This window comes from Calonectris borealis, chromosome 1, assembly GCF_964195595.1.
Source record: "Calonectris borealis chromosome 1, bCalBor7.hap1.2, whole genome shotgun sequence".
Classification (NCBI taxonomy): domain Eukaryota; kingdom Metazoa; phylum Chordata; class Aves; order Procellariiformes; family Procellariidae; genus Calonectris; species Calonectris borealis.
The window spans coordinates 197,801,789-197,945,581 of record NC_134312.1 but is presented as its reverse complement, the minus strand read 5'-3'; the positions used below and the strand labels follow the sequence as shown (position 1 = coordinate 197,945,581).

Genomic DNA, 143,793 nt, shown 5'->3' with positions numbered 1-143,793 from the left:
ATGTGGGAGGGGTTGGTAACTGCTTGAACGGCAATGGAGACCAGATTTTGCAGATGCAGATCTCCCTTTGCTAAGCGACAGCACTGGTGTGGACCCAAGGCCGAGTCACGTTTCTCTCCAGGTTGATGGGCAGAGCTGACGAACTGCTGTGGTTTAAGATCAATCCGTATGACACAAGGGTGTGTGTCATGCTGCCCGCTGTTACAACACGGGGTGTTAGTGATGACATTTAAAGTGTTCTTGGGGCTGTACATTACTGGGGGTCTCAAGTCCCCCATTTATCTGCATGAGGATGTACTGGGTTTGGCTGGGATAGAGTTAAATTTCATCATAGTAGCTAGTATGGGGCTGTTTTGGATTTGTGCTGAAAACAGTGTTGATAACACAGGGATGTTTTGGTTATTGCTGAGAAGTTCTCACACAATGTCAAGGCCTTTTCTGCTCCTCATGCTGCCCCACCAGCGAGCAGGCTGGGGGTGCACAGCCAGGACAGCTGACCCCAACTGACCAAAGGGATATTCCATACCATATGACATTGTGCTCAGCAATAAAACTGGGGGGTGTGGAGGTTGGGGGGTGGGGGGCTACTGTTGGGGGGGGACTGGCTGAGCATCAATCAGTTGGTGCTGAGCAATCTTTTTCTTTTGCGTCACTTGTTTTTCTTGGGTTTTATTTTCCTCTCTCTTTCGTGTTTTTTTTTTCTTTTTTTTAAAAAAAATTATTAATTATTAAGCTGTCTTTATCTCAACCCATGAGTTTTCTCACTTTTTACCCTTCCATCCCCCTCCACCCCCATCCCACTTCGGGGGGGGGGGGGGAAGAATTGAACAAGCAGCTGTACGGGGCTTAGTTGCCCACCGGCATTAAACCACGACAACCCACAAAGCGTGCCCGGAGGGGATTCACCCCCTGTTTGGGGACCGGGGGTGTGTGTGTGGTGGGGGGGGGACCGGTGCCGGGGTGATGCCCGCTCCCTGCAGCGAGGCAGCACAAGGATCAGCCCTGCTCCACCAGGTGGCGCTGTGGCACCGCGGCGCGCGCTCCTCGCGCGGGGGTGGGAGGTGTCCACCTCTCCCCCCGCGGAGCATCGCTCCGCGGGGGGAGAGGTGGACACCTCCCCCCCCCCCCCAAAGATGGCTGCATCTCCTGCTTGCCTTTAATCTCCAGTTAAAGCAGAGCTTCAGCTGTTAAGGAGTGGGGTACAGGACTTCTTGGGGACCCTGGGTTGTTTTTCCAGCTGGGTGGTGGGGTGGGAGGTGGCTGTGGTCATCCCCTGCTTGAGGACACCAAGAAGGGCTGGGGTGTCCAGGGCATGATGCATATAAGCAATTTGGTGGGGCTGTTGGAGGCTGGTCTGTGCCATAACCTGATGCATCAGGAACACGCAGAGCAGACCAGGAACGGGCCTGCTGCAAGCAGAACCATGCTGTAGAGACCAATGCCATCATGGACTTGAAGGCCACATGAGCTGGATGGTCCCGCTGGCACAAGGAGGTCAATGACGGGCAGAGGTCTTTGCATCCTCTTGGGCTCCCAGCCAGCATGTCGCAAGGCACCAGCATGGGGGTGTCCTGAAGCAGGGTGAAGGAATAGAGAGTGAAGAGTTGATGGAGATGATGAAGTGATGGAGACCATAGAATCATAGAATCATTAAGGTTGGAAAAGACCGCTAAGATCATCAAGTCCAACCGCCAACCCAACACTACCATGCCCACTAAACCACGTCCCTAAGCACCTCATCTACACGTCTTTCAAATATTTCCAGGGTTGGTGACTCAACCACTTCCCTAGGCAGCCTGTTCCAAGGTCTGACCACTCTGTCAGTAAAGAAATTTTTCCTTATGTCCGATCTAAACTTCCCTTGGTGCAACTTGAGGCCATTTCTTCTGTCCTATCGCTAGTTACTTGGGAGAAGAGACCAACACCCACCTTGTTACAACCTCCTTTCAGGTAGTTGTGGAGCACGATGAGGTCTCCCCTCAGCCTCCTCTTCTCCAAGCTAAACAACCCCAGATGATGCTGGAGGGAATAGGACAGGTGGGAATAGACAAGCCTGTAAGGCTGAGCAGTACAGTTGGGGAGAATAAGGGTGCTTGAGCGGGAGGGTGTGCAAATAACTGTGTACCGGACCAGAGGAACACGGACACAGACACATAGGTGCAGGCTAGCTGATTTGACGGTGAAGGTGAGGGAAAGCAAATGCCAGCTTTTGCAGAAAGGGAGAAGGATGAGGAAGAAAGAAAAGAGGAAGAAGGAAAATGTGACCAAAAGAGGAGGGCAGAAAATGTTTCCCGAAAGCAAGGGTTGGTGCCAAGGGTAGGTGGGCACGGGAAAGCTGCAGGAAGGACAAGAGCTGGAATTTTTGAAGTGGGGCTTCCTAGGGCATGGGGAGGAGGCCATTGGCTGCTGTTGGTAGATCTGCCCCCCAAAAACTACTTTATTCTCCATGATGCTTCTCTTTGGCAAAAGAAAGGGTAATTTCGTCTGAGAGAAGGTGCCAAGAGGCTGGTGGGTATGTAAGGGCTGAGATATTCTTCTGTTACCCCAGACATAGGTCCCCATGCGCCCATCTAGGCTGCACTGGCACAAAATTAGACCAACATAACTGCAACTGCAAGTAGTTGAGAGACCCATTTTTCATTTTCAGGAACTGGGAGGCCTTTCTTGAGAATCGTAAAAGCTTGTTGGAGAGAGGGCCAGGAGATGTTACAATCGGTCTGTCTGCCAGCGCTGAATTATTCTTAGAGCACATTCTTATAGCTTTATTTAGTTACATTTTAAATGGCAAATAAAACAAATTCACTGTCTAATCCGTCTTCCAGAAAGCTCTGCTGATATACAGCTTAAGTTTTAATTTTGCAGCTTTCACAAGCATTTCTTGTCCTTTTTGAGATGATTTGGGCTTAAGTTTAAGCAAAAGAAGAACAAAATTAGTAGACTTATAGCTCTCAGTCAGTTTGAACTTTCAATATTGGCAACATATCGCTGTTGTTTAAGTTCAGTCTGGTGCAATAACTCTAGCTAACATACAGTAATATCTCTAAAAACATCCAGTGTTACAAATATAAGCCATAGGAGAATGAGCAATAAAAAAAATCAATCATACTCTGACTGTCTTTGCTTCTTTGGGGAATCGCCTATTAGCATGGAGATTGCCCTTCGCCTAGTACGTGCTCTATCCCGGACTTTGAAAAGCCTGAGAATAAATGGGCTTAAACTTGAAGAAGTTGAGGCTGGCAATCAGAATTTGAAGAGTGCTGTGAAAAGTGAGAGCCTGGGACAGAGTCTTCCTGGACGAGCAGGAAGACCAGACCAAAGATGTCTCCTTTGATGACTTGAATGACTTACAGAAAGGATGAGGAGTTTGTCAGCCATGACAGCAGGGACGTGCTGTAGGCCTCTGCTCCTGGAGCCACTCAGGTTTGCTGATTAAAGCATGGGGTTACTCAAACGAGGAATAAAGTGAGAAAAGATCATTCCTACTCTCTAAGGAATGGAGAGAAGGTCGCATGGGTGGTGGCATTTCCCAGGTGCTGTCAGTGTTCTTAGTGATGTCTTCTCTGTCATTGCTCAGGGTTTGTAGGACAGCAGTGTGTACAGCCCCCTCCCTCCCCTCTTCCTTCCTTCCTTCCCTCTCTGGAGCACGTACAAGCAGTAATTCCCCTCTGCTGAACCTCAGGGGCCTCACACAAGCTTTCATCGGGGATGTGGCAGCTGACTGCATGGCTTTGTGGCCAACAAGCTGCTGCAGAACCCACAGGGAATGTCCATGCACCAGTGCTCGTGCCTCCTGACTTGACTGCTAACGCCACGCCACCTCCACCAGCTGATGGCGGAGATGTTGCTGGTTGCAGAGGAATGTGAAGACTTGCCAGTGCTGGGTCCTGTTCCAGGTTGCAAGAAAGGAGTGTGCTGTACTGGTTACAGGCTGTTCTTCATCTGCTTATGCCCTCCAAGCTAGCTTGACCCCTTCTGCCCCTGCTGTCTCCAGTCTGTCTGTCTCCTAGTGCCCTCCTCCTCCTCCCCCCGTACCTTTTATCCTTGGATGAACTTATTTCTCTCTGGCATTCGAACAAAGACACTTCCTTTCCCTCCTTGCTTCTCTGTGCCAATGGGAGAAGTATCAAAAGCAGAGGTTGAGAGGCTTTCTGGCCTCTGGTCCATGGTACCCAGGAGCTGAAATAAACTATTGCTGAGGAAGTCCTGCTCCGATGTTGACCTGTGGATGAAGCATGGGTCATTGTCCCCTAGAGATGGCCCGTGTGCAGGATGGGCAACGCACCAGGGACGTGCCGGGGCAGAGCAGGCTCAGGGCCGGCAGAAAGCAGCCACAGAGACGCTGAATTCGGAGAAGTCTCTGGGGAACACGTGAGATCTGAGAAAGCAGAGGCTGATAAATTTCAAAAGCATTGATGATTTGTGTGTTTTGAGCCCAGAACTTCTACTGTTAGGTCCTGCGATGTACAAAACAGTCATCTGCAAAACATTTCCGCCTAATTCAGTTCTCAGAAACAGCTGAAAAACCACAATCCTGTTACTAATAACAAGCTCAAGGCAGACAACCAGCATGGGAAAACTCAGTTCAAATGGTGCCTAATTGGCAAAATTCTAAAGCCACCAAAATCACAGGGGTGGCATAAATGAGAGTCTAAGCTATAGGTGGCACCGCGTGGAGCATACTTTGAAGTAATAGCTACAAGTCTGCTAGATACGCTTGTACTATCATGCTCCCTTCATCCTTGACATCCACTAGTAATGAGTCAGTAATAGCAATTATTTAAATTAAAAAAAAAAAACAACAACTAAACAACCTTTTATTAAGTCATCAAAAAAAGCACATTTTCCCAAGCTGAGTCACCCCAGCATGACTGTCCCTCTGACTAATGAGGTTCTCATGCCACAATCCCTGCCACAGCATCCCTGCTCCACTGATGTCCCTGCTGCCTTGCTCATTACTGCTTTATCCTTTGCTGGTTTTCATGTGTAACGACAACTGAAGCGAGGCGGAGGGAACGATCCGCCTGCATTTAACACCAAACGTGTTGTGGTTTGTGGTTTTCTTATCAGTCGGGTGAGGTACATTTTCTGGATGGGACTGAGAAAGAAACAATAGAAAGAAAATAAACCTAGTGCAAGCCTATGACTGGATACTTCTCCAAGATGAAATGTGGCACAGCAAGTAACTTCCACAAGGAGACAGGGCAAAATGGCATTGCTCGAGCTGCATCAGTGCTGTTCACTTCATCCTCCTCCTACTCATTTGAGGAGAGATGCTCCCCAGCTCAGGACAGTCATTTTAGGCAAGGCTGAGCCTTTCCCCCTTGTACAGACAATTCCTGCAATGAGGTTTTATTTGTGTCTAAGTTTATCAGCTTTAACTCTGTGCTGGCTTTTTCCAGGGTAGGTATTAGATGCAGGTAGACCTGGAATGGACTGAGCCAAAATTGCTTTGCTCCATTTCCAAGCATGAAATAAGGGGAACTACCACTGTTTTCAGCATTAGCGGCTTCAGAGGACCCACTTCTGGAGAAACGTTTGCACCCACGAGGCTGCTGGCCGATGTGACTGGCATGCCAGGAGTACTCATGCTGCTTTTGCACCCTGCGCAGCTTTGGCCAGATTCTAAACCTCAGTGAGCACTTGTTTGGCAGAGGGGTCTCAGTAGCCCTCATCTCCTTCCTCCCTGAGCTGCTACATTCAGACACATCCCTCTGCACAGCTTCATTCCCCCCACACCCTCTCACAGCTCCAGTCTCCCTCCCGCAGGGCTGGGCTCGAGCTCTGAGCCAGCAGCTTCTCCCTGGTCACCCATGACTCCCCCAACTGCTGCTGCCGCAGGAGTGAACTGTCCCAGCACCCAGCAGGGCTGCAGGCAGGGGTAAGGGGGCAGCCCTGGGAACTGGGCAGGAGGATGGGCGAAGTGGCTGTGAGAGGCAGGTGGTAGCCGGAGAGATGGGGAAAGTAGGGCCGATGGGGTGAGATGGGCAGAGACACTGGGTACAGAGGTGTGTGGTGACCGTGGGATGCTGAGAAGGAATGAGGGGCACTGGGAGGAAGAGGGGCTGCCTGGAGCTGTTGGCATAGACAGCCCTCAGGGTGATGTTTGCTGGCTTCTCAGGAACCCGCATGTCCCTTTACCTGAGTGGGTTTGGTACATGTTGGTTTTGCATAACAAATTTTCCTAAATGATCTCTTAGGGTATTTCCTGTAAGGCCCGAGTGTGGTGGGCTGAGTGCTTTTTAATAGGACCAGCTTTTGAAGGGATAAGATGTACTTTCAACTAATTGCCTGTGTGCTCAGACTCGCTCCTCGTTTCTCAACTCCTCGAGCAGTGGCCTTGTCAGGAAGGCAGAAGTACTTGCTAGAGCTTTCAAGGAAATGATACAGAGAACGGACTGACATTGTTACCATCCACAGAGAACAATCTATTTAAAATAACATCATTAAAGGCCCCAGTTACTAATTACACTTTATTAGTTGGTGGAGATGAGTTTTATGAAGAAGCAGCATATGGAGAGCTATTGCTTATACCAAATCCACAGCATGAAGCATTACTATGAATATTATGTTAGCATATGAAATATATGACTGCAGGTTGTCAACAGCTACTGAAAGTGTGGTCTTTTTTGAAGACCGATGGATCATCTTCTTATTTTTCTCCATCTTTTCCCCCTTGCAGGGAAAACGTCTGTAGCAATGAAGAATACGGGCGCTGGGGGCTGCCTGAAGTGGCGGTAAATCTTGACTGGTGTAGAAGAGGTGGTTAGTTACTGAGTGTGCTAAATAAGCCTGGCATCTCATAAATGAATCTCTGTCCTTGTCAGAATTAATAGTAATTTCCATACAAACAAGAAGAGTGCATCTTCCGATAGCCTGCCATGCAATCCCAGGCACTTCCATTTGTTTGCTTAAGGTTGCAGAGCTGCTGGAAGGCTACATCTCCCACCCTTTGTGGGAGCTGTGTCTGGTTTACCTGCAGGAAGGCTCTGCTGTTCCTGCGTGGCTCGGGGGGGCTGCATTCCCCAACTGCTTGTGCATCCCCTACCTTCTCCCTGAGGGCTGATTTGGTGGGGTGAGAGAAAGGTGGCTCTGGCTCCCAGGACCTGGGAGAGGCTGATGTGGGGTTCTCCCTTCCTTAAGGAATGAGGGAGGAGGTGGTGTGGGGTGAAGAGAGATGCAGCCTACCAACAGCCCCTGGAAAGCCCAGCCCCTGCCCACTGAAGGCCAATCCCTCAAATATGTGCCCCACCATCTCTCCCCACACCCCTCCCTCCCAGCTGCCTGCCTGCTGCCTGCAACAGAAGTGAATTTGCCTGCGCAACTTTGAGCCAGCTCTGGCATTTCCAAAGCTGCTGAGAAACCGTTTCTTACTGAATAGATGTGCTTATGAAAGCAAAACCGTTACCTGGATCCCAAGAGCCAGGAGACACAGCCACAGTTTAAAGTCCACTGGCTTGTGAGTGATGTACTTCGCACCTCCAAAGAATGTGACTCTGGGCTTATTTCTGAACCCAGAAAGCGCAAAGGAATATTTTCTACAGCATCATGTTCTTGAAACAGTCACATGTGTGTGTCCCCATCACCCCCCCGATCTTTGCTAATTCTCTTTCACTCTGCTGGTGAAAATCATTACTTAAAATGCAGTTTAAAGAAATTCTAAACAGATGAATGGAAGAAGAAAACTACCCATGACATCAGCAAAACAGATACTAATAGACAGATATCAAAGGGATGCTGCCTTCAGCACACGCTTGAAATACTGCTGACGTCAATCTGGGGCACATTTTAGCCTCCTATGCTTTGCATTTAGGAAGCCGAAGTACATTACATATAATTGGTTCCGCCCACATACAATTTGTGGAGGAGAAAAGCAACAAGATGCAGGTTCTCACCACGACTGTGGGCACAAGGCATATTCCTGACACCCCAGCAGCTTTCCAGCAGACCGGCCTTGGATGAGCGCCCACAGGGGAGTGCTGGTAGGAGCTGCCACAACTCCCAGCCACCCCCTCCTGGTCCTTCCCCACCTGAACCGCAGACAGGGACTGACTTTGGTATGTGCACAGTCCCATACCCACATACCACATACAGCAGATGATGAGGGGGACACAACTTTTTATCAGGGCCTGTAGTGATAGGACAAGGGGTAGAGAGAGAGTTCAGTATAGACTGGAAGGATATATAAGGATATATAAGGAAGAAATTTTTTACAATGAGGGTGGTGACTCACTGGGACAGGTTGACCAGAGAAGTTGTGGATGCCCCATCCCTGGAAATGTTCAAGGTCAGGTTGGACGGGGCTCTGAGCAACCTGATCTAGTGGAAGATATCCCTGCCCACAGCCTGTCATGGACTAGATGATCTTCAAAGGTCCCTTCTAACCCAAACTGTTGTATGATCCTATGAACTTTCACTTGCATTTTCAGCCTAGGAGCTGAACAGGTGCTATCCTGGACATTGCAGATTGTACATGAAAATACTGATATTGCTGAAGGGGGTTTTTCCTCACAGCTGTCCCAGTGCTGGTGGCACTGACATACTGACTCAGCTGAGTGCCAGAAAGCATCCGTGGTGGACACAGGACCAAGAAAGTGGCAAGCCCAGGGCACTTCAGCGCTTGGATCCCAGGTTCCTGTGACTTAGCCAACAGCATTAGCGATGGAAAAAATACATTGAAGGCCCTTTCTGTGAAATGTGTGACTGCTGGCTTGATTGCTTTAATCAGAAAACAGGTTAATTGAAATAAATAATATCGCTACAGTATTTATAGCTACACTAATGTTATCCCAGCAGCCAGGTCAGGATCCCGTGTGAGCTGATGGGAGGAAAGGGAGGCAGACAGGAGCACGCTGCTCTTCTGGTGGAGAGGAGCAGGGACTCCTTCTTAGCAAGAGCCTTGCAGCGAGAGGCTTCATGCTGGCAGGGAGCTGGAAAAGGCTCCGGCTTGCCAGTGCCCCCACCCTCCTAGAAGGACATGGCATAAATGTTTCTTCACCCCTCTGGCACATTGCAAAGTCTCCCCCCAGGCCCTCCAGCAAATTTGTGTAGCAAGAGTTACTGGCCCACTCTTGGTGTGCTGTCTTGTACTCCCCACGCGGAGATGGTAATGCCAGAGGGTTTCATAAAAACCTTCATGCTTATCTGCACATTTTGAAGAAGCAAATGCCCAGTTCTCTGAGATTGTCCCACTGAAGTCATTCCCCCAGAGAGGTGGGGGATTCTGAAGTGGGTTGTAGAGAGGTAACGTGAAGATTTTCTGTCTTCCACTGCTGTGCTGCTCCTCCAGTTGAGTTGTAGCAGGATATTCCACTCATGTTGTCCCATTTTAAGATGCTTCTCCTCTCCCCTCTTTCCAGTTGCTGTTTTTCCCAAGCAGAAGAGCCCCCAGGGCTCTCCAACCTCCCAACAGCAAGAGCCTTTCTTGGAGCAGGGAACCCCCAGCTGGACTGAGCTGACAGAACCTAGTGTTTGCGTGTTGTTTCTCCAAGTTATTCTGCAATCCCCCCCAAAAAAACCACAGCAGCCCATGGTTGCCTTGCAGCCATCACCTCTCACGGCACTCACGCCAGCAGAGCTTCTCCTTCCCTCCACACTCCCCTTCCAAGCAGCCGCATACGGGTGAGCACTCCTCTACCCTTCACACGCTTCAGCTCGGCACAGCCAGCTGAAGAACAGGAGAACAAAGGACAACCCCCAACCAGTCATTGAATCGGATGAACCCTTTGCTCTGTAGGGATCTCACATGGCAACTGATTTCGGGCTCTTGCAGACCTACAAAGAAAAGGCTGTGTGTGCAATGTACTCTGATTCTTCATGCACAGCGGGAGCTCCTGACCTTTGCTGAAGGCAGCAGGCAGTACAGCTAGGGTGGACCTTTGGAAATCAGATCTTTTACCGTTCGACTCTATCTAAAGGGAAGTTGGCCTATATCTGAAGACAGCAGGCAGAAGAGGGAGGAATGAAGTTACATTTGTGCTCAATCTGACCTACTAAACCAAACACCCCAATGCGAGCGTTGCAATGTCATATCTTCGCCTCCTACAGATGTGGATTTAAAAAAACGGATTTCAAAACCTTTCTGTCAGTCTTGCTGAATCTTTTACTTGTCGGTGCCTTAAAATAAACGTGCTGCTTTAGCTAACCCAAGCTGGGTCTGGCTGTCTTTTTGGGGAGCTTCTAGCTGACCCTCTGGAAGGGAATGTTACCTCTGCCTTGTCTGCCAGGGAACATGAACACCCTTGTCCAGATGAGAGCTTGGCTACTGAGCTGTGTGCCCAGGGCGGCAGCTGGGGCTCTGCAGAGCCCTAGGGAGATGCCTAATAGATGCCCGCCCGCAGCCGGGCCCGGCTGCCCGGCGTCGAGCTCCTCAGGGCTCCCGTGGCTGCAGGCAGCACCTCCTGCTCTCCCCTGCAGGCACTCATCACCTCACCGCCACGTCTGGGCGCCTCTCATTCTTTAATTACATCTCTCACATAATATACCTGAAATAAGGACATTTCATGTGAAGTGGGAATAATTCACAGAAAGGTCTGGTAAGTGACTGAGGCACTTGCAATGCAGACTTCCAGCACCTGTCCCTCTTATCGCTCTTCCCCCATTGGAATAAAATACACTCCACGGTGGCATAGACAGAGCAGGGAAAAGATGTTCAAACCCAGAGTCCTGCCCTCTGAGCAGGGAGCTGCATCGAGCAAGCCAGCAGAAAATGCTGCAGAGAGCAAGTGGCCCAGACCTGCCATCCTTTCATGCTCCTGTCTTCAACCTGCAAGGCAATGCCCGTGGCTCGGCGCTTGCCCTGAGGCACCGGCCAGGGGACGGGAGGCCGGCTGAGCGTGTGGCCCGAGCACTCCTCCTGCAACAAGTAACGCAGCACACAGGTGGAAACCAAGAAAGGGGAAATCTTCTCATACCCAGCCGGTGTTGTCCTCTCAGCCAGAGGGACGGGGGTCCTGTTCCTGGTCTCGTTATATAATTTATACATAATAGACCTGGGTAGAAATAAATCTGTAAGGGAGGCAGTGGTTGACTTTAACACCGCTCCCTGCAAAAAAGCTCTAGCAAGGCTCTGGGGCACAGGGTAGGAGCAGTTTGAGGTGGAGGCCCTCTTCACCCCCACCCCCAACAACTTTTCATTTCATTCCAGATCGAGCATATCTCCACTCAAGTTTCAGTATCACTGTCAAGACTGCTTGAAAGCATTTTTTTAGTATTTTCAGTACAAGCTGATTTTCACAGAGTAGTTCTCAGTACTACGGGGAAACACAGCTGGCAGCTGCTATGTGTCCAGTGCTGCCCGTGCTACCTCAATACCCACTGCTCATGGCAGCTACCCGTGTACCCGCTGCTCATCGCAGCCCAGAGGCCTTCTCTTGTTTTCTTTCTGGTATTTCTACCTTGAATAACAGAATCATTCATCTTGATAGTCTGGCAATTTGTAAAACACCAATCAATTAACTAAGGGACCACAGACCAGAGGTTAACCACACGGACCTGAGCCATCGCGGTGCTAGCGTGCCTGTCTACTCGCGCGACCGCTATATTGTTGCCTGGAGAACTTCTCTCCCTGGTACTTCCCTGCAGTCACTGATTTTATAGAAGTATTTGCCAAAAGAACGGGTTATATTTTTCAGAGTTAAAGAAGAAGGGGATTGCCCATTTTGCTAAGAGCAGCATGCAATCCTCAGCTGCTTGGAGAGTGATGAAGAGCCCCGGTCCCCAGTCTCTGCTGCGCCGAGTCCCCTCTCCTCCCTGCCGATGGCAGCGAGCCGAGAGACCGCTTGTCTTTCCCTTGCCTTAGTCAGACATACTTGAGGGGCTGACGCAAGCCCGTCACCAAGCTGGCTGGTGTAAACCATGCCGGGAGGGATCCTCAGACATGACGAGCGAGGATTTATGGAAGTCCAAGTCACTACCTACTCCAGACAAGCAAACTGTGGCAGAGTGGGTGAATAATTCATATTAAATGGAAAGATATTCATGGGCGCAATCCTTTCCATGGGTTTATCATCAGCTCTAAAAATAAGTGACTGCCTACTCAGGTCTTTCTGCCTTTGATGACAGCTGCAATATTTGTGGGACTTTAATACATACATCTAGCCTCAAAGCAGGAAGTGCGATTTAAGGGGTTAGAGGAGCACCTCAAGAAGTGCAAACACTGTCCGGACTCGGCTGCTTTGGATCGCTGCTCAGCGCAGCCCGGTGGGAAGCGGAGCCGGCTCTCGGCTTGGTGCAGAGCTGCAGCAGGGCAGCACAGCCTTGGGGCTGCCCTAAGGCAGGTGGGCTGGTCTCAGCCAAGGTTTCGCACTTGGATGCTGACCTTAATTTCAAAGACGCTGTCCACAGCAGAAGACTTGGAGGTCAAGCCAGCTGCAGGCTCCTGGGATATTTGCTTATACCAAGAGTATGCCCTAGTTTAGGATGTTTCTAAGAGAGTTACACACTGGCAGAGCACTGCAAGGCAGATTGACCATAACTAAGGCCCTAGCACTAGTACCAGGGTTAATATTTTCATATCATACCTGGAATCAAAACATCCTGCCATTATTTAACCCTGCCCTACCTCTGACCATCCTCCCTGTGCTGAGGTTTAAGGGTCCCTAATGGAAGCTTCTCAGAAAAGACGCAGTGTAAATGTAATGAAGGACTATAAATAATCAGCAAAAATGAGCACTGACGTGTGTTTTGATAGAGCTATTGGAGGAAGAATTTTTTTTTAAATGGAAAATATGAACTAGGATGGAAGTAAAATGAGATTCAGCCTAAAAAAATGCACAGTCCCCTCTGTACAGGGGAAGTGCTGTAATAAAAACCTGAACTATTTGAAGAGCTTGGAAGGGCAGTGATGTTTAGGAGACATCCCTGGGATTTGCAAAATGACTGGGCAAAGTCACTGACACTTGGCAGGGAGTTGGTTTTTCCATCTTCAGCTCTCAGATGTGGTTTTCACTCCCCAATACCTCAAGGAAAATGAAAATTATGAAAAGTTTAAAATATACAACTAGTGGAAACATTTGTTTGGATCTCCTCCTTTACCCACCTGCCAGCATGCATGAAGTGTGGAGAAACTTGATGACCTTTGAGACTCCTGCACTTTGCTCAGGTTTGGTCCAAAAGCAGCTGCAGAAACAGCACACAGGGAAGGCTGAGGAAAGCCACCCTGCAGCGAGGAGGAGCCGCTGAGTGCAGAGGGCGAGGAGAGGATCCCGCGGAGCCCGCCTGCATGGCAGCTGGCACCCCAGCACGTCACCAGGGGCCGAGAGCCCAAACCCCGCTCTGCTCCAAAGCAAAAGCAACCCGTCTGCTTGGCTTGTCAAAATCCTGGGTTCAGCACCTCCTGCCAACCCGTCTGTCCTCGCTGATCTGGGTTTTGTTCTTGCTTCTATGTGAATGTCAGGGGAAGAGGTAAACACCTCCACCTCTAGTTTCCCAGCCTTCAAAGCTCTGGGAAATGTACTTCTCCCCCAGGACGTGGCTGGCAGCAGCAGGAATGAAGGGAGGGGTGTCCTGAGCGCCCGGCAGCACACCAGGTTGCCACGGGCAGGGATGCTGAACAGCCACAACCCCTTTAGACCTCCCAGTTAATCCAAATTGTTAACAAGAACAGTAATGCCAACCATTAGGGTTTCCATCGTTTAGGGATTTTCAATCCATTGGAGATCAAGGATGAAATCTTTCCCTGTCATTCGTGGTTAGGTCTCCCCCAGCCTGGGATGCTCAATTAGCCAGGGCAGGCTGTCACCCCAGGCCCTTGGGGAGTCGCTGGCTGGTGGGGAGGGTCCAGCACAGCAGTGGCCGAGGACCAGAAGCCTCCCGAGCATCCCTGGTGTCTCACAGAGAGACCTCATGTGCCAGACAGCTTCAGTGCCACCCAGCATCTCTGCACAGCCCAGCATTCGGTGTATACACTTTCCCTTTCGAAACACAGAAGATGAGAGCGTGGTCTAGAAAAGAGAGGATTTTCTAAACAGAAGCAGCCACTTTCCCTTCCTCCAAGACCTCAGCAATAAATGTGGACTGTCTGCAACCTTTGCATCACGGCTTGTCAAAACCACAGGTTTTCCCCTGAGCTGGAGGACAGGGATGGGGAGCAGAATGAAGCCCCCATAATCCAAGGGGAAATGGTTAGCGACCTGCTACACCACTTAGACACACACAAGTCTATGGGGCCAGATGGGATCCTCCCAAGGTACTGAGGGAGCTGGTGGAAGTGCTCACCAAGCCGTTTTCCATCATTTATCAGCAGTCCTGGCTAACCGGGGAGGTCCCACTTGACTGGAGGTTAGCAAATGTGACGCACATCTACAAGAAGGGCCAGAAGGAGGATCCAGGGAACTACAGGCCTGTCACCCTGGTGCTGGGGAAGGTTATGGAGCAGATCATCCTGAGTGCCATCACGTGGCATGTACAGGACAACCAGGCGATCAGGCCCAGTCAGAATGGGTTCATGGAAGGCAGGTCCTGCTTGACCAACCTGATCTCCTTCTATGACAAGTTGACCGGCGTAGTGGATGAGGGAAAGGCTGTGGATGTGGTCTGCCTGGACTTTAGTAAAGCCTTTGACACCGTTTCCCACAGCATTCTCCTGGAGAAACTGGCTGATCATGGCTTGGATGGGCGTACTCTTCTCTGGGGAAAAAGTTGGCTGGATGGCTGGGCCCAAAGGGTTGTGGTGAACGGAGTTAAATCCAGTTGGTGGCCGATCATGAGAGGTGTTCCCCAGGGCTCAGCTTTGGGGCCGGTCCTGTTCAATATCTTTATCAATGATCTGGATGAGGGGATCGAGTGCTCCCTCAGTAAGTTTGCAGACACCAAGTTGGGCGGGAGTGTTGATCTGCTCGAGGGTAGGAAGGCTCTGCAGAGGGACCTGGACAGGCTGGATCGATGGGCTGAGGCCAACTGTATGAGGTTCAACAAGGCCAAGTGCCGGGTCCTGCACTTGGGTCACAACAACCCCAGGCAACGCTACAGGCTTGGGGAAGAGTGGCTGGAAAGCTGCCCAGAGGAAAAGGACCTGGGGGTGCTGGTTGACAGCCGGCTGAACATGAGCCGGCAGTGTGCCCAGGTGGCCAAGAAGGCCAACGGCATCCTGGCCTGTATCAGAAATAGTGTGGCCAGCAGGAGTAGGGAGGTGATCGTGCCCCTGTACTTGGCACTGGTGAGGCCGCACCTCGAATACTGTGTTCAGTTTTGGGCCCCTCACTACAAGAAGGACATGGAGGTGCTGGAGCGTGTCCAGAGGAGGGCAACGAAGCTGGTGAAGGGCCTGGAGCACAAGTCCTATGTGGAGCGGCTGAGGGAACTGGGGTTGTTTAGTCTGGAGAAGAGGAGGTTGAGGGGAGACCTCATCGCGCTCTACAACTACCTGAAAGGAGGTTGTAGCGAGGTGGGTGTTGGTCTCTTCTCCCAAGTAACAAGCGATAGGACGAGAGGAAATGGCCTCAAGTTGCACCAGAGGAGGTTTAGATTGGATATTAGGAAAAATTTCTTCACCAAAAGGGTTGTCAGGCCTTGGAACAGGCTGCCCAGGGAAGTGGTGGAGTCACCATCCCTGGAAGTATTTAAAAGACGTGTAGATGTGGTGCTTAGGGACATGGTTTAGTGGTGGGTTTGGCAGTGCTAGGTTAATGGTTGGACTCGATGATCTTAAAGGTCTTTTTGAACCTAAATAGTTCTATAAAGTATAAACATGAATCTCCAAATAACATCCACGTCACACGAAATTTTAAAATCTAAAGAAAGATTGGCATGTTGAGCCTTTCTGACTCGAAGCAAGTTTCCAACATTTGTGTATTTGTTCTCAGCTGGGACAGAGAGGAAATAAAATCCAAATATCAAAATCTCCCGCAAGCTGGTAACATTTGTTTTGCCCAGCGCAACAACCACCAAAGCAAGCCAAAAAGCTGTTAAAGGTAGGACCAATGTCCAACATCTTCATCCTACCTACAAATTAGAAAGTGCGGTGTGCTTGTCTCTGCTTGAATTAATACCGGGTAATTAGCACATCCTTACAGTGATGCTGCACAGGCACCAGCTGGAGGGATAAATTACAGCTCGGGAGCTGATTTCCCAAACAAGCCGCGGCAGGCACGCAGCACAGGCTGGGGCTGGAGCCCGGCCAAGCGGGGAAGCGGCGCTACTGCCATCGGCTGTGGGGAAATAACAAGTGCAATTTTCAGTAACTGTTTATAAAAAAGATAGCAATATATTTTCATGTTTCAGTGTAATTGGAATGAGTCCTCTTGACTTTGCCAGGGACTGTTCTTAGATGTGTAACAGCTTCAAGTGAATGGGTTTTGCCATAACTTTAGGTGATTATAACCGAATGTCGCTTTATTTATTCATCAAGGGGGATTTGTCAGGGGAGGAATACCACATTTTGAATTATCACTGGAGAGAGAGGTGCTGACAACTGTGCTCAGGTTTTTAGTACCTAATTAGCAGCATGCTGGAACTGCACCTCCTCTCATTACTCCTGATTACAGCCTCATGCTGTTTTGTAAAGAATTAGCGTAATGTTTATAAAACCCTTCCTCGAGAGTTTGTTTCTGAGGCTTTTTTGCCGTGCTGCCAAGCTGTTCACCTCCCCTGGGGGGGACAAGTGCTGATATTTTGACAAGGGAAAGGGAGGTGGGGAGTGTGGGGGACGTGCCCCCCGAGGCGGTGGCTAGCCGTCCTGGGGGAGCCGCGGCAGCAGCGGGCTGGGGAGGCAGCTGCCGCCTAAGGCAGGAGCAGCAGCATCCCACGAGCAAGCGACTGGGAAAACTCCATCTCTCTTCATTGAAAACCAGTGCGTCGAACTGGAGCCTTGTTTGGATGATAACAAAGTCATTCCCCATCATGAACACAAAGGCACAGCTTTTCAGGGATCCATCCTGCATCCCTCATTACTTGTCCACAGAAAAACAAAAATTCTCAGTGCTGGTCGCCTGCTCTTCCTCAGGCAGAAAGCGGTCCTCTAGCAAGCTCGGTTTGTTATTGCCGAAGAGATGAACAGGCCTGCTGTTAAACCCAGCAGCGGTACGACAGCCGTGTACAGTAAAGCTGTTGTAACGCACAGTTTGTTTTAGCGTGGCTTTTCCTCCTGGCCTTACCCGGCATCTGCTGGGTTTCACGGGTGATGCTCTTCGGGCAAGCCGCCCTGCCCTGAAGCCGGGGACCGCAGCAGGGCAGCCGGAGCACTGCACCCCACGGCTGCCTCCCCGGGAGCTCCTCCTCGATGCCCCTGGCCTCCACCGCCATGGCTTAATTACAGCAGCAGGAAACCCCAATGTGCCTGCTGTGCAGGACAACACATGAACATGGCGACGCATTACATGGAGCCGAGAATGAGGAATCCCACGGCAGATGGAAATCCCCACCACCACCAAAGGAGAGGAAAAAAAAAGGAATTAGAAATAATATTTAACTAATAGCATCACAAAATAAAAAATGTGGTTTCCGTCACTGTCACGGGGAATACAAGTATGAATCTGAGCTCAACAGTAATGAATGCCTCCTGTTTGAGTGTCTAATACCCTCCATACATAATGATTGCTATGATTGCCCTTCCACAGCATATAGGGCCCCAGCCCCACTGGACTCACGCTGTATAAACAGATGGTAAAAGACTGGTCCCCCCTACAATTTAAGGATGACACAGTAACTCACTGGGAGATATAAATGGATGTGAGAGGTGCAAATTTAAAATTAGAAAATGAGAAAGTGATGATATTATTAGCAGCAGACACAGTACATCAGATGATTTCACAGGTGAGTTTCAAGGGTAATTTTGCTTAGGAAGAAGATAATGAAGCAAAGTCATCTTGCCAATGCTTTTAGTTTACAAATGACTAAACGTTAAGCAGAATACTCATACTATACATAAACGGAGATGAAGGGAAAGGTATTGTGACTTTGTTAGGAAAATTGAGCTGACATGGTTGTCCAAGCCAGAGCGCAGATAGAGATGAGGAGCAGACCACTGATAAGTAGGGAGTCTTGGAACTAAAGCACAGAGCTTTTGTATAGCACAACAAAAACCCTGCAGAGGAGAGGGGGTATCCAGGCTGAAAAGAGTAAGTGGTAGTGTCCTTTCTGGCAGGCAGCTTTGCTCAGGCCCTGGCAAAGGGTAACCCCATGTTACACGGACTAGAATCAGAGAGTTATAGAATTCTATCTGCCTTGAGTCTGTGAATCTGCAGGTCTCAAAGGTGGGACTCATGAGTCACAAGCCAAATGCTGGGGCTGGGGGTTAGACTTGAATCTGCAGCAGAAGCATCCTGCTGCTGAGCCCGGGCAAGGAGAGGCCAAGCGCTTCTAATCTGAATGCAGAGGGAACAAGTCTGAGCCTGAGTCCAGAGGAGGAGGGAGAGAGAGCAGGAAGAGAGCAGGACTAGAGCTGGCGGGACGAGTCAGGCTGGGAGTCGAGGCTGAGGAAGGCAGAGGGAGGAATGGAGGGCAGAACCGCGTGGGTGCAGACACCTGCCCTGAGACGCAGGTAGAGTTGGGAGGTGGGGAGCAGGTCACACGGAAACCGAGACTCACACGCACAAAGAAATTGGGACCAGATTCAGGGAGAGTGAGGTGAAGGCAAGCAGGGGGAGGGAGGACTAGTCAGATGGGAGGGGAGGAAATGGCTAGTTCAGATTGACCATATATGAGGTAACGTGAGAAGTGTGAAGACAGCAAGAGAGAAGAGTTCAAATAAGTAGCCTAGTTAGAAACGCCAGCAGGAGGTGCCTTAAATGAAGAGCCATGTACACTTAGAGGTGTCCCACAGGAGCAGCTAGGTGAAATTTATAGCTCCGTGACGCTGTGGTGGGTTGACCTTGGCTGGACGCCAGGTGCCCACCAAGCTGCTCTATCACTCACCTCCTCAGCTGGACAGGGGGGAGAAAAACATGACGAAAGACTCGTGGGTCGAGATAAGGACAGGGGGAGATCACTCACCAATTACCATCACAGGCAGAACAGACTCGACTTGGGGAAAAATTAATTTAATTTATTGCCAATCAAATGTCCAAGTAGGGTAATGAGAAATAAAAACTAAATCTTAAAACACCTTCCCCCCACCCCCCCCTTCTTCCCGAGCTCAACTTCACTCCTGATTTTCTCTCCCTCCTCCCCCCGAGCGGCGCAGGGGGACGGGGAATGGGGGTTGCGGTCAGTTCATCACACGTTGTCTCTGCCGCTCCTTCCTCCTCAGGGGGAGGACTCCTCACACTCTTCCCCTGCTCCAGCGTGGGGTCCCTCCCACGGGACACAGTCCTCCACGAACTTCTCTAACAAGAGTCCTTCCCACGGGCTGCAGTTCACAAACTCTCCAGCGTGGGTCCCTTCCATGGGGCGCAATCCTTCAGGAACAGACTGCTCCACAGGGTCACAAGCCCTGCCAGCAAACCTGCTCCAGCGTGGGGTCCTCTCTCTACAGGGCCACAGGTCCTGCCAGGAGCCTGCTCCAGCACGGGCTTCCCAAGTGGTCACAGCCTCCTTCGGGCATCCACCTGCTCCAGCATGGGGTCCTCCACGGGCTGCAGGTGGATATCTGCTCCACCGTTAACCTCCATGGGCTGCAGGGGCACAGCCTGCCTCACCATGGTCTTCACCACGGGCTGCAGGGGAATCTCTGCTCTGGCACCTGGAGCTCCTCCTGCCCCTCCTTCTTCACTGACCTTGGTGTCTGCATCTACAGAGTTGTTTCTCTCACACATTCTCACTCCTCTTTCCAGCTGCAATTGCTGTTGTTCCACCGCAGATTTTTTTCCCCTTCTTAAATACATTATCCCAGAGGCGCTACCACCATTGCTGACTGGCTCAGCCTTGGCCAGAGGCGGGTCCATCTTGGAGCTGGTTGGCATTGGGTCTGTTGGACATGGAGGAAGCTTCTGGCATCTTCTCACAGAAGCCATCCTTGTAACACCCCTGCTACCAAAGCCTTGCCATGCAAACCCAATACAGATACACAAGAGGTCATATTAAGTAATAATAGTTCTTTGGTTTTAAAACATGGAAAATGGAAGCCAGGCTATTCTCTGTGGTACATGGTGGGTGGATGAGAGATAATCATCATAAACTGAAGAGAGACAAGTTCAGTCTCGCAAGGAGAAACTTCTACATTGAGGACAGTCAAGTACAGGTTGCCCACAGAGGTTGTAGTCTCTGCCTTGGGCATTTTCATGTCCCAAATGGAGAAAGCCCTGAGCAACCTGGTCTGACCACAGATGCTGTCTGAACACAGCTTTGGGAAGGGAATAGTTCCTGGTCTTTCACTAATCAACTGTTTAATTCCCCAGAGTTAAAAGCAAACAAGAGGATGGCATGGGAAAGCAATTAAAAAAACTTGCCGTGGGCAGGTGTGAGGCAACAGAGGGTTAAGTGGGAAACAATCATCTCCTGCCTGGGGAGTCAGAAGCTTGCTCCAAGGTCACCTATTTTCTTCAGAAAGTCTCTGTGAAGCCCACTTGCAACCTCATATGACTCACGTCTTTTCATACCAAACTGTTCAGAAGATAACCATCCTATCTCTTGCTCTGTTAGCTCAAATGCCAGTTTTTTTAGACAGATCAAAAGTTTCCATTCCTTCTAAGGACTGATAAATTATCCACACAAGAAAATACCTCTGCTTCTCCCTGTTGCCTTTCATTAAAATCCAGAAAGCTACAAACAGACTCCAGTGAATATTATCGTCTGTAATACCAAGCATGCAAAGGGCAGAAAAGGGAGGAAGGCAATCTTAATCCAGCCTCCTGGTGCACACTCAGTAACACCCAAATGCTTAGGCTGAAGCCACTGTAGCATGTGAAGACCTTAAACAATCACAGCAGCCTCAGATATTTATGTTGTCTTACACCCTCATGACTACCCCTCATGACTTAGCCAGTGGGCTAAGGGCTCCACCAGGTGGGATCTCCTGCCACGGAAGAGTTCACATAGCAAGGTTATGCCCGAGTCCTAAAATCTGGGCTCCCTGTAAACCTGCCCGATGACCTGGGAGGCAAGCAAACCGATTGCTCTCTTTGTTCTGCAGCTGTTTCACCACAAATTGGTGAATGGCATTCCCACAAAGCATTTCAGTTTTCACAATTCACTGATTTCTGACAAAATTATCTTTGCTGGAAAATTCCTACCCAGTTGTAGCTCTGAAGACACAACTGCACAAATACAATAGGAGCTGACCCTCTTCAGAAAGCACCGTACCCCACTAGTGGATTTTACCCTGGCTCTTGACGGTTTGGTGGTCCCCATTCTGTTGACTCTAATCAGAGAGAGAAGGATGGGATTTGAGAAAGTTGAGGCGCATTCCATTGGCGCTCTGAAGACCAGGAGTGGTGCAATGGATCCGAGCCAGAATCCTACTGGAAGCTCGCACGGGGCTCAGAGCGCCGGGGTGTTATGTTTACTGTGACGAGTGCGGTTTGGTAGGTGGCCCACTGCATGCTCAACAAGCTGGAACTTCTCCAACGCTCCCTCCTGCAATCCCATTGTTTGCCCAAGCAAATTGCTGGATTTCATTTTTGACACCGAAAGAGAGACATGTTTCAACAGAACTAGATTCCCTTTTCTCACAAAGCTGCTTGTGCAGCCCTGCTTTTAAAAGCGTGCATCACTGACTGCAACTGCTTTTACTCACAACAGCACTCTAAAACAAAAAACCCCTAACACACCATTAGTCATCAGGGAAATTCCTGACGACAATCAAATACTTAGCACATATCGTATGTGGCGTTGCCTTGGGCGGACTGGTTTAATGAGGGTGTGTGAATTCTGCGGCAGTGTAGTGTTCTTCCTCCGACAAGACAGCCAGAGCCGTACCTGGAGCCCAGGTAACGGGGCGTCCCGACGGGACCGCCTGCTCTCTCCAGTCGGCATCGCTTAGGAGTCACTGAAGGTTAGTCCCAGGGTGAACCTTCAATTGCCTTTTCATGAAATAATGAATTTGGATAAATCTGTTCCATAACCGTTTGCCTCGTTCTTGAGTAACATGGGGCAACACTAATCAGTTTCTACGAAATTGAGCGCACATATTATGTACAGTGGCCAGTATTCCTCTTTGCTTACCAGTCTAATCCAGCAACAGGAACACCAGATTTAGTTTTTATTCTCAGGGCTCTTTAAGCACAAGACAGGCATTAGGGAAAGGCCAATATTTACATCTAGCAACGAAAGCACGATTTACAAAACAAAAACCCCAAACCCTCCAGTTAGCCGGCCATTCTGTAGCTCAGAATTGCACTTTATTAAATCAGGATCATCATAAATGTTTATTTCAGTATTTTATGAGAGACATACACAGTTTCACAGAATTACATGTATATATTTATATAAATTTGTAATTTAGTTTATTACATTTCACAGAAGGCGGCTTTTCTTCTCAAATAGCATGTATGCTTATCAAAACCAAAAAACCTAAGGTCAACAGTGTAAGAAAACAGAATAAGCACAGTTCTCCAAGTATTATTAATTCAGTTCTGAAGATTTAAAATTCTATATGTAATGAGAGCTTATTAGTGAACTGTGAATGAACTAATCATAACTATGTTTGACTGAATTCGTCAATTCAGTTTTAGTTTGAAACTCATTCATCTGAGTTTATAAAGGAATCCAAATTTATTGTGAATGTTTTCTGCAAGCCCCAAATGGTATCTGAAGGAGACTAGATTAAATTCTGGTGAAAGATTATGCAATTAACTAAGCACAGTAAAGTTATGAGCAAAGACTGTGTTCAAAAGTCTATTTAAAGAAGATAGAGCTTCTCCCCCACACTTAATATGTGAAAGCTCTGCTGTTGATGTTAGTATTTTTGTATGAATAGCATTAATCATCCATAAACACAAATCTGTGCTCCTATAGGTTTGCATAGGCTATGCTGTTATGCCACACTTAAAACATTCCTAACGCTTTGACCATTGCTATTACCATCTCCAGTGATTTTAAGAAAACTAGGATTTATTACTGCAAAAATTTCTTTTCAATTATATGGAACTATAGATTTTCACCACCATTCATGAGATGGATTCTTTAGCTTATGTGAAGCTACTGAAAACTTCTATTAATAAATTGGGCCAAAATTGTCAACTCTATGTAAAAAGTTAGGTTTCCAGCTGTATAATCTACATTAAAATGACCTTTCCAAAGACACTGAGATTATGTACCTCCTTTTCATTTTAGGGGACTTTTACTGTTAACACTGAAAAAATATTCAGAAGACAAGTGGAATTTTAAATCCTATTGAGACTATTAACTTCAGGCACTTGCATTTCAAAAGTTTTTGTTTTTAAATACATAGCTTGTTTTCCAGTATAAAAGTAGCAGTTGGAAAACATCCATATTCTGATACTGCAGAGTTTAAGCATTTGCATGTCTACATTCAGCTTACATTTGCACAAGTATGTCAAAATGTTTTTTAATTCCTCCTCACGCTTTAGAAGAAACATTCAAGAACTGACAGATTTGTGGAAAAACCCCCTCAAGTTGGCCATTAGCAAGAGTCAGTGATTTGCATATAATTATCTAGACATCCACAACAGACCAATCTGCCAAATAAATGGAATGCTAATGTGACAGCTGACTTCTAATCTCCACATCTTCCTTCCTATAATTGAAAAAATAACAGCAACGATAGGAAACCAGCATTGATATAAGGAGGCTTAGAATTTTAATTCACCTAACTTAATAATCTATGAGAAGTATTTCAGTAAATTATTCATCAGAAAACATCAAACTAATTTTCAATGAAAAACATCTCCAACCTCAAAATTCATGTAGACCTTGCTTATAGAATGGGAAAAATGCTTCATTACTTTTAATTTCACCAGAAAAGGTAAGTCATTTGAATTGAATCAGCATCTCCAAGATGATGTGCAGGGAGAGCTGTTGCATTTTGAGGGTCCGTATGCTCTTACGGAGCACTCGGAAGGTTTGTTCTCTCGGATATTCAAGACCACAAACTTTCGGCACTCCTTGCTTCCACAGGAATTACTATGGCTTTTGCACTATACTATCTGTGGTCCTTATCAACAAAGGTTCTTAAAATACATAAATCGTATTAAATTTAATGATTGGATTTTTGTAATCTCCCTGCATGCTGACCCCTACAATCTTACCCAGTCCTCGAGAGAACTAAATGGAAATCGCAGTGCCGCTCTTAGTACTTACGTAAATAGCCATGAAACATCAGGAAGCGCTTTCTATCCATGCTCTGCCAGCAATGGAAATTGGAGTCAGATCATGGTTTAATGAGATAATCCTCATGAGCAGATGCTAAATGCCCCTCAGTTAGAAACCACCAAACAGAGCAAGTTAGAACAAGGATGACTTGAATATAAAACCCACCAAGGATACGCATAAGTCCTAGAAGCTGTTGTCCCTGCTGCACGCAAGTGGAAGAGCAGGCAACCAGCTTATGTAGCCTTCTACCCAGACTTAGCTCTAATTTTGCAAGGAATGTTTTATAAGATAGAATTTTTATGTGCACTTCATGTAGGGGGCACAGTGCCAAATTCAACAGTGGCTGCAACGCCAGGCTACGGCAGAGCAGGTGCCAGGCAGGCTGGGGTCCTCCAGGGAAGATTTGTGGCAGCTCTCTGAAACACACACGTTGTCTTGAAGGGAAACACCAAAGCAGGACTGAATTATTCAGGACTCGGGAGAATGACACTCAGCACCCCCTTAAACCCAAGATTTCTCTTTTTTTTGGACACATGGCAGCTGTGTTTTCACATTGTTCCTTCTCGATTTCCAAAATTGAAGTTGATATTTGTGCAGTTAAAGACAAATATTCATGTGCTGTAACTATTATCATGGGTACGTTCTTTATGGAAATCTTCTGTTGAATGAACAGCTGTGTCTTCTGATGTATGTAGATGTTTCTGACACACAGCATAAACACTAGGAGATGCCGTTTTTGGGACATGCAGGCTCACAGTGCAGGCTGATAATCTGTACAATACAGACAGCCCCTATCAGCCTGCACAAACAGCTTTTTCTTTCTTTTTTTTTCTTCCAGTCTGGTAGAATGGTCATTGCTTTTAAAATATTTCAAGGCTCTGGGGCTTTTTTATCTCACACTAATCCTTGTTAATATGCCTTCACTATGCTAGTTTTATTTTATTTTTAAAAGTTACCAAATTTGGCCAAAAGCAGTGTTTCACTGCTTTACATTCTTTAACAATTACTATTACTCACTGAAGCACAAAATTGTCATGCATTGTATTTTTTTTTAAATGCCCAAGTTCTTTTTTAACCTTTTTTCTGCCAAATATATATTATCTTGCACACAATCCCATAATGAAGAGACAAAAGACGGCTTAGAAACTATAGTCACTTTTGTCTCGTTTCTTATTTCTGAATTATGAATTTTTCTATATGTAATATATAGAAAAAAAGAGGTTAATTGGTGTTGCGATATATGTGTGGAACACACTTCTTGATCTCAACCTGTAGTCCCTCCCCCTAATACCCTGCAATTCAGAAAAAGTTACCAGAATTTTATCACAAAAAAAAGTGAGTGAATACTTAGCCTATACATATCAAAATTGTATTTTCAAAATGGTCTCCCTGTTATCCAAAAAAGGGGAATGAAAAGGAGCAGTGGCCAATCTCAGAGCCTTGCATATGCTTAGCAAGCACAGTCCTGCTGAATGCCATTTTTCTCTAGATATTCGCTGAAGGTTCTCGGTGTCTGCTCTGCAAAATTTGGGTCCTGCAAACGCAGTGATAGCGCCTTGGTATCCAGCTCCTAACGGGTCTTAACACAACCTGCTACTCATTCTGATAGATGCCTGTGTCATACCGCCATGCCTCCACACTGAACTCTAAGCAAACTCAAAAATAATCTGTAGGGTATCTTCTATAAAACAAATGTTTCCTTTTTCAAATATGTTTCTGGTTGTGTAACAATCTTAGGGAGAAACATTGAATGCCTTTCAGAGTCTCCTTAAAAAGAGGAAGAAAGGGGTACATCAAGGTTGTTCTTGTTCAATCCCGTGACTTCAAAAAGGTGTTTTTGATATTGAAGAGTACTTTCACCAGATTAGAAGACAAAAAGCTCCAGATATTTTCAGTGCAAAAATCTTACATTGATCTCCTCTCTGAAATACAGCTCAGTAATTTAGCAAACATTGCCTGTAACTGCGTATCAGCAGTCTTCCTCAACACGAAAGATGCAGAGGGAAGACTGACGTGACATGACATTAGGATAATCAGCTTCTAGAAACACAAATAAATGGGCACGCATGAAAGTATGTAACTCAAGCTGAATGTCGTTAGCACATCTCATGAGAGCTGATTAAAGTAGCCATTACAATAAAGCAACATTTAGTGAAATAGAGTTGAAATAACGTAACGATCACAGCTCAAAGCAGTTATGTTATGATGTGATGACATTCGAATTCTGAACAGCCAATACTTGACAGCAGTGAGATTTTCAGGCATCCATGGATATTGAATCACTTAATAATATAGCATGCTAATAAAATATTTGGAGATCTTCAATTTTTTTTCTAATTTAAAATCAGTAACAGAAAATACAGAAATGAATCCCAGTGAATAGCTGAAAATGCTTTGTAGATCAGACCATTAAAAGATTATATTCCATTTGATTGACATATATGCATAAGTTGTTTCTGGAGAAGCACTCATTAATACAATCACAGCAACCTAATAAATTTGTGTACAGATGGAAATTTCAAATATAGGCTTAAACAGCAAATTAAACACACACACAAAGCCATGAGTCTTCAATAAGCAACAAAAGCCTACCATGGCAGGATGTTTTGAGCACCCCCTAAATTCTCCAAACACCAGAAATCTACATTAAATGTAGTATTTTGTTTTTCTGGGAAATGATTCTTTTATATCTACTGTGTTAGAAAATAATTGTAAAGCTACTTCCCCATATTCTCTGACAGATCCTGCTGTGAGTTTTCTCTCCTGGATTACACAACCTGCAGAATGCAGATCAAGGACACGACTGATGATCCTTCTGTAATTACAAGCTCCCTAACGCTGCCAACACAGGTCCTATACGAAGAGCTAGGTAGAAAGTACCTTGCCCTTTTCTGAGCACTTACAATCTCTTATGCAGGCAGCAATCACAAGCCATTAGAGGGAAAAAAAGAAAATAATTTATTTGTACTTTCGGGAAGAAACTAGAAGATATTACTCAGTTCATTTCAAAAATGGTGATATCTGCCAACAATCCTCCTTATATATCCAACATACTCTTACACAAGTTCCCCCAAAAGGGATTCATCAAAGTTAGATTCTCAGGTTTAGCCTAAAAATTAATGCACTTAAGAAAAAAAAATGGTAAGAGGCAGACAATTTTGCAGACATTTTTTAATATAGACCAAAGAAAGTTTATTTCTGCCTCACCACACTCTATCATTAAGACTGGAAACAATCAATTCCAGAGATATCTGTATTTAAAAGATGAAGCCTGTGTTTGTTTGCATGGTAGTTGACTTGCATAGTTCATTTATAACAATCAATCAGTAGCAAAGCTGTTGCAAAATGAACAACCCTTGAATATAGATTATGTGGAATATTAATTTCAGTAATAATTGAGTATTTGGAGGCTTGCATGTAAAGAGACTAACGTATTATACATCTCACGTTATGCTGCAAAAGGTTAGATGACTTTGAAGCCTTACAAGACAGAAACTATAAATGTGCATATTGCATTATCAGGAGGGAAAACAAAGACTGAATTTCTAAGACACACAAACTTAAGACCAACTCAGACAAATGTGGGGGGGAAAGTGGACAACTTACAATGTAAAGCCACTTCTTGAAAGCAAACAAACCGTATCTGGATTATTTAAACTTTTAGAAAAAAGTCACAAAAGTATCTACAATGTAATACTGCAACCCATAGATTATTAACATGTGCTGAAATGAAGTTTTCTCCTCTTACAGACTGTCCGGGTTCCGGCTGGGATAGGGTTAAATTTCTTCCTAGTGCTGTGTTTTGGATTTACTATGAGGAGAATGTTGATAACACACTGATGTTTTCAGTTGTTGCTAAGTGCCCTCCTAGTCCAAGGACAGCTCCCGTGCCTACTGACTGAGCTAGGTACACAAGATGGGAGGGAACATAATCAGGACAGCCAGCCCAGCTGGCCAATGGGGTATTCCATACCATGTGACGTCATGCTCAGTATATGAACGGTAGGCGTGATCCAGGAAGTACCGATCGCTACTTGGTTATCGGTGAGCGCGGGTGGTGAGCAATTGCATTGTGCATCACTCATTTTGTATATTCTATTGTTATTATTATTATTTTCCCTTTTCTTTCTATTAAATTGTCTTTATCTCAACCCACGAGCTTTTCTCACTCTCACCCTTCCGATTCTCTCCCCATCCCACTGGGGGGGCGGAGGGAGTGAGTGAGCGGCTGCGTGGTATTTGGCTGCCTGTCAGGTTAAACCATGACACAGATAAAGTGAAGAGACACATGCACGGCTGGTTTAATCTATGAATACATCTAAAGGGATGACACGCTAGTTTCAAATAACTGCTCTCAGGCAACTTAAAAAAAAACAACCACCAAGTCCAAAAATGAAAAACAAAGAAACAAACCACCACCCAACCCTTTTTGGCATCCTCAGTTGTTGATGCACTTTCAATACTTTCTAAAAGTTCCCACTCTCAGTCTTTCAGCCCAAGCTGAATTATCATTGAACAAAGTCCGCAGTTAAACAGAAAAAAATGTCACCTCTTCATGTGTATAAGTAGAAAAAGCTCTGTGTATAAGAGAATTCCTCTATAATCCATGTTGTGGAGGTATACTATACTAAGGGACAGCTACTAATTGTGAATGAACAGTTACAAAGAAAGTTATGAGGATCTGTTGACATCAACTGCACATAGTTAAGATTTTTCTAGTAAGGGCAATTAGAAATTTCTGTAGAAAAAGGTAAGAAGAAACAAAGCTAAGTAAGTAAGTTCTGGTAAATGAAGACTGAAGATTTCACATATTAAAATTTCTTTTAGTTACAAGGATGAGCTTAATAATAAGTCTGTACATGATCATCTTAAACCTACAGCTGAGAGACCGGACCAAATAGCACAAGATAAAGTTCCTTTAATTTTAATAAGTGAATTACGAAAGTAACTAGAGGCCTCAGACACTTCAGGTTTTAAACTTTACAAACATCACGACAAAAAAGGAACCGAGCAATACAGACTTTCGTCTGTATAGGATCCAAATAGCGCATATGCAATAGTGCTTGTGGAAACACCGAGACAGACATGGGAAACAAGCCAAGATGTCCTGTCTGGCTTCACACTGCTGCTCCAGAAGGATGCAGATCTTCTGTGCATCTTGTGTTATACCTGCCAGTCCTATGCAGATGTCAGAGTGCTAACGTCACCTTAAGATATGCAATCTGATTTATGACAAACTTCTGAAAACGCAATTCAATTTAACCATTCATACATGTACCTGAACACCTAAAAGTCACTATTTTCATGCAGTTAAAGGCTATAGATGTGGGCGTCACGACTACAAATATGGCAGGGTATGAACTGTTTGTAAAACCGTAAGTACATATATTCATTACAAACAGTAGCGTACACTCCAAGTGAAGAATGACTTGATACCAAATCATACATGAGTATTGTAACCAGCTGCATCTTTTTCTTCTGATGCTGGCCTCCCGTTCTTGGTCAGTCTCTCTCTTATGTTAGTGCTGTAAACACTCCTAATTTTCTTTCCTTCTGTTTTCCCTCCCACAACGTGGCAATCCAAGAAATCCTTTAGGTAACTTGGCTGCATATTTTATAGCAAGGTACAGATTTTTTTGAGGAAATGGAAGTCAAGAAAGAACAGTATTTCAAAACATACGCTTCTCCTCTACCTCAGAAACCAACAACTTAAAAACTAATTCTAGAGAAGTATACCACCAAAAATATGGCTGCCACCAAACTATCTTCATAACACCACATCTAGAAAGATATATAATGCAGTGTATTTAAACACACTTCTCCCTCCATGGCTCATGGCAGTTAGCTTAATACAGGAAATTCCAGATACTTTTCAGGTGTGAAAACACTGCAAAGCACAAAAGGCAGCTGACTGACCGTTCGGGCTCCACAAAGGATACAGTACTTACCTTTAGAGAACATACTTTATTTAATAGAAGTTTTTTGCTCCAATATACAAAATAGGGGACTGTAGTCCCAATTAACATTTACATAGTTAAACAGCAAATAATTTCCACCATTTACAACAACTGACGACTTTCCCACACTCCCCACTGTATTACAGCCAAGAAAAAATCCTATAATGTTTTACATACCCACCAGTTATATTTTGTACTTCCCTGCCTCTTTTCTTTTAAGTTGCAGTTTCTGATATCAATTTAATTAAGAACTTACAATTATTTCAGCTGCACTAAAAGAAAAATGAAATATATAATTTGGAATACTATCTCAAAAACCCTATACAAAATAAAAGTCAGTATCTTATAAAAATACATTGCAGGAGTAAAACCAGTGATACAACAAAAATGTTTTAAATTTTGTTAGGGTATAAAATATTTAGCAACTAGTTTCAGCTTTTAACTACACCAAAAAAAAAAAAAGAAAAAAGGGAAAAAAAGACCAAATATTTTCAATTAGCAAAAAGTAATGTGACAGTTCTTTTACAATACTGTACCTTTAGTATGCAAAGGACTTCATCCTTCTAACGCGCACCACTATCCAACTGATTCACCCCTTAACCCTTTTCCCACTAAAAGCTGAAAAAAGGATTTAAAATCGTTTGAATCCTTTAAGAAAAATCCAATCATATTTTCTGCATCTCCCACAATATCTAAGCTTTACTTTACAATGCTGGTAGTTTAATTATGATACATAATTCTCTATAAAAGAATTCTAGCCAAACCAAGGCTTTAGAAACTTTGCATTTTACAAAAGCAATTTGTTACAGTATGACAGTTGCTAAATAGCCCAATTTATTTAGTGACCCTGTTAAAGATTTGTTCAACTGAGTGAATAGGTGAAGTAATTTCCTGAGCTAAAAGATACAGGTAAGTAAATAGTCAGTTATAGCAGCAGACAGGAGACATTCTTTTTAAAAGTTGTAACAGTATCAATAAAATAACCTTAGAAAATTACAATAATGTAAAAATCACTAGCTGAAGAGGGAGTGACAAGGACATCCAAGACCTGATTACCATAATCTGGAATGCACATCCCATGACTTTCCAGAAATTACATTCAGCTACTGTCAAACAACGTACTGGTAAGTGGAAGAATGTCAAATCTCAATAGTTCACATTTCTTACAGATCAGGTGTTTTGTCAAGATTTAATTCTTAATGCTGTTTCATAAACCTAAAGCAAGGTAAACTGCTTAGTTTCAGAAATTTTCACCCTACAGAACTTAAGTATTATTACTTTTAAAGGAATGTGGTATCTTCAGTCTCACGAAATTCCAAGCCTATTTCTTTTTATTACTCAGACATAATTTATACTTGAGTGGTTTTTAAGATAGTCACCCATGCCATTGGGAACAGAAGTGGATCCATTTTTAGGAGAGGGAATAATATTCTGAAAATGGTTTACTTTGATCCAAATAATTCTAATTAGAGTGCGAAACATTAACAAATTATTAAAGAACTATAAAGACCAGTATACCACCACTGCACCACAATTTTCTTATAATACGCATTATTAAAGTCTTCCATGTAATAGTATGATAACTTTTTTCCACTCATTAATGGAAAGAGGATATTCTAATTTAATTAAATAAAGTACCTCACTTAGATACCAGTTCCTCCAGAAGGAAATCTCTATTCTGTTATTCATTTTTACAGACATCGTAGGCATTGTTTTTAGAATTTATACTGGCTCTTCTTTAACATTTAAACATAATCAGTTTTAATTCAAATTAATATATAAAATTTCCAATACTTGTTAGAATAAAGGACAATACACAAGATCCTAAGTTACAATAATTTATAAACAAAAATAAACTATTACAAACCAAATCTTTCCCCATACGGAGATTAAAAGCCATAATCTTGACTGATTGTTCCTGATCATACACTATAAATAACGTAAGCTTCTTCAGAGAAGCAAAACATACTTGCCTCCCCGACACCAGTTTATATCTTCAGTTAAACTACTACCATCAAGAAGGCAATTGTGTTGGGCCCAGATATATCTTCCTGCTTACATGTTAACCCTTCCTGCTTACATGTTAACCCTCCCAACCTCATTCTTTTAAACTTAAGCACAGGAAACTAAGTTCACAAAGAGTCCTTTACCTTTTATACACAAAGTCTGTATAAAATACGGATTTCTAATGCTCCTATTGCACCAATCTGGCAGTGCAGTTAGAACCCGATTCAAATATCACTGAAGTCCATGAAAGGTTCTCCAGTGACCTTAATGGGCTTTGAATTAGGATCATAGAGATAGCATTACCTAACGGAAAGCTCCTGCAAGAGTGGCTGGTATCTCTCTTTTTGCTTATAGGATGCAGTGGAGATGCGTAGTCAGCATGACACCTGAGCAAATAAAATGAAAACGATAGAAAGACTCCCAAACTCCCAAACTCTTTGCTTAGTTGTGTGCAAACTGTGCTACTGCCCCTGGAGCTCCCTGCTTTCCTTTTTTTCAGTGCTTGCTCCATTCCAAGATAGAGAAGATGTGAGGCATAAAAATCTGTCTTCACCACGGTTCCCCCTCAATCCCGAGACTGATAGAAGAGGATGTAACCAGACTCAGAGTTCTTTGAGATGTCTGATGTCAACCCGTAGAATTCTTCAATAGCTTGTGCATCAATTTTCTGTATGTAAAAACCCAAAAACTTAAAGTAAGAATATCTTGCGTAATATATACATGGCATTAAGTTCCACTCTAAAAACTATTGTCAAACAAAAATAACTTTCACATAATTACATAAAGTAATAAAATCCAAATAATTTTTAAACTTCTTATGTTTTGGTTTCCCCTCTGCCATCAACTGCACAGAGGGTAGTGGATATATACATTTTATATATAAATTTTTAAGTATTAAGTGAACCTACTATGAGTGCAACCTTACGTGCATTGCTTGCGTGAATTTCACACAGAAAAGTTTTAAAGACAACAATATCCCACTGAGACTTTAATATGAAGAATAAAAGTACAGACTATCATTTCTAAATCTAAGCAGTGTAAGCCGATCAAGTGCAGAGGAGAATAAGGAGAAGGCAGAGAATGAAGGCTACCTTCTTCTATGTTTTTCACATAGAATGTTTGCCTGTGATCCTGTTAGCTTGGAAAGCCTCCTATAACCAAGATTTTTGTGGAAAGATGCAAAACTTCTGCTTAGAAGATGAAAAGAGTGTTGTCTAGTTTTCATTGTCATCATTTTCAGCTACAAAAGAAACTGAAAGCAAGCTCTCTTGCCACATTTTAAATCAAGGGTAATTAGGCTACAAACAACAAAAAGGTGGAAAGATAATTTTTCCTTCACTTAGGCAGATTTTATTTAATCTCATTCCCATTATTTGGAATAAAACCTCTCTCAGGAAGGAGCCATTCCAACTTGATGAACCATGGGCCTAAATTCAATGAGATGTTTTAGATCTAAGAACAAAAGGATTCTTTCCTTCCTCTTTAGAAGGGCTAAGAGGAAGAAAATACATCACTGCCAGGTGTTACTGCTTTGGAACTTGAGAGATTGTTTGTGAAATGATATGAGATCTACTACAGCTCTCTCTGTTTTCCCCAGAGGAAAGTGAACTTTTGACCCCATCGAGACATTTCAATTTACTGTATATCTTAATAAGACACAGAGGCAATCCTCTTACTTTCCCAATAGCTCTGCATATTTCCATGTTTGTTATTTCCTTTCTGAAAAACTGTCCATAATGTGGCTTGGAGAGAAGAACTCTTCAATACCCTTGACTCGTCCTGCCAATTAACAATGTAAGTCCAATACCTGTCTCACTCACTTCTCTTCTTTTCAGTTATGCAGTTCTTGTGTGTGGTAAGGAAAATGTAAACTATTCATTTTATAGATTTAATTAATTCAAATAAAGTCAGGAAAAGGACTTGGACAGCACAATCATACTTCTGTTCACACATAACCATAGACAAGGGAGGAAAAAGGAAGATGACAGAACAAGCAAAAAACCTGAGATGATACAAAGACACCAGCAATTTCTGCTCTTTCTCTCAATAAAGAATAAAAGATAACTGATGAAACAGAAAGATGACAAAGTCAAAACTGGTGAAGGGAATTCTGCTGTTCCAAGAAATTAGTTAAAAACCTTTTTTTTTTTTTAATAATAAGAATTCCCAGAAGCATGGCTAATATTAGCAAGAATACTACCAGAGGCAAAAGGCTCCTGTTTCAGGCATTAACTTCTAAATTTTAGGGCGAAATCTCAAAAATCTGAAGTTTCTTCCTATTTTGATATTTGTTACACCTTTGTCTGAAACAATCCAGGATACTCGATAAAACAGACTACCAGACTGATCCATTCCATCAAATCATAAGCTCCTAGAAAATATGAACAAACGGCTTGCTCCAAAAAATTGCCCTCAGAAAAGAATTGCAGTAAAACCAATTTATCTGTATCTTCATTTGCCATGTCTTCTGGCCACAGGAATAGCTTATTAAACAAAGGTGAAAGACAGTGGCCATAAACAAAGAAGCTTCTTTTAAGAAGTATAAAAACCAAAATGCAATTCAAAGTATTGTACAGTCAAATTGTAAGGCGCAGCTCTGCACTCACAGTTACTGCTCATTTAGACTGGGGTTGAACCCTCTTTTCCTTAGCATACCAGTCCTCTTACTTTAAGTGATCATATACACAAGGAGGGTACATGCGTTCTGGTTGGTATGAGGAAAAACTCCAGGGTTACACAAAGCTTACCTCAACAATATCATCATCAAAAAGCAACCAAAAATCATGACTCTTCACTATTGCAATATAATGTCCTCTGTTAGGGCCACTGTAAAATAAAATCAGAAAAGAACACAGACAATAACACACATGTATGTACAAATGTATTTCATTAAATATTTTTTTCTTGTAGAGAAGCAATACTTAGCAGTAATTAAAACGGCTACCAGTACAATTTCTATTGGGATGTTTCTTTTCTTTTTTCCCCTCCACTTCTATCATCTTCATAATGAGGTCTTATTTATCTCTACATTTAATATTGTGCTAAAAAAAGGATTACAATTTCAAATGAGGAACAAGCAGCACAGGCACTGAAAATATAAATGAAATTTTTTAAAAAAGAGAGACAAAGAAGTGAAATCAAGAAAACATCCTGATGTTTCATAGGGACAGATCCCAAACTATTTCTGAACTTCAGAAAGAAAAAGTTGTAGAGCTGCTGTTCATTTACAGTCTCAATCAGGAACCTCTTTATCTGCTCCACTGTAAACAAAAACTGAATTAAACTGACAGTTTAGAAGTCTCAAGAATCCTCACAGCAATCAGAAGGGCTCCCAATTAAATTAAAACTGTTATAATGCACAGCTCTTCAGTTTATAGCAGACAAGAAATTTCTCCACAACTATGACAGAAAAAAAAACTTTAAAAGTGTCCTATTTCTAATCAGATTTCAAGTAAAGAAATAACACACTTTCTGAAATAGCTGAACCTTACAACTGAAAGTGGACAACTAGTTAAAGCAGTTCTGGAACTGTCTTAACCGGCTAAAAGCACTCATACAATTTTTATGTCTAAATCAGGGAGGGAAGGCTGCCATCTGTGAGGGACATGTCTGTGTACCAAACCACATAACCCAATGAAAACAGGGTTCCTCTCCTTCCACTGCTCTGAGAATGGGTAAGTTTCCAAGACTGCAGCTTGAATGAAGGAGAAAGAAATGGTCAGAATAGGACAGAATGGTCAGAAATGGACAGGTTCTATTTCCCCTAAAATCCAGAACAAGAGTGTCCCAGAAGACTATCGCAAAGGCTTATTTTCCAAAACTGTCCTGGCCAACTTGAGATCTAGTCATCTTATCTCCACTCTAATCCTAGGTCTATCCAGGAAGGAACAGGAGTGGGGTGGAACAAAGGGCAGTAACTGGCAACTAGAGGGCAGGTCTGCCATTTTGAGGGACTTCAAAAAGTTGGAAGAATGGGCTGATGAGTTTAACAAGTACAAATGCAAAGTCTTGTGCCAGACTAACTCCATCCAACAGCACCAGCTGCGATCCAACTGGCTAGGTGGGCCCAGGGGGTCAACAACGCATTAGCCAGCAACGCATCATTTTGGTGACAGAGCTGAGCGTGTGCGGGGCTATACTTTAAGAGTAGAGCCAGCAGTGAAGCGATAATCTCCGCCACTCTGCATTCTGGGACCCAGAACTGGATATGGGATTCCAGACATGACCTTGTCGGTTTAAGGGAGAGACTGATAAACTGGAGGAAGTCCAGTGGCAGGTCACTACATTTGTCAGGGGGCTGCAGCACCAGATGGATGAAGAAAGGCTGTGGGAGCTGGCTTTATTCAGCTTGGAGAAGACTAAATGAGGAATCCAACTGCTGTCTTCCACTACCCAAAATGGAAGAGTTGTAAGGAAATCAGAGCCATGCTCTTCTCAGAAATGCAGTGAAAGGACAAGAGGCAGTGGTCACAAACTGCAGCAGGGCAAATTCTGACTGGATATGGGGGGGGGGGGGTAAAAATCACTGTGAGAACATTGATGGACTGGAACAAATTGCCCAAAGAGGCAGTGAAATCAGCATTCCTAGTCATGAAACTGAGCCCAGTGCAACCTAATCTAATATCAAAGTTAGCCCTGCTTTGAGCTTTGTGTAGTTGACCTCACAATGTAAATTATTCTATGATTCTAGATGTTAAATCATCATTTTCCACTTCAGGGCTTTTATCTACTCAATCAGCAGTTTGTAAAGCAGCCCTAATTTTAAGACATGAAACCATAAGAACATTTGTTGAATATAGCACAATCAAATACAAATCTAACAGTCATATTTGGAAAGCAAGGAAACAAAGTAATCAACAAAACTCATAATTTATGGATATATTTCAGAAAATGTTGCTCAAGCCTTAAAAAACCCCACCCTAAAGGAAATATAAAGGAATTATAAAGGAATCTGTTCTATAATGCTTTCCTTCCTAAGAAACTTTTTTTTAGATGATCTTTGAATGTTATTACAGTTACACGACACTGCGTGTTTTATGGGTTTTTTTAAACATATTTAAGTTCATACAAAGATTCATCATGTGAAATACACTGTTACCACTTTCCACAAAGAACTACCATGGCAAGCAAGCCATACGTTCTGTCAGAATTGGCAGCATCTCCCCACAATGCTTTCTTTCCTAAGAAACTTTTCTTTTAAGAGGTTTTTAAATGCTATTAGAGTTATGTGACACTGGGTGTTTTGTTTTTTAAACATAGTTAAACTTATACAAAAACCCCTTGCGTAAAATAGAGTTATTACCTTCCACAATGAACTACCACAGCAACAAGGTCATACATTCTGTCAGGATTGGTGGCATCTCCTGAGGTGTTAAATAAACGAAGCTCTAAAGGAAAAACTACTCTATAAGAGAGTTTTGTGTATCGATGCAGCTGATCCATGTATTTAAATCTCTTCAAATGGAGAGCTAGAATCATAGGCAGCTTTTTTACTTTCATCCTGAAAAAAAACCAACAAACCAACAGTATTTCCAATATCCAGCCAAAACATTCAGTTGATATTAACAAACAGGAAACCTGTCTTACTTAAGTCTTTAAAAAATTTTGCAAGCATTAAAAGAAGCTCAAATAATCAGCCATTTAACCAATGTTGAACATATCCTGTGTTGCTAAACTAAAGGTGGATTTTAACAATTGAGAGAATTGCAACTGTATTTAAAATAGTAAGCTACAATATATAATAAGAAGAAGAACAGTCAGGATGAACCCACAATAATTTAGACACAATGACTGCAGAGCACAGAATTCAATTTTCATAGCTTTCCTGAGTTCCCAAAAGTAAAACCTAGATCCCACTTGGTATACAGTGGAGGTATTGCAACAAGGTTGTTCCAGAGATCCTGTTCCAGTTGGATTTCTCAGTAAACTAGCCAAGTTTTTAAAATAAGCTTTGTTACACCACTTTGTTACATATGTATTACTCCAAGTTTTCCTATCGAGCCATTCATTTAACATTTGCCAAGGGATACAAATAGCCCACTGTTATTCACCTTACCTCATGCTACCCAAACATGGTAGCTGTGCTCTAGCACAATAATTTTGTACAAATGTTGCAGCATAATTTTATGGCAGTCAAAGCCAGAAAGTGGTAATCTAGTTTTACTGAGGGCTCACTGGCCCCTTTCCCTAGTTTGAGGTATTGAGATCTCGCATCAGTGCCTACAAATCCTCATCAGCCAACCACAGATGGCCTGGCAGCAAACACATACTTCCACTCCCTGGGCAATAAATTTGCCCATACTAAGAGAGCAACCAAGCTAGAGTGCTCTGCTTCTTGGCACAGCTAATTGCCTCAGATCAGCACCATGCTGAATTTTTAAAGTGCCTTCAGCCCCGAAAGGCAGCTCAAAGGTCTCAACGATACAGCCCAGGTTTCAGACATGTCTAACAAGATCATATTTTCAGAATGTCGGGAAATATGTTTGTACAAGACAATCCTTTTTCAAAAGATAGGGGGCTGGGGACAAAATCCTTGAAAACTCGCCTTCCTTCTCTTTTTCTCATTAAACTTAGACTGATAGTAACCTGTAGGAAACCCTGCTAGACTCAAATTTTCTCAATGGCTGCAAGGGAACTAGGAAATGAAAAAAGCTAGAGAAGAACAGAAAGACAAGAGAAGCAACTATTTTTAGGGAGAGTTACATTTTAATTATATTACTGAGATATGGATATAATTTCTGCTCTATTTCTTTTTTCAAAATGAAAGTCCTCTTCTTATAATGCAACTGTGTTTGATAACAGGAGCTCTTTCACTGGTGAAGAGTGTACACCACCTTTGCTAGTTGAGTAGCCACTATCACAGATAAGCTCCACGTTATAGAGATGGAAGAAAATTACGACTGTAGTGAAACTGAACTTAAGCCCCACATAAAAAGCAAAATATAAACAATAAAAGCTGTGTTTTGCCAATATGGCAGTGCCTACAGTACAGGCTTATGTCAATACAGCTTATATTGGTCAGGGATCACATTACCTCCCACACAGAAAATGAGCTAAGGCAACAGAAAACAACAGGACAGACCTGGCTTCACAACCCTCTAATACACACCAATTAGTAAGCTTAGGCAACGTGTGAAGGCAGACTTTGCAGATGAGATATGCCAAAAGCCATGTGCTGAATCTATGGTAAACCAAATAACCAGAATCAGTGGTATAACCAGTAGAGCATGTCAGCGTTCCCACCCCTTCAATCAAATACTTTCTCAGATAATAAATACCACACAGTACACAAAATCAGAGGTTTTTCAAAGGTGTAAACAAGATTAGAAGAATTATTAGGCAGACAAGAATTGTTTTTAAACACAATGAATTTCAGGCTTTCACGGGGCTTCTGATGCTTTTCAGGACCACTGTCAAGCAGAAGTTTACCACAACTAACTATGCACTTTTAAGAAATCAGAAACTCAGTTAACAAAAAAAGTTACAAGCCTCATTCTGACTGAATCAGAAAAAAAGTGCTATCAAACTGATTCTTACAGCAATTGGAAAAATTATTTTATTATCAAGACAAAACCAAGTTTAAAAAGTCACATAAAATCGGTGACTTTTCATCATTACCCATAATCTTTGATTAGTCACTGGCAGTTTATTTTAACTTGTCTTTCTAACTTATTTTTAGTCTTAAGACCATTCTTTTTCTTGTTCGTAAAATAAATAATGATCAAAGGAGTGCCAAAATGCTTTACATGGATTCTCATTACTCATGGAAGCAGGCTCATTGAACTCAAGCAAGAGGAATGCAACCAAGTTACTCTCAAGGGGAAGAAGAGTGAGAAAAATTAAGGGAAAAAGAATGTTCTCCCCCTGCCTCATATACACACACAAAGAAACACAAGAGTATTTTTTTCCCTCCCTGAGTTATTTTTTTCCCTCCCTGAATCTGATGTACCTTTTATGTGCTTCTTGCTTACTGCGACATTCTTCACAGTAATATTTGTATTCACTGCACAGAGTTTCTGTATTGCTGAAACCCCTGAATAAAAAAAAAAAGAAATGCTATAGATACTAGTTTCTTATCTGAAATATACATATAAACATGTACAATATAAACATAATTTTATACTCTTAAGTCTACATAAGCTAGAATTTGCTAAGCTTGTGAGCTTTTAGTTTTACTTCCTGCTTTCTAGGTAACAGATAAAAGAAATATTACAAAAATTCAGATTTTTGAGTCTACCTTAAACAATGAGTGATTGAAGTATTCTGCTCCACATCAACTGAAAGGTCTAAGAAGTCTTCATCTTTGCTGCTTATCTGCATGAAAAAAGAACCAATAGATTATAGTTAAAACAAGTTATACTCATTTACCTCTGTTTTTCAGTACCATTTTCTACTGACAGAATGCATCTTCTACCTTATAACAGCCTTTTAAAAATTGTTACAAGTGGCCTTTCTATTTCAGAGATTTGCTAGATCTCTGTTTCTGATTTTGTTCAGGAAGAGAGAAGTGTACATGTGTCTGTGGGGGTATATAATGCCAGCTGTCATTATGCTGTGATTTCAGCTCAACAATATTAATGTCAAGTTGCTTCTACAACTCACTCTTTTAAAAAGAATACAGTCACTGGGAGTCTTCTATTGAGTGCTCTCACCTCTGTTCTTCCACTGTGATTCTCTCCAGCTGAAAGTTATGTATTTGCATACCATAGTGTCCCTAATAAAGAGCACAAATATTTTGAAGTCTCTTCCTGGCTAGATTCATACTCTTAGATGAGCAGCAGATAGCAAATTTGTAAATGAAAGCAAATTTGTAAATGAGAACTTGTTCTGATAGAGGCAGAATAGCATATAGCCATTTCTTACAAAAATGCAAGAAAAACAGTTAAAGTAAAAGAGAAATTTCTAGAAGCAGAGAATAAATTCCACCACAAATCCTGAAAAATAGCGATGGATGAAATCCACAGCTGCCCTGTAAATCAACTATGTTATTAAAAGGTTTAGGAAATAGCAATCTGCAACCTTAACTTTTGTCTGCTAGTGTTTCTTCTCTGTATCTAGAGATACTCAATGCCACTGATGAGAATGTCCTCTGCCTTTTATGACTCCTAGGTACAAATGTAAATGCTTTTAGAAAAGATGCCTGGTTGCAGTTTCTTGATGGGAAGCAGGAAAAGTTAAACAGCTACAGGAGAACTAATGTAAGTTGATCTTTAAAACATATGAGATTTATGTTCCCTTTTCAACCCAGAATAAAAATAAATTTGTAAAGTTGTTCTCTGATTATCAAGAGATGAGAAACACACAGTTCCTAAGGGTTGCATACATGAGAAGAAAAAGAAAAATACAGGTGGTCAGGACCACTATTTTTGAGAATGAATACCATAGGGCAAATCCAAAAACCTATGAAATTAAGTTAAAAGCTTCTGTTAATATCTGAGAGGACTGGGCAAAGATTCCTCCCACTCTTCTGTACCTAATCTTTCCGAGAGTAAGTGTACCTGTACAAAAAATGTCACTATGCCAGTATACATCACATCTACTACATCATTTAGATGCTGAAATGTAATGTTTATACTTTTAAAGAGATCACAGAACATATACAGAAAAGTTCCAATATCTTTTTAGGGTGCAAAAAAAAAAGCCACCGGCATCTTCAGTGTGCTGCACATTTCCTGTCTTCAGGGATATACTACGGTTTAGTTGTGTGAACAATTCTTCAAAATATCCCATTGCAAACCACTTTTGGAATTACCAAACTTGAGTTTATAACACTACGAACTCTGGTGGAAATCATCTTAGCCTAGGGATTAAGAATGGCTCAAAAAAAAAAAAAAATCAGTTCTAGAAAATACTCTGCTGCAGTCTTCAGCTAGGACAGCTGGAATTAAGGAGTCATGTGATCAGTGTTATTCAGATATGCAATTAGATAATTCTTCCTCTCTTGGTCTAATCAAAGAAAATTCCATGAAACAATAAAGATTTCACAGGCAGCTTTGTCCCACGCAGAAGCTGTAAGGGCGGGGAGGAGATGGAAGAGGAAAGGGATGTTATACTTGGTTAAAAAGAGATTAGTACTGAAACCAGAAGTTCGCAAAAGCAGTTCTTCCATTCTTAGTGATAATACTGATAATACTGCCTTAAAGAACCTCTCTCAGGTTAGCCAGTCCATTGTGCACTTACGAGCACGAGGAACTATTAAAGGCTTTGTTGAAGGAATAGCCAAGTGGATTTTTTCCACTTTTATGTTGATAATTTAGAAATTGCTATTCTTAATTTTTAAGATTTTTTGTACATTAGTATTTGAACAGTATTTTTTTTTTTCAACATTAACTCACACAATTTTAATTTAAAAAAAAGAAAAATGATAAAAAAGTCACCCTGCACTCTAACCAGCCTCCCACCTTCACCTCTTCTGTAGCGGTTCTGTTTCAAATAAACATCACCAAGTTCCTTAGATGGAAGTCGCCAATGCTATGTATTTCAATCATCTATACAATGAAAAAAAGATGGACGTGGTCAGAAAACCTCATCACTTGCAGAATCAAACCCTGATGTGTTCAAAAAGCCATCTGAGTGCTCCTAACAGGACCATCTGAAAATTAGTGAAGAATTTGGGTGTTCCAACATTCTGGCTAAAGGTGATGGTATGTTGTTCTCACATCAAGGATATAATCTGCACTCAAACAGCTCAGCTGTACTGTGACGACCAATGCCACACAGAACAGAAAACTCACAAGGCTAACACTCATGGAATCTGTATTTCTTTCAGCTTGGAATTTCACTAGCAATGTGAGTCAGCTCACTGACAAAAAAGCTGTTACAACTGTAGGCTCCCATGTGTGCTAAGACAGAAACTATTTTTAAATAAAACTGAAACAAAGGGCATGATTTATCTTGGTTTCAAAAAAAAAAGAGAAAAAAAAAGTAGGGCAAAAAAAGTTAAGGCTTCTATAGTACTCCTACAAGAGAAACCACTGAGATTTTCCTTACTGCCTTCTCCCAGTCCAAAGTAGAATTGAGCCAAAAAATTTTATGCCTTGTAGAGTCATTTGAACACAAGAGCAGGACCACCAGCTGGAATAAAACATTATCAATATGTTTGGTGCTTTTGACCCAAGACAATTTCCTATTTTTCTCTGTAGAAATACTGCCCACTTTTAGCCGTTTCAAGTTTAATCTTAATGAAGTAAATTACATTATTTTCTGGTTCACTGTTATTCCTTCCTTAAACTGTGACAGAAATCTGTAAAACCAATTAATTTCTAGATAATTTTTATCAAATAGCCACAAAAATTTGTAACATTCACTTCATCATACTGCCTCTATCAAGGAAGGGGGAAAGCATCATAACAAGAAATCACATTAAAAGCATGTTAACGACAACTTACAATCCGTTTTGTAACTTACTCATTTTGTAGTGTGGCTTGACCCACGACACAGATCTTTGTTAAAGAATCATATCTATGTTCCTTATATTCCACTGTCCATACTTAAACTGAGGATAAATCTTCAGTCAGTTAATTTTTTATCTTAAAGATGGGCTAATGAGACCGTGTGCCCTGGAAATAAGCTCTTTTCTATAATCAGGACAATTGAGATTAGAGTAAAATCTTGCCATGCTGATTTTAGGAACATTGAGTAGGTTTGGCCAGTTAGAAGATGATCATTCTCACTTAGAGCCAAGATACATTATGCTTTATATTTAAGTACGCATTAAATTCCAAATTTAAATAAAAAATATACCAAGGTTATTGTCTTATCATTAAGAAGCACTAATTCATCCACTATTGCTGTGTAATCTTCTACATGAGCTATATCTGAGTACTCCTGACATTTTAAGCTAGATTTCTAAACACAGAAAGACTCTAAATGCCAACAGCTTCCAATAAACATTAAAACAATCATATATGGTCACTATATTTGAAAATAAGACAGTAATATTACTTATTTAATGTGTCTAAATGTGTTTCTAAGTGTCCATTTTCAGGTCACTGTGTTTTAATTACACACAAGCTGATATATTGAATAGACAGAAGCTGATAATATAGTTTCCAGATTATTAGGGTTTGGAAAACAAAGGCCCTAATATACTAAAAAACAGTATGTATTAGAACACTGAATTTAAATTCAACTGTCCAAGGAGGCACAGTGATAAACAGACATGGTGTTTCCTGTTCAGCAATAGCTAACAGAAAAATAGAACTGAGCAATATTAGTAAAACTCTCAGAACTGTGATAGGCCTGATAACTAATAAAATATGCTGGCAAAGAACATATCAGCATTTTAAAATTGTATTAAGGACTGTACCTAGATCAAAATCCTGACAGCAGTAATTCACTATGCCATGGTGAGGAAAAGTAATTATGCCAGTCATATTAAGAGACTAAGCTAAACTCATGTTTCAAGAAGAAAAAAAAAACGTTCAAGAACTAAAAGAGAAGCAATTGACAGTTGCCATTAAATAGTTATTAGGGAGGGGAAATCTACCACGAAAGAAAATATGGTAGCCAGAAATCAGCACCTAAATTACTTAAAATACCATGATCTACTGAAGTCTGCAGTTATATTACATACAACATTTGGAAGCTATTTTCTTTGAAATAAGAGAGAGGTGGGTATTTCTAGAAGACGGAGAAAATTACATGTGAAATACATAGATTTAATCCGATTAATTCCTCCTTTCCAATGTCATGCTGAAATACGTGCATTAGCTAATCAAGTTGAGGAAAATAGGTATGAAGAGTCATAAAAAAATACAGTCATTTAGCTTTTTACAATATCTAAGGCACAGGCCGTGACAGAATTACTGTAATTTTCAAATTGTGCTGCTGCTTCTCTTTCTCAAGGAGGTAAAATTCAATTATAAGTTTTTTCTGAAATACATGCTCTTATTGTAGAACTATTCTCAAAGAAAATTTTAGTTTAGCTTACTCAAAGGAGGAGTTTATTTCTCAGGGTCTAGTATTAAAAGAATTCCTGTGGACAGACATTTAGGAAAGGATTACTTTTCCTGCACATTAAGTTAGGTTCTTTGAGAATCCCAGTCTACTGTCTCAGTGCCAAAAGCCAACCACAGTATCTTGATTTCAATGGCTTTAAATTTAAAAACTAGAAATTGGTGGAAACTGATTCAGAATGCTTATTTATGGCATGTATCACTAAGCATGACATCAAGTTTTTAAGACATTAAATTTGAGAAGAACTCCATATCCCCAAGTAGCAGGCTTCATTGCTCTTAGGAATACATCAATCTAGAATTTTCTAATCTGAATTTTGAAGTTGATTATGATCACACTGACAAAAATTCAATTGGGCATTTTCCTAATATTGACCAAAAGCCTTTTCCTACAAGTCGTGCATCAGCTGCTGAAATTTTCTCACTAACAAAGAAAAAATGCAAATGTTCACACGAATGTAAGATTTCTAGAGAAAGAAACTAATCTAGTATGTTAGTCTGTTGAGATAAATGAATCATGAACCATGAAGTTCTGAAACATGGAAGAATTCACTTTACAAAGTATATACAGACTTACAGTTTCACACGTAAGACATCTGGTTTCATTAGTTAATGTTCCCTGAAAGATTTCATGAACCCAGGTTGGGTCTGGCGGGCTGTTATTTTCATTGTCGATGTTGCCATTAGGTAGGCGACCATTTTGTTTCTCTTGTTTTCTTTCCTCTTGCAAGATATCCGCAATTGTATTTAATAGATAGTTTAAGAACTCATGTGCATCCTGCTGCATGTAGTTATCAAAAAGCTCTACAAGATAAAACAACAGAAGATTTTTTAATTAATCAGTTAGTGCTATACTACAAAAAAATTTTTAAAAGAAGTCAAATTTCAAAACCAGTCTTTATTTCACATCTTGAATCATTCATGGCAATACAACACTAACCCAAAATGCGTACTTCATAAACTAAGACAAAAATATAAGGGGTGGGAAGAGGGGAGGGCAAGTTAGCTTACATTCACAGAAATCTCTCAGCTGATCAGAATTAACAGAGGAGTGAACCATTCTGCAAGAAAACTAGGGCATGATTCGACTACTTAAACATAGGTGTATACATAGTGCCACCAGAAATGTTATAGCTCATTCCGTCCAGCCTTCAGATGCCAGTCCACAATGATTTGGATCTCCTACAGGGGCTGTGCTATCTCTGCCAAGCTTAGGTCAACATCTTGGACAACACAGGGCATGTAAAATGGCATTAGATGTTGCTGTTTTCCAGAAATGAACTGAGAACTTATGACATCATCATCTATATGTCCTATCACAGGAAGAACATGAACAATAAATGCTCAAAACATTGCTTTATTTATTTTCACTTTCAGGGTTTTAAGTCCACTGCTGCTCTGTCATAAGCACAGTGTCATCAATACTAGCAATGAAAATAAGATTAAGGCTAAAAACTTAAATATACTGATATTTTTAAACAACTATTTTCTTTCTCAAAGCTCTTTAAGTAAGGTAGTATTTGTAGAAGCCATATCAAATTAGCTTGAAGTTCTAGCCACAGCAAGTGCAAAAAGGTTTCAAATTAGGACTTCAAGTAATAAATAGATCTGTCTTTCAAGATCTGAAATATTGCTTCTAGAGATTGGTATATGTGGCACCTTCATTACTGGTGGACTTGCTGGACAGATGGATTCACTATGCTTTCTGCTTCATGTCCTCAGTTTGTCAACATTTCTAAGCATAATAGTTTTAGGATTAATTCAGTGGAAGGGAAATAGTTTCACTGGCACATACTTGCGATGTATAGCAATGATACAGGTTAAAGCATAAAGTTGAACTCTCTTTCTTACGAGTCTACTCTCTTGTTTATGTTCAAATAGATACTACCCTGAAAACATCATTTATTGTAGTCCCCTGGGATATCAACCTGAGAAATCCTCTGCTGCTACAAATCGTCACATTAGGAATGGGACTAAGAAAACCATAAAAGGCATTGAATCAGATTTAGTAATAGTTACTTCCCTCTCTGACCAGGAGTTGTTACAAAGAAATTTACCTGCCAATTTAAAAAGCATTCTATATCACTGGCTAATATCATACAAGTCTTTTAATGTGCAAGTACTTAAATTAATTATAACTTGCAATTTGCTAGGAGTCCAAGAATATACTAAGAGACTGGCCTTCAGTGGAAGGATAGTTCCCAGGCCTGGAAAGATGAATGAAAAAGACACTACATGGAGCTTAAGTTTTGAAGTGCATACAGGGACTACATGGAAGCTTTACTATCATTCACTTGATGGCATCCAGGAGTAAACTTCAAATAGAAAAAAAAAATCCTGAGTTATTAGCAAAGTAGAGAGGAATTTGATGCTAATCTAAATCATTTGGACAGGTTAAGTAGTGCAATAGGTCAGCAAAGAGTATGAACTACGTAGTTTATTTAATGAACTACTACACTATTTCTGAGAAGTAAGAGTAAGTTCAACTCTGAATCTAGCCAACTGTAAGGTCATTTAATCAAGTAAGTCAAGGCAGAACAAGAGCTAAAAGTCTCTTGAGGTAAAATACTTCAGAGATTCTTCACAGTATTACATCATGGACCTCTCAGGGCTATGTGCCCAGTCAGTAAATTAGAATTAAGTACAACAGAACGAAAGCTACACATTGTTCATTTTATAACTAGAAGAAATTTAAGCAAACATAACAGTATACTTTCAGCTGACTTCAGCAGCTGCTTCCCAGCCAGCTAAGCTTTAAGGTCATTAATGTATGTATGTTGTATTCAGACTTCGAAAATAAAGACGGAATAGCAGCACTGTAGTCTGGAATACATTAAGATTATGTTCTCAGTCATCACTCTGGTATAGCTGGATACTGACTGGAACAGAATCTAGATCAGTGTTGCACACCTACCTGATTCTTTAACTAACTCTTCTTTAAAGCTCAACATTATATACCTTTACAATAAGCACTTAACAGCATCTACGATGTCCATGTAATCACTGCCGGACAATTTAGCCATTTATTTGTAGAAAAGGTGAGAGTATCATCATTAAAAGAGACCTCAAAAGCCAGCAAGAGCTGAACTTTCACATCTGATTTCTCTGATGAAGATTTTCCAATTGCCTTCTCCTGCTTAGAATTTTAGTGTCATGACATAATTAAGCATTAAAAAGAACACTTTCTAAAAAGAACTTAATGGCTCCTGCGGTTTAGTTTCTGCTTTCCATTTGAACCATTCTCCACTTTTGTCATAGTTAGTCAACATTCATTGACATAATGAACTATTTTTGTAAATGCATCAACATACAAGCATACTTACTCAAGTATACTTACCCAAGAATTGACTGACAGTTTTCTATTCTGCATAGGTAAGAGATTGTACATTACCTGAGAGCTTTTTTTAAGAATATTATTACAACTCATGGTGTGCATTTGGTGGAGGTGTCACTTCAAATTAGGAATGTCATAATATTTTATTTCTTGTTTTTACTACAGAGATGGTCATCTTAACATTTAAACACTTTTTTAGTCTGCATATATAGTCTTGGAGAGATTACAATGATATGAACATGTCTACTGTGGCAGTGTTAAATATGGTACCTCATACAGTTTATTTAGATCTAGTGGTTATTTTGTTATTTGAGTAGTAGACTGCAAGGTTTCATTTATATTTTAACATTGAATTATTTTCTAAAACATTTTGACCAATTAGCCCTGTAGATAAGAAACAAGAAATGTTAAAAATCTCTGGAAATCTCTTGAAATTTAGGATATCAATTAGACTAAAAAAAATTAGCCAAAACTACTTAGTGATTTTAAAATTCATTAATCCTTTAAAAAGTAGGTCAAGCTAAGTATTGCATAAATTCTAAATTAATTTAAAAATCTGTGGGTTTTTAAGCTAGATTCTTGGAGGGAAGTCTTAATGTCCTTTTTACACACTCAGTTTGGGAGACTGATTCCTGCATTCAAAGAGTAATGTTTTTTTAAACACAGAACAAAAGCTTTACAGTGATTTTTGATTACAAAAATACAATTCATAGAGAGGCAAAATCAGCAAGCAATTTCATAAGCAGCCACTGACAATACACTCAGTTCTATATGAAGAAAGATAGTCAAGGATTCTCTCTCAAAATGGTTCCAGGGTTACACCCTTATTCTAGGGTCACCTCTTCTTTATACTGCAGGACCAAGAACCTTTCCATGCATGACAAATATGTAGGTATTCCACTATGTCAACTTCGGCACTAATTCATAATTGCTATGATTATTACACAAGAAAAAGAAAAAAAGTTACCATTTTCTTTTCGTAATCTTGTTATAAATTTCTTGGGAGGTATTACTCCAACTTTTTTCTTCTGGGTGGCTATACTGTGGAAGAGATCAGCTAAGCATGTGAGGAGATTCTCTTTTTTTCTTGGTTGACTCTTGTATGCTAAGACTTTGTCTCGAAATGGTCGACAAAAATAAAGTGCCTGAAGAACTGAATTGCAGTAGCATGTATTCCCGAACTATAAAATAAGAGAGAGATTTATTAGCTTGCATTGTATTACTGTAGAGAGGTAAAGTTAAATCCAAAGTATAAGAGAATGCATTAGCAGGGGCAAATTTTCTGCAAGTCATTTCTTCTTGACTTTAAGATAGTAAAGCATATTTCTGTTTCGCAAAAGATTAACAAGTACACTGTAAGTAAATGCAAGAAAAACCTAGGTAAATTTGAACAATACTATATAATTTTGTCTCACTTGTAAATTTAATTTATTAGTAATATTTTGCATTTACTTCGGTCAAAATGTTCAACAAATACCACCAATTTCACAGCTCCCAAAATATGCCCAGGTAAAAATATCTATACATCTACCACAAGTCAGCCACAACAGTAAAGAAAAGGCACAGCATGACCTTGTGCTGTGAGGAAATTCAGCTGTAAATTGAGAGCTTCTCAGACACTTCAGAAATTGGATTCTCCAAATCTTATTAGTTGTGATCAAAATCAGAAATAACTGCTTTAACCTGTTCCTACGTTTTCAGTTCTCATTTTAGGGTGACAGGATTGGCACTCAGGAGTTTTCTTAAAAGATTGCAACATGGCTTGTTTAGGATTCAAAGCTATGGCACAGATGGTAATTTCGAATCCAGACTGAAAGGAAAAGAATGCACAATTTGGACATGCGCATTTTGAAGGAGGCAGGCCACTGAATTGAAATGGGGCAGCTAGAAAAGCATCTGTAACCCCCTTTGTACCAAGACATTCCAGATATCGCTCTTCCCCAGACTCCTTCCAGCTCTTAGGCACTTGAGTCTTGTGATCACTGACAATGTCTCCAGCTCACCCCAACACTGCAAATCTCCCCATCACCTCTGAGAAGGCATCATGAGCCATCAGTGCATAGAGCCACTCTCATTTTATGCTGCCCTCCTCTAGTGAAACCTATTATCTAAAATTGAAAGTGTGCGAAAAATCTTTGTAAGGCCCTCAGCAAGTAATCCAACCTTTCAGCTGCAGTCACTGAAGCTGCAAATTGAAGCCCATACCTGCTACACACATTCTGTAAAATGTGAAAATAATGTTCATGCTTATGTTTTATATAAAGATAGCATATACGGGTAGCAAATTCCAAGACTATATTGTGATGGGGAGACTGTTATCTAGCAAACAGTGCATTTAGAGATGTTTTAAGAGCAGGTTCTTTCAACAGAGAAAAAGAACTAAAAGCTTTTACATCTTAGGAATAACAGGGAAGTAACTGGTTTTTGCTCTCTCACAATTAAGACAATGACAAACAAGAGCACCATGCAATTTAATCAGAAAACTGGAAAGTAAATTGTTTTCCTTTATTTTAAATCAATGAAATATGAAGAACTACTTTCTAAATACCCAAGACACACTTAAAGAATAAGTAAGTAGTATATTTTTAAAAAAGATATTAAGAAGTCTTAAGATCTCCATATTAAAAAGTGAGGAAATTAACGCCCATTATTTTTATTTCTTTAAGCCAGGGAAAATGCTTCTTCATGGTCCAAATCTGCACTCAAGTAGGTCAATGAACTTAAGAGGAAAACCAGGGCTTTTTTCCTTAAAGGAAGCAGATGAAATCACACAGTAGTTTATGTCAAATATTGTAAGCTAACTATTTATGAGTTTTTAATTAGAAATAACCATAAAAGAGAACTACATTAAAATGCTAAGAAAGTTCTTAAAATTAAATCAAATGGGAAAAGTGCTAAAATTTCTACAGCGAGTGTCAAAAGATGAAAAGGCAGCAAATTAGAAATTTCATAACTTTCCAATTTTAAAAAGGAACAGTCTGATGAGAAATTAATTAGAATGGCAAACATGCAGTGAGAGAGAACCGAAATATGAAGCACCAGAGAACTCCTCAGAAAACTGAACAAAATTCAGGAGATTAATTTAATATGAATGTATGTTAACTCACATGCCTATGGATGGGAAATAAAAGCAAGCAGATTAAGTTCATAAAAGGTTTTCTTCAACGAAATTCAGAAAGACAGTAGGCAAGAGAAGAGCTTGAAAACAAACTCCTGAAGAAAATGTAATTAGTTTACATTTGTTTTGTATCTAAAGCATCAATCTTCCTTGCTTCAAAACCTAAAATCTTTTTAAAATAAAAGCTTCCAATCATTAAAAAATTATAATGGTACATGTACTAAACAACAAGGGGGAAAAGATGGGGAGGTTTCTAGACTAAGGAAATAGGGAATTTGTTATACAAATAAATGCTGGTCTTACTACCATTATTACTTTACTTCCCATCTGACTCTGATACAAAAGCACACCTCTCATTCAGAAAACACCCAAGATCTTGCTCAGTCTCCCCGTTCTCCCACCTCCTACTGAACACCTGTACTTCGCTTTCTAATTCTTCAACACTCAGCTCTCCTGCTAACCTGGCCAACAGACACCTTCCTTCTCCCCTCACTTTACAGTTAGCACTGCCTCAGAAGCATAACATTTGTAAGAAAATGTGCAAACGCTGCACTGTATAATAAGAAGTTTGCAACCATAATCCCTATGTTTTGTAGTGACAGTGTAAACACTCCAACACCACTTTGAAATATGAAAATGCACAGCACTGAAAGGTCATCAAACTATTCAAAACAAGAAGGATATTTAGCTAGCTTTAGAAATTAGCTAGCTTTATTCAAAACATAACTGTAGGAAAATGAAACATTTGTGAAGTCTGCCTCAGAATAACAGTAGAAAATTCTAAGAAAGACTGTCATTGTAATTTTATATCTTAAGCTGTCAGCCTGTACAGGCTACTGAAACTCCTCTATCTCATTCAGGGGAAGGTAATAGAGAATATATAGAGTAGAGTTATTTTAACCTATGTTTTCAACAGGTTTATTGCTTGCCTCCTTGTTTCTGTGGGGATCATCTTAAGACGTGCATATCTTACAAAAGTAAAAACATAAATTTTGTCCTTTTTACAGTTCACATTGTTCTTCTGTTCTAAATTCTGAGAAATCAGATTATTTCCTTTCACAAAAATACTGCACTCTGTATGTTTCCCACACACATCTCTTTTTTTTTTTTTAATTCCGAAATCAAAGTTACAACACTGTGTGGAAATAAAAAAAATGAGATAATCAAGAAAGTTGCAACAAAACCACCACACGCTCAGTAAGGCTTATAGCCTTATAGTTTACTTTTCTGATGCAACGTACAACTGGGAAGAAACTTGGTTGTTGAACCCCAGAGATCTACAAAAACAAGCAAGAGATCTACAAGAACTTAAGACGGGCTTACAACACTGCCTTTGTGCAGCACTAGGGTTCCTCCCAGCTCTGATGCATTGGTAGCTCTGACAACTTTTTTTGGTTGCAATGGGCCATGCCAATAAATAGGATTTCTCCAAAACACACAGATCTATTGCAAGAGACTGAATAGCCAAACTTTGTTCTCTAGAAGTCTGGTAAACTGCTGAAGAGCTACCAGAGTAGCTCTTATGAGATTAAAAATGTTCATTATTTCATACTCATTGGATAAAATCATTGATTCGTGAAGTACATAGATTTGAATAGTTTGCATTACTGCTCTGTAGAGAGAAAGAAGAATGATAGGCAGACTTGATGTTCCCATGTGCATGGGACAGCATATTACTTACATTTTCATCTTACCATGTATCTTAAATATTTCCTGCTGGCTTAGTTAATGGTATTGTCCTTTCAAGCCTAAGCTGAATTTTCCATTTAAAGCTTCCATTGACAGAATCAAACATCCCATCAACCATCTGGTCTTCCATATGCTTCCCATAATTGCCCTTTCTTAATTCTTCTTTTACCTCTCAAATTGTTCTTTCAGCACATCCTCTGAATAATCCCTAGATTCCACCACAAAGCTGGAGAGGACATAAGATAGTGCTTCTACCCTCTCTTCTTTTACACTACCTCTGGATAAACGCTACATTTACCATTCACAGATCTCTATTTCAGAATTGTCATCTTTATCTAAAATCCTGTCCTGCATTCTAGACATCTCAAATGGCTAGCTATCACACAGTTAGAAAAGAGCTATTGATTTCTACATTATCTCCATTTTTTTCCATTACTCTGGTCAAAGTTAGGACAAACAAAAAACATAAATTAGAAAAATTTAGCAGTAAATGTTAATGAACCTCTAAGAGCTTCACTTCTTGTAATTGCTATTAAACAATCAGAAAAATCAATGAAGGCAAAAATCATGATTTCTATCACTTCTCAGTCTAATAGTACTCTTAATTTAGTACCTAATTATCTAATATTTCTTTTAATTATCATTAGCTCTGTTATTCTTTCTGAAAGGCCACTGGCCATAGTTTGCTAATGAAGAACGTTTCCTTTTCCCAATAGATTTAAATTCTGCAAGTTTATTACACATTTATGGCATATACGTACTGTGTTAGCAAACACAAGCTGTATAACAGATCTGAAAACCATCCAAGCAACAATATGACTGAATTTCCTTAGCCAACCACTGTACCTGAAAAACACAGCACCGGTGTGCCATAGACGTAATGGAATCCCATTTTACTATTTGTTACAATTCAAAGAATTTTGCTCCATAAAACTTAATTGTTTGAAGCTAAAATAAGCAACATTCCTGTACTACACAGAAAGTTAAGATATCTCAGATACATTCTGAGATATCTTAGCTGCCTGCCTCTTATGTGTATGGTTGAAGGCAATGACTTAAAGACAGATCTCCCCTCAAATTTCGTACTGCCTCTGGACTACAGAAAGCCAGAATTTGTTGACATTCATTATATATTAGGAAGATCGTCCTTTATTGAAACTTTTCTTAAGGGTACAAAATATGTAAAACTTCAAGATTAAGCATACAATACAATTTTACCGTTAAGTCTTAAATCCTCTCTGGACTTGGACAATAAATTAGGAAAACAGCAGAATAACAGATTTGAGAAAAAATAGGAACAGCTTTGATGGAAAGCCTAAGCTCTGCTACAGAACTAACAACAAGTATTAACAGTTAAACTACTGTATTTCCTCTTTTCAGAGAAACAACACATCATTTTGAAGGTATTTCAACTTCCATGAGAAAGGAAAAAAATTACTAATTTAAGTCATGGCATTTGAGATGCATGTAAGTCAGCTTATCAGTAAGAGTGTTTACTGACTGCACAGTGTATACTCGGATTGCAGACTCTTGAACCATGTCAGTGCTAAAAACCTAGAGAGAGAGACATATGTTATAGTAGCAGGACAGCATTAGAAGTAATTAGTTTCATTAAGAAACACAAGACGATAGCTCTTGATGAATCAACTTGGTTTAAATATGTACTTTCTGAAGCCCCAATAAAGAAAATCATTTAATATTTCGTTTCAGAATAATACAATTTCTAACAAGATAGACTTTTCACGGGTAATACCAGAAATTAAAATATAAATTATTCCTTAAAACTAATGATTGAATTAAAGAATTCAGTATGTTTTTTCCACCACTGCTTTCCCCTTTGGGCTCAGTATTTTTTTAAAATCTTAATACAAATACCAGATGTGAACACTTCATATCATCAACAGTCTTTCACAGATTTTTTTCTTTTACTGTATTTATTCACTTACATTGGCATATGAGGAACTACAAGCTACATATGTTAAAAATCTTTTTTTAAAGATTTATACATTTTAATAGCAAGAAAGAGATTTAAAAAATACCCTACAATTAGTAAAATGAAATAAAGTATTAAATACACAGTGCAATTTCAACAGTTATTTCAGCAGCATACTTCAACAAATACACTGAATATTGAAACACGTTTCAATAAGTATGTATATTCAATGACTATATCTTTCAGTTTTTTAATTATTCACTCAGTCACAGTCTTGTAATTTAACAAATCCACTCGTGGCATTTCAAAGCAATGAAGTTATGGACTGAAACTTACATTAACCAAACCAAAATAGTGCTCATTGACTGGAAATTGTTCCGGACCAATCTCTTTCTCCAAAGCTGAGGCATTGGCGCCCTAGAAAAATCAAAAGCAGTAAAATATTAGTGTTGCAACTACGTACACAGTGAATTTAACTAGTTGAGGAAAAAAGGTTAAGTTTTTTGGCAAGGATAAATGATCAAAACCAACCGACCAAAAAAAAACCCAAAAAACTTTGGTCACAGCTATAGACCTTGCTAACACCAAACCAGTATCTTCACATCTCAGACCGTAAGACTTCAGGTTTACTAAACTTACTTACACTGAAGTTCTCTCTAGTCAGGAGGGAGGAAAACAAAAATAAATGAGAGACTAAATATTGAAAATGGATGAAACACCTTCCTGTCTGTACCCTGGAGGAGGGGGAGAAAGTGGAGTTTGTGACCCAGCTCAACAATCATACACGGCAAATTAACCAAACTTGTTTAGTTAGTCTATTTCTTAACGCAAAGACAAGCTCGTAGGCAGGATAATATTAGCCATGAATGCAGAAAAATCAGTCCTTGGAGTTCTCTGTTGATTTGCGCTCTCAGGATGTTTAGATTGTCCACAAAACCATTTCACACAGGTCTTAAAGCAGACAGCAAGTCTTCTGTGCCATAACTTAATACTTACATACTTACAACGAAGAACCTAACACTCTTCGACGATATGAAAATTATTTCAACATAATCCAAAATACCTTAGAGATATGTGTTTCCAAGTTCTGTCCAAAAACATCTCAAAGTAAGTTATATCATTTGCATGTATTTTCATGCAATTACTCTGTTTTGATGTTCTGTATTTATTATTTTCAGAGTGGAGCTTCTTTAATAACAACTGCATTAATATAATATTGTAAAGCAGGTGATACAAGGCCAAATAGTGAGCTCCTCTTAACAAGTGTAATTTTCATACTGTGTAGCACATTTCAGAAAAAGTTAAGAAATGCAGATTGTTCATAGGAAGCAAACAGACTGGTCTGTTCCACTTACTGAAAATATAAAATGTTCGAAGTGCTTTGCTAAATACCTTGAGCTTTGTAAAATTAAAAGACTACACAGTACAGCTAGTGTTGGTGTGCATTACAAATGCTGTAGTCTTTGCCCACAAATCTCTTGGGTCTGATCCTCAAAAAGAAGCCAGAGAAGGTAACTTTGGTTACTCTGTGGTTCCAACCGATGACTGTTGACTGAACTGGTGCAATAAACATTGGGTTTCAAAGGAAAGAGAGGTTTTCTATTTAGAGACAGAAAAACCTCTACGCTCAAAAATTCAGAGAACGAAAAAAACTAGCTTTCTATGAGCTCTTACCCTGATTGCTTTTAGAGAAAAGCAAATGTATCCAACTCTAAATCCCTTTTGTTGGATACAACAACACTGATATATATATATTGTCTACCAAACTAATACATGAGCATAAATATTCCAGTCTAAAGTCAGGCCTAAGTAAAGCTAAAATAGCACATAGTATACAGCAAAGAATCTTAAAAACAGATTCGACTCCTTCCCAACAAGTTCTTTCTTTACACCAAAGATGTAGCAAATAGCCCTGGACATTACAACAATAAAATTAAATCAAAATCATAAACTGCATTAAAAACAGCACGCAGAATTTCACAGATTAATTACAGATGGGGGAGGGGGAATAGAACTAAAATTAGGACTGTATCAAAATGTATAAAATTAAAATGAAACTCTACTATGTGGTATCTGCCATAATGTGCTTGTGGTACTGCAGAACTTAAGAGTGGTTACGCAATCTAGCTTAGTAGTTCTGAAACCGGAAACACATGGTCAAAGGCCCATTAGGAGACTTTAACTAGAATAGAGCAAAAGATAGCATAACTCCACACTTGAGACAGTACAGCTCTGCTCCATTCACAACACGGCCCCAGCTGCTTTTTCATCAGTCATATCCCCTCCAATTATGACAAAGTCTCACCATTACTGGGGATTTGGCTGCAGGGCTTACTACTTTAGAAGCTGTTCTCAAATGGCGATGTTGGTGGTAAGAAAAAGGGGTATAAACCCTCATTTAAGATTAAAGCACTCCACGACTTCTGAATATTTAGTTTTGCAGCCTTATTGAAATACACCCACGAGCTCTGGCAAGGTGGGTATTATTTACAAACAAACTAGAAAAAAAAGGAACTATGGAGGCCTTTTTATCCTTTGTTAAAATTTCTACTTCTCTAAAAATAAATAAATTCAAGAGCAGGCTTTTAGGAAATTCTTTCTCTTTTCGAAGCTAGGGTGGAGTAGCTGCTTTATTCTATCTTTGGAAGGAAGAATATTATGTTATAAACTTTGATGTTCCTGTTTTGTACAGACCTGAACGCTGTATTTAGTTTTCTAGCACAATAAAGATCCTGACTTGGCAATTAGAAAGACATGCTAAGATACTCCGATATAGTCATGGTTTTCTGATTATTGAAGGCTGTTTCATTCAAGGCTTAGATTTTCACATGATTTCACAGCACAGCATTACCTTTGTTTGAATGCAGTTGTTTATGAATGTTTTACATTTACTACAAACCAGCATGGATGTTTTACACCAATATAAAAACCCTCAAGCTACTTAGACTTCCCTCTACAGCCCTCTTCTTGTCTATCATAAAGGATGTTATTCCTCCCCCCAAACTAACCATTTGTATTGTGCACAGTGTGTTGGTTGCAGAGAGTGAAAACATAGTATGCAGCAGGGGCTTGAAAGAGTATGTTAAAATGCACGTTCTCATCTGACCCGTGAAAGCTATTTTAAAACCTAACTATCCCTTGCTATAAAAGGTTTCCCATTCAGCATTACAGTACACATTATCAGTCCCAGTTGACTCGTCTATTATGCAAATACAGGTGCAGAGCGGAAGCACTGTGACACCACCAACTATTATGGTACCATATTATCTTTTGGACAGCAGAGGTTTCAGGCAGAAGTGGAGTCTATCTCTTTCCATCAGCCAAGATGGACTCACTGGGCTTGGGATCTAGACTTGGGAGATTTCAGTCTGTGATGTATGCTGCAGAGTATAGAATTTCTTCCTCTGCCACATAACTGGGATGTGGGAAAATCCCAAAATGAACCTCTCTTTTTTGGGGCTCACTGAACAACCCATACAATAGATGCTCAGTCCCCACACAGCAACATGGCTTTGACATTGTGCAGGGGACAGAAAGGAACATCATCAACTTCGGCCAGTACACCCACATCCAGTTTCCCTACCCTTCTGAGGGGAAGCACACAAGGTCATTACCCAGAAGCAGGAAGCAACAGAGGCACAACAGAAGTCCAAAAAAGCTAATATTGCAATATTACTGGCATTTACGAGTTTTTGCATGGTTTTAGTATAAAACCTATATATCACCAAACACTGCCTTACATTACCTCCCTTCCAGCACAGAGGTAATTATACAGGCATACAGAACACGTATTTGTCATAGTTAATGCAATATAGCTTTATAAAGTGGAAAGTTCAGCAACGAAGGTGTGTATATAAGAACACAATATGAAATCAAGATTTGCTTAACTTCTATTTGTTATTGAAAATTATTCTGGAAACAATGTTAAAATATCAATGATTATAAAAGAGTGTTCTCACATGTAATGAAAGTTAGGTGTAAAGCTGAAGTACTGTACACTTCATACTGTGTTTAACTTCAAACTGATATGAGATAAATCATGAGTAATCTTAGTTTAACCATGTTCAAATCAGTTGAACATTTATCGCTTATCTCCCCCACCAAGTTAAAGAAAAAGGCTATATTATTGGATTTATCAAAGATCTCCTTAGATGCTAATTTTTAATGACAGGATAAGAATCTGTGTTTACCACGGAAGGCCCATAATTAAGCTTCTCAACTTTTATTTTCAAAAGAGCTCAAGGTTTCTATAAGTTAACACATTTAACATTAACCAAATGAGTGTTTTATTTCAGTTTAGTGGAATCAAAGCCCAGAAAACACAGTGGGAGAGGAAAGTGTAGTATCTTTTAATTAAGTACAGTTGAATTTTCCTGATTTTCAAGTTTTACAGATATACATTGTCCCAAAGCTCTAAAATAAACTAAAAAAAATGTGACATTGTAAATTTCAATGGAAAAGGGGAAAAAATATGAAGTGTAGACATATGATGGGTTTGTTTGTATGTTTGTTTAGATTTTCACTTGCTAAAACAATAATATTGTTAAATGTCATTTCCGCTTTTATTATTGCCTTTTCTCACTGCCTCAGAGGTCACACTATTGTGGTGCTACATGTCGAACTAGCACTCCTGAGACACACTAACAGCTAACATATGGATAAGCTAATTGGTGCCAATCTGTAAAGCAAATCAGTTGGTGCTTATGATCTGACATACACACTTTGGGTTTCAGAGGGTTTTTGCCAGATTAGTTCTAGACTGGATCTGTGACTGAACACCCAGCTGCAGCTGAACTATGTTGCTTCATTTAGTTTCCTCCAAAAGGAATCTAATTTGTGCATTCTAATACCACTCCAAGATGCAAACCAAAGTATGGTAAATTGGGATGCCTGGGAGAATCACTTCAGAATTGCACACACCCTACCTGAACTAAAACACTAACGAAAATGCACCCAGCACTTGTCTAAAGAAAAAAAAGAAAAGCCACCCTACATTAAAAATACTGTCTAAAAACATGTCAGCAAGCAGGCAGACAATTGCAGTTTTAAAGTGTCCTATCTTGCTGTTATCATCCAACCTAGTAGGCAGCATTTCTCTTACGAAGACTTGATTCATAACCAGCCTAATGTGCTTTGAAGATTACACTGGTGTTAGTCTTATTGGGGTGGTATAGGGAGGTTTGATCTATCCCTTTCTAGAATAAATATCAGTTGATAACTTGGTGGGTCATCTTTTCAGTAGTTTCCTGTAACAGCTTTACCCTCTAGCCTTATTGAGTTGTAAATTTCCTGTGTAAAACCAAAAATTTCACCTTTGAAAGAAATTTCTTATCTCAAAACTTACTTTGTTGTCAAAATTCTGAAGATCCATTTCTCCCTTCACACATGCACTATGCTAGATTCTTCCCTACGATGCTCTCCACCTCCCTCAAGAAGCAAGGAACAATAAACATAAAAGGTGACCCACATGAATAAACTACGTTGCATAGGTATATGTAAGCCCAATTTTTTAAATATGACCTTAGTTATAGGTAAGTGAACAACAACAACAGAAAGACCCACAAAACAGAACTTTTGTTCTTCCTAGGGACAGAAAAGCATTACAAGTAAAAGGGAAACTCAGTAACCAGGAATAGCAATGTTTTCCTGAACAAGAATAAAACATTACAAGTGTAAAATTAATTTAATTATTTATAATTAGCAAAAATAAATCTCAATATAGCAGCACTCATTTACTACTGCTTTCACTTTTTTTTGCCATGTAGTGAAGGTATACAGAATTTCATAGCCTATACTAATTAATGCACTGTGACTGATGGAATCTTCTGTTAAAGAAGAAACATAACTCTACTCTTCCAGTTATGTTTTAACAGAATATGTGAATACATACTTTTCCATGAATTTATATGAATCAGAATAAGAGCAAACAGAATAGCTATATTAAATCAGTTTATATCTGCTGTTTCAACTGCAACCAAAATGGAAATGCATTTCTTTTGATACTGTTTCTAGCCCAGGAAGCACAAGTGAAATATGCTGAGTGGGATTCAATAATCCTCATTGTTCATTTATTTGCAAAAGAACATGCATTAGTAATACACAACTTGATAACCTAACTATGAAATATTTGGATAGTTTCAGTTCATGTATTTAAAATACTTACAAATAGTGTTATTTTCTTAACTAATTAGTTTAAGACATAGTCCTGTATATTCTAATCATGTGCAGCTAAGACAAAAGGTTTTTTATTGAGTACAAAGTAAAAACATCTCTGCCTGCACAAGGAAAATTATAGCATAACACAAAATTACCTTCTCTTCACATTTGGTATGTCTACCACACCCATCTTTTTGAGATCCACTGAGCATATACAACATATTTTCCTTCACAGCAACTAGATATAGTCATATTTCCTTCGGTTTTGAATACTGAAGTCAAAAATAAGTTACTCTCACATATGAAGCTGACACTCAGAGAATTAGGGCTCTGGGCTTGGCTCTTTCATGGAATGGATCTTCAAAAGATGTAATGATGCTTCTACAATTCTTCCCCATTTGCTGCCAGACTTGAAATGGACTTCATCTACTACCCGCCCAATACAGAATGAAATCATATTGCTAAAAACTACAATACTGCTGTGGTGGGTTGACCTTGGCTAAATGCCAGATGCCCACCAAAGCTGCTCTGTCACTCACCTCCTCAGCTGGACAGGAGGGAAAAAATATAACGAAAGGCTCATGGGTCGAGATAAGGACAGGGAGAGATCACTCACCAGTTACTGTCACAGGCAAAACAGACTCGACTTGGGGAAAAATTGATTAATTTATTACCAATCAAATCAGAGTAGGGTAATGAGAAATAAAAACTAAATCTTCAAACACCTTCCTCCCACACCTCCCTTCTTCCCAGGCTCAACTTCACTCCTGATTTTCTCTCCCTCCTCCCCCCGAGCGGCGCCGGGGGACGGGGAATGGGGGTCATGGTCAGTTCATCACACGTTGTCTCTGCCGCTCCTTCCTCCTCAGGGGGAGGATTCCTCACACTCTTCCCTGGCTCCAGCGTGGGGTCCCTCCCACGGGACACAGTCCTCCACAAATTTCTCCAACGCGAGTCCTTCCCTTCAGGAACAGACTGCTTCAGCGTGGGTCCTGCCAGGAGCCTGCTCCAGCATGGGCTCCCCATGGGGTCACAGCCTCCTTCGGGCATCCACCTGCTCCAGCGTAGGATCCTCCACGGGCTGCAGGTGGATATCTGCTCCACCATTAACCTCCATGGGCTGCAGGGGCACAGCCTGCCTCACCATGGTCTTCACCACGGGCTGCAGGGGAATCTCTGCTCCGGCACCTGGAGCTCCTCCTGCCCCTCCTTCTTCACTGACCTTGGTGTCTGTGTCTACAGAGTTGTTTCTCTCACATATTCTCACTCCACCCTCTGACTGCAATTGCTGTTGTGCAGTTGTTTTTCCCCCCTTCTTAAATACGGTATCACAGAGGCGCTACCACTGACGCTGATGGGCTCGGCCTTGGCCAGCGGCGGGTCCGTCTTGGAGCCGGCTGGCATTGGCTCTGTCAGACATGGGGGAAGGTTCTAGCAGCTTCTCACAGAAGCCACCCCTGCAGCCCCCCCGCTACCAAAACCTGGCCACGCAAAGCCAATACACTGCCAACAAGATAAGTCGTATTTATACTGTATAATTCCAGAAAATTCCTGGGGTAACGCTGTTTATGATACCAGGTGTCTTTCCTTCAGTTTCCTCCAACCAGATGGATTTTCAATTGCATCAGTGCAACACATCTTATAATGACACTTATTAAATGGGGTCGCAAAGGATCAAAACTATTACCTTCAAAGACTTTTAGTTAAAGGTTGAATTACACTAGCAGACAAGATAGGAAGTCTGTGAGATGTATTTAAAAGAGGATCTGATGGTGACCTTAGAAATCTTTCACTGCCTAAAAAGTACAGACAGTTATAAGCATTGTATTTATCTTTCAGAAAAATCAGACTTACCTAATCACCCAAAATGCAGAGGGGGAGGAAAAAAAAAAAGAACACATTTGCTCAACCACTTTTGTTGATAAACTGCACACTGTGGTGCGTCTCACATGCTTTTTTAACCCACATAATTCCTGTTTCATAAAAAGAAGTATGTTCCTTTTATAATTTCCCATTTTCATGGAATTATAAAAAAATTTGAGTTTATGAAAAATGGTAAAAATGTTTCCAGTTCTGGTCTACTTATGTTAATACACCATTCTGGTTCTATGCTACAAAAAGATCTACACTTTTTTTTCCCCCTCAACCGAAAGATCAGATACACCTTATTGAAATAAATCATTTGTTAAAAGCATTTAACTTCAGCAAACTTCCTAAGCTAGGAAAACAAAAGTTACCCCCTATACAGGTCTTTTATACACCTCTTTCCTTCAACAAATTTGAAAGAGAAAAGTAGACAATATCAATTAACGGACAGACATACTTTTACCACATTTTTACAGAATTGTTCCTAGAAGATTTAATGCAAATTAGTTGCTTCAGAAGTTTAAAAAGTAAATACAAAGACTATATAAATGACCAATCTAAACATTCAAGCTTTTCTAGTAATAGTATCAGTTATTCCCACTGACACAGCTAAAAATTCTGTCGGCAAGACTAGAGTCCAAGTTTGTATTTCATTGTTTCTTCGTGCTTAGAACTTGCAAGATGAATATATGTATACATACAGATAAAAAGAAAAAGGAAAATGTATATAATTGAAATTATCCAACTAAGTAATATGCCAACTAAATAATTCTCTGTGCTGGTATAAATATTGTTTTACAGCTACACAACTTCAGGAATTTTTTCTGTGTGTCTCATGTTTGACATTTGTTTTATATTAATTTAGAGTCAAATTCATATTTTGATGTAAATTTAAAGCAAATTTGTCTAAATTAATTAGTATACTAAGCAGTGTCACAAACCCAGTATTTTAAAGAGCAAATGTACAGACTCATCTTTTATTACCATATTGTAGCACGTTACATCCACAAAAATCATGACAACAAATGCCACAACCATGTTTAAGTCTTAGTGTCATATTTATCATGAAATATTCTCCTGATAAGAACTCCACAGATGAGTGAACCTCCCTAGTGTGGTTTAAGCTCTTACCCCAATTGTCTAACAAATACTTCTCCAAAATTTAATGTGCTTGCAACAGAATCCCCACAACAGAACACGTGCCTGAACACTCCAGCCCACTGATCAAGGTGGATTCACTCATGATGCCAGAGTGAAATGCAGTGGCTGAGACACAGCACATGTTCCTTCTTGCCAACTCTGCTACATGAGCAAGTCAGACAGCTGGATAAAGGAATACCATAACACTGCTATTTTCTCTGTGTTACTTTAGTCCTCTCCTCCCCTGCTTTCTTTTCTATCACTTTGAAGCTATGTTTTTCCATAACTTTTCTTTCCTTGCTATAACTCTCAATTCTCACTTCTTCCAGCATAAGTCTTCTGTACACTTCCCGGTGGAATCTGTTAACCTGATCATCAATTAATGTTTAAGTATTATAATTTGTGCTTCAGAGGAGACAGTGCAATTAGAAGGAAGAGGAGTGAGTACATCGTAGCCATTTCTGGCTGACTGCAAACTCTGGCAAACATCAATTTACATTAAGTGCAGATTTCACAATCAGATTTGAAAACCCTATTGTAAACAAATAATTCCTTAAGCAGTAATGAAGTCCATATATGTATACCTATCTCACTGTTAGTTATAAAATTTTGCTGCAATTAAGTATTTTCATAAAGCCTCTCTGCTATGACATCCAAGGTAGGTGCACTGCAACCTTCCCTCAGCTGGGCACTTACAGGGTCTGTCTCTTCTAAGCTGCCTTTTTTTCCCCCACATACTTGTTTGAACTCAAGTACCTCCAAGACCTCTTCACCCTTGACAAATGTGACTGAAACAGGCAAAAGGGTACTGGTGACAGTACCCTTAGACAGAAGGCAGGCAGGAAAAGGACAACAGCCAGCCATTCAGCATGATTCCGCAAGTCTTACTCCTTTCAAAAACAAAACAAAAATTTGGATTGTAAGATATGCACAGACTTTTCATGCAGAACACACTGTTACATCATAGAATCCACACCTAGCTACAAACTACGTATTTGATGTTAGTGTTGGGGGGCTGAATCAATCACTGAAGACATTCAGTGACAGTGGCCCTGTATATAAGATGCTAAACTGGCAGATAGAGAAGGGAACACGTAGACAAATACCTGAAACACGAAGAAAAGATTGTCATGTCTAATGCTACAGCTTGCAGATTAGCAACGTTTTTAAATTTGATTAAACTTCTTCAGGTTGTGCTAACATAATCAACCCGTTTCTAGAAGAAACGCTGAAAAACAAGTACTACTACCATTATAACTTCCTTCTGTATGTCTGAGACTGACATCTTTGTAGCTTTTTGTAGCTTTTAAGCTGCAAAGATAACTTCTATCTTCTCTTTACTTCAGCTACTGTAAAACTTGATACGTTTCAACTGCTGGCAAGTGTTTGCTGGATTCTAGACAACAGAAGCAAAAGTCAGAAGTACTAGGTTCAATCTCTATTTTATGGTGAGTATAGCTTGGGGCACATCTTCATTGCAGTTAGCATGGATTACTTTACCACTTCTCAGCCATGCATAAAAACCCCATATAATTCAGTCAGGTAAGACTTTGACTGCAGTTTAATGCATGGATCAGGGTAAAAGACCAAGTTCTACTTTTACTGCAAAGACATTTAAAAAAAAAAAAAAAGACCACACACTTTTAACCTCATCCATTTGCAACAAGAACAGTGGCTAAACCACTCAGGGGCAAAGGTATTTTCCAGTGCTTTTCCACAATCTCCAGCCACGTAATTAAGACTTACTACAGCACAAGGAACCACGGGAGTGGTGATGTAAAGCGAAGAAGTCCAAGGAAGCTCAAAGGGGATACAACACTAGGAGACAGTGCTACAGGAAGAGTTCTGCCATCACTGAACGCTGGAGTATAGATCGAGGAACTAATGAAGTATACAAAAGAACCAACCCTTCGTAGACAGAATGTACTCTTGTAAGATCATCTCAAAAGGCACTGTGGCTAACAAACTAAAAATACTGGATTTCACTCTTCACTGTACCCACACAACCTGCCAGTACTATAAAACGTAATATATTGCTTTCTAGTATTCAGAGCTTGAACAACAGGGATAAGATGCATAAAATATAAGTGAGTCAGCAGAAGCGAAACTTGAATTTGGATACAAAAAAGGAAGTCATGAAACGCAGGACTGCGATGGAAGAGTTTCTTCAACATAGTTCCAGACTGCTCTGTTACAGATCATAAGTCTACGTGCATGTTAGGTTTGTGTAGGCACAAACTGTCTCTTCATAAAAATTGCCTGTTACTGGTTTTGTACTAACCAAACACAAGAAGAGATGCAACAGCCTGAGAGTTCTTGTAAGAGGCATGGGGAAAGGCAAGAAAAACTTCTAAGAATTTTTAGGAAGTTGTCTGGCAGTTTATCAAACAGAGGGTTGACACAAAGAAGAACTGCCAGAAAAAAAATAGTATTACTCAGCAATTGTATTCTTTTTTGTTTTTGCAAAATATATGCTTAAACAGGAGTGTATGACTCTTGTTAAAATTAAAAAGATCTGCCTGACCACAACCACATTGTTCTAAACAACTCCACAGTAAACATCAAGTGCTTCTTCACAATATCTTTACTGAAGTATTTTTAAGCACAATCTTACATTATCTATTAAGTGTTGAAAAAACTTTTGCAGCAGGTATCCTACGCTAGCTGTCCCATCCCACAGTACTATTAAAACTCGTGCATCAGAAAGGCACAGCAAAAATCTTATGCCTGGAGTTTATCCACCTCAGTGCACACGATTATGATTGGACAGATAATACCTAATTGCCATCAGAATTTCAGCTTCATGGATATAGACACTTTAGTTAATCATAAGAAGATTTTTAGTTGAAAAAATTGTTTCCGGATTGACCTAAATGTCAATGACATAATGTCCTTTCTAATAACCATACATACAGAATAATCTTAAACTAGCTGCTTGGCCAGTCCAGACCTACAACTTCTATGCTGTCCAGAAGAAGAAAAGTGAGGTCCCATACCGGGCCTAAATCAAGAAGCCAGCACTGAATTTATGTTGACGCAAAGGCTAGTGGTCAAATGTGGGTGAAAACATGTTAGCTAGAATTGCAATAAAACGAGATCGTCCTAGCTCAAGGATCAATCACATTGACTCCTCAACAGTCTAACCTAAAATCTAACTACTTCAGAGAACGAAAACTCCTGGAAGCACATGGTGTATGTCCTACAACATTTGGCCATATAAAGATCTTGGTATACAGCTCATGAATTCAAGAAGTCAGATTCTGCAAGTCCAAATAAAAAGATGTGATCTCCCATATCACAAAAAACATTACTCCAGCTGATCAACAACCACCTGAGCAATCTCACCCCATGGGCTTACAGACATTCATTCAAAATTCTTATGGCCACCTCTGAAATGTTTGTTTGAGATGTTAAAGCCTCTTTGCAGCAAGATTTATGAAAACCATAAATCAGTTTCCAATAATACGAAATGTAAGCTTTTGCCGCTGTTTGATATTATGATATGTTATAATCCCAAATCAGCAAATTAACAAACTATATGACAGAGTGCATTTTTCCCCTTAACCATCTCTTCCCTTCCCCTGTGGAAACAGATTTGGGAACAAGAACTTTCATTTGGCCATGGTATAGGTAGAAAAGAGCACAAATGCAAGATCCTCAGCTATGAACCATCAACACATCTCCTCCATGACAAGTAGTGACTTCTACTGACTAAGGGATATTTCCTTCTTTAAATTCAGCATTCCTCCACCAGTGAATCTACTGAGCTCCTCACGCCTCTTTAAAAAACCCCAAGAGAGCCTTATCACATCTGTGTATCTGCGTATAGCTCTAATTTATCAAGAGAGAGAGTAATGAAAAAGCAATCACTGGAAGAAGCCTCCTATCAGGACCCGGATCGATGCAAACAAGTCAAATTACATGCCAACGCGTAGAGCGTGCTTGGCTGAACAGATCACGCGGGATGCTAACACTTTTCCGGGTAACCAGAGGAGCACCCGTCTGCTAATAGGCAAGGCAATTACTGCCCCGCCACATGAGTAAAGTACTCGGAGAGCTGGGGACAATTACGAAGTGGATCGGGAGAAGGACGGTACTTCTAGAAACCCTGCCCTAAAAAAAATACTTGCAATAAGCAACCCCGAACTCGAGGCAATGTCCTAACGCTCTCCCTCCCAGCTTTCGGCACACTGTGGGGAAAAGCTGTGCTCGGTGAGCCGCACTTCTATCCCGTTCAGAGTCAGGATTCCCCCCTCGCCCCCAGCCCAACCCGACCCCATCAGCGCCTGCATCAAGGTTGAGTCTCCCAAAGCCGATTAACCCCGCTCCGCTTCCGATCCCCGCCCACGGCAGCGCTCCCGCTCCCGAGCCAGGGACGCCTCCCCGCCACCCCGTCCCCACGCCGCCGCACCACCCGCCGCCGAGGCGCTGCGCAAACCCAGCCTCCCCCGCAGCCCGCCCCTCGCACGCCTCCCCACAGCCCCTTCCACCGCCCCGCGTCCCCACCCCCGGGGAGCCGGCAGGGCAGGAGAGGGCCGCCCCGGCCCGGCCCCGGCCCCTCACTCACCATGGTACAGATGGAGGCGATTTTGGAGACTGTCATTAGGATTTCCATCCGCCCAGCGCCATCTTCCGCCCAATCACAGCGCCGAGCCGAGCGGAGCCGGGCTGGGCCGGGCGGGAGTAGGAGGGGAAGGGAAGGCAAGCGACGGGGGCAGCCCTCACCGCCCCCGCCAGCGCCCGCCGCGGGGCGCACGCAGCCCCGACGGCCCCAACGGCCGGGCGCGCGGCTCCCAGCCGGCGCCACAGAGCCTCGCTCCCCCTCGCCCCGCGCGCGGCCAGCACCGCGCGAGCCCGCCCCGCCCGGCCCCGCCCCGCGCCGGGCCCTACCGCCGCCGGGTCACCGGCCGGCTCCCCTCCCGCCCCTCAGCCTCGGCACCGCCTCGCGCCCCGCTCCCGCGCCCCGCCCCCCGGCCAGCTCCTCTCCGGGCCTGGCTCCGCCCCCCCCACCGCCTCCCGCCGCGCCGGGCGCCGCCAAACACGCATGCGCGGCACGGAGCGGGCAGGGTGGGGGTGCGCAGCAGGGCCGTTGAAGGGGCGGGGCCGGCGCCTCGCCTTCCTCAGCCGGGCCATCGCGCCCCGCCATGGCGGTGGGCGCGGGGCTGGCGCCCGGTGTGAGGGGCGCCTCTGGCTGCTCTCAGCGCTCAGGCGTTACTTTTCTTTTTTCTTCCTTCCGTGGCCCTAGAGTTGAAATCTAACGGGTGGCCACAGGGTGAGCGCTGGCGGTGAAGAGTTGGGGGGGTTAGTGGATGTTTCCGTAATGCAGGTGCTGAGCCGCTTCCAGGGAAGGAGTTCCCTTGCGGCCTGGAGAGGTGAGGAGAGTGAACAGGCATAACTCACAGCCAAAGCAAATTAAAAAGCAGAACTATCCTATTGACTTAATCACTCTAATGCCAAAATAACTTCAAAGTGACTTTTGATACTTGAACAACAGTTGTCAAAGCTGTTCCTCTAGGACCAACCTCAAAGCCGGACCCTGTAGGGTCCCTCCCAGGAAGAGGGGGATGTGGAGAGGCACGCACCTGTGAATTCCTCTCCTCTTCCCTTTTTTTTGCTTCGTCTCTAGATGACCAGTGCTTTGGTTTCTGTGAGTCTGGGATTTGCAGGCCCCAGCCTCAGACATCTTGGAAAATAAAGCTGATCTGTAGAGTAGTCATTTATATCAACTACTTGAGGTATCTACTTGGGAATGAGATGCATCATCTAGATGTGCCTGTTGATCTGCAGACTATAATGGAAATCTGGATGACTCATTCAAGATGTTGATGTCCGCATTAAAGAAGCATAAAGCTAGCTAAGATATAGAATCATAGAATCATTTAGGTTGGAAAAGACCTTTAAGATCATCAAGTCCAACTGTTAACCTAGCACTGCCAAGTCCACTACTAAACCATGTCCCTAAGCACACCATCTTTTAAATACCTCCAGGGATGGTGACCCCACCGATTCCCTGGGCAGCCTGTTCCAATGCTTGACGTGGAATGTCCTGCCCTGTCTTTTTTTTCATATATGGGAAACATCTAGCAGATCAAGATGCATTATTATTAAGAATAATGTCTATGCACATAAGACCTAGATCATAAATGCATCCTTTCACTGTAAAAAACATATTTTAATATCTGTAACGTTAAATCATGATACTTTCTATGATCTTCAGAAGTAAACGTTCTTTAGCAACTAAATTAATGGAAATAGTAAATTTTCCTTCAGCTGAAACATAAAGAATATGACCTTAGAAAGTCTTATAACTGAACTCTATTGCAACCTGAAATATTCTCAAGCAGTTCTTTTATATAATATCTGTGGTCTAGAAGCGTATATTTCAAAAGTATAGTATTTGAGAAAATGAATGCCTCTTGGATGACTACATTCAGAAACTGTTGCCACAGAAACCATGGGGGAGGACAGCATCAGGAGAATGAGAAATAATAGAAACAAAAGAAGTGAACTGGCCATTTACGTGCAAAAAAGCAAGAACGGATATTTGGCCAGCTAGAAGTGTCAACCTTCAGATATCCAGCAGTTCATCTACTGAAATACAACGCTGCAAGATAGATCTGTAATACGATTCCTTACAGTATTAATCAGACATGCTACAAGAGATACTCCTGTATAGTCCAGAGTGGACAAAATCTTCAAAAAATGACACAAGGAAAATATGATAGCATGCCGTCTCCCCGAAGCAAAAAACCAAAAAGCAATTGCACTTTTGCAGAAGCTTGTAAGATTATCTGGGAGATAATTCAGTTTGGAACCATTTATGTGGCATCAAGTGGAACCATACAGGCCATAGAAAAACTGCAGGAATCTTGAAAGGTACTCAAATGGAAAGTCAGAGATTGCCTTGAAGTTTCTTCCTACCCATAAATTAGAGAAAGAAGGCAAAATATACTTGATGTGAAGTGCTCTTTCTGTCTGTAGTTCCAAGGGGAAATTTAGATACTGTGCCGTATTGGACCACATTTCAAAAAGAGTAGGGGATGTATGGCTATGCTGGCCTGCATCTGACAGGTGTGGGCTAATCGTGGCTGGAAACTAAGCAGAGCAGCTGGGAAGATGCTAAGTTAGTAACATACAGAGAGACTGATTTTTTTTTAAAATGCCGTGTAAACTGAGGTGCTGTGTTATGAGCAAACTGAACTCATGCTGCATAGAATGAGGGGAAATACAGAAACACTTTCTATACCATTGACCATTAAAATGAGGTAAAATACGAGGAAACAAGTAAGAATTGGAAATTATTGCTTAATTGTCATCATTAAGCCCCTTGGGGTGATTGGAATTATTCACAAATTAAGTATTCCAGGTATTTGACCAGCTAAGGAAAAACAGGGTGGGTAGACCAGGAGTGTGCGTGTGTTTGTGTATGCTTGAGGAGACAGAGCTTTGAAAGCAGTTACAGAGTCGCTGTAATGCATATAGATCAGTATGGTAACTAACCCTGCCTGAGACAAGATATCAGTCATATCTTGTATCACTGGGGAGAGACAAGATCCACCTGACAAATTGCGACAAGAGCATTTTTGCCAACTGGCCAGCCAACCTGCTGAGGAGAACTTTAACTAGGAACAAGGAAGTCTCTTGATCACAGACCCTGGGTTTGGGGGAATTTCAGCCTGCTCGACATCTGCTACAAGCACCACGCATCAGAACGCAAGCAGTCAAGGAGATTTCTGAAAGGCATCAAGGATAACTTCATGATACCGGCTGGGCCAACCAGGGGTGATTCACAGCTGGATCTGCCTCTTCACTAACAAGGAAGAACTGGGGGATGTGGTAATCAATGGCTTGGTTATCAAAGCCTGGGCTGTAGTGACTGAGGAGTGGAGTTCATGATCCTGTGGGGGGCTGAGGAAGGAGAGCAGTAAGACCTCAGACCCTGGCTTTAGGGGAACAGACCAGTTCATTCAGGAAACTGGTAGGTGGGATCCACTGAACAGCAACTCTAAAGGGTAAAGTTGCTCAGGAAAGCTGGCAGGAGAGCATAAGGATCCTAACACTGAGAAAAACAAATAAACGTATTAGTATTTTCAGCAATGAGAAAGCAAAACTAATGTGCTGTGAAGAGAAAAAGAGTGGCTAAATAGGAAATTAAATTAAGGCTGGGGTTGTTATAAGATCTATACTGTTTGGTAAATTCATCCCATTCAGATACAGTGTGCTTTAATATAGGAACAAGTACAGTTACTTAAAAATACAGTGAGCAGGTCATGTCTGCAGAGATGAGGGGCTGTGCTGTGGAGAGCAGTGACTGAAAAGAAATTAAAGAGTTGACAGTGGCCAACCCAACAAAAATTAATTTCCAGTCTAATGCTATGGTATAAGCAAATAGTGGAATCCTTGACTATATAACCAGAGATGTGGCAAGTAGGAAGAGACGTTATTTTCTTCTACGTATGGCATTGGGGAGATTTTTGTGGTAATACTGCACTAGCCTTTGGTGTCCTTGTTGTCAAAAGAATGCTGAGAAATTATTTAAGGCTGGAGAAGATTCTTTGCATGGAGAGACTTAAAGAGCACAATCTGTTTGGCTTATCAAAAAGAAGCCCGGAAGGTGGCTACAGTGATCTTTAATCTTGCACAGTGAGAGGTGTTTCAAGAAAAAATAACTATAAACTGAAATCAAACAAATTTGAATTAGAAATTACGCACATTTTTAACAGTGGAAGACATTAATGGTGGGAATATGCTGCCAAGAGAAATGGCACATCCAGTATCTCTTAAGGGCTTCAGTTAAAGAATAGATGCTTTTCTCACAGAAGTACATTAGTTGAACAGATAGAATTAATTCCCTGCCCTGAAAGTCTCTCAGAGCATGTAGTTGTTGTTATTACATAGTATTTGAATTACCATAACACTAGAAGCACAAGTCAGAGGCCAGAGCCCTTCGCCTTCTTAGTCACTATGTAAGACATCAAGAGAAAATGGCATTCTGTCTTCTGAAGAACTTACACTCCAAATGTACAGAGGCACCAATAGACACAGAGGAGCAAAGAGAAAATAGAACAAGTGTAAACTGCTACTGCTTACTCTGTGCCTCTCCTTGTTTCATAATCTTGTGGTTTGGCAGGAACCCAGCTTACTCTGGGGTGTGTGGGTAGGTTGCCTTTAGAAATTGAAGAGTAGGCATGGTACAGGTATGTTTGTGTCTGTATCCTCTATCTGTGACTACAGATGGTTTTGCTGAGTCTGGGGCATGTCAGGTTTTTATTAATGTTGCTTGACAACAGAATTGGTCCCATGAATCTATTTACCCGCTCCGCTAACCAGTCAAACCACTAACTGGTCGGACTATTGCTGCAGTATCTGAATGCAGACATATCACATCTGTTGTTGGACTAGTATACAGTATGATTGCAAGATCATAGCATAATAGGACCATAGGATAATTCAGGTTGGATGAGACCCTTGGAGATCTCTAGCCCAACTTTCTGCTCATAGCAGAGTCAGCTCTGAGGTCAGAACAGGTTGCTTTGTGTATATATATACCTCTTTACTTGTTCTGGAAACTCTTAAATTTGCATCCAGACATAATAGCGGAGGGGGTTGGTCCCTACAAGAAAACCATCTGGATTCACCATCTGTATTTTTGTTGACACATAGCCCAATGAAGGTCATTCACCATTGTCATGATATATTACCAGCCTTGCTATGGAAATGCACCTTACTTTGTGGGCAATGGGTATTGCAGGATTTGTGCTATGAGGTAACAGAGAGCAAGATAAAAAAGAAATTTTCCCCAACTTGTATTTCATGATTCCAAGAAAACCTGAAGCTGCATCAAATTATATAGAACTGGAATCTTAACACATTATGTGAGTGAAATTGGATCCTTCTGGGGAACAGAAGAAACAAACAGGAAATATATTTGGAAAGTCATGTTATATCAAACCATCTTGTACTGACTGACAGGTAGTTAAACATCTATATTACAAATCTTTGTAAATTATGTTGATGGTACATTTTCAGAAAATACAACTATTTTCATAACAGTTGTACATGCTCTCTGGGAGCCATGACAGGGGGTTGATGGTAGACTAACTGGATATGGGAGGATCTGAGCAAGTAGTTAAACAAGTGATACATTTTATTCATAGGTTCAAAAGAATAAATTCAGTTTTAGTTGTAATCATAAGCAAGACATTAATAAATTATTATCACAGAAAACTATATAAACTATAATATATAGTTATATATCTATTTAACTAACTATTATATATAGTTTTTTATATATATCCTGGGATATGGAGAAGGCTGAGGTACTCAATGACTTTTTTGCCTTAGTCTTCACCGGCAAGTGCTCAAGCCTCACTGCCCAAGCCGCAGAAGGCAAAGGCAGGGACTGGGAGAATGAAGAGCCGCCCACTGTAGGAGAAGATCAGGTTCAAGACCATCTAAGGAACCTGAAGGTGCACAAGTCCGTGGGACCCGATGAGATTCATCCGTGGGTCCTGAGGGAACTGTTGAATGAAGTTGTGAAGCCACTATCCATCATATTTGAGAAGTCATGGCAGTCCGGTGAAGTTCCGACTGACTGGAAAAGGGGAAACATAATCCCGATTTTTAAAAAGGGGAAAAAGGAAGGCCCGGGGCACTACAGGCCCGTCAGTCTCACTTCTGTGCCTGGGAAGATCATGGAACAGATCTTCCTGGAAGCTATGCTAAGGCACATGGAGGACAGAGAGATGATTCGAGCCAGCCAGCGTGGCTTCACCAAGGGCAAGTCCTGCCTGACCAACCAAGTGGCCTTCTATGATGGAGTGACTACATCAGTGGACATGGGAAGAGCTACCAATGTCATCTATCTGGACTTCTGTAAGGGCTTTGACATGGTCCCCCACAACATCCGTCTCTCCAAACTGGAGAGGTATGGATTTGATGGGTGGACTGTCCAGTTGTGGTGGTGCATTCACACACACCCTTTCTTCCCTGGGCCACTTGTTGATCTGGGCCGCTTGTTGATCTCAGAAATTTCCATGAAACCTGGGCTGCATCAGAAGAAGCGTGGCCAGCAGGTCGAGGGAGGTGATTCTGCCCCTCTACTCTGCTCTGGTGAGACCCCACCTGCAGTACTGCGTCCGGCTCTGGAGCCCTCAGCACAGGAAAGACATGGCCTGTTGGAGCGGGTCCAGAGGAGGGCCACGGAAATGATCAGGGGAGTGGAACACCTCTCCTATGAAGAAAGGCTGAGAGAGTTGGGGTTATTCAGCCTGGAGAAGAGAAGGCTTTGGGGAGACCTTATTGCAGCCTTTCAGTACTAAAAGCGGGCTTATGAGAAAAATGGGGATACACTTTTTAGCAGGGCCTGTTGCAACAGGACAAGGGGGAATGGTTTTAAACTAAAAGAGGGTAGATTCAGACTAGATATAAGGAAGAAATTTTTTACGATGAGGGTGGTGAAACACTGGCACAGGTTGCCCAGAGGGGTGGTAGATGCCCCATCCCTGGAAACATTCAAGGTCAGGTTGGAGGGGGCTCTGAGCAACCTGATCTAGTTGAAGATGTCCCTGCTCATTGCAGGGGGGTTGGACTAGATGACCTTTAAAGGTCCCTTCCAACCCAAACTATTCTATGATTCCATGATTCTATAAAAATTATGATACTGTAATTGTAAAATAGATAAATATTATTTTATTCCTTAGCACTTTTCATCAGTAAATCTCAGAATATTTTACAAAGAGGTGTGAGAAATAATCCTTATTAGACCAAATCTGTAAACAGAATAAATTAGGTGAGAGTTCTCTGACAGGATAAAATTTGCTCATGATGATTTTTCCCTTACACTCATTTTGGAAGACCAAAGCTTTCCTCAGTAAGGGTGTTGTTTTTTGTTGGTTTGTGTTTTTTTGTTTTTTAAGCAGAGCTTAATATTTGTTTCTTGCAGAGTTCACACATGGGGATATTTTGATACTTCCATTTTCACAGCTTAGCTGATACTGGGCATCTTGCCATACATACATAGCTGGCAAACAATTAACCTATTGTTGCACAAAGGATTACCAGCATCTGAAAAGTTAAAAGAGAAAATAAAAAAATTTATGCTATTAAACTGAATACAGATTTCTACCAACAGTACTTAAAATATACATCAGTTAAGAGACATGTGCAATAAGAGTGTAGAATATAAGAATTTAGTTGTGTTGAAAATAACAGTAGATTTCTAAACTGTTATCACTGTTTGAGTCTATAGACTCCTAAAAGCAGGTGGAATTCTAACTGAAAATAAAGTTACAGTTCTCAGAAAAAGAGTCCATTTACAAAATGATAACTTTTTTGAAAGATGTCATTGTATTCTGCAAGAGAAATGTGTATAGTTTGGGTCTGAGTGATCTCCATCTGAAAGGATGTGAGCTAGGCATGAAAACAATAACTGTGTGCTTTTTGACATTGTTCTGAAACAGAATCTTTTGGAGAAATAGGTCCACAAGTATATTTAGAAATATTGTAATGTTTAATATTGTAATGAAATACTTTCAATAATGGAAACTTTTCTTAAAAAATTAATGGCTTTGATTCTTCGCACTAGGCGCTTCCCTAGGTACTAGGGAAACCATTGTCTCAGTAACTCCAGTTTCTCCTTAGTAGGAAAACCTCAGGAGTCAGTGACAGTGCTCTAACACTAACTTGGAAAACCCATTACTAGAGGTGAGAAGTACAAGACGTTTCTACAGTCTCTGTGTTCTCTACCAGAATACCAAGCAAAGCTTCCCGCTGCAGTCAGCAAGATAGACATCATTTTTGTGATCTTCGCAGCAGTTCTCCAAAAGCAAGATTAGCTGTCATGTAATAACAACAGTGACGCACTATGTGACAACAGGCAGCCTCCAAGTGAAGAGTCTGTATCATTACAGTCTCCCCCACTAATCAGTTCTCTACAGTACCAAGATATAAAGGAAGCTGCATGCAGATAGCTACGCAGTGGAAAAAATTATCAATAAGAGGTAGAAAAAATACTGGAAACAGCTTTGTTGAGATAATAAAATTGCTAAAGAGCATTTACTGTTAATAGCCTGTGTTTTTGATGACACTAATGGGTGGTTAATTATTTTTGTTTTAATTGAAACATATGTCACAGTTAGCAATATTTTGTGCTTCCGCTGATCTAAAGCTATTGTTCAAGTCCATGTTGCAATCAGTTCTCAAACAATGCTCTCTTTGTCAGCAATACAGAAGTAGAATGATTTTGATTTCTTCTCATGGAAAATTTATACCCTGGAAGACCCACAGTTCCCCTCTGTACTTGCAGATGGTCAGTTAAATACTCCCATCTGGTTATACTTGTTTTTTTCTGGTTATACTTAGTTTTTTCAAAAAAAAAAACCAACAACCCCAAACCCAACAGCCCAAAACAGCCAACCAACCACAGGTTATTGCATGAGCAGCAGAACTAATAAAGCTCAGTTTCATACAGATTTGTGCCCTGTGTCTTTATACTGCAGTAACCTAGCATTACCTGTTTGTCCCGTATGGCCTCATTTCCTCTTTCCACTTCCCCTGCGATTTCATTTCCTCTTCTCCCCCTGCAGCACTTCTTCTTGCATTTGCCCTCTCTTTGTTTTTCCCTGTTTTGCCCCTTCACCATCACTGCCTCCCTCCCTTGGATAAGCTGCGGCTGCCTTGGAGCAGCACATATGCTAATTAGCTCACATTACTATTTTACATATACATGAAGGACTCCACAGCATTTCACAACTATTAATGAATCGATCCTTAACAATAACCCTGCTCCATAAATAAAATGCTATTATTCCTACTATACGTATGGGAAAGTTGGTATAGTTTATCCTTGGTTGGTTGTAGCTTGATCGAGTTTATCCTTTGTTAATTCTCCATTTCACTTCTCCTTGACTGACAATTAATTTGTCTTTTCTGGCTGTAGTGTTTGTTCAGAGCAGCTGTTGTTGTCTCATTGACAGGGGCTGTCAGAGTGTAGCCAACTCTCATTATTTTATCGCAAGCTTTGTGATATTTGATAGTTCCCTTGCAACCACAGTTCTTAGGTTCAGGTGATGAAGATTACTTGAGAAATTCACCTTTTGCTTATTATAACAAGTTTCTGGCTCAATAAGCTAGAAAACCGAAAAATGTGATGGCAGGACTGAAGATGTTCAAAACAGGGTGAAAATAAAAGCACATGTATTTTTAAAAAATAAACTATTTTAAAGCATCTGTACCTTGTGATGTCATGGGGTCTGTCCCAGGTTCATCATTTAAGATACTGGTATGGGTAAGACTGCAGAAGCTAAAGACCATCTCCCATTTTGGAAAGGAAACTGGCCTGCAAAAAGCAAATCAGTCAGTGAAGGCTGACATTTTCTGACCACAAATTCAAACTCTGCTAAAGCACCTAGGAAAGAATATGTAATTGGAATTATAATCACATGTGAAGTACTTTAATGTAAAGAACAGTGTGCTTTTTAGTCCTGTAGTTTCTGTATTTGATTCTTCTTTCCTCTTCTTTCAAGAAGAGGCTATGGAGGCAGGATAGGATTTTCTTTTAGCATCCAGAAAATACGTAGAACTAGAGTAAGACAAAAATGTTTACTGAAAGATTGTTAAAATCTGCTCAGTACTTGAGTTTGCAATAACTCTGATTACTTCATGCATTATTAAAAACAGCATTTTGTAGCACTACTAAAATCATAAACATGCACTTTGTCTTTATGTACTCATACAGAGAAACAAATTTACTTTGGCATAGTTTGAAGATAAATTTAAATTTGTGCTTACTGGAATTTAGCTAACACTAAGTAGAAAACATTCCTTTACTTGAAATAAAATATTTTATATAGCCCTTTCCTTCCAGCAAGGTTCTTTGCCATTTCATAAGCAATTAAAAACAATAATGCTAGTGGCTCTGATTAGAACAATTAATGAGAAATACAAATGGCTACCTTAGATACCAATATGCTAATACAATGCCATAGAGTATTTATAGAATAGAGAATGATTCCACCCACATTTTTACTTTATGCTGTTGCATCCATCAGGCATATTGCCTTTTTAAACCACAGCACCTGATGTTGAGAAGTTGGAATCATAGACTCAAAACAGTCTCTGGCACGTATGGAGGTCTTTAGTCCAATCCCCTGCTCAAAGCAGGTCCAGCTAGATCAGGTTGCTCAGGGCCATGTTGAATTTTAAATAGCTCCAAGGATGTAAATTCCACCATCTCTCTGAGCAACCTGGTTGAGTTTTTGACCACCTTTACAGTAAAAATGTTTTCATTATCTTGAGTCAGAAATTTCCCATGTTCTAACTTCTGTCCATTGCCTCTTGTCCTTCTACTGTGCTCTCCTGAGAGGTGTCTGTCTCCATCTTCTCTGCACCCTCTCATGAGATAGCAGAAGAGATACAAGATTTCCTTCTCCTCTGCCAGTTGAGCAAACCCAGCTCTTTCAGCTGCTTCTCATATGTCCTTGTGCTTCAGCCCTGTGACCATCTTGGTGACCCTCCCTCCACTGGGCTTGCTCCAGTCTGTCCATGTCTTTTGTGTCCTGGGGAGCCCAGAACAGGATGCATGGGTCCAGATGTGGTCTCACAAGTGCCAAATGGCGAGGAAGAATCCCTTGCCCTGCTGGCTAACCTCTTGCTAATACAGTCCTGGATGTATTGACTCTGCAGCAATGGCATATTGCTGTCATCCACCAGGACCCTCAGGTCCTTTTCAGCAAAGCCCCTTTCCATACAGTCAGCCCTCAGCCTGTCCTCAGCCTGGAATCCTGGCTGATTCCAGCCCAAGTGCAGGACTTCGTATTTGCCTGTCCTGAACTTCAAGGCTCCTGTCAGCCCATTTCTCCAGCCTGTCTCAGTCCCTCTCGATGGCAGCCCTGCCCTCCAGTGATTTGACCGCTCCCAACAATTAGGTATCATTGGCAAACTCACCTGGGAATTAGCACAAAAAAAATTGTTTTGTAATATAGTTTCAGTGAGATTTCATCAGTTCAAACTCAGTGTGCCATTATAACAAACTGTTCTTATATGTGATACTTTACATCAGGTATTACATTTCAACAGCAAAGCTCATATTCAGATCTGCTTAAAGCTAAATCTCTTTGCCCTCCAAAGTTAAGCCTGTCCTGAAAAACCATTTGGCATAGGTTGAGCTTCTGTTAAAATTATACTTTATAGTGAATAAAATAGTCACATGCTAGAAATCAGATAAGGAAAGGTCAACTAGTCTGGCCCTTGCCAGTCTGCAGTTTTTTCCTAGAGTGTATTTGTTTTGTTTTGGCCTATCTATTTTAAAGTGATTAAAGGCCAATTCTGTCCTGTTTATTCCTTATAGACAAAAATTCTTTGAAGACACTGAAAGTTTTGCCTGAGCAAAATCGTCAATATCATCAGACAAGAACTGACTTTCTGACACCAAAATCACTAAGAGGCCTGCTGTTGCATGAGTGTGAGATTAAAAAACTGTCTCCTAGTTCCTAGCTAGCAGGTTAAGGACAAGGACTCAAACATTTACAGCCAGAAAAAAAATTCAACCCTAGGAGCTTCATGTTTCGGGGACTGTGATCATCTTCAGTAATAGCAGGAAGCATCTCAGAAATAATTGGTGCATGGTAAGTAAGGTAACTGAGACTGTTGTGTACAAATCTGATCACTGATACTTAAGAGAGATGTGTGGGAATGGGAGCAAATGCACAGAGCCTGCTATGCGTCTGGAGGCTCAAAGAGCCTGGTTTATTTAGCTTAGTAAAATGAAGGTATAAAGGGGCCATCATTCTTCTGTGTAAATAATTACAGAAAAAGAAAAAGGGCAAGCATTGTTGTTCTTCCAGCTAGAAGTACACGTAAGCTCAGACATAAAAAAATTAATAGAAAATAGCAGTATGTTCCTAATCATTAAGCCAGCTATTTCTTAAACTGTAGTTAAGAGCTCCCAAGAGGGCTAGCAAAGGGCAATTGTGAAAGATCAGATTTTTTAAAATATATTTTAATATTAATTCTATACATATATTCAATACATTATCAAAAGAAAATCCCCACAAAAATCCCCATATTATGCAGATTTACTGCTGGCAGCAGCTCAGTTCCTCCATGACAGAGGAGCAAAAAGTATCTGTAATTACCAGCTGTGTCAGCCAGCGAGTGGCTAATCACCTTTAGTCAAAACAACTAAATATACAGCAAAGTTGATGCTTACAATATGAGGAGTTGCTTGTTCCTGGCTAGATGGATTGGACTCAGGGCAGGTTACATAGAGACAGGTGACGTCAAAAAAGTAGTAACACTTACAAGAAGTTTGAGAAAACACTGGGTTATTTGGTACCTGTGAGAAGCTGGTCACAGTTACACAACAGCTTCCTTGCAAGTTCCTGATGATTACTATATGGTCAGTAATGCAGTATTCACTGATGTACATACACAAGTAGAATGCCATGTTATTCAAATATACAGTTGAATGACAGAACTTGTCAGTATTTCAGATTTTATGTGGCAGTTGAGATAATGATGGAAAAAAGGCCGTTTGTTTGGCTTCAGTATCAATCTACCTGCATCTAGTAACATTTTGAATTAGCAATTAATATATAAGTAACATTAGTGTAACGGAAACTTTCACCCATGTGTGACGTGCTGGGCCGATCACAATTCTTGGTCTAGACAGTTTTTGCGTTTTCATTTCTCTCAAAGGCACGCTGTCATTATTTTCCATTCCCCTCTCCGTGAAATGAGAGCAATGCAAATTGCTGGCAAATTGAAATCACTGGCAATGCAGCTCAGTACAGCTACCTGTACTGGCACTTGTGCGATTCCACAGTGAGTCCGTTCAAGGAGTTTGTCTGGACAGTCATTTTTGGGAGGTGACTGGTTTATTAGACACAAATTTTATTGATTTTAACTCCCATGAAACTAGGCTCAGGCTTGTATTTGCAGAATGGATTTTGTGGCTAAGGAGTTGACTACCAGAAATAAGAAGGTTGTTAGAGCTAGAATCATCGGGGAGCTAAAGAGACCATAAAAGGGGACGGAAGCATGACTCTGAGATGCCACATAACAAGATCCTTTTGGAAAGGATGAACAGAAAGAATGAACAATGGAACAACAGGGTCAACTTAAGAGGTGACACAGATGGTCAGTAACTTTTTGATCAAAAGCGGAGGGTAGATGCTGCACTTCTATGGATGGGAGCCTGCCATGGGGTAACCAATTAACTTCACAATCTTGATTTTCAGTTTAGACTCTTGGTTTTGCAGTGTTATCTTTATTCAACACCTCAGTTACTTCTATTAAAATTTTGCTCCAGTCATAATCAGCTATCCTTTTTTTCATGTAATGAATGCATTATGTGAGACACAGGAGACCTACACCCTACTGAAGGGGAATATTTGTCATTTTTCACCTCAAAGCCCTTTACAAAGGGCTCATTAATTTAAATTCCTTCCACACCCCTGCTGAATAACCTAACATAAATGGAATGTCACCCTCGAGATCTCTGTGTGTATCACTTGGTCCTCTGAGCTTAGGAGCATGCCAGATCCCACTGTGCATTAAAATTTCAGCAAAGGATTCTCGACAACCCCATATGCAGAATTGTCATAGCACATTTATTCGTTAGAGAGAGCTGTTGTCCAGACAGATGCTGCAGAGAAGTGTCAGAAACAAAATGGGGCTCTCACAAAGAAGATACCAGAATTGTGACTATGGGAGCTTGGGGACTGGAAATGGTTTTTTTGGCATGGTACTTTCCACTCTCAAAAACAAAGCGATGTCCCCACTCCTCAGACTTAATGAGCTCTCCCTTTCAAGCTCCTTTCCCCAGCAACCTTTGAACCGGCTCCCACTGAAGCTGCTTTCCCTGTCTTGCTTTACCTCCAAGACAGGGAGAGTAGGAGGAAAACACAGTCTACCATGGTGTAGTAAGATTTCCAGAGTACATTAATGGGTGGAGCACCAACCTGGGACCTTCATGGGATTTTAGATCTTCACGTTAAGCTGGGCGTTGCCACTCGCGTTAGCCCCAGTCTTGAGGATGTGGTGTTTCTGAAGCAGAACCAGATGTGGTGTTAGCTGTACAGCCTAGGAGAAATTGGAATCTGGATCCTACAACTGCAGATTGATCAAGGAGGAGCAGTTTAGGCTGGGTTTCTAAGGGGATGAGGCAGGGCAGTAAGGGAAGCACCTGTAGCCTGGAATGCAGAGCTGCAGGTCTCCCCCACATCTGCTTGGCTGCTAGCTCTGGTTTCCAGACCAGAACTCACCCCACAACCTGTGCACCTTTATCTGCTGGAGACAGCCATTATTAAGAAATCCTTTCGTGAGCAACGTACAAAGGCTCTGCAGTCTTTTAAGTGCTCAGTAGGCCACAGATTTAGGAAACCGTGTATCAAATGTTGGTAGATAGGATGGGCTTCTGGATCAGACCCAGACAGCATGCCCAGTGAATGATTCAATGGAGACAAACTGTGAAACATGATTGTTTCTTTGAAATGTGGAGCTAAAGAAGGATCCTGGGAACGTGCTAATCAAGGTAAATTTTATGAATAAAAACATTATTGAAATTTTGAATAAACCTGTCATGCAATTTATTCAGGAAAAAAATGTAGCAAATCCTGAATGTCTTACTTGGCCCCAAATAAAGCAGAGTTCAATTAAGTTCACAGTTACTACTCCCTTATGAATTACACTTACATGCTCTATATGTGGACATGAGTTTCAACATGTGGAGTTTCTTCCCCATTCTTTCCTGCTTGATGTGGAGAAGATTTGCCCTCTATGTAAATCACTGGCAAAAGTAAGGAGTTCAGCTCACTGAAAATGCCCACCTTCGTTTATTCAATAATGCCTTTTAGGATTTGGCTTCCTGTCTTTACTTTGCTTGATATCCTCCCTGAAATCTCTCTATCTGTTGCCAGTATGCTTTCTCACCTAAGAGTTGTTCAGGCTCATAACTATCTTCACGCTTGGAAACCTAGGCCGAATGCATATTAAATTATACAGATTTTCTCTGCATAGATATCAGGTGCTGTAAATTCTAGGTTTTTTGTGGTGCAGAGCTGGAATACAGACTCATTTTTTTTAAATATAACACTTTACTCCAAGAGATTTCGTGTGGAGACAGGGCCTCTATCTATCATAACATGCCCAGCTAGCTTTGCAGGAAGAACCTGATAGTGTATTTAATCTTCCATATCCATTATTACGATCCATAAATATTAAACTTGCTTCAAAATGATAGAAAGGGCTTAAGTTTTGCAAGACAACATTAGAATAACTGTGAAGTTAGTCAGAGGATCAAATATGTTTTTATATGCCATTTTAAGTAATCATCCCTCTCCTAAATTAAATAAGTGCTTCTTTAATTCAAAACAAAAATTCCTGCAGTAGGGCAACTTCTCGCTGAGACAAGTTTTGAACTGTCCCTGCGTGTTTAGCTCAGGGGAGGGAGGCCCTTTTTTGACTCCCGCCTGCAATCAGCTTCCCTTGATGATTCCTGTCTGCTCTAATATTGACGATGGACAAACACAATGAGTCATGCCGTCAGCTCTGGAAGCTGCTCACCAGTCCGCTTCATTATCAGGCACCACACAGCTGATGCAACCTGTGGCTGTATAAAGGCTCTTTGTTGAGAATCCGTACTTTATTTATCTTTGTGGAAACATCTGCCACACAAATTGGAGATTATGGCATTATAATAACAAGAAAGCCCATTACAATAATAAGTAACTCCAAACCTGAGCAGCCTCTTCACTTCTGCTGTTGGTTTGCTTCTCCCACCATGCTTTCCTGCCCAGGACTACCTGGATCTCCAGTCAGGCAGCTGTGACTGACACATAGTAGCACAAGGCTCACATTACTGCAAATTTAAATTTCGGTGCACTTCTTTAATGTCGTAAAACAACTTCTTGGCTGCTAATATTTTACATTACCAAACACAATTCCTTATGGACTGCGGGCCAGCCACTCCACCAGAGAACTCACTCCTCAGATCCCTGACAGACACTTGGCTGGTTTTCCCGCTTCCCCGCCACCCCCGCTGTCAAACCTCTCCTAGCCCCGTCTCAGGGCACAGCCATGAAAAAAAACCGGCATTTGTCCCTGCTTTAGCGAAGGGCCAAACTTCTGCCGAGCGAGTTCCGTGGTTGTTTATCGGGATCAGCCTACAAGGGATTCCTTCGCAAGATTTACCTCTGGCAGGCAGGCAGGCAGGCAGGCAGGCAGGCGCCTCCCCGGGACTTTCTCTCAGGCGCGGCGCGGGCAGCCCCGCGAAGGCCCCGCTGTTAAGGGCGGCCACGGCGCCGCCTCCTTCCTTTTGCTCCGAGCCGCCATTTTGTAGGCACACACAGGGAGGTGTGCCGAGCTCCGCTCGTCGGCCTCAGGTGCCTCCGCGGCTCCGGGTGGCGGCGGGAAGGCGGGCGGGCGGGCCGCGCTGGCGGCGGGGCGGATGGCCGCCGTCTCCGGCTGGGGGCGGCATGGCCTTGCTGGGGCGAAGGGGGCTGAGGAAGCGGGGAGGCCTCGGCCTGCAGGCCGCGGTGCGGGGCGCCGGGCCGGGCCCGGCTGGACTGGGCCGGGCCGGGCCGCGAGGCCGCCGAGGGATGGAGTGAAGGAGTGAAGGGACCGCCGAGGCCGGCGGAGGGTGCAGGCGCGGGGGAGCGGGGCTCCGCCGAGGCGGTGGCACGTGGCGGTGGGCCCGGTCAGCCCCGGGGCCGCCGGCGGGATGTCGGGGGCTGGGGAACGGCCTTGCGCAGGCCGGGCGGCTGGGGCAGCTCCCCGGGGTGGGCCCCGGAGTGGGGATCGCCGGCTGCGGGGGGACTTGGGCTTCGCTAACGTGCCTGGTGGCTGGAGTCCCCCTTGGCCTACGGGGTGTGTGGGCCTTGGCGCCGCTTCATACGTGGCACGAAGTGCCGCGGCGGTGGGGCTCCTGTGTCAACAGGAGACACAGCTTGAAGCTAAAGAAATTGTTACACTCAGACCACAAACAGATGACCACGGTTCGTATTGTGTCAAATGTAATAGTGGCTGATAAATCTGGTAGTGGAGATCTTGCCTTTTGGATGCCTTGTGAGGAGTGGCAGAGGGAACTGGGCTTACTTGGCCTGGAGCAGAGGTGGCTTTGGGGGGCACCTGACAGCGCTGTTATCAAGAAGACGAATCCTGGTACTTGATAGGGTACGTGGCAGGAGCACGAGACAACTGGCTTAAGACAAAAGGAGAAGCTCAGGTTGGATATAAGGAAAAAGTTTTTCATCATGAGAACAGCCAGGCCTCCAAACAGCAGCCCAGGGAGGTTGTGCAGTAGTCTCTCCATCCTTGAAGGGTTTCAAGGACAAAGCCCTGGGCAACCTCATCTGATCTCATAGTAGACCTTGCTTGAAGCAGGAGGTTGAGCTAGGTGACTTGCTAGCATCCATTCAAACCTGAGTTACCCTGTGGTCCTATAAATACTGTTTTCTGTGAATGTCTAAACTAAAAACATTGCTTGAATTGATAAGCAATTTGGAAGTGGTGTTATTCTGAATAGGCTTAAAGACTTGATTCTTCTGAAATGTCTGAAAATGCTATCAGTCAAATTTTTTGTGAATGAACTAGTAGTTCTGAAAAGTTTGCATTCATTTTTGCAGTAATCAGCCAAAATGACGAACACAAAGGGAAAGAGGAGGGGGACACGTTATATGTTCTCCAGGCCGTTTCGCAAGCATGGTAAGTACACCTTGTAGTAAGAACACTGCATTAAGTTACTGACCTGTTACATGTCAACAGTCCCTAAGTAGCATTTGTAAAACAATGGCTTGTGTCAAAGGATATCTGACAACTTGGGCAAAAACTGTAGAATAATATGCAAATAAACTCTCACCTCTTCCAGCTTGTGTATTGGTATTCTGATTGCTTCATATAGTAACAATGCTAATTCTAAAAATGCTTGAAAATTTATTTGAAGGTGAAGTGAAGAAAATAATTCAACAGTTACACTTACTTAAAATGTACAGTTTGTTGCCTCTTAGCAATGAGCAGTGATAACAGCTGTTTTCACAATGAAGTAGTAAATAGTTGTAATGCCTTTTCAACTTCTGTGTTAGGAATGAGATTAAAGCTGTGATTTTTCCTTAGTTTGATTTTTTAAAAATTGGAAGGTATGAAGAGGTAATTACTGCTTGGAAAAAAAAAAAGATGGTTTGATTTCTCAGTTCTATGTTTTTGCAATGGAATTTAAATGTGAGGCATTTTTAAGAAAACTTTATCAAATGCATGATCTGTGTCCCCCACCCCATTTGGTGTGTGTGTGTGTTTATGTGTGTGTGGAATTACGAGCTTCATAAGTATCCAAATTTGTATCTCTTAACAGGAGTTGTCCCTCTGGCTACCTACATGCGCATCTACAAGAAGGGTGATATAGTTGATATCAAGGTACTTTCTACAGTGCTACGTAATTAAAAGCTAAAGCAGTCTAATCCTTTACAGTCTCCAGTTTCCTGAGGTAGTCTTTTTTGTTACTCTGGTCATGTGTGTCAACACAAGTACCCATTGCTCACTTCTGAAGCAATAACGGAATGACAATGCTACTGAACCAATAGTAACTCTTCAGTGTTGCATGCTGTCTTATGTGGGTTTTTAATATGTGTGTGTATATATGTATTTTATGTATTCGGCTGTGCTCTGTTACTGTGTGTTCAGCTGAAAAAAGTGAGTGAAAGAAGCCATATGTAATACTCGGGTTGCTGTACAGTGCCTGCCACCACTACTTTCATAGGAACCCCAGCTGTCATTTTAGTAGATGTTCTGTTTTGCCTCATCTGCACCTGCTGTTCAGCAGAGCGATAGTTTATGGTGGTGTAGCTGGTGGTTATGCCTGTGTCTCTGTATCATTGTAGGACTACACTTAAAAAAAGTACGTACAGGGATGGTGATTGCAAAGCCATATTAAAACTAGAAACCAAGAAATTAATGTAAGGATACATCATATGTGTTAATACAGAGGAAAAAAGTGAAGCAGCATTTTCCATCATTTGATATTTTCTAGAACTTGTCCTTTAAAATCAACTGTACTTTCAAAATCAAGTTGTAGTGAATCTGAAAGCCCTTCACCAAGGATTCCTACTTTGTTGAGTCCTTCAGTTTCATTTGAAGTGCAGAGTTTTCATACAATCACACAGAAGATGGTGTGTAATTTGCTTGTTTATTATTTGACTCTTGGAGAACTGCGCTGTTCAGAATTAACACTTCTTGACACACTGGAGCTTGATGATGATTGTCTCCTGTGATTGCTTGCTGAAAGCAAAGTGATCAATCATTTCACCGACACTGAAAGCAACCAGGTTTGTCATAGTAGAATTTGGTAGTCTCCAGATAGAAAATGCATGGTTATAAATTCTAATGTACAAATAAAGTAGGAGTAATTTTAAATCAATTCAGGTAATTTGAAATGTGTACTTTAAATAACTTCTGAAAGAAAAGTCCTTCATGTTTGTGTTTTTCCCCCCCCAAGTTAAAGTTTACATTTTATTCTTGTTTTACCTCTTAACAGGGTATGGGTACTGTTCAAAAAGGTATGCCCCACAAGTGTTACCACGGCAAGACTGGAAGGGTATATAATGTTACTCAGCACGCTGTGGGCATTATTGTTAACAAGCAGGTTAAGTAAGTAATGAAATTCTGTGTATTGAAACTTTGTATTTGGGAAAGTTGATCTGTAATTGCACCCTCCTTTCACTTTGCCAGTTAGACAGTTATTGTCTTGATTGGTCATTCAAGGTGGGTAAAGTATGTATCCTTTTTATAACCCAAGCAAATGATGCTCATTTGACTTGGATCCTGTCAGAGGAAACAGTTTTTATTTTTCTGAGCACTTAAAGTGACATTACCTAAAGCTGACTTTCACATTGATGCTGAAGCCCTTTTTAAATATTAATTTGTAGCTGTATCTAGCTGTATTCAGCTGGGTTTTGTACAGTTTAGTCAGAAAAGGACAAGTTGTTTTTCTTCCAGTAACTGGACAGGAGTACAGTGGTAATGCAGTTCTTTGTATGCTACAAGGTTAAAGTGACGTGTTCTTCACAGTCTTAATCCTAAATTGTCAGCATATTATTATATATTAATAAGCTTTCAGTTATATAAGTTATATCTGATTTGCATCTGCAGCAATGTATTTTGAATGATTGCCCTTTAAAGAAAAATTATCTGTTATTGAGCTTATGGAATTACTCATGTAAGGGCCATAAAACTAGCTTTTAAGTAGCCTTTTTTCAAGTGCAGTAGATTAAAAACTGATTTCTTTTCTTAGGGGCAAGATTCTTGCCAAGAGAATTAATGTGCGTATTGAGCATATTAAACATTCCAAGAGCAGAGACAGCTTTCTGCAGCGTGTGAAGGAGAATGAAAGGAAGAAAAAGGAAGCAAAAGAAAAAGGCATTTGGGTTCAACTGAAACGTCAGGTAATATTTTTATTGTAGTTGACTCAGTTGTTGATTCAGTTCACCAAAAAAAAAAGCCCAGCTAGAACCAAACCAGTTGAGTAAAATGTTGTTTTCTTCCAAAACTGTAAACTGAGCCTTTCTGTCTTTCTTTAAAAAACAAAAACAAAAAAATCCACCTCACATTAATAAGCTGCTTACAGTATTCTGAAAAATCCAGGTCTCTGGCAGATTTTCTTGGAGGTGTCTGTTGCTACCACCCTCACTTGGGTTTGCAGTCCTTTGCGGAAGGTTTTTTTTTTTCAGAGTAGAGTGGCAGCATGCAGTGTGTCTGCATCTGAGCTGTCTGACGTGTTTGGTGCCTGAACAGAGCTGCACTATTCCTGGATGGAAATTGTAGCCTTGGCTGTGAACAAAGGGATGCTTCCTGTTCTGTTGCTGATCTCCAGCAGAAGCTCTGGCTGATTTCTAGGATCAGTGTTGTCTTTGGTTTAGCTGAATTTAGCTGCAGCAGTTTCTGTTGCAACCCTTTAAGAAAAGAATGAATAACTAGACTTTAGAGAGGAGATAATGGCTATTGCTTCTGCAACCCCAGGGTACATCATCATAATTTGGATTAGTGGACTGCAGAGGGTAAAGTTTTTTCATTCAGCAATGAAAGTCAAGCACACTTGCTAGCAGATCATTTTCTTACTGCTATTCTTTGAATCAAATTTTAAAGAGACTAGGAGTGGTGAAAGTGCTGTAATGTTTATATAATAATTGTTAAATGGTTGTCAAAATAAATTCTGTGTAAGGTTTCTTTTGAGTTTTAGTGCCATGAGTTTTCTTTTTTCTTTTTTTTTTTTTTTTTTGTTTGCAGCCTGCTCCACCAAGAGAAGCACACTTTGTGAGAACTAATGGCAAGGATCCAGAGCTGCTGGAGCCAATTCCCTATGAATTCATGGCATAATGAACGATTAAAAAAAATAAACTGAAGATCTGGTTTTGGACAAGTGTATGTGATTGTGGCTGATTCCTTTAGTTTTTTTGGAACAAATGCTTTAGAAGACTTCTTTTATTGAAGTTTTTGTTTATTTAACTTGCCTTACGTGGTGGTTGGTCATTTAAATCATCTGCAGCTTTTGATGATCAGTTTAGTCATTTATATAGACCATAAATCCTGGGACCACTGAAATTTGCTAATGCTTAGTGATGATCATCCTTCTTTGATTACCTAATGAGGTATTATGAGAGGACGTAGAATATTTCACCAACAAACTGAGAGCATATACCAAGAATTGTGCAGTGTCACTTGAAGGTTTAATTTTTTTTCTGGGAAAAGGGATAACAGGCTTCAGATTTCATTGATAAAAGTTTTTGTCTAAGAGGCCTCAGATTAATATCACAGAAAAATTGTGGAAACAGTTTTTGAAAGCAACCCCTTGAGAAATGGCTGTGAGCGGATTTTGGTGTTTCACCATTGTAACCTGTAAAAGAAGGATTTGTAGAACATCCTCAGGCCAATAAGCATTCTTACGAAATAGTAGTAGTTCAGAAACAAGCCTTTAATTCCAAAAGTGCCAGCCTCTGTAATTTGATTTTTATCATTTGAATTGGCTGGCATAGCTGAACACTTGCGTTTTGTTTATTGCATTGTCTGTTGAATCTAAACATCCACCTGGATGTTCTAATGCATTCCTCTCATCCCATTGAGTTTATTGATAATTCACAAAAACCCAAGTGCTACCTGTCCAGTGTTTCATGAATGGAAGAACATCTTCAGCCAACTGCTTACTATCCAATGCTGTTTTTGTGAGCTTTGTTTGAAACAGTGTGAAGCTTGTTCAAGAAACTGCTGAAGGTAACCTTCTTAGTTAGCTTTGAACATGCATAAACTCAAGCTTAACTGTGTTGATATGGATAAATAATATTTTAACTTTCTAAATGTGGTGTAAGGCATTGCTTAGCTACCTCAAGTAAGTGATGCAAGACTAATGTCTACATGGAGAGAGAGTAAAATACTAGAGAAGGTAGTGACCTTAAGCAATTCGTAGGTATTAACTGTTGAAAATTATTGAATAGTCAAATGTAGGACAGCTAGTAAGTTTGGGAGTAAGAAATGGAGAGGTAATAAGGTTTGCTTTTTCCTTTAATTCAGAACTGCCTTAAGCAGAAGTGTCAAACTGTGAACAGATTGCTTGTAAATCAAGGGATTAATGCCTGTTTGCATTTACCTAACATTGAATTGCGGGTGTTGCCATTCTCATGGAATGTAGTTTTTGGACGTTGGAGTCATTGTCTGGCTTGGCCTGGTATTTAAAGGTGACAGGCTTTAGGCACTGGAGGTTCAAAGTTGCAGTGAGCAGGTACTGCGTTTGAAGTTTCTCCAAGCTCCCATCTCGGAAGATGGAGCAGGCTGTATAGTTGGAATGACTTTGGAAATGCCTTGAAGAAGATGGAACAAAGGTTACCTATCAACAGACTGATACGTGATATTAGTACTGTATTTTGACACCATATGTATTGGGCATGGAGTGCACCACCATCTCCCGAAGCAAGGTTGACGAATCTATCTTAACTTTCCCTGTTGCAGCTTATGCACTTAGCTTTTATGATCAAGTGGGGTTTTTTTTGGAGCAGCTAGGTCTGTGTGCTAAGCCTTAGACCTTCATTAGCTTCTTTGGCTTGTGGATTTCCACAGCAATTTAAAATTGGTATTTGACTCACAAGATAAGCATTGTTTTCCATTAGGCTTTGCGTCTGAAGAAGCTAAGTGGGAGGTTTTACTGGGTATGATCTTTGGTGATGGTATTTTAAATTTTCTTCTCATGCATGCTTGTGCAAGTTATTTTGATTCTATGTTTGTTTTGTACTGCCTGTCAAGATTCAAGTGGATTAGCTGTAGCATCATGATGAAATGGTTAACAGTAACTGTAAGTGGTGGGTAGTTCTAAACTTTTAAATTTATTTTCAACAATTTGGAATAGTAAGACTAGACAGCATGTAGCAGTCTCATTTAAGAGCTGTGCTTCCAGAGGCGCAGTGCATTGCAACAGTTTTCAATGTATTTAGTCTCAGTGTTTTTAAGGTCACTATGCCGACAGTAGATGCTCATAACTGCATATTTGGAAGCTGTGTGTGGGCTGGGAGGAGAAGGAGGGAATGCTTTCCCTGGTCAGGATTCCCAGAAATGACTGAAAATAAACTGGGTTTGTATAGCAAGAGAATAGCCTTTTCTGGGTTTTTTTAATATTTGAAAACAGGACAAATTCACTAAGGTTTAACCTGTCTTGGGTTTATAGATGCTACCTTTTAGTTCCTCTCAGTGTACTGGTGGTTTTCCTGGTAATCTCAGGTTTGCAGACACAGAGCTCAGATACTTACAGATCTCGGTATCTCCTGTTGAAGTTTGCTTCCCATGTGTTCAGCTGCCCTGGTTTTGCACAGTCCTGACAAAAGAGGGAGATCTCTGAACTGAGATAAGTTTTTGAAGAACTGCCTGTCAGGACATCTTCAGTCATGAAACTAGTGTCTTAAATTGAAATGCATCCCTCTTGATAGAAGGAAATAGTTTTAGGTGTATGCAGAAGTTGCAGAAGATTTGGGAGGGAAGAGGGATGATTTCGGCAGTTCAGCCTCTCTGCCCCTCTGGGTGGAGGAAGCATGTTAGCTTATGGTGGAGTTGCAAGTTCCTCTCCTCTTCGACTCGCTCTGGAAGGGGTTTTACACACTAGACCCATAAGCTGTAACCAGTTCTCTGCAGTCCTGTTCTGAGGCTGTGCCTAGCAAGCAAAACCTTACAGCGAGCGTGCCAGCTACAGGCTAGGTGCTTCCTTTCTCTTCATACCATGACAGAGTTGAATTTTGCTTTGAATCATGGAGAACTGTTGTGAAATCCGCAAAGCTATAGGCTTCCCATATAATTGGACACACTTTGAGCTAGCAGAATTCAGGAACCCCTGGTTTAAAAGCCAGTTTCGCAGAAGTTCAGTATTACAAGTTACCTATCTTCCAGTCCCCTTCTAGCACAGAGACATTGTTATCCCAGAGCTGGTGGGCAGGCTGTCCCTATACAACATGCGGAGAGTGAAGTCCTTGTGGATTAGCACAAGCTGTTTACACTTCCGTGTAGTGCTTTTTCTCCATTCCATGGAGCCTAATTAGGAGGTGGGGGCTGAGCTGTCTCCACCTTACCTGGTTTTACTGTCTCAACCCATTGCAGCTGGTTCCCTGCCAAAGGCCCTGCGAAATCCCCTGTTGTCTCTTAGAGAAGAAGCAAGGAAGCCTTCTCCTGAGCTATCGGCTTCATCTTTTTTAGCCTATCAGTGACACCAAGATCTGAGGTTTCCTGGGGGCTGTGTAGGCAGTGTGTGTGCTAATACTGTCTGTGGCCGGGAAGGGTCAGTGAAAGGGCAGAAAAGGCTGGGGAGGAGGAACCGTGCCCGTGCAAAGGGGCTGCAGGCTGGGGACCCTGGGAGGGAGCAGGTGAAGCATGCGTGCCTGAGGGGGCGAGGGCTGTGCAGGCACCTCCAGCCCCATTCCTGGGGGGGAGACAGGTAAGCAGCTGCCATGAGGACGTACAAACAATTCATGCTTTTGTAATCTTCCCATTGAATGTATGAGATGGGGGAAACAGTCTTGATGTTCACTCCCTTGTCCTTCTCAGTGCAATCCTGGACTCGGCATGTTCATGATCAAAAGGACGGCTGGCATCCCAGACAGGGATGCTGTGCAGGGCTGTCCTGACTGGTCCAGAGGATGCCTACAGCTGTGCATGCACCTGCCAGAGAATGGGATCCTCCCTATCCCAGCACAGGCAGACAGGCTCCCTCCATCCGTCCTTGCAAGGTGCAGTGGGTTCTGTAATTTGAAAAGACATGGTTAAACTGGGCTTATCATTGTCTACTGCATGACTCAGGGGTGTGGGTAGTATCTCCCACAGTGCAGGGGGCACCCTGCTGCTGCAAACCGTCTCCTTGCATGGGAAGAAGGTACCAGCAACCCCTGTGATTCTGAGGGTGGTAGAATGGAAGACACAGATTATGAGCATTTCGTGGCCATGCATTTACCTCAGTGGATGTACTACCAAGGTCTATATAGGAATGAAGTTGTAGCTGCTGGGATTTACATAGTTATTACCATGCTGGCTCAAGCGTTGGGTAGGGGTGTGGCTCCCATCAGCAGCACCCAAACAGCTGAAGAATCAAGAAAATACAAAGCTCAGTTGAGGTTGCTGATTTCGTTTTTGACTATTTGGAGGAAGAGGCTTTGGGTGATGGCCCCTGGGCCCTCAGTCAACTTTTTGTCCATGCCCTCTCCAAACTGTTTAGCCATTAACCAGCAGGAGTTGGGGAGTGTAAGGAACAGTTGCAGTCTTGAACACGGGCTTGTGCTCCTGAAAGTTCATAGAGAGTCGTGAAGCCATGACAGCTCACAGCAAAGGTACTCACCAGTGCGCCTCCACATGGAAAAGCTTTGTGCCTGCTGCTCCTTATCTCACGTGGTCCTGTCAATCTTAAGCCCAGAACTTATACCTGACTCCACATCAGCAAAGACTCCCAGGAAAACACTGTGCATTTTCTTTCTTAGAGGAGAAGGAAGCTCCAAATGCTCTCCGGATGTCTTCCCTGCTGCAGCCACAGGAGTTGGACACCTACTCCCTCCCCGAAAGTACCTGCTGTTGAATGTTACCAGAGCTTGGGATGGGGAGGTGGGTCAGGCAGTACTATGGTGTCCCTGGGGCTCCGTGTGAGTGGGACTCGGTGGTCGTGCTGTGGGAAAGGGTAGACCATAGGGATGGTGGCATGGGCCACCTGCATGGGATGAGTGAAAGTACAGCCTTGTGCTTCCCAAGTAGGACCTCCAGCCGAGAAAGGAAAGGCTCCTTGGAATAGCTATGAGGCCCACAGAGGCTGATCCCAGGGATCGCTTGGCCCACAGAACGGAGACAGCTAATCTGAGCCCCCACATGTGAGGAATCTGAGGCCCAACTGCTTCAACCTACTGAACTGCTCCTGTTCCACCAGAGTAGGTGTTGATGGAGAGAGAGCCCGTCACTCCCTGGAAATTAATTCCTTCGCAGGGTTTCCTGCCTGAGTTTGTGCAGTTGTCTCTGTGCTTGACCATCACCCTTTGCCCTTTGGGGGTGCTCTCAAGAGCGAGTGAGGCAGCATGAGCTCTACAGCTGCCCAGAAAGGGGGAAGCTCCTCACGTTTTGGGGACGGTGGCTGTTTAATACTACTGCTTTCATAGCTCGGTGCCTGGGAATCATCTGCCTGGAATGGACTCATTTCAGTAGCGTTCTGCCGAGGGCATGCTGAATGTACTCTGATAGCTCTTTTGTAAAAAAATGTATAAAAATAGCCTGTGTTGGCACTGTGAGCAAGGCCAAAGACAAGTGCTGGTGGATGACAATGGGAGCAGATGACAATAGCATGAACCTCTGGAAACCAAAAGCTTCTATTGATACAAGAGAAATCTTGTTTACAAAAAGAAAAGGGCTCACTGGTATGATGGGACATGAAGTAGAAATTTTAGAAGCAATCAGTTTTTGAGGTTAGAAGTGGCCTTGATGTTACTGTAGGGGTTCTTAGGCACTAAAGTAACACAAATAATCAACAGCACTTCTTCCACCGTGCTTTTCTACAGGCACTACTTTAACTGATGTTAATTAGCGTGGTGTTAACTATTGTGAAGTATGTGTAACCCTTCAGCAAAGAGCAGTGTGGAGTTGTTATCAGGTAGAATGTTTCTGGGGCATCAGGGGAGAATCCTTAAACAGGGCAGAACATTGTTTTGGGGGGTTGACCGGTCCTCTGGCCGCTGCAGGGTGCAGAGGCTGAGCTAAGCCTCTGTTCCCCGCTTGAACTCTGCACCCATGGGAAGCAGGGAGCAGTTCCTCCCCATTCTTGCCCCCACGGTGCCAAGGGTTGACTTTCCTCAGGTACACCTTGGCCTTGGTAGAGCAGAGCTGGCGATGTTATCCTGGTGCCCTTGTTCTGAGTTTTCATGTCACTGGAGGGACTTGGGCTGAGGATTTCCAAAGAAGAGCATAGTAGGTCGGGTACCTGGACTCTGGCATGGATGTAGGGAGAAAGTAAGAGGGAGGACAAGAGGAAAGTGAGGAAAAACATGACTTCTTGTCATTGTGTGCATCTTCCGAGAGCCGCATTGAAGGGGAGGGGGAAGGTGGCTGAGTGCAGCACCACCACACGGCCCCACTACTGCCGAGGTTCAGCTCAGCTGCCTGCCTGTGGGTGTCCAGGGCCACCTTGGGCATCAGCCCTGCAGCTGGGGTCCAGCAGCTCCCACAGTGGCTCCGTCCCCCCGCAGTGCCAGGCTGTGAGACCACAAACCCATCCCGCTGCTTTGGAGTACCGACGTGCTGGCATCTTCCATGTCACTTCCTGCTGGCTTGTGTTATCTCCCTCATAATAATAAAAATAAAGCAGCCCCTGAATGGATTATTTATCTTGTAAATGCTTGCACACACTTGCAAAGCAGTGCGCTGCAGAAGCGGTTTTGCGGGAGCCAGGGCAACGGTTTGCAGAGACTGAAGCATCCACACAGCTGTTTGCAGGTTTGAGGCTCATTTAGCAGCAGCTGTGGTGGGGCACCTTTCTTGTCTGAAACTTCCTTCTGCTTTAAAAACCCAGAGGGCCTAGTCCAGACCTCAAGGCCCCGTGGACCACTTTGGTTTCAGGGCTGGCTGTTGCTTGATCCGCAAACCAGGATTTCAACACCGGCTGTGGAGGGATGTATCCAGGTGTGGGAAACAAAATAGTCCGAGATAAAAGGGGTAAATAATTTCCCTCCTGTGCTTGGAGTCCCTCGCTGCAGGGAGGGCGCATAAAGCAGGAGCCTGTTGCAGTGGTTGGGGCGGGTGTGGGGGCGCCGGGAGACTCCTGCGGCTGGCGGGGGTGGTGCACGGCGGGGTGCTGCGGCCCTGCCCCCCAGCCTGGGCTGCAGCTAACGCCGCCTGGCGCCTGCACCCACTGAGGGCCACCACACGCCCTGGGGGTGGAGAGGAAGGGGCAGGGGTACAACCAGGGTGGGCAGCGAGGGGGTACAAGCGGGGCAGCCCGGGGGCACAGCCGGGGCCTGGACGGCGGGGCGGGACTGCTGGGCTGGGGGCGGTACAGCGGGGGGGGGGGGTGGCGGTACAGCCAATGGGCGCTGTGCGCGCGCTGCGGGGCGGCCCCGCGCACGGCGCTGCCGGCGGAGCCTTTAAAAGCCGCAGGCGGCCGCCCGCGCTGGGCGCTGCCAGCCGGGCCGGGCCGGGCCGGGCTGATCCGATCCGAGCCGAGCCGAGCCGAACCGAGCTGAGCCGAGCCATCTGGGCGCCAGGCCGCCCCTCCCATGCGCCTGCCGAGCATGTCCCAGCCATTCCTGCTGGCGCCCATCGCCGAGTGCGCCCCGGGGCCGCCCGGCGCCCAGGTTCGCCTTGCGGTGCTGGGCGCCCGCGGCGTCGGCAAGAGCGGTGAGTGGGGCGGGGGGCGCGGGGCTGTCCGTCCGTCCCCTGTCCGTCCGTCCGTCCCGCCTAACGCCGCTGCTCTGTGTTTCAGCGATGATCGTGCGGTTCCTGACGAAGCGGTTCATCGGGGACTACGAGCCCAACACAGGTGAGGCGGCGGGCGGCGGGGCGCGGCGGGGCCCCCCGCGGCCGCGGCTTGTGCCTGACGGCTCTCTGCTCCCCAGGCAACCTCTACTCCAGGCTGGTCCGTCTGGAGGGGGACCACGTTGCCGTGCAGATCCAAGACACGCCGGGCTGCATCCAGGTACGGAGATGCTCCGGATCGGTCGGTTCTTCACTGCCACCTAAAGGCTCAGCTTTTGAGCCCCGGTTTCCTCCCAGGCCAGGCCAGGCTTAGTCTCCTAAGACAGAGCTCAGGCTTCCCTTTGGACCCGTTTAGGCTCTGTACTCTCACGTCCCGATGCCAGATTTGTGTCTCTGTCGTACCGCAGGTGCAGGAGGACTGCGTGCAGGTGCTGGACTCCCTGTCCAGGTGTGTGAAGTGGGCAGAGGGCTTCCTCCTGGTCTACTCCATCACAGACTACAGCAGCTACCAGTCCATCCGACCTCTCTACCAGCACATACGCAAGGTCCACCCAGATGCCAGGACTCCCATCATTATCGTGGGGAACAAGGCAGACCTCCTCCACGCCAGGCAAGTACAGGCGAAAGAGGGACTACAGCTGGCAAATGAACTGGGCAGCCTGTTCTTGGAAATCTCCACGAGTGACGACTCCCAGGGCGTCTGTGATGTTTTCCAGTATCTTTGCAAGGAGGTCAGCAAACTGCAGCACGCCGGCAGCATGGACAGGAGGCGGTTGTCCATCATCCCTCGGCCCAAATCTCCCAACATGCAAGATCTAAAGAGACGTTTCAAACAGGCTTTATCTTCCAAAGTCAAATAAACCCCCCGATGAGATCTTGCGTGACTCAATAGACTTTGTTTTTGTAAACTAGTTAATAAAAATCTTTATTTTTGTACTAATGCCAGCAGTATGGAAGTAAGTATGTCGAAGCTTGCGATTTCCTTGCCATTCTCTCGTTTGACTGGTTGGGTTATTTTTACAAAAAAAAAAAATGCTGCATAGCAACTACATAGAGGTAGTTGGAGAAGGGGATTTTTGCCAGGAGGTTTTGATTCCTTTTCTGTTTTGGGCTGGGCTATGCTGTTTTACGGTACTCAAATGACTTTTCTGGGGCCTCAGTTTCCTGTTTGTAAAATGGGAGTGATGATATAACACTCACCTGGCTTTATAAAATGCTTGGAAAGACTTTGATGGAAAGCTGTATATGGAGAGGAAAAAAAAAACCTCTATTAAATATAATGAAAATATAAAACTGCCTGTAAGAATTCTGATTATGGTAGGATCCCTGTTCTCCCTCAAAGACTGCTGTTTTGCTTGCACCTGTAATCGCCTGAGTGATGGTAAGCTGTCAGGAATGAGTTCCAATTTCTGATGTGCTGCACCACTTGCTTTAGAGATCTATCCCACAGAATTAATCTTTTGAGCCCCAAGCATTTAACAGGAGGGTTGAGTTTCTCCTACAGATTACCGTGGGACAAAGTGCTGAGCAATCCGCAGCAGAAGAGTGTGTGGGATGGCTGTTGCTTTCTCTGGAGATGTGTGATAGGAAGGGCTGATGTGTAGGTTCCCTTTTCAGAAAATAGCTACATTTAAAAGGAATTGCATCTTTATCTTCCCCAGGGCAATTGTAGCCATTGGAAACAGGTTAGACTTTTCACTCTTACTTCAGTTAAGCTCTAAGCCATGCTAGAATGTTTTTATTAACTGTTTGCTGGATGTCTAAGTGTAGAATGTGGGTTTTGGACTTCAAATATGCCTCTGAAGTATGTGCATTGTGTTGGTAAAAAATAAAGCTCTGCTCCATGCTGAGTAGAAAGTGTGAAAGTGGAGTAATCTGCACAGGGGAAAACTTGCTGTTCCCGCTCACGCACAACTCCAGTAAAATTTTTTTTTATTATTATTTTATTTTCATAGGTTAAATCCGAAGACACTTTTCTTCTTGCCTTTGTTAGGAAAGGCAGGTAACTGCTGCGTAGTTAGTGGGTAGTATCTTGTTTCTGACCCCTGGGACTTGAAACTTTCTGGGACATCTCCACTCCTCATCTGCAGATGAAATTCTTCATGATGGTGGAAATCGAGGGAAGGGTGACTGAGCAAGATGATGCTCTGCAAGGAAGCACCAGAGGCCCGTTTTAGCACTGGGTGGGGGTGTGGCATGCCAGCAGCACTAATCCCCATCCAGGGCATGTGCACAACATTGGTCCAGGCATGTTACCTGTATCTCTCTGCTCTGAAGGCCCTGTGCTGCCCTACCAAAGGGAGCGGGAGAGCTGAGGGCAGGCAGCTCCAGACCTGCAGGACCAGACTGAAACGGGAACTGCAAACTGGGTCCAAAACTCTTGGAATAACGGAAGCGCAAAAGCACGGTGACAGCCTGGACAAATAAAAGTACTGTTTAAAACACATTTAAAATATTTCTTCACTGTGAGAGTTGCTTTGCCAGGCCCAAGACTCCGGGCTGAGGGCTCGAGGGGAGCAGGGGGATGGAGTTGATGAGAATGAGCACATCCCTGGCACACTCGAACTTGCCACGCAGGCCACGCATTCATGGGGAAATTTGAAGGGGAGTTTGAAAAATCACAAGTGGGATATTTATGCAGTATTTCACTGTCCTGAAATCAGGGATAACAAATTGTTTCCAAGAAAAATTACCACAATGATACGGTTTTGATAATTTTTTAAACTGTAGCTTTTATCTTTGGAAATGACGCAGCTTGATTTCCTACTCATGCATCCAGTACAGATTTTCACCGAGCAAGTTGCTAAAGGTATCCAGCCCATACATGGGCACAAAATACTCTAAAAGGGCAGGTAACGTGTACTGGACCTCTCTGCATCTCACCATGATCATCAAAGGCCGGGTGAAAGAAAGCAATAGGCACCAACCTCTGGTGCCTCCCGCTGTCCCCCTGTGAGCCTTTAGAAGCCCCCGGCAGCCGTCCTGGCTGTACGGTGGAACAGGGGGAGAGTTTGGGCAGGAGGCTGCCAGGCACATGAGGGGGACAGACGGGCAGCAGGAGCAGGAGGATAAATACAGTGATTTTCCCCATCTCTCTCCTATGGGGAGAACCTAAAGAGACGCCCCTTGTTATGTAGGCACCCACGTTCGGGTGGAGGTGCAAACCCTCCCATCCCTTCCCCATGCTGTTGGGCTGGCTCGGCCGCATGCCGGGAGCAGGATAAGGCCCCTCGGGGATGTAATGGGCAGGGAGGGAGGGCTGCTCTGACCTGCCTCCAGTCTAAGGCAGCAGCTGAACTGGGGCGTTGTGGTTAACGCTTTTGGGTACAGGTACATAAATTAGGCATTTAAGCTGTTTGTCAGAATTTGCTCTGGCTGGCACAGATTCACCTTCACCCAGAAGTTTTCAGCCTGTGTGACCCTGAGCTGATAGGCAAAGCGCAGGAGGAGCCCGCTGGCTCCCAGCTCATTTTGCCCTGGCATTTTCTTCAGTCCCGGGCGAGTGGACAGAGGGGCACACTGGGGCAGGGAGGGAAAGCCATCTCTCAAGTGCTAGCAGAGGAGTTCCAAAGCCTTGTTTCTCTTGGACCACGGCCACTTGCACCCTCCCTACCGAATACTTGCCATCACCAGCCTCTAAGCCTTTCACCCGGAGGCCAGGGCGGCTTCAGGAGGGTAAGTAAGTGGGGCACGGCCTGGCTTTCTCCTTGATCAGAGGAAAATATGCATCTGCCTCCTTCCTCCCACCCCCTCCTCTATGAAACAGACTCACAGCGATTTCCCCTGACAAGACGGATGAGTGGGTTTTCAGAAGCAGGGACGTGTGCGGCATCACGCACTATTATGGCTGCTACTACATCAGCATCTCCCCCCTGTTGGGCTATTTTGTCTAGTTATCTCCCAGCACTGAAATCATCCAGTAATGCTTTAAGATTTCATGAATTTTAAAACAGCTGCTGCCATCAACCTGTTCCATGTGCTTCAGTTCAGGAGCCGCAGATCCCTAGGCAGAGATAGGGGTATTTTCTTCAAAAGGCTTTATGGATGTCCCCTCGCTTTCTGCCCTGCTCGAGCAGCCTGGACCCGGGCTGCTTCCTCGCTGCCTCCTGGCAGGGCGCAGGCTATCAGCACATGCAATGGTCAGTGCCGCAGGTCCGTGCTGTATTTCTGTGGTTTGTTCGGATGAAGGACCGTGAACAAGATGGACCGTGGAACAAGAAGGACCACGTTCACATCATGGGCAAGAGCTGGCTTCCAGCTTCAGATAGGGAGCAAAAGTGGTCGAGGCTAGGATGGATGGATGACTAGAAACAAATCTGCATCCCACGCCTGGACCTCCTATAAAACAATTTTAGTCCTGGGGGTCTTCAATAGCTTTTGTTGAAGCTGCTGTTTATTTAGGAAGGTCTGAATAGGTTCAGAATAAAGTCCTGTAAGGAAAGTTGACCTTTTGCGGCAGTTGTTGCACTTGGCACGTGATCTTTGGCTATTCACACCCGTAAGACAATAGGATCTCTTCAGTTGCTCCTAAAGCAGGATCCAAAGCCAGTTGTCCTTCTAGGAGCAATATCTCTGGGGATGATGCTGTCGCTGCATCACTGCACCGAGGCACCATGCAATCCTCCAAAGAGCTGTCTTCCTGAGAAAACTTCAGAGTGACATCCCTGAAAAGCTTATTATGAGTTAGAGCATGGCTCACAAAAAGCAGCTCAGCTTGAGTTTTGGGTAATTAGTGACAATTCAGACTTCCAGAAAACCCCATTGATTCTCAGACTTGCTCTTCCACTGGTCTCCTCTTTCCACCTATCTAAAAAGAAAGAGAAAGCAATGCCTTTTTACTGAAAATGGTTTTCAGATAACTGGTTTGTGAGGTTTTCTTACTACATTCATTGCTTGATGCTCTTGACTGAAAGAAGCATAAAGACATATTGTGACTTGTTATGCCAGTGTGCATTGTGGAGCATAACCAGTTATACACTATCTTCCCACACTACCAAAAGAAAAATTAGGATATAGAAATTGAGCATCCATTTCACTGGCCTATGACACTCGATTTTGTCCTGGTTTCGGCTGGGATAGAGTTAATTTCCTTCCCAGTAGCTGGTATAGTGCTGTGGTTTGGATTTAGCACGAGACTAATGTGATAACACACTGATGTTTTAGTTGTTGCTAAGCAGTGTTTATACTAAGTCAAGGCCTTTTGAGCTTCCCATACTCTGCAAGCGAGGAGGTGCACAAGAAGCTGGGAGGAGGCACAGCCAGGACAGCTGACCCGAACTGGCCAAAGGGATATTCCATACCATATGACATCATGCTCAGTATAGAAGCTGGGGGGGAAGTTGGCCGGGGGCAGCGATTGCTGCTCAGGGACTGGCTGGGCATCGGTCGGCGGGTGGTGAGTGGCTGCATCACTTGTTTTTTCCCTGGGTTTTGTTCTTCTCTCTCTCTCGTTGTTTTCCTTTTCATTACAATTTTATTATTATTATTTTATTTCAATTATTAAACTGTTCTTATCTCAACCCACAGGTTTTCTTACTTTTGCTCTTCCGATTCTCTCACCCATCCCACCGGGGTGGGGAGGGTGAGCGAGTGGCTGTGTGGTGCTTGGTTGCCGACTGGGTTTAAACCACAACAACTTACAGCTGAAAAGCTATGTAGTAAAGTTTGCATAATGATTATAGAGCTCCATAGATGTTACAGCTGCAGTTTTTAAAAATGGACTTGGTTGTTTACTATCCATGCTTTCCTTCCTGCACTGAAAATAATCATCCGTAGGAGAAATCCTCACCCAGAGGCCCTCATGGTGTGAGCTGCTGTGCATAGGTGGCTGCTTTAGCCCCATGCCTCGTCCTCTGGGCTTTGCTGGATAAGTGCTCAGGCAAAGGCGTCTGCCTGGGGTCACGCTTCAGTGAACTGTATTTTGCTCTTGATCTGTGCGCAATATTGCCATTAAAATGTATCTGTCCAGGAAATTGCGCAAGGTTATTTAATAGTCAACCTGCATTTCTGGGAAGCGGTAATTAATTCTTAAAGCTGGAATATTTCTCTTCTAAGGTATTTGGTTCTTTTCCCATTACTAAAAACATCCTCCTCTTAGGCTTCAAATGGTCCTTGTAAACATTTCATAGTAATTTCCTCCCTTGGGATGGTAAGCCAATATCAGTAAATATTGTTTCTGGGCACAACTCTGAGAAGAGGGGACTAAGCTCTCCCCCGGCTGGGGCAGTGAGGTGAATTACAAACTCTGGTCCTGCAGCTGATACTTCCTTCCCTCCTGCAAACAAATCCCAGCGCAGGCAAAGCGATGCTCCTGCTGTCTGGGGCTCACAGCCCCAAACCCTTCCAGGAGCCTTTAAGAACACGGTTTGATCTGAACCATACTCAGCAAGCAGTCTTCCCACTGATACTGTTTCTTTTGATATTAAGAAGTCCAAAGGTCTTTTAACCCTAAGCAAGGGAACTGGCAGAAGCCCGAGGAGCACAGAGATCATGGGGAAACCACAGCAACAGCAGCATGGTATTGGCAGCGCCCTAGGATCTGAAGCAGCTAAGGAGGTGTTGCCTACCTGTAACAAAACAGCAGGCAAAAAATATGGATGGGATTAGGCTGATTTGGGTGAAAATAGATGGGTTGCACTCATCTGCTGGGAAGGAAAAGGCCTGGCTGCCACCCTGTGATGCCCAGTGCCAGTGATGGGGGCAACTGCCCCCCCAGCCCCCAGCAGCTGGGGGGACTCCCCTCACCTGAACTGAAACACCTCAGCAGCTTCTGAGCAAAGCGTTCTCTACAGCCCATGAAGAGAAGGAGGCACATCTCACCATTTTGCTCCTCCACAGGGAGAAACTTTCCTGGGTGAAATCCCCATCTTGGGCAGCTCCGCCCACCCCCCCCCCCCCCCCCCCCGTGCACCCCAGCAGCAAGCAGACAAGTCCATGGTCCAGATTTACAGTATTTCATCATTCTTCACCATCTTTGAGCAGCCACATTTTCTTTACCTGCCTCTGAACTGAGTTGGGAAAAAGCTGGTTCAGGCTTTAAACACAAAATAACCACTCCATCAGCAGAGGCAGAAGGGACATTTGAGGATTTTATACCAGAACTATGATTTTTTTACCCTTTCTCTCACCCTTTCATGTCTCAGACAGTGTACAGAGGCTAAACCAGAGAGCTTTGTTTGGGTTTATTGTATTCTTCAAGGTGCCCAGTATTCCATTCAAGTGGCAATGTCCCTGCAGATTACCGATGCTTAAAACACAGCATTGGTCAAGAGGGAATTTTTCCATCTGTCCAAGTGCTGCTCACATATGGCCTATTAAAAGACCTCCTAATGGACCATTATGTGGCTGTTGCACAACAAGGCTTTGGCTGTTATTTAGAACGTGCCGATGAGCTACAGCACCTGCTCTGTGCTAGGGGCCCCCCATCCCTCGGCCACCCAACGGAGGAAAAGATGCCGTATCATTTCAAGGATGGCCTCGAGAAAGCACCGGTGCTTCTGGAGTGAGCACAAGCAGGTGCAATTCTGCAGGGGCTTTTGACTCCATTTTCCTTTAAACAGGTAGCAGCAAGTGATTTGCTATTAAAAAGGTATATAAAATGTCAGAGCTGGAGGTTTATGTAGTTTTCCGGCACATAGCAAATGGATGCAGATGGAGCATGACTTCTGGAGTCCCTTTAGTATTTAAATAGGAAGATATAAACGTAAAAGGTAGTCTGAGTCTCACGTGCCTATCTCATACCAATGATCTTGGCGTAGAAGAGCCTATGTAGAAATAAGGGCTATTGATAGGAGGCAGAGGTCTGTGCTAATTCAGGCTCATATCTTGAAGATAAAATATGCATCTGATTGTTGAGATGCCTGCTAATTTTAGCTCTGGTTTTGAATAATGGAATAGCGTTATTAGTCTGATGTAAAACTGTCCATATTTTTAATGCAAAATTGCCATCTCAGTAGTGAAACAGCCTACTTTGATTTTGCCTAGATACTAAAGAACAGCGGACAATAAATATGCATGCAATTAGGCTAATTTGAGTGAACAAAGAGGTATTGCCTAATATAGCTAAAATTCCAAGAACTGATGGATCAGATGCAATGAATTGTTTTCCCTGGCTTTTGATTGATTCAGGGATTTTTGAGCAAGCTTGCTTAGAAGACGTTACAGTCCATTTGCTTTTGTTAATGAGATGTTCAGATATGAAGCTGGTAAAATATAAGCAAGATCTGAAGCAGAACTGAGTTATTTTAATCTAGGCAATGAGCTGCCTTGCTGTCTGCATCGTCCACTTGCACAGTAAGGGGAAAACACCGGAGGAAACTGGCACTTTCATGGGTCCATCTCCACATGGACGCAGCAGAGAAGGAGAGGTAAGGGGAGGTCACTTCTGCTCCCCACCATGCTGCACTGACATGTGCCTCTGAGCTGTACAAAGGAAACCGATAATTATAAAAGCTTTGTACTTACATGGAGGTAACATGGTGGGCTCCATCTTTCCCTGCTTGTACCCTCCCTGGTCTTCAGTGTCCTGCTAGTAGGGAGCTGAGCTGGGGGACGTGAATTGCAGCCACAGGGGAGGCTTCCCCTGGCAATCGACTTTAAGTTTCCACAGTTGTGCCTACGCTGCCAGCTGGAAGGGTGACTAAATCCCAGCCCCGCGGCCCTGTGGACTGGTTCGTACCCACTCTGCTTAAAACTAATTGTCGCTAGATTAGCCAGGTCTACATGAAATAGCATTCAGTCCTGGGTCTCTTCTGGGCCCTCCGGGATAGTCAGGTCCCTGATGACAATTTTTCCCCTTTTTTTTCTCCTGCAGTTCAAAGTATCCAAAATGATATGAGAGCTGTATTTGAGCCCATGAGAGTGGCATTTTTATAATGCAAAACAGGCTTTGCGATGCATGCCATGAGGTGTGGCACGAGGCTTGCGGAGGCATTTTAGGGTGCAATGGCCGATAGGGCCCTGTTAAAGGTTGTGTGGGAGGAACCTAGCACCACCCTGTCCATGCTGTCTTTTGGGCACAACTTGTGGGAATGAGCTGTTCCCAGAGCAGTGCCTGGGCACTGGCTTGGAGGGAGCTGGCTGGGGCCACCCAAGGCAGAGCTAGCCAGTGAGCTGTCAGAGCTCCACCAGAGAGGTCCACACCAAGATCCTCCTTCAGGCCCCTGAAGAGACAAACGTGTTCACTCCAGTGAAGACCAGGATTTTTCTGTATAGCTCGCTTCTAATGTGGAGAGTTTGGCTCCATTGTCTTTGTCATTCCCCTTCATGTAGGTACAGGTTGGTTTTAGACCTCTCCTAAGCCACCTCTTTGCCAGACTACCCAAACCCACGTCCCTCAGCATCTCCTTGCAGATCATGCACTCTAGGCCACTGACCATCTTGGCAGCACTCCAGTGGACTTTCTCCAGTTTCTCAATGCCCTCTTGAACTGGGGGTCCCAACATGGGACAAGATTTCTGGGGCAACCTCACCAACACTGAGTAGAAAGGGAATAATAACTACCCTCTGACTGCCAGTCACATGGCTCCTAATGTATCTCCAGTATATGGTTTGCCTGATTCACATTAAATTCTCACTGAAGTCTCATATTAAAGCCCAGGCCCTTTCCTGCATGGCTTTTATGCAGGCAGTAGGATGCCATCCTACACCAAAGCACAGGGTTTGCACTGCTCCTGTTGAACTCTGAGGGGTTTCTATTGACTCAGGTCCCAAGTTTCTCAAGGTCCCTCTGGATTGAAGCTCTACCAGCTCTGCCAAATGGAGATGGATGTCATTGCTTCTAATCTATTACCATCTGTAAATGTGCTGAAAGTGCCCTCCATGCCATTAGCCCGGTGACTGATAAAAATATTGAACAATATCAGCTCCCGTGTCATTCCCTGGGGTCCGCTGTTCATTACTGGCTGCCAGATGGCCCATCACAACATTGATTACCATTCTTTGACCTAATGGTCCAACTAATTATCAGTCCATCTAACAGTTTGTTCATCCAACTCATGTTTGCTCAGGTTTTGCATGAAAATGCTGCGGGAGACTTTCCAGTTGTCAGAGCTGTCCCTGATCACTGTGAGTTTCTGATGATGGACAGCAGCCATGAAGTCACATCAGCACCTTCAGGTGAATCCCATCTGCTCACCTGGGTCTGAAAATCAGCTTCTCTCGGTACACCCTCATTTATTGCTCCTGCCATTGATTGTCCCTCTCCTTCCAAATCATGCTGGACATGTAAGGTGTGAGAATAGGCTCTGCCAATGGAAACCTATGCAAAAAAAAGGCACTGAATATTTCGGTCTTTTGCTTATCATTTGTCAGTGGGTTGTCTCCCCCATTCATTAGTGGACCCACAATTTCCCCAAATTTTCTTTTGCTGCTAACATACGTGTAACATCCTTGCACGTTTGTCTTTGTCCCTAGCCCGTCTAAGCTCCAGCTGGGCTTTCTCCTTTCTGATTTCATCACAGAGTGAATGAACAATGCTTGCATGCTCCTTTTTGTTGCTTGCCCATGTTTCCAATTGTTGTTATCTCTTATTTTGCATGTCAGTTAATTGAGAAGATACTTGCTTAGACAAACTTAGGTTGCACAAGGGGATGGTTTGCTCCTGAGCGGTCATTTTCATATCCCCTGGGCCACAGTTACTCTTCTCTGACCTCCCATGCCTTCAGCTAGGCTTAGGATAGCAGGTCACAAGCATTCCTCCTTGGGATCCCACCTCCAGACTGCAATGCCCCATCCATTTGCGCTTTGGGCCCATGGCACCAGCTCAGATCTCACCTCATTTCTGAGAACCACAGGCTTAGTGCTGAGGAGCCCCCCTGCCCTCAGGCATTTCCACAGCTCAGCTCCCTCTCAGCGGGGCTTGTCTTCTCTCCTCCACATCAGCTGTAGAGAAGACCTGGACAGGCTGGATCGATGGGCCGAGGCCAACTGTATGAGGTTCAACAAGGCCAAGTGCCGGGTCCTGCACTTGGGTCACAACAACCCCAGGCAACGCTACAGGCTTGGGGAAGAGTGGCTGGAAAGCTGCCCAGAGGAAAAGGACCTGGGGGTGCTGGTCGACAGCCAGCTGAACATGAGCCGGCAGTGTGCTCAGGTGGCCAAGAAGGCCAATGCCATCCTGGCCTGTATCAGATGATGATCTTAGAGGTCTTTTCCAACCTCAATGATTCTACGATTCTAAGACAAAAAGTAATGGATCTAAGCTGCAGCACGGGGATTTAGGCCAGAAATTTGGAAATAATTTCTAAGAGTCTGAACAGTTAGCTCTGGAAAAGGAGCACAGCAATCCCATAAAATCTCACCCTTCAGAATTTTTAAGAACAGTCTAGAGATATATATAGAAAAGAAGAAAGAAGAGGCCAGTAGGGCCTCCTTCACTATCAGGAGCTCCATCTCTTCATGGCTTGAAACACGATGGAGCCACGCCAGTGGGTGCGTGTGAGAGCACGAGCCCCTTGGAGAAATGGCCTGTTATCCTCCCCTGGGGGCTGAAGGCTGCCCGCCGACCCTTCGGCTGGCCTTCCCGGTGCACCCAGCGAAGCGCGGGGAGGGTGTGCTGCTGAGCGTGATCTGAAAGAATAAATCAGAATACATTTTCCCTTAGCATGGCGGTCCTTGACTGGCGTTGGGATTACTGCTAGGAAGGATGGATCCAGCACCCTCCCTCTGACCGCTGGGACAGCCATCTCGGGGGGAACCCATACCCTCAAGCGTGACCATCAGCTATGGCTTGGACACTACTGAGAAGCATTTTTAGATGACTTAATTTAGAGAATCACTCAGCAAATGCCAGCAGAAATCTAGTTTAATTGTCATAATTTCCACGCTCAATAGTAACTCCTTTTCAGTCTCCCCATTGTCGAAAAGCAACAGAGCTGTGGTCAGTGGTCCTGTGGTCACAACACTTTCTCCATCTCCAGTTCAGCAGTGTATAATGGAAACATTGAACCACCTCATCAATCATTATCAAACGCGCGATGTGGGGCTCTGCACTCCCTGGAGAGGAAAGCCCTGGGGCTCAGGCTGCAGCTCGGCTCCCCAGGGGAGGCTCAGAGCGCTGCCACCCCGCCAGGGCAGGAGCTGCCCCCACCCGCGCTGCCCACCCTCCTCCTCCCCACAAGCTTCAGCTGAGCCTGGGTTGAAGCTCTTCACTTCAGCCTCCGCATCTCCGGGAAAAACAGTGGCATCTAATCACTTTCAGCCTTCCCCAGCCCTCCCACAGGTCAGGTTTACCCCACGGGAGCCACCGTTAAGGACGCTTGCTGCATCCCACGTCACAAATCAGTACCTCTGCCCCAGTTAGCTAAAGCCAGATGTGATAGGAGCAAAACCAAACCCAGACCTCCACATTTCCTAACGAAATCAACCTATTCCTTGGTGAGCTTGTGCAATCTGCGGTTTCACAGCTCCTCAAAAGTGGTTTATAAAAATATTAACCCACGGGTGTTCACTGCTTTGTTTTAGTTTCCAGTGAACACTCAGGATTTGCTGCAAAACTGTAAGCAAGGTGGGATCTACTTTTGGAATGGTATTTTGCACACTGCAAAGGGTGAGGGAAAGGAAGATGATGTTTCTTTTGTGGGGTGGGTATTGTACATATAACAGCATGCACTCAAGCAAGGAAATTATGGACCCTACAACACAACTGCTGTAACAGTTTACAGCACTTGATCAGCATTTAAAATGGGGAAACCTCAGGAGGCCTCCTGCAGTTTGTCAACAACTATTTTTGTCCTAAGGACACTTCAGAGCAGCAATCTCCTTACTGAAAGATTTCCCAAAGGGAATGGAAACTCAGAAGGCTTATATTTCTCAAACTTCTTATATTTCTTGTATTTCTTGTATTTCTTATATTTCTTATATTTCCTTTCTGCTTCTGACCATAAACTCTGTATAATCTATCTACAAGCAGGTGAGAGAAGATTTTATTACTGACAAACACTGACAGTGTTTCTCCTGCCTGAATAATAAAGATAGATTCGTGTAGCAATTGCTGCTGCTCTCAAGAAAATGCAGCTTTCCTCAAAGGAAACTCTCCACAAAGGCAAGCCAGACTTCTTTTCTTATTCATTTTTTTAAATGGTTTCTAATGTTATGTATTTTTGCTTTCAAAGTACAAGTGTGACCTGGACTAGATGATTGTTGTATGTCCCTTCCAACTGAAATATTCTATTCTATTCTATTCTATTCTATTCTATTCTATTCTATTCTATTCTATTCTATTCTATTCTATTCTATTCTATTCTATTTCTATTCTATTCCAAAAATAGACTTTTACTTAAAAACCCTTGGCTCCTGGAGATGAATCTCTGCTGTCATTCAGGGCAAATTTCTAACCTTCACATGAGAAAAGAAAAGTGATGGGCTATGATCTAATGTGACCCAAAGGCTCAGAAAATGAGAGAGCATCCTGACCTCCAAAGCTTATTTTTCAAACTGTATGATTTTTAAGTCAATCTACTGATGTGGAGACAGAAGAAGGAAGGAGGGAGGATGGCTTGCAGTGATTTTCTTCTTTCTCCAGCTTTTCTGTACTTTAAGGAAATGGCCATGCAATCCATGGGAGTGAATTGGGGAAAGCGGTGTCAGCAGAAGTCATCGGCTCATAGAAACCTGGGAGCTGTGGCTCTCAAGAGGACCCTCCTGGGAGGTGCAGACAGGGGCCGGCTGTGCTTTGGGAAAGGAACAGCTGGTTACTGTGCATCACCCTGCTTGCTCTCCTGTTGCCCTTTTCTTCCTCCAGGATTGTTGAGCCCCTTGATTCATCCCTTATGCTTGGAGAAAATGTTGCTCACTGGGGACTCGGACAGCTTTGTTTAATCTTCCCAGGGCTGTGCTCAGAGGCTTGAGCAAGTTGTTACTAGCAACAGCTATAATTTGAACCGATTTGTTGCTATCAATCAACAGCGGGCAGAGGGTTGCGCTCAGCTGGGAGAGCCAAAGCTGGCAGCCGAGGAAGGAAACCTGCAGGAAGCAGAATCCTCGTGGGTGCGAGCCTGAGCTGGGGGTCGCTGCCTGGGGGAGGTTGCATGGAGAAGGACAGGAGCTACTGACACCGCCTTGCACTGACTCAGAGAAATAAGCTTCTAAAGAGGGTGGGATATGGGCATTAGCTCTGTCTCCTAAAATGAGCTCAATAAGCACCATAGGGTCAATGACATGGGAACAGCCATGGGAGGCTCTTACTCCAGGGCTAGTAGGGTCCATCCCCACCAGAAATTTATAACGCTCAGAAAAGTCTTTCCGAGTCTTACTTGCCTCTGTGCACAGGCTAACCCCGAGCCCAAAATCACAAGGCACCTGAGCAGGAGGTATTGCTGCAGCAGGGATTGCCCTTGGCTGCATGGCAGCCCAACGTGGGGATTTTGCTGGCTGTCCCTAACCTCACAGAGACCGGCATGTGGCAGCCCAGGTTGAGCACAAAAGAGGATGCACAGGAGAAAGTTACAGGGTCTTTTGAAATGTAAAGGCTGTTTTTTTCCTGTTTTCCAGCATATAATAAATAAATATTCTCATCTTGCTAGCGTTACCTCGGTAATGCATAGCTATACTGGTTTTGTGTGTGTAATATCGTTGTGTTAAACATCTGTTGAGTTCTATGTGTGCAAAACATTTTCTGCTGAGCTCCTCATCAAGCAGAGGCACTGGCTCCAGACCTGCTGAGGACAACCTCCTGGTCCTCTGTGGTGGGGTGCAGGACGGTGCAGCCTGGCTGCACTCCCTGCCCATCCCTGTCCCCATCCCTGACCCTGCTCCCCTCGCTGGGGTGCTGGCTCCCCTCCCTGCCCCCTGCTTGTGCCAGGAGGGCGGGCAACACCCCTCCAGCCCGGCCAGGGCTAGGCACCCTGTCCTCCTGTCATTCCCCAGTGTGAGCTATTGGGGGGGTGATGGTGGTGTTTGCTGTGTAGGTTGGTGTGGGTTTTTTTCCTGGAGAAGGGGATGAACGCAGGAGCTGATGGGTCAGCAGGTAATTGGGTTTGACTCTATTGCAGTGGCTTAAATGGGTGATGGATGGTCCAGCCAGGCAGGAAGGAGGTGTTGTCGTCCCCAGCTAACACATCTCCTGGGGTTTTTTCTTCAGAAGCCCCAGCTGCGTTAGGCAATCTCAAACACTGTGTTTCCAACTCCTGTGTGCTTGACCCCTCCTCCAGAGCCACCTCTGATATGCAGCTGCTGCCTGGTTTTGGCAGGGCTGGGCTTAATGCCTGTGGAGCCCAGATTTGCCTCTTTCTGTCAGTAGGACATGGTGGCCCATGTGCCTGGGCTGCTTCAGTTTGCCCTCCAGAAATTTCCGCTAGTCAGATGAGGAGAGAATGTGAGTAATTTGCTGGTTTAACTTCCCACAGATTACTTTGAAGACACCAGTCAAATTGCAGCTGGCTTGTGGCTTTTAAGAAAAGCACTAGGAGATTTCTGCAGTGTGGCTGCTGATGCTCGGCTGAGCCAGAGAAGCTGGGAGAGAGAGTGAGATAAACAGGGAAATGCTGCCGTGGGTTATTTCACCATCGCTTCCCTGCAGAGGCAAACACCACATATCCTCCAACCTCATTTCCTAGCTCATCTGCCCACTGCAAACGCCCTGCAAGGACATCACATTTGATGAGTGGCATTGGGAGAAACTTTTTCAGTTCCCAAGCTCCTCTCTGCCATCCTCCACTGACTAAGCTGCTGCCAAGAGCAAGTGATGATGATGGCACCAGTGACCACAGATGTAGGGGGGGGGGGTGTCAGTTCCCGGTGCTCTCCACCCCCCGTGCTGTGTCCTTACACAAGCATTGGGGAAGATGCTTGACACAAACATTTTCCACTTAAAACAATGACACAGAGTCCTGATGATATCATTTGCCAAGCAGCTGCAGATAAACAGAGAGGTTTTTTTTTTCAAAAATGGGGCTACACATTGTTTTCCTCCTATCAGACCCAGGCGTACCCCATGCCGACACCGCACTCAGTGCCGGGGGAGCCAAGGGTGCTTGGGGCATGGAGGGTGCGATCAGCACCGTAATGGCTACGCCGTGCATCTTGCCTGGTTGGTAATGCCAGTAATAACACAGCTGGTATGCCGATACACCCACACGCTGCAGGAGGATTTGGCTTCTTTCCTTCCTCCTCGTAAGAAATGCAAGCAACTGGTCGAACTGGACTGTCAAACCTGCTTCAGTCTGCTTCTGTTTGCAAAGCACAACCTCCCAAACCTCCACACAACCCACGGGAAGGATAATTAAGTGAGAGGAATGGGCCAAGGGGCCCTGGGAAGGTAGTTTTCACAGCTTTTATCTTCTACTTGTTGAAAATCTGATGCTCCTAAGCAGATGTTTTGCCTTTCCAACATCCAGGCAACTTTGGTATTTAAGATGCTAAAATCAGAGCCAAGTACTTTCCAAAATCATAGAATCATAGAATCATTAAGGTTGGAAAAGACCTCTAAGATCATCGAGTCCAACCATCAACCATGCTGTGGTGTAGAGTTGGTAGTGAATGGTAGTGAATTGCTTCGGTCACCCCGGATTGCGCAGCTGAGCAGCCAGCCCATGAGCTGTGAGGCCAAACTTTTCTGGGTGCAACGCCTTTAATCCCCAAGGCCCCTGCTACGCTTTGCAGAGAGATGTTCTGATGGTGTTGCATCATTCCTGAAAATTGTTCTCTGTAATAAGAGCAGAATTATATCTTAGAGGATGAAATCTTACCACTTCTCCAGGCTGCTTGAGAAGTAAGGCATTATTTTACCGACTGTGGTGTCTGATATTTAGAAAAGCACAGAAGGTTGTACTGGAGGCAAGAGCCACCGTGAAGACCTAAGTGCCAAAATGAGGGTTTTATTACAAATGTATTCCTAAATCTTCTGTAAAGATTTATCTTTGTATAGACATAGATAAATTTTGGTTTGCACTTAATGTGCTTTCTCATTTTTTATTATTTTCAGATTACCCCCACATACAGTCTGATTGCTATGCCATGTCTTCTTGCAGTTACTGGCTGATTGCATCATGAGCATCAGTGTTGTATTCACAGCCATGCGTAAAAGTGAACTGAAAAGTCAGGGTTTGACACAAAGAGAATGTCAGAGGATGGCTACATAGGTCAGCTCCTTTTTCTTTTTTTTTTTCTTTTTTTTTTTTTGTGTGAAAACTGCCTGTATTTTTCAAAAACAGCAAAGTGGTAGTGGTTCTTTTATGAGAATACAAGTAAAAACAATTTAACTGGTTATTGTTAAGAATGACACTCAAGAAAAACAACCTTTAAGTATAAACCTGTTTTTATACTACTGCTCATTTCACAAAAGCTTGCTGAGTCGGGTGCTCTTTGTGGCAACCTGAGCGGGAGAGGGATTACCATATGCCATACCAAGATGACAGAAAATGCTTTAAATGTTTAGCTTGGTATTTTTTTGCCAACAAATGAATCTTCATTGATTTTTCTGGAGATCAGAGCTGAACATACATAACTGGAAGGAACAACCCCAGGGAGAGCAGAAAAAAGAAATACATGACACTTTACATTAATTTAGCCATTATGGTCTACTGGACAAATGGAATATAGTAAGAAGAGCCATTACAGATAGTTGTTCCCAAAGGTGGCCTTGATATTTACGAGTACTTACATACAATTACAGCTTTAAGTACAGTAGCAAGTGGTAGAGCTCTGCCTTTCCCTCTTTACCTTTTAAGTCATAAAATTACACACAGTGCTGCTTAGTCATCCAAAGGATGCCACAGAGGTGGGCAAAGCATCACTATGTTCCTTTTCACAGGGGAGGTACTAAAAGGATGGAGGGAAAAAGCCCTAAGCAGATACAAAGAAGAAGGAGGAAGGCTTTTCCATGCAGAAGAAATGCTCCTTTGGGTCTTACTGACTGCTGGCAGCTGAACTTTCCAAAATCTTCTAACTCCCAATTCCTGGGGAACACACTCAAGGTACTGCCTGAGGCACCAAAGAAGAAGTCAAGGTTCCAATTGGGGTTTGCCATTTCCAGCTTCACGTTTTGGGCAGTGGAGCATGACCAAACCAGCCAGCTGCTGAAAAATCTCTCCTGAACAGAAGGAAATGTTATATGAGGACTACTTAAGATCCATCCAGTGATTTTAGAGAAAGAGTTGCCACCAACAGATTCTCATCTCACATTTTGTTCTCAATGGAGAAAGGACAAACTCAAGTTGCCTTTGACTTGATAAAAATATATTCAGGAGTCAGGGATGGGAAACACTGCACACACCTCCTTAAAGAGCAACACATTTGCTTTCAGCCCAGAAAACCTGGTAAGTCCTATTTAGGACTGAAACACTGCTTCTAAAACTTTTATGTACATAACCTCACCTCTATTTGTACTTCTCGATTAATTTCTGGACTTTCAACCCTATCGTACTTCCAGGATCATGAGCAACTTCATATCCTACTTCACGTGATCACGAACCCCCTTTTTGGATCTGGAAGCCTAAGGATATGCTAATGGCCTGAGGATAGACCAGCTCTCCATGTACTGAATACCCAAAGTCTGCATGGCTTTGTCCATACTGCTAACTACAGTGGAGACCAGACTAGTATTTCTGGAGACTAAATACTACTGGAGACGGACCCCCAGTCTCACTGCCACGCTGCTCTGGGTGTTCACACTCCTCAGGGCTAGTCCTTCTGTAGATTTCTCTCGGAAGGAGCTAGTTGAAGAGATCCAGATTGGAGCCAGAGAGTGAGCTCTCTCCCTAGCTCTTTTTTACTCAGTATTGTAGGTGCATCCTTTAAGACTGCTTGTTCTTACAGTTTTAGTCCACTTGTTTACGTGTTTTTCGCATATGCTCATGTGAAAGCATTTCACATATGCTTATGTTTTTCACATATGCATATGCGACATATGTTTATGTGTTTTTCACATAAACAAATGTGGGCCTTGGCCAGCAAAGACACGTTGCTTAGACAAAGCTAGCAAGTTCTTACTCTAGCTCCCTTGTATGGGGTCATGGACATGGACAGCCTGTGCCAAGTGTAGCCTTGTAAGGGTCACTTGTGCTTGAGTGAAAATACCAGTGGGGTTCAACTTCTGCCTGGCATGCAAAGGAAAGGGGTGGAAGTCAGAGGACAAGGGAGGTCCCAGATGACCACCTGTCCCATCTCCTGACTGACCCTATTCAATCATGTCTCTCTCTGTAGACTATACCTGAGAAGGAAGGGATGGATGAATGGATGGATGGATGGATGGATGGATGGATGGATGGATGGATGGATAGATGGATAGATATATAGGTAGATAGATAGATAAACAGACAGACAGACAATTTGTTTGATGTGTTAATTGCCTGAACTGCAGTGCTTCCTGGGTTGCGTTGTGTCCTTCCTACCAAATCTTTAGAACAGAGCAGCAGAAAAACTGAGCTAGAGTTGTCAGAAATATGGCAGAAAATGGGGAGGGCTATGATAATGCGAAGTCATGGACACGTCGGTCACAGCTGCCTCTGAGGTTGAAAGGGATGCCACCAAATACACAATATGAGTACAGTAATGCCTGGATCTAGTCTCCAGGATTTTCTGTCTCGTGGGCAAGTCCCACCAAATTCCATTTGAATCAATAAAATGAATAATAGCTGTCCATGGCAGTATCTCATGCATCTACTGTTTTGCTACCAGTACTTCCACAGGTATTTCCCTGTTATACACCTGCGTTGCACAGCTGCCCCCCTGTCTTTTGCAGACACCCTCTCTCCATAAGCAAGGTGGGAGGACTGCACCTTTGCTAAAACGGTATCTGCTTCATTCTGGGGACGTTTGCGGGGTGAGCGTCAGGACCCTAGGTATCACCTCACCATTGCTCGAGGACTGTATTTAAGTTTAGGCCCTTGCCCATGGTCCCTGCCCGAGCTCCGCTGTAGGCATGCCCGTGCCTGGCCATGTCCCCTGCTGAGCCCTTGCTCTTGCCGCTCCCTGGTAGCGAGTGTGCACACTCAGAACATGAAAACAAGAAGGGGCCAGGATCTTTTGACCTGTTTGCTGATGTGAAGTATTTGCAAATCTGTGGAACAAAGAGTCATCCTATGCTTTGTCTCCATAATAGTCCCCTTCAATTAACCGCACTGGATCCTGTGACATCTTAGCTTATGTAATTGCCTGAAGGTATAGCTGTAGGGCTGCATGCTACCGAGCTGCTGCTCCTCTGCCACAGTTGTGGAATCCTGTTTTTGTTGGACCGCTGTGCGATAAAGGCTTCATTCACTCTGCAGTGCTGTTGTTCCCTTCCAAGTGGCTCTTATGTTTCCTCTCCCTTATTGCACTGCTGCAAGATCTTTATTATGGGCAGCTAAAATAGATCTAATTCATTGTTTGGTAACAACTTCAGTGTTTGCGAGGCAGCTGCACACTTACTCTCCATAAAATAAAGAATTCCCATCATTGTGGGCCTGGCTTGGCCCTCTCTGGAGCCAGTAGGACTTTGTTTTGATATGAATTAAGCCTCAGATGCTGAGGCTGATATCAGTAAGTAAAAAAAGAACAAGCCCAGCTTTCAGATGTGTTGTATAGGATAGACAGAAGCACAGTTGCTTCAGAGCTGGGTACTGGGCACTCTGGTCAGTGGGACTGATCTTGATGTTCACAGCCATGGGCTGCCCTCCCAGAGATGCTGTTAATTAGCACACGTATTGCCTGCTGGAAGCCAGTCTCTGCTGTAGAAGAGCCACAATGTGGTTCATGAGCAAGCAATTGTCCTTGATGTTTTGTGAAACTGTAGTAAATTTGTTATCACAACTCTGCTGAAAGGAGTATTGGGCAGGCAATGATAAAGCCAGAGGAATAGCCTGGCCTAATTCTGCAACCTGAAGTGCCTGGCATAACTTTAACTGCAACTGATGGTTTTGGGGTTGGTTCCCTCTCCTGACATTGTCACCAGCTGTAATGTTTCTATGCCAAGCTATCAATCCCTGTTGACTCGGATGGTCGGCCACTGCTTTGGGCAGTGATGTCCTAGTTTCCAGGCTGGCTTCCCAGGCTACTGGATGTCCATAAATTCCAGACGAATGGCCTTTGTGGATATATAGTGGATCTGCTGCTTCCCTGACACTGGAGAGCAATTGTGCCAGTGCTGGTATATTGAGTGGTCTGAGAGGAGACCCTGGCAGTCTTGTCTGGAATAGTTTTGAATAATCTAGTAAAGCTGACCAAGTTTTAGGAAGGACATCTAGATTTCCATGAAGTTCTCAATTATTTCATCAGACTTAAGTCTACTTTACTGGCTGCAAAGCAAGCCTGTTCATTGTTTTGACTGACTTGGTCTGGTTCATGAACAGCACGTGGTTTTGGAGGGGCTTCTGATTTTTAAGGAGTGGTCCGTGTTTGATAGCTTCTCCTCCTGGGCTGCGTCCTCCAGCCACTGTTACTAGACCTGCACCGGTTCGCACACAGCACCTAAGGAAGTGACCCAGTGACCCTTGGACAAGGAATCTGGTGAGGTTTTCTTCTCAGCTTCCCTAATGCATCTCTGCCCATGTGATATTTTTCCTGTAACTAAGTGTAATTCGCAATAAATATCTGCTCAGGTATAAAACAATCGCCTACCTCATAGAAGGTCTCCAGTTAAATTGCCCATGTTTGTGTGGGAGTGTTTTATTTTCCGCTGGCAAAGAGCAATTACTCCTTATAAGGAGTAATAACATTGAAGAATCTGTTAAAGAAATATGTTTATCGAAGGTTTACTATTTCACAGGTTTTACTGTAGAATCATTTACGCAAAGCTGTGAGTCACAAGCTGAAGTTTGGAGTCTGAAATTGCTGGCACAGTGAATGAATTTTGTGCATGACAAAGAGATCAGTAATCTGCATGCATTACAGTCAATTCATAATTGCTTTAAAATCACATGGCAAATGATTATAATTAGGACAGGAGCTGTTAAAATCAAGAACAAAAGAAGGCCAGAACCTGAAGCTATTTACTGCTATGTTTCTCCTCCTTGAAGGTTTATGAAAGATGTCCTAACTCCTAACCAGAAAGCACAATAAAAACCATCAGTGCCCCTTCCAACTGCTGTGATGTCAGTAAGTTTGGCAGAAATGTCTGTGAAGTGCAACATCCACTCGTGGTACATGTCACAAGGACCTAGGCATAAAGACCCAAAATAGACAGGTCTAGACAGCAATAACTTAATTGTCCTGCCTGGATGGTCGAGCCTACCTAGCAAATTGAAACGACCTCTGTCTGCGTCCGAGGTGTGCAATAACTATTAATACAGACCTTCCTCTAAGGCGTTCTCTCTCTAGTAGCAGGGAGGAGTTGTCTGCGTGTAAAGGGAACATCTCCATGGGTGAAAGATGCCTTAGGAAAGTACATGCCACTCTCAGAAGAGGCGACTATCCATCAGCCCTGCGGACTGCAGGAGGACAGAGACCGCAGCTAAGTGACTAGAGAAAACAGAACAGGATGAAATCTTGAAAAGAGATACCCTCACCCCCCAGCCTGATAGTGCAGACAGCGATCAGTTACTAGTCAATGGGTTAATGCAGTGGTGATATAAGGATGAGCTCAGCCTATGGAAGTCCCAACCAGCCGGCTGTGAACTCTCACCACGGCCCCCATCTTGCTGGTCATGCAGAGACACAGTCCGTTCCTGCAAAGTGCTCAGTGCCCCAGGACACGGTGGGAGATGGCAGATCTCTTGGCAAGGTGTGGAGCTGAGGGAGACACTGGGACAACCTCCAACACACACAAGGTGGTGATGCAGCACATCAGCAGCTGAAATATTGCCCAGAGTTTTGAAGCCATCAGAGCAAAGACAAGGTTTTAAGGGGGACTTCATTGCAACTATGGCTGTTGCCTCTGGCTATTTGTGGTTTATCCATGCATGATGGGCAGGGTGGGACGCAGTGCCCACGCGAACGGTGGGTTGTGGGGCAGCGCAGCCCCACCGCTGACAGCAGGCAAGCTCCCCCAGCCCCATGGGAGTGAGAAACTTTCTGAAGATAGCTCTGCGCAGGAGAAGGATGCTGACTCCAAAGTGCGTAGGCATAACTGAATCAAAGTGAACTCACCCAGTTTACAGCAGCTGGTACAGATCATTATTTAACTGAATCAGAGAAGAGCAAACGCTTCCTACCCCATAAATCCAGATGAACCTGATTAATTCCTGGGAGATTTTGCTATCAAGAGATTATTTTTACTCTTCATGTGAGGATTTGTTTGGGGTTTTTTTTTTGCAAGGTCAGCTGTTGTGCTGAGCCTGCTTTCTCAGCTGTTAGCTATGCCCAACACAATGTGCACTTTGTCATGGACACGTGCCAGAGAAGTGCTGTTTCGGCGATGCCAGCCCAGGGGGTGAGGCCATGGGGTAAACCCTGCCTGTGAAGGGGGGCATTGCTCACCCCATGCTGGTCCATGCAGCAGCGGCAAGTCCATTGCTTAGCGTCCGAGAGATGCCAAGACTGGCATCCCAGCTTCGGTTCGGTTCTTAACTGCAACCTCCATCACAAACATATGCCCCAGAGAGGGCTAATATTTTCTCTCCACAGATGAGACAGAAGTCATATCAGCAGGAAGTTGCTGCTGCCAGGAAAACATGAGTCTCCTAGCTGGGAGGCTGCTAAGTCCCTTAAACAAGGAAGTTTTCTCTCTTCTAATGACTCCTGGATGACACAGCAACCCCTCTTACCTCCTAGCCTGCAGTGCTCGAGAATTGCTTTAGGGTCCCTCTAATGTATGCTAAGACAAGATTAATCCAAGGAAGGACTCTTGTCTCTTTTTCTGAGGCTCTGACCAGGAGGACTTTCTCCAGGTGACATATTCTGGATCACACCGTCTTTTTGCTCTCAGCAAGCCAAGGAAGACAATGCTCCTGCCAGATTTCCCCTTCCTTCTGCCATGCCCTCTGTAGTGAGGGAACAGGAATGACTAATTTGTGCCTGCACGAGGCAGACCCCCTTCTTTTCCTAGAATTAAGAATACTCCTCAGACGTTTTGGTGGAGAATTTAATAACCTTCCTAAATAGCCCATCAAGGCCTGGAGGCATCGTATTTAATACTAAAAGTCAAGCACGCTGTCATGCCCAGATTTAGCCACGCAAGAACTAGAGAAAAGAAACTTCAGTAGGATCAGTGCATTTTCATTGATAACAAATCCAGACAACACAGGATCCAGACTGATGCCCTTTCAAGAGGCATGTACAAGTCACTGCAGCTGTTCCCAGGATATGAGGTGTTTGAAGTGATGCCCAGAGGTCAAGGTGCCTACGCTTGACACAGTTCAGCAGCAAGGAGGCCGTGCGATGTGCATCATCTTGGCAGATACAGCTGATTTGATGATTATGGAGACAATGTTAGTTAGGAAGAAATGTATGTGCTGTCAATCACCAATGTAAAACCAGATGTTGCAAGCTCACATATGTGGCTAGCTGGCTGATCAAGTGACAAATCCTTGAGTGACAAAATCAAACCAAGTGACAAATCTGCAGGAATAAGAGAGTTTGACATACAGCTCTTTCTTTTGACATGGCAAGGAAGAATTCTGATGTGTCTGTCTCAATTAATTGGTTAAGTGCAGCATAAGGCCAAGGGAGCAATGCACCTGAGAACAAAACCACTAAGTACAAAGAGGCACTTTAGATTCCAGGTACTTTGAATTTCTGCATTTGTAAATAATTAAAATGATCCTTCAGGGATTGTGATAGTGTATTTTATTTCCCCAGCTAAACATAAAACATTCTGGCTATCAGTTTAGCCTTTGCAGACATACGGTCTGCAAAACCTTCAAGCACAAAGCTGAAAGGGTCCTATGCAAAGACCCCAGAATGTAAGTCCTCTGGGACAACTCACGAGCTGAGTGGTGGGCACAGATGTGAGCAGCTGGGTACCAACTCGCTGTTCGTCCACGAAGATGTTCTGTGGGATCTGAGGGTAGTTTAAAGTCACGTGTCCTAAAGAATCGCTGTCGGAGTGGTTGTTCATTGCTGGGATCACATGGTTATCATTTAAGACCAGAAAGGGTGGTCAGTAAGGCTTTTCCATTGTGGTCTTCTCAACCCTCTCTTGCAAGCCAGACTTGATACATTGCATTACATTATAGCTCTGGTGCTTGTTTCTTCTCTTCTTTTCCCCAGGTCTAGAATAGATTAGTCTCCAATGAGGTGTGTTAGTTCTGTGAGAGGGAAATAGTAGTCTCACTACTCACAAGCTTATATCCAAAACTCACAAGCTTATATGGGTTCTGTTCATCTGTTGGAGAGACCAACAATCAGCAAAACAAACACAGGCCTTGGGTTATACAGGTGCTAAACGCAGGTACTCATGAAGTCTAGCCATGTTTCCAGCATGCACCTGGAGCCACTGGACTTTCGTTTCCTTCTAGAAAAGAACAGTAATAGGAAATATAAATGAATGGGATATCTACATCCCACATGACGGCAGCTTAGCAAAGGTTCAAAGGGGCTTCTTACGACCTCAGCTGCATCCTTCAAGTCGGTTCAGTGTGGCTCAAGTGAACTGGGGCAGGGTATGCCATTATTCAGAGGGACATCAAGGCTGTGATGAGCTGAGGAACAGGGAAGGAAAGAAGCAGTAATAAATGCTATGGAGCACTCTTCAGGAGCATTCTTCAGCAGGTGAACCTTGAAGACTGAATCTGACTTTGTTCCCTGACTTTTTTTCAAGTGGGGAGAAGACAGCTATGAAAACGAAAGCCAAAAAGAAGCCAGACTGGAAGAGGTCTAACACTGTCCATAGGAAACCACTGGATGTCAAAGTGCAATTGGACTCTTAATGCCAGAGAGGAGGTGAGACATCAAACATCATGGAGATATTTGACAAGGATCACATCTCATGGAGAAGCTATCCTGCAGATGTTCCTAGCGCCTCTTCATACTTGGCATGTAGAAGAAGATTCCCCAAGGATATAAATTATTAACCATCTAATGGGACAGACACTCAAAAGGAAATTCCCGTCCAGAGCATCTTCAGTTGTGGAGGAAGATTGTTTATTCAATAGGCACATCATTAGAAAAAGCACACTGCTGAAATAGCTGGGTTGCTTTATGCAACATCATGCATTATTAGTTAGAGTTATACAGACTTACAGTCAACTTCTCTGTCTCCTGCCAGCAAGCTTTCCAGTCTCACATACCAACACAGTTCATGTGCAGGGTAGATTTATTGAATTTCTCTCAGCTAGCGGCTACCCAGCCTCATTTGTTTTAGTCTTAGGTTTTCCTCGGGTGGTAAAGGCACAGTTTTCTACATATTTGAAGAATGTTTAAGCAATTTCCAGGAAATAGATACATATCTGGACGTGCTCTAGCATTACCTAAATGGTCCTTAAGAAATAGGCAGCAGATGTTTTAAGACAGAAAACCCCAGCATTTCACAAACAGTCTCAAGTCCTGTTTATTTTAAAAATGTACTTAATACGTCCATTGTGAACATAATCATAAATAAAATAAACTGGATGCATTTGCTATGACACTTCTAGCTGGAACTCTTCCGGATTTTGTTTTCTTTGGAGTTCAGTGAGAGCTGAAGACCCAAAAGGTGACCTTCATAATTCATTAATCATCACAAAACACCTCCTTGAGGGAAAGAAATATGAAAGGTATGTGCAGTGCTGAAAGAGGGCTGTTTGCTTCACAGAAGATTTGAGAGTCTGGGCTCCGAGCCAGATGATGATTTTTCTTAAAGAAATGGTCCATCTAGCCCCCACGTGCATGGTGGGTCCATCCAGCCTGGTGTGCACAGTTGTTCCCTCTCTGCCCTGCCTGCTCCTCCCAGCCTGACACCTCCTGCTCGCTCTGCAAGGGTCAGGGCTCACCTCTTGGCAGCTCAACTGAAATGGATGGGATGGTGGCTTGGCTACAGCTTAGCTCTCATGCTGTCACCTCTACCAGAGTCTGTCCTTGCCCTGCTCTTCATCAGCCAGTTTCCAGCACAGCCCGTCTTCTCCTGGGCCTCCTTTTGGGCTCTGGCTGCACCTATGCAAGCAAACTAGAAAGGGACAGGACATGGGCTTTGACCACCAGCCTGCAGCTGTCCTGGTGGGATACTTAGCAGCACACTGCCTGGCGTGGTTTTGGGCCCTGGCAGCTACCCCTCTATGGAGCATATCCCTGGGCACAGTTCAGCTCCCAATAGACCCAATCTACGTATAGCCCCAATGGACTGTATGGATTTGCACCTTAGCTGCAGGTGAAGGCAGGTAAGCCAAGCAAATGCAAGCTGTGCTGTGCCACTTGCCCTCAAAGGCTAGAGAAGAGGCCGTGGACATGTTCACTTCACACATACAGTTGCAGTCAATGGGGTCCATCCTTCCACACTCCCCTCACACTTGGTTGCCTTAAGACAAGGAGAGACAATCTGTTCTGGTACAGAAGAGTCAAAAGGAGCAATCAGGCATCCCAGAAGAAAACTTCTTTGGCCTCTTGGGCTCAATTACACAAGACTTATGAGGTCTCAACTCATGATAAAATAAGCCTGTCAGAGGGAAGAGCCTAACATCACCTTGGAGGTGAGGCTGCCCTTGTGCAGTGTATGAGTGTTTCAAGGATCTCAGTAAGCCCCTCCACCAGTGCTGCCAGCAGCAAGCCTCGATCTCCCCACCGTCTGTAGAGCTATGGCTGCTCTGGTTTGGTGAGTCCACGTGCCATCTGCAGCCAGGGTGGGATGGCAGCTCCACTGGCACACACCATTTTTCACCACAGGACCACTGGGTATCCTTCACTCTTCCCCCATGCATCTTCCTGTTCTCCGATCCATGCTTGTGGCCACTTCACTATCTGACTAGTGCAGATGAAGCCTGTGGCGAGTGTTGCAACTGCTCGCACGGTCTCCTGGAGTTCAAACATACTGATACTGTTTTTCCCTCACAACATAGATGTCACATCTTCAAGCTTGTGCTATTTGAAGCAGTTGCCAACACCTGTCTGCCTTATCAGTGCTGTACAGCCAGATGTGAAGAGCCTCAGCTCTTTGTTGTAGGCCATGTTTCATCAGAAAACATGGCCCAAGCTATGGATCTGTAGAACTAGCAGTACACTCTTCAGTCCATATTTGTACATCTAAACAAAGCAGATCAGTCTTTAAAGGCACTCAGCACTGCAGATCTCCCTGATTTTATCAGTTGTTCACTTAAAAGGAATGAGGATGTGATTAGCATAGTACAACTCTTCATAACTCATCAATTATCTGGGTTAACTCCTTGTTTCCTCAAGCAAGTGTCCTTTTAGCCTAGTTTGCTACAGAAACGAGGCTCTCGTGATACCATGGTTTAGGCAGCAAAGCATGTCTGCAGGTGTTCCTCCTTCTTACTGCACTATCAAACTGTGATCAGCATGAGCCAATGTGTCCCAGAGCTCATTTTTTACAGGTTTCACAAAAATAAATGGCCAAGTATAGGAGAAAAAGAGACCTTGTGAATGTGGGGGAAGCAGGAGAGAAGGACCAATGTCTTCGCAGATGCCAGGGAAGCTCTATGGGAAAGGTACATTAGGGCTACCTCAGCCACTGGAAGAAGTCTTGGAGTTGGCATAAAATAATCCAGTGACCCAGCAGAAACCCCTCAGGAAACCAGTCCTACACTGCCTGCTAGCCACTTCACCTATGTTCCCAACATAAGTCATATTTTCTCAGAGGAAACCCATCGCCTCAGCTATCTTCACCCCCCCACTTGTCCAAGTGCTCTTTTTAAGCTGGACAACAGCTAACGTGACTTGGAGGAACATGAGTTTATTCTGGAACGTTACCTAAGCCCCAAACGTTTGTAGGGAGGAGAAGCGCAGATAGGAGAGCACATCTGGCGACATTGGAGTGATAGTGCGCAGCAAATCAGACACATATTTGCAAGAAAACACACCCTGAACTCCGTTCACACACATGCATTATGTCACAGAAAAATGAGTGAAAAGTTCTTTTTTTTAATGGGCTTGATGCAGAATAGACAGAGCCCTCTGGTCCCCCTCCAGCACAGCAGCTGAGCAAGGTTTTATTTTAAGGGCGTGTGTAATCTCAGTAAAGCAAGTAGGATTATTTGTGGGCTTGAAGTTAAGCACAGGTTGAAAATTGCTTCTCTGGCTGTGGGCCAGGGTGCTTACCACGCAGGTCATCCTTGCTGCCTTCACAGCTTCTGGGAGTGTACGCCGGGCCCCAAGACCACTGTCTTGGTGCGATGGCAGAGTCCAGAGTAAAGCCACGATGTCAGGAGAAGACCAGAGTGATCATCTGATAAGGGGAAATTATAAAGCTAAATAGGATTTGTCTAAAATGTAACACAGTGTTTGGGCAGATGTGAAAATAGCCTGTAGATATCTGAGGAGAGTAAACACTATTGATACAGAAAAATTGTTTAGGCAAACATACTGGCAGCGTAATTAGGGTAAATGAGAGGTAATTAAGGAAAGGAAAATTCAGATTAAACACTAGGAACATATTATTGATGAGAGAGTTTATACTGTGAAACTGCTGTCTACTGTTTTGCTAACTTCTACAGTTCTGCTTCTCATAAAGTCATCAGGTTGGAATTGAACAAACTAACATTAATGCTGTGGTTTTTTCATTTGTTTTAGTTTTAATTGAAATGTCCTTGCATGGTTCAATGTATTTCTATTACACATCAGACGACTCCATGCCACCTCTACTAGAAGGGAGATAATGAGCCAAATTATGCTCTGAATGATACCAGTATCAATCTTCTTCACCTTCAATGGTTTTGGGCAAGTGATGTTAGAGCAATGAAGATCAGATGCTGTACCAGGCTGTTCAGGTTTAGGTGATGTAACACATTTTGGATGTCTACATTTTTTTTTTTAATCTTTCAGTGTCAAAGAGCTTGTTAGATCTTCACATAATTACCTCTATCATCTAAAAATAGTTGACATTTTACAAAATCATTCACACAGCTCTTTCGCGTGGTGAAGCAAACCGCACGCTGAGATCTTAATATGAGCAGTCTGTCTAAATCTTGTGTGTCATCAAGGGAGAACCAAAGACTGGTCCTGATGCCACAGCCTGCAGTGAAGGTGGGCCTGCCATTACCTGTTGCTTTGTGTTTCAGATAGCTGAGGCTTTGCTTTCACAGAGGACGTTGATAGGACCCTGGATCCAGATCCACAGGACAATTTGGTCCCAGTGGGAGGACTCCAAATGCCTATGTTGAGCTAGACAATGGTGTCTAGAAGAGTTTGTGATGAAGCCATCATCCCTTGGCAGCAGTGCATCCCGGCTTTAGGCAGGGCATATCCTGCTTCTGCTCCCATCCTTGTCTTTTAATTCTGCTTTTGTTTCTGCATAGAAGTAGCCCGTGCTGTAGGATCAGAGCCCAAATAAACATCATCCAGGGTCAGACCCATGGGCACATGCGGCTGGCAGAGCAAGCCCCTGCAGCAGCTGCAGAGGAATTGTTCCCACTGGCACCATCAGCTCCCATTAGCCTACAAAACCCCCATGGATCTCTTGGGGACGTTGCACCAGCACTGGGCGAGAGGGACTGCTGCAGGGACACGGTGCCCGGTCCGAGCACAGCCCACACTGTCCCTACCTGGGAGCCGGTGTGCAAGGGTGAGGAGAGAGCCCAGCCCAGCCCATGCGTGCGGTCCCCCCAGCATCCCCAGCCTGCTGCAAGGGTGGACGGGCAGCTGGTCCCTGCTCTGCCAGTGAGGGTGCAGAGCAGCGGGGTTACCCCCATGCTCTGCAGATGCTCCTCCTCCCCCAGTGGGAGTTAAAATGTTAGAAGCCCAAAGTGTATTTTACGGCTTGATTCATTGCTGCGAGTAACTTTCTCTGCTGTTTGCCTCCTTGGGGTTGCTAGAAGAAGCTGCCATAAGAGCAAGGTTTGAGGCTTTGTTTTTCTTCCATGGTAATCCTTTTCTTGGCAAAAGTGCCTCCCGTCTACATAAGCAGCTGGTGGCTGAGTAAATAATTTCAGGGGAGCTCAGTTTCCGAGGAAGCATTGCATGTGCCCTTACTGTAATACTCCATAAACACTGGTGTCACTGCGAGATCGGACGGCAGTTATCGCTGTGTTTCATGATAAACACAGATGGTGTTTATGTTTAAATATGCCAAATGTGGTAATGAGAGCAAACTTTGAAAGGATTTATTTTTATGTTGTTTCCATTCTGGCCTCTGATAATTAAGGCTGCTGTGACCTGCCTTTTGGAGGAGGAAAATATATTTATGCAGTGCTATTCAGGTTTCTAAAATAACTCAGGGAGGTTTTGTTTGGTTTTTGCTGAAGGACACTAAGCTCCTGTTTCTCAGGAGGTTTTATTGCCCTGTATTGAAAACTGTAGACCAAGGTTTACAGAGCTAATCTGGCCATTGGTTTATGCACGTCCTAACTGCTTCTAAAGTATCCTTTTTAAATTTTTTTTTCCTCCAGAAAAAACGAGGTTAATGTAAAAGTTGGAAAAGTTTTACTCTATTCTGTGTAGGTTCTTACTCCATGCTCATGTAGTAGCATTGACCACCAGCGAGGAGTGTGTTCAGCCATGTATCTGTCTTCTGGGGCATGTCTCTTCTCTCATCTCCTCTGGAGGTGAGGGTGTTGGGAAGCCCTGTTTCAGATAAACACTGACACATGCAAGTTCGCACACGAATGTTTATGTTAGAGGCAAGATCTAAGAAACAAGTCCTACACTCTGTGAAGAAGGTGACGGTATTTCCCCAAGAGCTCCCTCCACAGCTACGAGCATCTCTGCTCTCCTTGTGCCTAAGGAAAGGAGCTCCTTCTCCTGCAGGGACGAGCTGGGGTTGCTTCACACACGTGTTGCTGCCAGCCCTCTCGGAGGAGAGCCTGCTGCTCTGCAACACAAGCACGAAACTTCCCCCAGATTATGGCATTTAAAACCTGCAATAAATCCATGTGTGGCTGCTCTGAAAGGGCAATCTGACTGCCTGAGCTGGAGCAGAGGGCACCCCCATTTGTCTTCTGCCTTCAGGCCAATGCACGGGAAATCTTTCGGAGCTAACGCAACCTTGTGCCACTAGCATTGGCATTGGATGCTTAGACTGAAAGAAATGGGCTGTGACATTTCAGTGGGGTCAGTGTGGAAAAGATGCTAATGTGGCATATCAAGCGAGGTATGACAGACAGCTCCAGAGATGCCTTTCCTCCAAGGGCCCAGCACCAGCCATGCTGGGTCCTCAGGATTTAAATTTTGATCCTTGTTATCCCACTGTTTTATTGCACTAAAGGTCACAGACTCCCAGGCACCTCTTCTGTTATCAAATATAACCCATAGTAGAGCCTCTTACTCTGAGTTCTTAAATAGCTGTGCCTAAATGTCACTGTTCCGGGAGGAGGCTGCATGTTCTGAGACTGCATGCTCTGTTGGTACAGAGCTACTGCAGGGACAGCAAACAGAATAAAAGAAAAAAATATACTTTCTTTATATTATTTTTAAATTTTGAAATAATCTTGAGGTGACTACATAAAGCAAACAGCTTTCTAACCATTTGAACTTCCAAGAATACTGACTTCTTTAAGGAAAGATAAAGTCTCACTGCATATTTTGTGTCTTTGAGATAAAAATAATATTTAAAAACTTTATTCTCCCTTACTGGGGCTGGCAGGTACAGTGAGGAAGATGCTAGGGTGTTTTTTTCCTTCTACAATTGCTACTATTTAAATCATGGCCAACAAGAGCTGTGTGTAATGATACTTTCAGGAGTCTATAAGACAGCAGCTATGTTAGAGACAGCTGTATCTGTTTTCTTCTCTACTTCAACTTGCCATCTATAGCTGTATTTATAGACTTGCACAAGAGGCCTAATTTCCTGCACTTCCAAGCATCTTCAGCTTGCACCTTTGAAAACGAGCATGCATTAGGGGGCTGAACACTGGAAGCAGGAAATATTGACTCCCATGGCCACCTCAGCATCACAGCATCTATCAGCAAGACACCCAAATGCAAATCACAGACCAGGAACTGCTGATCACACCTGTTTCTTTTTCAGTGCTACACATAAGTCTATAGGATGTTACTCGTCTCTGGAGTCTGTTTCCCGTAAAAGCTGACCCAGCTGAAGACATTAACTGACTTATTTTTCTAGGGTCAATGCAAAAGTTACTGTTGAAATGATGACTGGATCACCTGAAAGAAGGTGGTAGATATGGAGGTGTTACATGCATTGGGCGAGTAACCTATGATGAAAGCTTGGGTATAGGTTAAATTTTGCATGTGTGGAAATCAATGAAGAAGTCCTGGCAAACTGGCCACTCACAGGGGCAAGCTTACAACCAAGTCCAAGTTAGTTGTCAGAGTAGTAATTAAACACTTAAGAAACTTAGGCTTTCAGTCCTGGTTGTCCAGATGCCTCTATGACCTTTAGCGATCCACCTTGTACTGGATTAGTATCACCTAACTTTAGGTATTCAGGCTCCCTCTGTAATCAATGGAGAGCGAAAGGCACTTCAGAGATAATTCATCCAATTCACCTCCAGCAATACATCTTGGTGGCCTCTGCTGAACTCACCCCGGCTGGCTGATGTCTTTCCTGTGCTGGGGAACCAAAACTGGATGCAGTATGTAGATGCGGTCTAGGGAATACTGATTAGAGGGGATGATGCCTTCCCTCGATCCACTGCAATGCTCCTGTTATTTCAACCCGTATGAGGAAAGGCTGAGGAACAGTCCACGTGCCTCATCCTTCCGCTCAGCTTGTATGAAGTGATGGGCTATGGGGTATTTTCTGCCTTGGAGACCTGCTCCCGTTTCCACCCCATGGCAAGAGCAATGCTATAGCTCCCTTCTGCATGGATCTCCAGGCTTCTCCACAAACGTGCAGATGAGTTTTAATGTCTAAGTTCAAGCAGGACTTAATTTTACATCCAGTCTCAAAGATGGGAAATATCTGGACAGCAGTTTACTAGGATGTGAGCAATACCCGCTCAGCAGAAAGATTCTAGTCCACCTTGTCAGAAGGGTCCCAATATTTTCCCTGGAGAACGCCATCATGATAATGCAGAACTTAGAATAACTGATTTCTTAAAAGAAACACTGGAATTTGGTTTAATTTTGCAATGACTAAGTAACAAAAATAGTCACAGCCAAACATTAATCCAAAAGAAAAGAGGCATGAAGGATTAAGACATAAGATCACTAGATTTTTCATGTCACTTGATTTTAAACCGTTGTTATGAACGAGGGGAAACAAAGGAAGTGCTTGTCTTTTTATAAAAACGAAATTTTTGAGGGCCTGCCAACTGCCCTACAGCATCCTGAGCTGACTCCTAAAATAGGTTATTGAAGTGCAGATCAGAAACACGAAAAATGTTTTAAGAGCAGTTGGAAGAGATTGGAACTGGAGTCCTCTACTAGAAACAGAGAGAAGAGGTCTCGGGAGCCGTGTTTAACTAACGCTGACAACCTGCCATCAGGCCGATTTCCCCGGGCCCCTCCTGCCCTCGTTTCCCCTGACTGCTGGCACCATCTTGTGGCATCCGAAATAATACTGTTTATCGAGGAGCAGCGGGCCGCTGCCAGCGCAGCCAGCGCCCAGCGGCTTCTTCCTCTACAGGAATGGCAAATGCTTCAAGGGAACGGATAAATCAAAACCAGAGCAAACTCTATTCCGGTGCTCAGAGTATGATTATTAGGAACTATCAATCAAAGCAACTTGCCCTAATCTCTTTCTTATCCAAATCAGTCACGTTGCACTTACATCCAAATTCCTGGCGGTATCGTAGCTGGGCAGATTTCCAAGATTTTCACATAACTGGTATTTTACAGAATACCACTGACATTTATACAGCTGTAAATTCCAAAGGACTTTAAAAGCAATAAATATAAGGCGCCATTAAATTGTCTCTGGGCTGGAAGATGTCAGCTAGGGGTGGGTGAGCAGAACACCTCATGGGAGAAGTGAGAATTTTGCCAAAGGACATCTGAGCTAAACCCTGTTGTAAAAACAAACAAACAAACAAACAAACAAACAGGACCTTAAAATGCAGGAGCTTTCCTTATAAGAGTTTTCCTTATGGGACCTTATCCAAAAGAGCACTACAAAATAAGAAGCATTAAATTTCAGCCAGTCTAGCATTTGAGATCAGACATTAAAGCCACTAAACACTCTTCTTCCAAATGGTTGACAATCTGAACACATAATTTTCTGCATGATTTCCATTCTTATATCTCCAGAAGGAGTTTATTTTATAATTCACATGATGAGGCATAACATTACTCATTTGTATCACATGTAAAATATACTGCCTGCTTATAGTGTTCCAATTTTTAGCACTGACTGTTAACTATGGGGGAGCAGTGACTAACACTCTGCTTTGGAGCATAGGGAAGCTTTCTTCGAGATCAGATGGAAGTAATCCGGAGAGATTTAGATTAGGAAAAATATAAAAGAAGTAATAAAGGCAGTTTAACTGAGTTTAGCAGCAGCAGTTGAGATCTATGACTCTGCAGAAGATATAATCAAGGAGGATTGAGCTGAGGATGCTCTGAAGGAGTATGGGAGACTGGAGAAACTATAGGCCCATTAGGTTGCACTCACCAGCATGCAAAACCTCAGAAGAAATTATGATGGGGTGAAGAATGAAAGCCAAGGAAGTGGATGTAAAACAAGAATAAAAAAGACCATGGATCTACAAAAGATAGGTCACACCAGATTAACCTGCCATCTTTTCTGTTAGGGGAAAAGCAGTATTTAATCTCTGTGGGTATCTGAAAAATGTCTCACCCAATGCCCTAGGAGAAATTATTAGGCAGCTTGTAGAAAATGGGATCCAGCATGGCACATACATAAGGCCAGGCTTTGGGGAAGCAGTGCATGCGGCATACTTCAAGGACTGGTCTTGGACAGAATTTCCTTGGTGGCCAAGGCAGATATTAGGACCTAGGATGGTATCTGGAGATGCTCTGTCAGTACATAGGAGGATCAGGGCATTGCAGGGGAGGAACTGGTGTCCTTGGAGACTGGACCAGCAGCAGTGAGATGGGACTCAACTGTATTGAATGGGAAGTCACAGTCCTGGGAAGAGATGCTAAGAAATTCAGAGCAATTGATGAGTGCTCATCTTTTGGGAATGACCAACAGAGAAAAAGAGGTGGTATCACAGTCTGTCTACACCCATGTTGAGGCTGATCTTGAAGCTGCCTTCCCCCAGCCTGAAACAGCTCTCCCATCCTCAGGTCACTTTTTAGCCTGTATCACAGCTTGGCACATTATTCTTGCTGGTCTTCCTGCCCCAGTCTTGTGCTCTAGGAGCTGACTGTAGGTGTGGAAAGAAAACACAGGAAAAGAGGACGAGCTGGATTAACATTTATGGCATTGCAGATATTGCAGTGGCTGTGAGTGGTATTATACTGTGTGAATGCCAAAGTACTGCTTGTACAGTCTCTACAGCAGCCTTACCTTGCCTAAACACTCACAAATTATATGCCAGGTGCCAAAATAATAAAAGGCTTAAAAATCACAAGATTTGAAAGAACAAGTGTTGTTTACTTTCTATTCACCTTTGAATTTGAGCCTTTAAGTACTGCACTTACAATTTCTTTCTTTGCAGCTACATGGGTTAAGAACTTGCAAGTAAGCAAAGCAAGCTTCAGAGTCTCATGCAGGAACCAAGACATGAAGCAATACTGCTCCAGCCCTAGCCAGTCTATGCCTACGGCCAGGCACTTGGCGAGTTGCATCCAGCCAGGGCAATTCATTGAGGATGGATCCAAGAGTTACTACCTGAAGTTTAACTCTAATGTTGCATCACACCAGAAGCCACCAGCTTGGAACTACTTTTTTTTAAAAAGGACCCAGGTATTTCCCTTTTGCAAATATTTGTTGGATTAATTACTATTATGGTTTTTGGAGGCAGTTAGGCATTTGCTTTTTGTTAATATTACCTTTTACTCTTCAAAAAGTAAAAAACATTAGAGAAATTACTATTAGTTTGCCATTTTTAAATAAATCCTAGGACCAGTGGCAGCTTTGTCTGTAAAGAAAACTTCACTGGTTTTACTTCACATGTTTAGTTTTGCTCTGGACTGGTTGTGAATTTTCAATTAAAGAAACAGATCCAAAATCTAATCTTAATTACAGGGGAATAAATCTCAGGGGGATAAATTACAGGGGAATAACCTCCATTCATGTTTAAAGATTTCCTGCAGCTTTGCACTGCTCCATTTGAAAACCAAGTCTCGGCCTTTTGTCAAAACCTGGAGAAGGGCCCTGACGTGGGGCACACAGCCTTCATGCAGTTACACAAATAATTTATTGGCTTTTACCCTGGGACAGGTAAACCAGCAGTTATAACAGCACACAATCTCAAGTATCGCTTTCTTGGCACGGTTTTACTCAGAGTTGTAAAAGCATAAGAGGAAACTGAAGATGTGGTCGGTAGATGTCACCCATGCTCCAGGCACGAGGCATGCAAACATTGCGCCTCAGCCACCCAAAAAGCCACCTTCCCACTGCAGGCAGGAGCCAAGGCCAGGCAGGGAGGCTTGAGAGGAAGGTTTGCTTCAAAAGCAGCCCATGGATGGTGCAGGGATGTTCAGAGGGTGGCCAGCCGTGGTGGTCATGCACGGTGGCCCTGGCAGCCCCTGTGCATCCTCTGACCATGCACGTGGGCGAGCCGTGGGCATACTGAGTGGGGAAAACTCATATTGGACATGGGGAGAGCGCCCAAACTTCTGCCTCCACTGCTGGCACCTCTGCAAGGGGTGAGCCCGAAAGGGAGGAGGTGTTGCTGTCAGCTCCACCAGGCACAGGGAGACTGGCCCCGAGCAGGGTGCCCGCGCCCAGAAGTCCCCGGCAGAGCGTCACCCTCGGCAGCCCTGTGTGCTGAAGGACTCGTGCTCCTCAGCGCGACAGCTCGAGACTGCTAGCCCCTGTCGCTCCTCTCTACAGGCGCGTCTCATGGAAGTGAAACTTCCAGCTTGTTTTTTCCCCTCTAAAAATCAATTGAAAGCAGCTTGGTGCTATCCAGCTTAATTATTAATAAGTGCTGAGCTGGCTAATGGTGTTTGTTCAGTGTTTCCATTTAAAACCAAAACCCCGCAATCCCCCCCCAAAGCCTGTCCCCAAGAGTCTCATTAATCCCAGACATAAACACGATGCTCAGCCCCTGCATTTTTACTGCAAGAGGTTTAGAAATAGCCAAGCTTACGCCCTGCTCTGCTTATCACGAGGTCATTTGGCTTGGCCTGCCTGCTGTGGTCTGGCAGAAGGAAACTGCTTTGGCTGAGCACCTCCTGCCTCGCACCAGCGCCTGGTGCTAGAGATGAACTTTGCCGTCTAACCTTTACATTTTACAGACTAATGGTGATTCCTGAGCAAAACGTTGGGAACTTCCCACCTAAAGAAATGGAAACAACATCAGGTGGCTTTGGCTGTCGCTTTGGGTTTCCTACTGAGAGCTCTTGAGTGCTGAGCAGGAGCCTGGGGTGCAGGAGCTCCCCGCAGCCTCTGTGGAGCTCTGCGCTCTGGTGTGCAAAATCAGGGCTTTTTGAGCCACCTCTGTGGTTTACAGGAATTTAGGCATTGAAATACAGGACGGAAAAATCTGAATTTAAAAAACCAGATCAGCCAAGCAGTGTGAGATGTGATCATTCCTGATTATATCAAATGAACCAAGGAACATCAACTGATGTTTCTATGGTTTCTTGCATGTCAACCAAATGGAAAGAAGATTTTCTACCATGCTGACTCTGCTAAATAATCTCTCCAGGATCCCTGATCACATATGTTGAGGGTAGCAGCCACAGTCACATGTTGGCTGCAACAGGTTGCTAAATATATTTTTTTCTAGACAGAATAACAGGGTTTGGAAAAAATGAAGTATTGCTTTTCTGACCCGTAGGGCAGACCTAGACTTCATTTCCCAAATCAGAAGCTTTGGAAGGGGACAAGTTAACTTCGTTTTCCTGACAGGAACAAGAAACTGTCAACAGAAATCAAATGAACCTGACGGAGCAGATTTAGTCCTGCATCTCCTCGCACGGGCGCAGGAGCTCCTGACTGGTGGTGCTTTCTGTGGGAGCCACTGGATAATGATTTCAAGGCTGCTCACCCTTCTGCTCTGGTGTTGCCTGGCCAAGCGGTGGGTTGGACCTTCCTGGGGGGTTTCCAGGAGGAGGAGGAGAATGGTCTGTTGTTACCATCCTGCTTTATGTTTGAACAAAGTGGGTAGAAACCATCTTCCCTGAGTACACGTGGGAAAAAGAGGAGAGGGCCATTTCTACCTACAGAAACCCAGCAAATACCTGGCTTCAAAGAGATACTGACTTGCAGCCCCTCCTGGGCCATATCCTTCTTGTTTGCTGAGCAGCTCGCCCCAGCCAGTGCTCCTGTGATGGCTGACCCAGCTGTGGGTAATCCCTCGGTCCTCAGGTCTGCTCTGCCTGATGCCTTCCTATTGCCACCCAGTCTGATCACAGAAAAGGCCATTTAATTGCTTTTTGCTTCAATGAAAGATGCTTGGCCTAGCCTTCAACCAGCTCTCTGACTGTCTGTAAATCAGAAACCTGCTGTAACGAATAAAACTCTTTTTTTCAATGGTAACACAAATATTACTACCATTCACATGTGCTGCACAGATTATCTTGAGCTACGGGAGAGGAAGTACCCCTGGGTACCCCTGCCCCACCTGTGCTGTGTGCCTGCGGGGATAACGTTGTGCTGTGACCGACACTGAGATAAAACCCTTTATTAGACTAATTGGTGTGGCAGCAAGTATGATGTGGGGCACAAGATCATGCTGGGGCTCCCAAGCCACCCCACAAAGGCCTCTGGCGAGCAGGACTGAGATGGCTTCCACGAGGTGGGGCTCTGTCCCCAGATCTTGCAGCTTTTCCTGCTCTCCTGAAGGCATCTCCAGCTTCTCCCTCTGGGCCACTGAGGGCGGTGGCAGTGGTCCTGGGGGTGGGAAGGAGAAACACAAGATGAAATCTTGACGGGCTGGTGATTCGGGATGCTCAGCGTGGGGATACTTAGCATCAGCCTCCTGAAAGGTGCTGATTCCCTGCAGGTACTCAGCACCCTCCGCCTCTGCAGCACAGCCCTGGGGGCAGCTCAAATCAGCACCCAAAGTCCAACAAAATTTTTGCAAATAAAAGCACTGAGCTGTTGCTTGGAGTGAGCCTGTGAAGGCCAAATCCTGCCACGTACTGAGCACTTTTCCACTCCAAGGATGTTCGGTCAAGGCAAGATGCTTCATGCAAAGAGGTTTTCTTAGCAGGAAGGATTTCCTTCAGGCGGCAGACTCACAGACACGGGCATTTTCCCCATTTCCCTGCACTTGATACGAGTCATGTTAACATCCCAGTAAACGTGTTTTCTTTTCAGCTACACTGCTTGTAACAGTATTTGCCTGAATTAGAGTGAGTTTGCTCTGCAAACTCCATTTACCTTTCCCAGATACAGAGCAGCTGTTCGCTGTACGTTCTCGCAAGGTCCTTGTTTGCACAGACTTTTGTCAGCAAATACACCCCCCTGAACAAGCCACTCACTTCGACTTTCCAGCACTGATAGGGGAGTTGTGAGCCCTGCAAGACACCTTCATCCTTGTCTTTTCGTTTCATTAATAGGCACCTGCCTTCGAGACGGCGCCAACAAGGCTTTGCTCATGCCATCAATCATGACGCTAGGGTTGACCGAGTCTTGCAGAAGTGTGAAAGAAAGAAACAGAGGTTATTAATTCTTCCTTCGGTGAAAGGTCTTCGATCACGCTATGCTGACACCTGTTTCGTATCCCCACCAGCATAAACATGAAGGTCGCCAGCTCCCAAGTCAGTACTCAACAGAAAACGTCTCCCCTGCGGCTCCCCAAACGGATGACAGCATTTACCGCGACTCAGGTGGAATCACGGTCTGTGGAAAACGCTAAAGCAGTGGTGCCTGCTGTGATGGCGGAGGCAGAGGGAGCCATGTAGGGGGCTGCCCTGATCCCCAGCGATCAGGGCTGAGGGCAGAGCAAGGGCTGGCTGGGAGCCCTGCAGCGACAGAGGTTTCCAGGCATGAACATCAATCTGCAGGAGTCAGAATATTCTGAAAAATACAATAATTTCAATGATGCATGGGCATGTGTCCATCAGACATGACTGTGAGATGCTGCCAGCTCATCTTGCAGGCAGTAAGGCAGCCTGGACTCCTGGGCTCTGCTGAGCCAGGGCTCTCCATGACACACGGCGGACTTGGTGGCTTCCAGGGCTTGTGGACCTCTGTTGCAGAGCTGTAAGATGGAGCCCAGACTCGGGGGGAGTCAGAGCTCTGGTGTCCAGGAGAAACAACCTTGAATATGGATCCTTCATGTGGAGGTGTGGGTGTCACCGTGGGAGGTATAGAAATGCTGACATGTTGGTGTGTGCTGGGGTCCTCATTGCCCCCATGCTTCTTGCTGCACACACAGGAGTCTGCGCTCCTGGCTCCAAAACTGGCTTTCCAATCTCATTCGTGTCTGCCAGGACTTCAGCCTGAGATTCAACCTTTGAGGAATGTATTGATCACTCGGATCTGATGGCAAGAGAAGGGATAAGTCACCAAAGGGTGTCACTGGCTCCAGACAAGCATTGTCTTCTTCATACAGCTCCTGAAGAGAAAAGAATTTCATGGATATATGTGTGTGGCGAGGAAGATACAGAAAAGTGAAGAGGGCGGAGACAACCCCCAGGGGCTTTCCACCTCCATCTTTCACCATCTGACATATGTCCCTGAGATACACGCTGGGGCCCCTAGAGAAGGCCTTCTCTTCCTTTCAATCCCAAGTTCAAGAACTGCTGTTCTGGACACCTGCGGGAAGAACCACTCTGAGTTTGCCGGCAAGTAAAGTGTCCAACCACTGGTTTCCTACATTTCTCAATCCGCCTCTCAATTATGCCACAGAATATTTTGGTTTTGAGGTGGACAAGGAGGGAATACCAAGTGGGGCTTCATGCCATCTACTGTGGGCATCCCATTAACCTGAAGTTCAGAGCATCTGTTGGTACCTCTTTCCTACAAAGCTTGGGGAATAGGTGGCTCTGAGAGGGGTTAATCCAAGCAAGAATCCAGAGAAAGAAGTTAAAGTTTCTTCAGACAGCTTATTAAAGATGCCGTTACATTTTTGTCCCTATGCTGATTGCAGGGACTTGCAGCTCTGCAGAGCAGGTGGTCTGGCTCAGCCACCACTCTCGTGCATTCACACACAAGAGTAAGTGGCAAACACAGCTGTAAAGGACCTGCCCAAAGTGTCAGAGAGAATCTGGAGTAGAGCCAGCGACTGCACTTTCATCTCTTAAGTCCCCACTCCATGCCTTAACCTGAAGACCGTCATTCCTCACAAATAGTTGTGTCTGATGACTGAGCTATGTGAATGAAACCGTCTGAGAGAGGAGGTGAGACACCGACTGACAGATGACTAACACAGTCCTGTTGCACAGTTTCACTAAAGCGCTGCACTGGGGCCTGAGGGATCCAGCGTGTTCTGGGACTGACCGACCGCCTGAGCAGCGAAATATGGAGATCTGGCATGGTTTAACTGAAGGCCCCATCAAAACGTGCTGCTCAGGAAGGACCATGGTTTGGCAGACTGAGGAGGGACACCTTCTTCATGCAGTGAGATTAAGTGGAGCTACTGACTGTGGCTAGCCTACTCCAGCTGGCCACAGCTGGGGATCTGGCTCTCATCTTCCTAGTCTGAGGAGGTCCACATTTACCGCTTCTTTTGCTCTCAGGGGCAGGTACACCTACAAACATACACACCGGTCCTCTTCTAACCCCAACCAGAGCTGCCAGATGCTCAGGCCAGCTCACAACATTTCTTTGAAATATATTTAAAAACTTAGTCTTCATCAAAGTCAAGTTGTTGCCTAAAATAAGAATGCAGTTTATTACAGCGTCCACAGTTTCATGCCTGTTGCAACTAATTCAGCTGGCCCCAGGTTCCTCAAAGAGGAAAAGCGGATGCCCTGGCAGATGAGTGCTTGGGGGGACATCTTCAAGGGCAGGTCCAGCTTGGCGGGAGATGTGGGAGGTCTGCCATCCATACAGTCAGTACCCAGTGAATCTTCCCAGAACATGTTATTTTTCTTGCTCTGAGTTTCCTGTCACAGGAGATCTCCACTGCGTTTTAGCTGGAGAGGGCTGGCCATAGCTGCCCCTAAACTTCAGAGGGGATAAAGGCAAGACGTGGTCCTCTTCCCAGAAAGTGCCTGCAGCAACCCCACCCTGTGAGCTGGCTTGATACTATCTGCAGTCATTTAGGCAGACATCGCATGAATAAAGAATGTTATACATCAACCACACACTAAAAGACGGCACAGTAATGGTATTTTACTTCATCTCCAATGGCTTGAGCTGCTGTTCCTGACTTATCCTGGTTAGGGGACACATCCCCATCTCCTTGATAGCAAGTGCAAATCTGTTACATTAGTTATTCATGCCCTCAGCTAACACCACTGTCATTTCCAGGTCCAACAGTATTAATCTGGACTGTTTTGAACTGGCCAAGCTTATCTCAGAGGCCTCCTCTGACCATGATCCATTGAGACATGAGGATGTGGCGTTTATTACAGACCTGGATGCAGGAGGTTCTCAGGTAAGGGCTGTGGTCTATAGTGCTGTGTTAAGAGTCGGGCAGAGCCCAAGAGTATCAGTGTTAAGGGCAGAATGATAAAGGCTTTTTTCTGCACTGATCATCCAATGCCAGGAAGAAACCATGGTGATTTTGCCCCTATTAAATGGAATGGTTGAGCTAGGTAGGTCAGATGGAGCTGCAGCTGGAATCCAGAGCCATTTCTCACTTGGACACTCATGGTTCAAAGCAACTGGGGTCAATAGAGAGGGATAATTTTTGCTATCTGATGAAAGCTGAGTAACTTCAATCCAGTTCCCTTTGGGCAAGTGTCTACCACCACAGCTAACATCTGCAGGTGATCCAGCTGGCTCTCAGCACAGGTCGATTACTTGTAGAGGCTTGCAACTTGTAGCTCAAGCTTACCTGGGACCCCCTCAGGGCTGGAGCGTTTTAGCAAGGATTTATTCTGGTTCACATATCTGAATCTGTCAACAAAGGATGTTTTAGAGGCAGCACAGGGAGATTGCATAAAGGTCATCTGGCATGTCTTGCTTTGCTGAAAGGTTATCTCAGCTGGAAAGCTCTGACTTGGTGCATTTCCAATGGATATACTTCTGTGCAATAGATATAACATTCCACCAGATGTAGGCTTATTTTCAACACATGTTGATGCCTTTTCAAGGAAGTTTGAATGTGGCACTGAGAGAGATCAATGTCCATCTTTATTATCACTGCCTTCTGACGATTTAGGCCTGTAAAGTTGACAGAGCACCAGAGAGGCATTATACCCAAATGACCATGCCAGGGGAACTGAGCCAATCATAATTTAAGGTTATATCAGCTGAATCAAGCAATCTGTGAAAGAGGCACAAAACCTGCTCAGCATGTTATCGCTTCTTATCAGACTGGGATTTGCTTTGATGCAACAACTCAGTTCATCACAATAATCGATGGTGAAGAAAGGTGGGGGAACGTGGGGACAGTCACATTAGCCTAGAAAGGCATTAAAATGAACCAATGAATCCAGAAAAGGAGAACGAAGAACTAGGGAAGTGCAATGTGGAACATGAACTGTTTGCATAGTCTTCAAGAGAATTATATTTATTGAGTAATCTTGGTGATCTAATGCACATGGACAGGGCACGTCTCTTATTATGTGTCTGAACAGCAGCTGACACAAAAATATCATTGATGATAATTTTATATTAATAACCACAAGCATAAAAGCAATGGAAGATGATGTCTTCATGCAAGAATTCTTCACAACAGCAACCGGCAAAGTTTTAAGCTTGTTGTCCACAAAGACGTAAACAGCTTTCAAAAGAATATATGGAAACTTGTGCTGGTTTTGGCTGGCATAGAGTTAATTTTCTTCACAGTAGCTAGTATGGGACTATGGTTTGGATTTGTGCGGAAACAGTGCTGATAACACAGGGATGTTTTCGCTGTTGCTGAGTAGTGCTTACACAGAGGCAAGGCCTTTTCTGCTTCTTACCCCATCCCACCAGCGAATAGGCTGGGGGTGCACAAGAAGCTGGGAGGGGACACGGCTGGGACAGCTGACCCCAAATGACCAAAGGGGTATTGCATACCATATGATGTCATGCTCAGCATATAAAGCTGGGAGAAGAAGAAGGGGGGGGACGTTCAGAGTGATGGCGTTTGTCTTCCCAAGTAACCATTACGCGTGATGGAGCCCTGCTTTCCTGGCGATGGCTGAACACCTGCCTGCCGGTGGGAAGGAGTGAATGAATTCCTTGTTTTGCTTCGCTTGCGTGCGCAGCTTCTGCTTTATCTATTAAACTGTCTTTATCTCAACCCATGAGTTTTCTCACTTTTACCCTTCTGATTCTCTCCCCCATCCCACTGTGGGGGGAGTGAGCGAGCGGCTGTGTGGGGCTTAGTTGCCGCCTGGGGTTAAACCACGACAAAACTCTACAACATTGGTGTTAACTTACAGCATAACTGCAAAAAAATTAATATGTGTACCACAAGCTTTCCATTCAAAAAAGACTAGGACCCACCTCTATAATGGAAATGAAAGGAATCTTTTTCACTGATTTTTGAAGAAGAATGATTTCTTCTTTTCTAATAAATGGA

At 43.5% G+C, this 143,793-nt stretch overlaps 3 protein-coding genes, 1 long non-coding RNA gene and 2 other non-coding genes across 11 annotated transcripts; 4 read left to right on the top strand and 2 right to left on the bottom strand.

Annotated features, from left to right (window-relative positions):
• Nucleotides 1-30,093: 30,093 nt before the first annotated feature.
• Nucleotides 30,094-69,258, bottom strand: USP12 (ubiquitin specific peptidase 12). 4 transcript variants are annotated; one of them, XM_075139873.1, is made up of 11 exons: nucleotides 68,868-69,146; nucleotides 65,057-65,190; nucleotides 55,475-55,555; nucleotides 49,366-49,579; nucleotides 45,642-45,868; nucleotides 40,345-40,421; nucleotides 40,057-40,140; nucleotides 39,217-39,288; nucleotides 37,411-37,608; nucleotides 34,856-34,934; nucleotides 30,094-32,775 (listed from the first exon to the last, which is right to left on the bottom strand). In XM_075139873.1, exons 2-11 carry the CDS (start codon nucleotides 65,162-65,164, stop codon nucleotides 32,674-32,676), a joined length of 1,242 nt encoding a protein of 413 aa, XP_074995974.1. In that variant the 5' UTR covers nucleotides 65,165-65,190; nucleotides 68,868-69,146; the 3' UTR covers nucleotides 30,094-32,673. The 4 variants fall into 4 exon arrangements, with proteins under 4 accessions (XP_074995974.1, XP_074995975.1, XP_074995976.1 ...); XM_075139874.1 differs by lacking the exon at nucleotides 65,057-65,190 and having other exon boundaries at nucleotides 68,868-69,258; XM_075139875.1 differs by lacking the exon at nucleotides 39,217-39,288 and having other exon boundaries at nucleotides 68,868-69,145.
• A 6,240-nt stretch (nucleotides 69,259-75,498) lies between these two features.
• LOC142077774 (uncharacterized) lies at nucleotides 75,499-85,516 on the bottom strand. Of its 3 annotated transcripts, none has more exons than XR_012672001.1 (5): nucleotides 85,039-85,516; nucleotides 83,996-84,911; nucleotides 83,263-83,347; nucleotides 78,535-78,638; nucleotides 75,499-76,366 (listed from the first exon to the last, which is right to left on the bottom strand). It is a non-coding gene; the product is annotated as an uncharacterized LOC142077774 (long non-coding RNA). The 3 variants fall into 3 exon arrangements; XR_012672000.1 differs by having other exon boundaries at nucleotides 83,996-84,089; XR_012672002.1 differs by having other exon boundaries at nucleotides 83,996-84,050.
• Nucleotides 85,517-85,578: 62 nt separating this feature from the next.
• Nucleotides 85,579-90,707, top strand: RPL21 (ribosomal protein L21). Its single transcript, XM_075139872.1, has 6 exons — nucleotides 85,579-85,683; nucleotides 86,926-87,004; nucleotides 87,648-87,709; nucleotides 88,827-88,939; nucleotides 89,583-89,733; nucleotides 90,575-90,707. The coding sequence occupies exons 2-6, from the start codon at nucleotides 86,938-86,940 to the stop codon at nucleotides 90,662-90,664; spliced, it is 483 nt and encodes a 160-aa protein (XP_074995973.1). The 5' UTR covers nucleotides 85,579-85,683; nucleotides 86,926-86,937; the 3' UTR covers nucleotides 90,665-90,707.
• LOC142078105 (small nucleolar RNA SNORD102) lies at nucleotides 88,538-88,612 on the top strand. The gene has a single exon (XR_012672116.1). It is a non-coding gene; the product is annotated as a small nucleolar RNA SNORD102 (small nucleolar RNA).
• Nucleotides 88,999-89,131, top strand: LOC142078123 (small nucleolar RNA SNORA27). Its single transcript, XR_012672133.1, has one exon. It is a non-coding gene; the product is annotated as a small nucleolar RNA SNORA27 (small nucleolar RNA).
• Nucleotides 90,708-97,948: 7,241 nt separating the features above from the next.
• Nucleotides 97,949-99,533, top strand: RASL11A (RAS like family 11 member A). Its single transcript, XM_075139870.1, has 4 exons — nucleotides 97,949-98,173; nucleotides 98,259-98,315; nucleotides 98,392-98,471; nucleotides 98,659-99,533. The coding sequence occupies exons 1-4, from the start codon at nucleotides 98,053-98,055 to the stop codon at nucleotides 99,109-99,111; spliced, it is 711 nt and encodes a 236-aa protein (XP_074995971.1). The 5' UTR covers nucleotides 97,949-98,052; the 3' UTR covers nucleotides 99,112-99,533.
• Nucleotides 99,534-143,793: the final 44,260 nt, after the last annotated feature.

Excerpts from the sequence above, each read along its gene's own strand:
- RASL11A (XM_075139870.1), top strand. The coding sequence starts at position 98,053 with ATGCGCCTGCCGAGCATGTCCCAGCCATTCCTGCTGGCGCCCATCGCC. Across the intron at positions 98,174-98,258 it reads CCGCGGCGTCGGCAAGAGCG|CGATGATCGTGCGGTTCCTG; the intron begins GTGAGTGGGGCG and ends TCTGTGTTTCAG. Across the intron at positions 98,316-98,391 it reads GGACTACGAGCCCAACACAG|GCAACCTCTACTCCAGGCTG; the intron begins GTGAGGCGGCGG and ends TCTGCTCCCCAG.
- RPL21 (XM_075139872.1), top strand. The coding sequence starts at position 86,938 with ATGACGAACACAAAGGGAAAGAGGAGGGGGACACGTTATATGTTCTCC. Across the intron at positions 87,710-88,826 it reads GTGATATAGTTGATATCAAG|GGTATGGGTACTGTTCAAAA; the intron begins GTACTTTCTACA and ends ACCTCTTAACAG. Across the intron at positions 88,940-89,582 it reads ATTGTTAACAAGCAGGTTAA|GGGCAAGATTCTTGCCAAGA; the intron begins GTAAGTAATGAA and ends TTCTTTTCTTAG.
- USP12 (XM_075139873.1), bottom strand. The coding sequence starts at position 65,164 with ATGGCTGGCTGTTGTCCTTTTCCTGCCTGCCTTCTGTCTAAGGGTACT. Across the intron at positions 40,141-40,344 it reads TCAATCACTCATTGTTTAAG|GGGTTTCAGCAATACAGAAA; the intron begins GTAGACTCAAAA and ends TTTTTTATTCAG. Across the intron at positions 37,609-39,216 it reads TTGCCTAAGCTTACTAATTG|GATGAAAGTAAAAAAGCTGC; the intron begins GTGTGTATTAGA and ends GTTTTTTTTCAG.